We start from the raw sequence: 144,179 nt of genomic DNA, 5'->3' as shown, positions 1-144,179 counted from the left end.
AAATATTTCTATAAAATGTTTTCAAGTGTTAAACCAAGGCCATGACAACACAACTCAGTGGGTATATCCGAGGTATTTTACCCCGAGGAGATTGCACAGTTAAGGTGTATTCTGAAGACATGAAAAATATTCTAAGTATGGAAGCATACAAGATAGTAAAGGAAAGACAAACATACAAACATTCGAAAGGAGAAGTTGAACTTGCATTCAAAAATAAAAAAGGGTACTTTGGCCTACAAAGGGATTACTTGTTCGGATCACAAAAAGGCACGTCGGCCAAATACAGAGCTAACATTGTTCAAAGACAAAAGTATTACAGCTAAGAAGAAAACAAAAAAAAAAAATACAAGAAAAAACAGAAATATCCTAAGTGTTAGGATTGGCTTCATCGGCTGGGTTTGATACACTTTTGTCGGCTTGAATCTCAGTATCTATCTCTTGCAATGTCTTATCCAGACTCTTATCGGAGCACTAGACCTCGGCCTCGAAAATGGTTGGCTTGGGGGAGACGTCCTTGGAAGCCAAGTCATCCTCCTCATCCTGAGTTAAGTCAATTTTCTCGTTGAGGGTAAGAGACTTGTTATCAATGGCAGCCTCCTCATCTTCTTCGTCGGTCTCGATGTCATCATCATTATCTTCATCATCAACATCGACTTCTTTATTCTCTAGGGGGAATGGCACTTGGAGCTTGCTGATGTCGCGAAGGTCGGAGTCCATAACAACATCCAGCTTATTAAAGGCCGCCGTCCAGCCGAAGTAGTAACCTCTGTTGCAACCCAGGTTGACTTGCTCCCTATATTGCTCACGAACGGCTGTCTACCCCTCTTTGAAGGCCTTTTCATTGGCCGCCTTAACCTCGGCCTCTTTGTTTGCAATGGCCTTCTGCAGCTTAGCCTCCAGATCGGCTACTTTGGCCTTAGTAGCTTCGAGGTCAGCCTTGCTGCCTCGGCTTTATCATTTGTAGCCTTGGCCCTTTTCTCAGCCAGACTTTGAGCAGTCTTGGCATCCTTGGCCTGGTCTATGAGGGCGCAGTTGCTAGCCTCAGCTTTATTAAGGGAGGACAGGAGTTTGGCTGCTTCTATTGTTTTCTTCGCCAAGTCCTTCATTATCATCTCAGTCTTTGTGGCGTAGGAGTGAGCGTGCTGGATGGCCTGCAAGGAAGTAACATAAAGTTAGCAAAATTTCACTAAGTGTTGAAAGATTGTCAAAATAAAAGGCAAAATACTTACCAGAACTGAATGCTGCATCATGAAGGCAAAGTCTTCATATTCATGAAGCTCGGCCATACAGTTTATGTCCTCAGGCAGAAGAACTGCTATGGACAGGGCCGCGCTGACCTCAAGATTGGTAGCACTGTCACCGACGGTAAGGGGTCTGTCTTCAAACATAATCTCGGGCGCCCAAACCATACCCCGAGGATAGCTGCTGTCCACTTGAGGGTCTGACCTCGGCTTCTTAACAGGTAGGGCCTCGGATTCTGGGTCCTCAGCGGGACGCTTTTCGGCAGAGGGGGCGCTCTTCTCAGCCTTAGCTAACTTGGAGATAGGAACACTGTCCTCAGAATTAATCTGAGTCACTGTAGCCTTCACCTTGGCCTTCTTCATGCGTTTTGGCTTAAGGGTTAGCTGAGGGGAGGAAGAAGATTGGACATTGACAACGCCGGGAAGGTTGGCAAGTAAGTCTTCAACAACTACAGGTTCAGCCCATTTCATCGGTAGTGGCGGTGATTGTGACCCTTGTGCCAAAGTGAATTGCTGGTAGTGCTGTTGGTGGATTTGCTGGGTCGAAAGATGACTCCTCTACACTTCGGCGTCTTCGGCTTCGAGTCCTGCCTGCTGGTGCTTGCAGTGGAGCTCGACGTCGACGCTGGCGTTGAGAAGGTGGAATCAGCTATGGAGCTGAGGTTGATGGCTGTTCTGCTGGATCAAAGGTTGATCCCTGATCTGGCGGAGGTGAAGAGGTTGTTGCAGGAGTTGTTTGCAGGAGTTGTAGCAGAATGAGGGGACTTGCACTTTTTGGGGACGTCGGGTAAAGTCGATCTGTAAGTTGTGATGAAATTCAGAAGCAGAGGAGCCTTGTGCTAGTTAACAGGCAAGTCCAACAGCTTCTTGAAGTCCTGCTGGGGTAGAAGTTTTTGTGGAGGTCCTTTGGGGGCTGGGGAAGAGTTGCAAAGACAAAACGAATGGGCGTTAGCACATGCAAAAATATCAAAGTAAGAAAGACTTGAAAAACAGGAAAATGTGACACTTGGCTCTTACCATCTGTCTCTCTGAAAACTATTCGGCTTAGGGGATTGAGGTGAAGGTCATCATCTGGTTAAAACTCCCAGTTGCCCGAGACGATGAAGTAATCATCTCCAGCACCCTTGTTGGAGTCAAGGAGGTCGGCAACAAGTTTGTATTCTGTGGACCTCGGCTTAAGGTAATACACATAACCTTTTTCCGACTTTAGGCCGCACATGGTGTAACAATATTGGATGTCCGCGAGGGTAACCCTAGCATTCTCTCTTTTGGCTAAGACAATTATACCATTGATAACTCGGTAAGAGTTAATGGCTAGCTGCATTGGGTTCAGTTTATAATAGTAAAGGACTTCTCGAAAGAGAATATCGAGAGGGAGCCTAAGACCACATTCTATGAAGACAGCCACTAGAAAGGGCATGGAGTCGTCTTTGGGCATGATGGAGTCTTCCTCCCCTGCCAACTTGAGATGAACGTCAGCAGGGATGACAAACTCCTGCCTAAAGCACTCTAACTTAGTTAGAGTGTTTACCCTCCACCTGAACATACACATGACGTCGACTGAGTGGGGAGGGTGTTGATTTCAGAAGGAAGTGGTTTGTTAGGGTTTTAAGGACCTCGGCTTGAACTCAAAACAAAAATTAAGACAGGGGGTTTCAGGATCTAAGAGGAATTTGTTTCAGTTTTTTCCTAAGGATAGGAGTTCTAGAACAAATCCCAAAACCTAGAGCTATTGAAACAGAAATAAGGAGCAAGAATTTAGAAAAAAGCAACAAGAAAACAAGGCAAATAGCACGATTTAGATCTAAGAAGGTAGCAAAAAAATCAAGAACAGTGTTAAGTTACAAACAATGCCAAGCAAAAACGTTAAGTGCATATGTGTGTATGTGTATACCCAGAAGCAAAATTATGAAGCAAACATACACAAATACGTGATGGAAATTTATCACACAAAGTAAACTATTTAGGAGCATAAATAAGAACACCATGGCAGTGTACAAGCATAACAGTTTGGAGCAAAACAAGAAATTGAAATAAAGAGGAACAGTGACTTACCAGAGGGAGTGACGCCGGAGTAGTGTACACTGAAGTTGAAACTACGGTGGAATGAGTAGCAAGATGGTGAGTGTTTCGCCGGAGGAGACAAACGGAGTAGTTGCAGAGGGCTTTGAGAGGACGATAATGGCGGTTTGGGAGAAAGAAGCTTAGAGAGAGAAAACTTGTGCAAAATTAAAGATGTGAAGTGAAAAGACGGAAAGAGGGAAAGGGTTTTTTGTCAAAACATAGAAAAGGTGGCAAAATGGTATTAAATATGCCTTGGACGAAGTGCCTATTAGGCGGCCCACACAGAAGCGACGCGATTTGATAGCGCGTGTCAGGTACGGTTCAATGGGGAAGAGACGCGTGGCAAAAACAGTTGAATTACTATGCGTGACAGCTTATACGCTATACACTCCATTTTTGACCGACCTTAAGACTCATATGTCATCGTTTGTGCACGCGATGATCGTGCATGTTTGTGATTGTTTCGAGTTTTCGGGGCTTTTGGTTGAGCGCCTTGTCTCAGGACCTCTTAACTCTCTTCTTCTTGGTTTGTTTTTGGACCATGCCTTGGTGCCTTTGCCTGGAGAGAGAGAGAGAGGCCTGTAGGCCACTTTTTGTGGCTGTAGGCTACTTTTTCCTCTTATAGGCCACTTGTAGTGGCACGTAGGCTAGTTTTTGGGGCTTCGGCTGAGTGCCTTGGCTTGTGGCCTCTTAGCTCTCTTCTTTTTGGTTTGTTTTTGGACCATACATTGTTACCCCTTGCCTAGAGGGAGGGGAGAGGCTGTTGGCCACTTTTGGTGGTTGTAGTCCACTTTTTTCCCCTGTAGGCCACTTGAAGTGGCCGGTATGCTAGTTTAAGTGGCCGGTCAGCTACTTGAAGTGGCCTACGACCATTTTTCTATTTTTGCCGATATTTTTGGTGCAAGTTGTGCCAGCTGGTGAGCACAGAATGCATCCTCCATATACGTGTATAGAGGGATTCAAACAAGCTCAAAGCTTGTCAAGGAAGCTTGCCCTTGCATTGCTTATATAAGGGGAGCTCTTTCTTCTTTTTCAGGGTTCAGAAATTTTAAGAAGCAAAATATCTACTCTCTCTCTAGATTTTTCTCTCTCTCCCTATATATATATATATATATATTGTTATGCTCTATTGTGCCTAGAATTGCATTTTCTTTGCATATTTGCACACAACCTCTTCTCCAAACACTCTTACTTTGTTGCTGAGATATTTGCAGGTCTTGTTTGGAGCTCAAAGGCTGGTTTTTGACTCAAGAAGTTGCTGTTGTGGCTGTGCTTCAAAGGTAATCCCTTTATCCCCTTTTGAGCCTTGTTTTAGTTACTTACTTAGCCACCTTTGCATGCTATTTTAGGCTTAGCTTTCAACTACAAAAAGTTCCTTTTTTAAGTTCTTAAAGTGATTGTTTAAGGCCTCTTTGGTGTTGGGGGTGTTTAACCCTCATGTGTGTCTTATTTGCTTGAGGTTGGTGCCTTCTTTTAAAGCCTTGGAGGCACCCTTTGTTTGGCCTTCCTACCACTGAAACTCAGAGGAATTTCAGTGGTAGAAACCATGTTTTGAGGTCCAAAATAGGAGGGGGTGGCCTCTCCTCCTCGTTTCTTGGTTTCATGCCTTGTTGGCCTAATTAGTGAGCATGTTTTTCTAGCATGTGTTGGCTTGTTCTCAACTCTTTTTTGGTCTTATTTTAACATGATATAACTCTGTTTTAGGTTGGTTTGTTTGCCTCTTGCATGCTTCTTGCACTTGTAGTGCAATTTTGTTCACTAGCCTAGTGTATTTGGTGTTTTAGCCTATTGATCTAGCATGTGTATGCTCTGCTCTAGTACATTTTTGGCTATGTTTTAGCATGCTTTAGGTCTGATTTGAGTGGTTTTGGTCATGCATGCTTGGCTTTGCATAGCTATAGTTCATTTGGCTTTGCTAGTCTTGCATTTTGAGACCTCTAGCACGTCATATTTGAGCTTTTTGCATGGCATGGCATCATTTGGCATGTTATTTCAGACCATATACCTCTGTCATATTCTTGCATTTATCGCCCTTTCATTGCGTTTGAGGGTTGAGCCTTATGCTTCACTTGTAAGCCAACTTGCATGCACGCTTGTCTAAGTTTTTGAGCTTCCATCTCAGCATGTTTTGGTCTTTGTTTTGGTCTAATTGAACTCTGTCCAGAGCTGGTTTAGTCGTTTGTGCCATGTATTGCATGCCTCTTGTGTAGTGCCCTTCACTAGCCTTATGCTTTGGGCCTTCTATCATGCCTTACTTGTGATGTTTATGTGATATTGCATCATTAAACACCTAATTTCAGAGCATATGTCAATGTCACACTCTCACATATTCCACCATTTCATTGCTCTTAAGAGTTGTGCTTTGATGCCTTGCTTGCGAGCCATAACTTGAACATGCTTTTCTTGCTTCTTGTGCTTAAGTTTCATCACATTTCAGCCATTGTCTTGGCCTGCTACAGCTCTATTTCGGGCTAGATTGATCCATTAAGCTTTGTATAGCATGATCTTAGTGTTGTGTCCTTCACTTGTTTCAATGCTTAGGTCTCTAAACATGTTATGCTTGTATTTGCTAGCATGCTTTGAAGTCTTGTGCATGCCATCTAGGCATTAATAGATTAGCATGTTGTTTGCATATGTGATGCATTGCATGTATTTGGATCGGACATTAATCCAAACACGGGAAACGAGGGACGTTTCATACTTGAAGTGATGAGAGGTGCCTCATTTCTTAGTCACCGTCCCCCTTGATTGTGCATGATAGGGTGGAGGCCTCTCGAGTCTTGTGTGTTACTTGTGCATTCATTAACTTGTACAAACTCGGCTTCTCAGCCATTGTGCATTGTGATGCTCGGTTGGTGGCCCGAGAGTCGAGTACTACATTCCTTTGAGCTTGAAAAATGATAAGGAGGGTGGTTGTACACACATACCCTGCAAATGCCTTGCTTTGCCCTTGTTGAACTCTGTTTGTAGCAAAATGGAAGTGTGCAGAAGCAACTGGCCGACCGGCTAGAGGAAGTGGCCTACAGCCTCCTTAAGTGGCCGATAGGTGGCCCACAGCCTCCCCTGGTGGCCGGCAGTCCACCAGCTTGAAGATGGTTCAAAGTTGTTCTGGTTTTGGAGTCAAAGTAGTCTGGGAATTGATTTGGTGTTCGGAATCAAAGCGAACGCAAACAGAGGCAACCGATGGCAAGGCGACGGGATTTCGGGAAGAAGCAACCGAGCATGCATGCATTCCTCGCCCTGAGGCTCTTTTTAATTGCTTTGATTAACTAGTTAATTCGTCGGTTTTGTACTTAATTAGTTAATGTACTTAGCTAATCGATTTGTGTTGTAATAACTAATTAGTTAACTAGAATAGTTAATTAGTTTTGTTTTGTAATAAGTAGTTTAGCTTAGCGTAGCTTAGCCTATTTATTCAGACCCTTCGTCGAGAGGGAAAATGTTGTAATAAGTGTGTGTGTGTGTGTGAATGTCTTCCAACCCCACGTCTTTCTCCCTTTTATTTACCAGCTTTCAATGGTTAGTTTTAGGGCATGTTTCAATTAGCATACTTATGCTTTGCATGCATGCATCATTCATTCGTCTTGCATGCACCGGGCTCGGCGCATCATTCAAACTGCATTGTATTTCAATACACTTTCTTGAATACATGTTTTAAAGCATGTTATCGAGTGTTGCATTCACATGCCATCTTAGAGTAGCCGAGCCTATTTTAGTTGCATTTTTGCATGTGTTGCATTAGGCATCTTAACATAGCTAGGATCATGCATGATTTCTAACTAGCTTTTGTTTTGGCTCGGAGTACTCAGTGAGTGTTTATGCTAGCATCCTTGCATGTGTGTAAGTGACTGCCATGATAGTATGCTTGCCATGAGGCTATTTGCTTAATTGATATAACTACATGAATGCCTGTGGATGAAGGCTTGATTGCTTGAATTGGGACAATTCATCAAAATGTGAGTTTTTAAGCCCACTTGAAGTGGTAAATCATCATGTTTTAAGCCCACCTTGTTTGGTGGCAAATCCGCGCTTTAGCCTACTTGTGAGTAGCATCTTTAAACCATTTTCGAAAAATAAACATGAGATGTTGTGTTCCAAATCGAGCGATTTAGTCTATATTTGTATGCTGTGCGCATAACATAGTAAGGTTAGCTAATAAACTGGAAAAAGAATACATGTGTTTCAAAATAACGTATCATATTTAGTAGAGGTCGATCCTTTGATCGGGCGAGCAGGGGTGCTCATTTCATGACCTTCCCCCCTCGTACCCAAGTTCCCAAGCCGAGGCAACTTTGGCGATGACAGACACGTGGCCTTAGATACAAGTCAGGGTTTCCTAAATTTTTCAAAATTAAATATTTAGGTGGCGACTCTGAAATCTGGCAAAGCAGTCCATGTTTGGTGCTTTTTGATTAAAATCAGTTTTCCAAAACGATTTGCCGGATTTGGACTCTTTGGTGATTTATCAGTCTTACATTGCACTTCGTGAGATTAGATTCAGAACCATGACGGGAGTCCGAACTATAGTAGCTAGAACCCAATTTGTACACTCGCGCGCGGAGCAGAGTTCGAGCGGTCTACAGTTTTTGGCGACTCTGCTGGGGATTTAGAGAACTTGACTCGAACCCATGATATGTTGTTTTTTTTACACTTATGTGTTTCTTTGTATTGCATTTGCATTGGTGCGCTTAAGTCACAGTGTTTGCCATCTGCTATTCCTGAACGGTTTACCAAAGGCTTGCTTGAAAAAGCGTGTCAAAAGGCTGACCGGTTACGGGCTCTGCCATGATGGGAACACAAACCTCGGTTTTCACCGAGGCACCCTTTTTGACCATTCGACCTAGTTGCATATCGGAAGCCGTAGTGACCATTCCAAACTAGGACAAGTTGCTTACCTGAATGTAGGTTGTTTGAAACCACTGCGTGTGTAGTGAAACCCTAGTTCCTTACGAAATTAGGACAGGGAAACCCTACCCTACCATAGGGGTGTTTTGGCTCTCACTTGCTTGCTATGTGCTATTAGGGATGTGTCTCTACCGGATGTATGTATCAGTTTGCAAGTCTGGGTATCAGTCTGAGGACATCAGTATTTGGGGATATCAGATTTGAGGCAGTGATTTGGGGGCAATGATCAGTGTTTGAGAACAGTGTGTTCAGCTTACAATGCCAACTGTGTGTTGTCTTTATTTTAAGCCGAAATGCTGTCCGTTTTTCTGGTTGTTTGTGTGATGCCCCGAATCTACACTATTGGTTGCAGTCAGGAGAGAGTCACTAATGAGTCCTATGGTCAATAACCAAGCAAGATCCCAGATCGCCGGAGGAGTCAAATTAGCCTCCCTTCTAAGTCTGGCTTTCTTAGACAGCGCACTACCCTTTTGACAGATCTTAAAAGGTATTGACACAAGGTCTCATAAGCAACGATAAAGTGTATACATATAAATATTAGAATATAAGTACATAGCAAGCACGAATACCTTTAATTTCAAAAGCTTGTTCCATTACATTACATCCCAAAAGAAAGTTTAAATCTTCATATGAACCTCACAAAATATCAAAAGGGTAATATCTACTTTTCTAAGATAGCCAAAAGTCTTCGAAAGTTTCAGGCTCGTCGTCTCCAACTATAAGCTCCTCTTCGGCACTTGGCATGATACGCCGTGAGCTTTAAATGCCCAGTAAACACACACACACCCCGTCCCTTTTTCCCAGTCCAAAACACAATCACAAGTATAACATCAAGTAGTAAAGCATGATACTCAACTAAATAAGTAAAGGGTTATAAGGTTAGATGTTAGTAAACTAGAAATCCCCCAAAGAGATTTCGTCCTCCCAACCACAAGAATCGGACGTGGATTATTCGGTATGCCGCCTCTTTTGTTGCTTTGTTGCAGAACTAACCTCGGATGCCTACCAACAGTTATATACCGTGTAGCGCCAACCGCAGGGCCTCAAAAGAGACGGTAAAAATGTCCCTTGCCCAAATCCCTCCTCACACCAAACCACCTAGGGTCCGAATACAACCGCTCCGTTCAAGGGTTCCGAAAACCACTTGCGCAAGACTTTAACTTCTGAATAGGGAATGCATCCCAACAATCCATACATCACACATTATCATCTTTTCACAACTCAAAAGATCAAAAACCCAATACCATCCCAATTACGTTTTTCGTGGAGTTAAATGTTTTAATTCAAGGTTAGACCAACTTAACAAGATAATAATATTCACATAAGCATGCATCATTAAGATGAAGAAGATAAAGAACATAACCATAACACGTACAATATCATGCCAAGATATGATCATAAGCTAATAAGCATTTTCATGAACACAAGAGCATAAAACACCCATGCATAACAGAATTTCCAGATTCGATATCACATAAGGATTAGAATGAAAAGGACTATTTTAGATTTTTCACCGGACTCGGCCTTCCTATGGTTCGTAGAGAATTTAATCTAGTTTCCAGAACATATTTCGGAAATGGGATAGCTTTTCTAGATTTTAAGTTATTTAGAAAACACTCCAGCGCTGTCCAAATTCGTCAACCGTTACGAAAATTTGATTTTCTTGCAAACCGCTTACTTTTTTTCAATGAAACGAATTTCAGTTGAAAGCTAACTCCTTAAGGAAGATTTTGAAATAAAATAGAGGTCCAAAATAATTTTCTACATTTTTCTAGAAATTTTGAAAGTTGGCTGCGAAAACAGATTCTAAGGCATAATACCCAAAACAAGAAGATTTGTGAGAAAAGGGATCCACTAAGGGAAAATTTTCATTTCTTTTGTGATGAAAACATGCTAACTAACATATATTAAACTCAGAAAATTTTCTTGAAGGTGTGCCTTTGGAAAGTTTGAGAGATTGGTATGAAAAAGATAGTTTTGTACCGAAATGAGGGAAAATACAAGAGAGGTAGAATCATGGCTCAACTCTTATCATTTTTAACACAAGTAACTCATCAATAACACATCTGAAAACAATGTTTAGAACCCTTAAGAACATGTATTTGAAAAAGGAAAATGAAAGAGAAGGTTGTGTTGTGGCTTACTTGCTAGGCTTGAACAAGAGTGCTCTCCTCTTCCTTCCTCTCCCTCTCAAGACTTCTCTCTTGCTCTCCTCTCTCTCCTTTAGGCCGAATGTGTGTGTGAGTGTGTTGTTTGTGTTTTCCATGCTAGGGAGTGGTGGTATTTATAGGCACATTTTGGTGTAAAAAGACATAAAGGCCCACTAGTTGGAATTGGATGGAAAAGTTAGGATTTACTTGGAGTCTAATGGAATAAGAGTGATTAGGGAGCTTAATCATGGGATTAGACAATATCTAGTTGGTCCCTAGTTGAAATGAAACTAGTATTGGAAGCAAAACCTAGGCTTAGGGGTACTAGGTGTTAGGGTTTCTAGAAGACCATGATTACAATTCTTGAAAATAGGCTCCTCACATCTTCCTAGGGTGGCTGGCCATTGGGAAGGGTGATTGGGGCATTTTCTTATTCAATCTAGGTACTAGGGACACATTCCCCAAAGTATATATATATATATAGATCTCAATTTGATTGATGGTGCTTATAACATAAAGTACATGTACTAGTTTTGGGAAAATTCTTGAAATTAATAAAAGTAGTGAGGACTTGGAATTAAATTCATGTATTAGAATTTTACTTATGTAGAATTAAATTAAATTAGGCTAAGGAACCTAATTCAGCTAGGATATTCCTGTTTCGATAAAAATAAAAAAAATGCTCACCGACAAGATTCGAAATAATCCAAGGAACTGAGGGGCTTTAAGAAAAAAATTCAAACATTAGGGTTTTTAAGGAGAATACATTTTTCAAGAGCTTCACAACCTATCCCCCTTAAAACAATTTCATCCCCGAAATTCAACTACATACTGCTTACGAAAAGTTCAGGGTAGTTCGCCTTCACCCAATCTTGGCGTTCCCAAGTATATTCTTTATATGATTTTTTTGCTTCCCATAACCCGGCCAAATACTGTGCCTTTCACCAACAGCATGGTCACGACACCGACCAGTGCTACAAACTTCGTCATGAGATTCAAGATCTCATTGACAATAAGATGATTGGGCCTCTAGAAAAACCAAATGTCACTACCGACCCACTCCCACCACATAACCAAGCTCCACCACCCAAACACATCAATCTGATCCAAACTGGGGTTGTGCGATACGACCCTAGCATATATATCACACCCTCCCACCTATCCAAGCCTGGGGTGTTTATCCCGGACAGCATGGACTTGTGCATGTTGAGCACCTCCCTAACCCAGCTCGAGCTAGTGGTGGTGACCGTTGAAGACAGAGCTGGGACGACCTTGGAGAGTGGGAATGTTGATTCAGAGCCCGAGAGATCTAAGAGCTTTACCGAGGGAGCATATAACCCGAGTAGTTATATCGTGTCAACGGACCAGGCAAAACCGAGGGTAGAGTTGCCAATTAGGGTAGAGATCAGTGTAGTTCAGGAGGATGGGCCTAGTCAGGGGTTAGATAACCTAGCAGAGTTTGAGGAGGATATCGGCGACCTTTAATTCTTTGATGAACAGGACCCGGGAGATGCGAGCATCAACTGGTTTGACTTGGATAGATTGGCAGAAAATACGGGGTGGCTAAGTGACGAGCCAGATGTTGTTGGGGAACCTCAGCCAGAACAGAGACCATCAAAAACGGGAACACCTACAGTGGCCGGAATGGCCGAGAATCAAGAAGAATCGCCGGAGAGCACTAGTGTGAAGAATTATGCTCAGGAATCGAGCAGTTTATGTACAGTAGACGCCGAACAAAAGGCTGCATTGAAGAGATTTGAGCAGGAAAATATCGAGAATCTTGAGAGGGCTAGAAAAGCCAAGGCACCTGAGGGTGCGGAATGTGTTGTGAGCATAGGAATAAATAGCTATAACAGAACCGGACAGCTGTCTGTCGGTTGACGATGGCATGTGGTAGGAAGACAACGACTTACGTCTTGCCCACACTGACGAGGACTGGGGACAGAACTAACCGGATGACACGTGGCATATTGAGGAGGTTGACCATATGACCAGGAGTGGGTGGTACTTCAAGCCCCTACACTTGGACCAATCGGAGGCGTCTGGAAAGGATAAAAAAGTAGAGAGACAGAAAGAAAAACTGTTCGAAGAGGAGGTTGTACTGAAACAGTTAAAGAAAATTCAAGCAGACATCTCCATCTGGGGACTGCTTATGGCCTCGAGGGTTCACAGACAGGTCGTCCTTACAGCTATGGATAGGGCCAAGCTTTTGATCGATACAACACCTGAGCAGTTAGTAGGATTGGTGTTTTTGGGCGGAGCTTCACCGACCTTGACCTTCACCGACAAAGAGCTACCGCCTGAGAGCTCCGATCAAAACAAGCTACTCTATATCTCTGTGGAGTGTAAAGAGAAATGGATACCGGTGGTCCTGGTCGACACGGGATCTGTAATCAACATATGTCCTTCGAGAACGGCGTATGCTATCGGGTTGAAGCCCGCAGATTTCGTGCTTATAGCCTAGGTGATACGGGCTTATGATAATACCAGCCGGGAGGTGATGGGGACCGTACAGATCAAGACTAAGATTGGCCCAGGGCAGCATGACGTTGAGTTCGATGTCTTGGATGTTCCAGCCACCTTCAATCTACTCTTTGGGCGGCTGTGGCTACACCAAGTGAAAGACGTCTCTTCCACCTTACACCAGATGTTAAAATACCCCCACGAGAAGGGAGTGGCAATTGTTTTTGGAAACTTTTCAATACATCCGTCGCCAGAGGTTTCTACACCACTTCTGGAGATTGAGCACGGCACGGACGATGTTTTTCTATCAAGATTCACCCTAGCTGAGGCTCGGGTTGTACAGGATATTCTAGCTGTTGATAAGGGACTGTACGTCAGCTCACAATCTGTCTTCCTCATGAACAAGCTTCAGTACATACCCGGGATGGGATTGGGACGAAGTGGCCGGAAGGGCGTCATAGCATTGGCCGAAGTGCCGCATAATCCATATACCTTTGGTTTAAGTTATCTGCCTACCAAAGAGGATTGAGCAAGGAAAAGAAGGGAGATGGCCGAAAGAGCCAAAGCAAAGCAAGCCGGGAAACATTATGAGTTAGTGCACAGACCTATCTAAAGGACCCTGAACGGACGCTTTGTCCGGGAGGGGAAAGACTTCCCGTTTTGCTGCTTTTTAGAGCCATGGCTGAATTTAGAGAGACGGCGCTTGCCGGGTTTTGAGATCTTTTTTGACCTTCAGTTGTCGGGGGATGAAGTTGCCAAATAGCAGACAGACCCACCAATTAAGGCTGAGCAGTGCAAGGAGGAAGGGTCCGAGAGCACAGAAATTGAGATGAGGGTAGCACTGGCTTATCTCCTCTCAGATCCTCAGATCGTACCGAAGTGTTTGGGGGATAACTTCTCAGTTTCCATGATTGGGGATGAAGCGGTAGTGGGCCCATCTTCTAGCATTCTCGATGCATCCATCGCACCCTCCCTTATCTGGGAGTACGACGAGGACTTTTTATCGAGCAGTTCCGAGTCAGGTAATGAGCTAGAATCTAATTCCACAGAGTCTGTGGAGTCGGAATCAGATTCCAACTCTTCTGAGTCTGAGTCCGGTATTCCTAGGGGTGATAACCTGGATGCCACTGTCCTGTCCAGGTCGTCTTTTTCTTTTTCCTTTCAGTCTGTTGTAACTGAAGGATCAGAGGGACTGGATGTTATTAATGAGAATGGTACGGTTGTGGCTTCTGAGTACTTTTCTATGCCTTTAGTTTATTTCATTAATTAGGACTTTCAAAATTTTGATGAAAACGACGATGAAGAAATTCCTCCGGTTTTGAAACATTTGCTTGATCAAGAGCAGGAGAGGTTTGTAAAACCTTTGGTTGATGAAATCACCTCAATTAATGTTGGTACTGAGAAGGACCCGCGGCTGGTCCAAATCGGGTCCACATTGTCTTCTGAGGAACACGAGCGCTTAGTCACTATATTAAAAGATTTCAAAGATGTTTTCGCGTGGTCCTACGAAGATATGCCTGGAATCGATCCTGCGATTGTACAGCACCGGATCCCTCTTGACCCAGAGGCCCGACCTATTAAGTAGAAGCTCCAAAGGATCCGCCCGGACTAGGCCCTGAAAATCAAAGAAGAGATCACCAAGTAGATCGACGCAGGGTTCTTGTTAGTATCTGAGGCTGAGGCCCCTTTTGGGAACAGGCTAATTTAGTAACTTTTTGGCTATTTGGCTAAAATATGAGCTAAAAAAAACTAGTATGTTTGGGATGACTTTTTAGTTTTTTACGAAAAGATGTGCAAAAAGTAGAGAGAAAAGAGAATCTTTGACTTTTTTGTATGGGTTGTTGGCTTTGTGGCTAATTTAGTAATTTTTTGGCTTTTTGGCTAAAAAGTTCGGTTGCCAAATGAGGCCTGAGTATCCGACTTGGTTGGCAAATATAGTTTCGGTGCCGAAGAAGGACGGCAGAATTCGGGTATGTGTAGACTTTAGGGATTTGAACAAAGCCAGTTTGAATGACGACTTTCCTCTGCCGCATATCGACGAATTGGTGGACTTCACTGCTGGGCATGCACTACTCTCATTCATGGATGGATTTTCTGGCTACAATCAGATTTTGATGGCACCCGAAGACAGGAAGAAAACTGCTTTCACTACCCCGTGGGGAACCTACTATTATACGGTGATGCCGTTTGGTTTGAAGAATGCTGGGGCTACGTATCAGCGGGCTGCAACCACGATTTTACATGATATAATCCATAAAGAGGTTGAGGTGTACGTGGACGACATGATTGTCAAGTCCAAGGAAAAAGAGGGCCACTACACCGCCTTGCAGAAATTTTTCCAACGGATCAGGGAGTATCGGTTGCGGTTGAATCCTCAGAAATGTACTTTTGGTGTTATAGCAAGAAAAATGCTGGGGTTCTTGATCACACAAAGGGGTATCGAGGTCGATCCTTCCAAAATCAAGGCCATCTTAGAAATTCCACCACCGAGGACTGAAAATGACGTGCGAGGCTTTTTGGATAAAGTGCAATTCATAAGACGGTTTATTACAAAATTAACCTTGACTTGTGAACAACTGTTTGGTCTTCTGAGGAAAGGAAAGAAGTTCCAATGGGATGACCGATGCCAAGTTGCTTTCAAGCAAATCAAGTAATATTTACAGAACCCACTGTGTTGTCACCGCCTGAGCCCGGGAAACTGTTGATTCTGTACCTATCAGTAACCGAAACGACAATGGGTTGCATGCTTGCGCAAGAATCTGAGGATAAAGTAGAGAAAGCTATCTACTACCTAAGCAAGAAAATGCTGGATTATGAGACCCGTTACACTCCGTTGGAGAAGGCTTGTCTGGCCTTGGTATGGGCTACCAAGAAGCTGAGGCACTACCTGTTAGCTCACTCTGTAATTCTGGTTTCGAGATTAGATCCCATCAAATATCTCTTTGAGAAACCAGCTCTTACGGGTAGGCTAGCCCGTTGGTTACTTCTGCTTTCCGAATTTGATCTAAAGTACATGACGCATAAGTCAGTGAAAGGGAGAGCGGTAGCGAAGTTCCTAGCCGATCACCCAGTAGAGGGAGATGAAGCAGTTGAGTATCTGTTCCCAGATGAGGCCATTCTGCATGTTAAAGAAGAGACTTGGACGATATACTTTGACGGAGCGTCAAACCAGTACGGGTACGGGATAGGGGTATTGCTGATAGCACCCAGCAATTCCCGCATACCCTTAGCATTCAAACTCCGATTCAAAGTATCGAACAATGAGGCAGAGTATGAGACATGTATTGTTAAACTAGAAGCCACCCTGGAACTAGGGGCAAAACGGTTGGATGTCATCGGAGACTCGAACCTTGTTGTATCTCAAGCTAAAGGAGATTGGAAAGTTAAAGAAGAAAATATGAGAATTTATCACCAAACCTTGGACGTTCTGATTCCTCGGTTTGAAAAACTGAACTTCGCTCATCTGTTAAGGGAGAACAACAGGTTCCCTGATTCATTAGCAACTCTATCTTCCATGATAGACATCCCTTTTGGAGTCCGGATGCGTCCGATCATTATTGAACATAAATTCGTGCCAGCGTACAAGCTGATTACTGCCATAGATGAGGTACAAGATCAAAACCCCTGGTATTACGATATCTTGAACTTCTTGGAAAAAGAGGCATATCCAGCAGGGGCAAATGCCAAAGATAAAAGGGTAATTTGAAGAATGGCTGCTTAGTTCATCGTCTGCGGGGGTAAACTGTACAAGCGGGGTCATCTTGAGATGCATAAGTTGTGTGTTGATGCTGAAGAGTCCAAGCGCCTGATGGAGGCCATCCATGGAGGAGAGTGTGGAGCGCACATGAGTAGGGTGATGCTAGCCCGGAAGATCCTTAGACAGGGTTACTATTGGTCAACCATGGAGGAGGATTGTATTGGCTTTGTTCGGCAATGCCACAAATGCCAGATCTATGCAAACCGCATGAACATTTCGCCGTCAAAGCTATACAACATGACTTCACTGTGGCCGTTTTTAGCGATAAACTACTTTACAAAGTGGGTTGAGGCCCAATCTTACGCAGTGTTGAAGGCATCGCATGTTGCAAAGTTCATCAGGAACAACATCATCTGTCGCTATGGGGTCCCAAATGAGATCATTTCGGATAATGGTTCCCACTTCAAGAAGGAGGTAATCGACTTGTTGGAGAAATACAACATGGCTTTTCATTAGTCATCCACATACCGGTCGCAAACCAACAGAGCTGTTGAGGCCGCCAACAAGAACATCAAGCATATCCTACAGAAGATGGTGGAAACCTACAGGGACTGGCCAGATAAGCTGTCATTCGCTCTTTGGGGCTATCAGACTTCAATTCGAACTTTTACTGGGGCAACTCCGTATTCCTTGGTCTATAGGATGGAGGTTGTCCTGCCTATGGAAGTTGAGGTTTCGTCATTGAGGGTTATGGCTGAGTGCCAGATAGCTGAGGTAGATTGGCAGCAAAGTAGGTTCGAAGAACTCATACTGTTTGACGAGAGAAGACTGAAAGTACTGTATCACGTCCAGGGATATCAACGAAGAATTACCAGGGCTTTAACAAGAAGGTTAAGTCCAGGAATTTGAAAGAGGGGGATCTAGTGCTCAAAGACAACCGGGCTCCTATTCACGACCCTAGGGGCAAGTTCAAACCTAATTGGACTGGTCCCTATATCATCAAGTCTATCTGGCGGATGGAGCTGTCGTTCTGATGAACCTAGATGGCCTTGAGTTCTCCTAGCCAATCAACTTGGACAAGTTGAAGAAATGCTATCCATGAGAGGCTCACTAGGCCGAAAACCCGAAAGGGCAACCTAGGCAAAAGTTAGAGCATGAAAAATTTGAAATAATAAAAACTGAGCTCGCAAGGTTGAAAACCCAGAAAGGGCGGTCTTGGCAAAACTTAGAGCGCAAAAGGAGAGTGTTAATACACGAGTGAACCTGAACCGAACTACGTAAGGCTTGATTCCCATCTTTGGGATACGTAGGTAACTTCATTCTGAAGCCCAGCCATAAACACTTCCAAATCAACTTTGTCTGTGCGATCATGTTGGTCATCTTTGTCCATTCTGCATTTAAGAGCTCGGTTGTGATCTCCAGTGCAGTGCTATTCAGACCAGGGGCAACTTTTCAGTTGTTGGGATCCGGGGTTGTGCATCTCAAGGATTGATCTCAGGCGTGTCCAGTTGTGATCCATATCGAAAATGGCTTTGAAAAGTTTTAATAAAAGTTGATTTTGCTCAAATTAATCTTTTTACGACTTAGACCATTTTTGGACTAAAACGGAAAATTTTCAGTACCCACAACCTTTAATTTCATTGATTTCAGTACAGAGTTCTCCTACTCTTGAATACAAATTGAAGTTGCTTTTTATTACATTCATAAAGAGAACTTGAAAGTACTAATTAAAGCAAATAAACTCGGGTATAGTCAAGTCAGGTGTTCCTGCGCCCCCTCTCAGAGCTTGTGGAAGCCTCTGATGCCAAAGTAGGCCCAGCCTGTGCCTCTTCATCAAGCCAAGCTATGCAATCATCAGGAAGGGTGTAACTGAAACTAGGGGTAGGGGCCAGAAGCTCTCTCGTCCTCCATGTTGTGGTATACCGAGCTAGTTGTGCGCCTCAGACTGGAAATGTAGTAGGGTACTCTATCCCCTCTTCCAGGCAAGTCTGATCATGCCCAAATTGGCACCGGAATTAAAATAGGAAGTAAAAGACACAGTGTGTCAGGCCAATCAGCTGAATGCCCGGTTGGCGAGACATGCTATAACTCATCGCCGGCTGATTGAGCCAGGGGCAGCACCAAGCAATATTGATAGCGAACAGACTGCACATCCATTCGCACCACCATCCCTCATCTGAGGCATCAACTAGACGTTGCTGGAAGAAATAGCCGCGAGCTGAATATGCTGGGCATGAGTCCACCACTCTCAACTTGTCCATCAACCATATCTGGGGAGGGATAAAAAATGAGAGATTAAAGAATAGAGAGGTGTACGTTGAGAGAAAAGTGAGAAAAGGGTTTTGAGAGAAAAACGGAGCCTGAGGGCCGAGTGATATGAGAAATACACATGTGAGAAGGGTGGGAAACATTACCTACAACAGTAGTGGACTCCCCGCAAACCTAGTCGTCTCCCGGCGACGGAAAGCATCCAAACCTATTAGTGTCTCAGCTAGTGTCATGGCAATGCAGCTTTTACCCTCTTTTAAGCCTTGGGCAAACTTAATCAAGCAGACGCTATATCCTCCGGAGCCTGGGGCAAGCAAGAAATGAGACAACATGCACAAGCAAAGTGCATGTCGCCAAAAACCCTGCCAGTGATGATCGCCGCGGTCACCAGCATCAGAAAATTGATGAATCAAGCTAGGGATGTCCAATTCTCTGTCGCGAATCAAAGACCGAGCGTCATGCAAAGTGAGCCCGCACATTCGTCCTAAGGCTTGGATGTGGCCGAAGCGGAATTGGGGCAAGATCTCTTCATCGCACTCGGCCTCCATCAAAGCTTGGAAATCTTCGAAAGTAGGACACATCTCTTATCCGCCAAAGCTAAAAACATGAGTTACCGGATTCCAACACCTAGCTGCGACATGAAGGAATGGAAAACGCAGCGGCATGCGGCTCGACGTAAATAGTGCATTTATTCCGAAACCCTGAAAATTCAACTTTTCCGAACCATCCAAGTTTGCAATCCAATTTGTGAGGTTCTGAACAAGAAATGCCTCAATTTGGAGCAAAAACTGAGTTAGAATGAGAGAACCACGGAGTTGGAACCTTTATAGAGGATAAGGGTTGAGTAGAGGACAGGTGGCCAAAATCTGGAGGTTCCCAGCCTTACTGGCCAACTGACCAGTTTAAGTGGCCGACCGGCCCCTTTAAGTGGCCTACAACCACTGTAGGTGGCCGACAACCACCCCTCCTCTTCAGCAAGTAGCCTCTGGTCCTCCTGAGGTGGTTGAAAGGTTGGAAATTTGTGTCTTGTTCTGTTTTGGATGCGTTCTGTTGTTCGGTTTTACTCGTTTTCATTTATCGAGTTGTTTAGTTTTAATTGAGTTGTCGCTCTTTGATTATTGAGTTGTTGCGATTTGTTTATCGAGTTGATGCTCTTTGCTTATCGAGTTGTTGTAATTCGTTTATTGAATTGTTCTTTAAGTTGCATTGTTTTGTTTGTTGTGTTGGTTCACTACCTGACTTGGCAATACACAAATGTTCTATTTTCATCAATCTCATTTTTATGCAAGATAGTGCGATACGATGCTTAGAATGTAAAATGCAACACTTTTTGAACAAAAGCTACTTTCATTCCATCATGGTTTCTCTTTACAAAAGGTATAAGTTTTAAAGAAAATATAACTGCTTAAGGCTGTACAATGTGTCAGTACTACTAGCAAAAAGAGAAATAAAGCAAAAAGCAAAGCATCTAAATCAGTGCTATCTGGCTCAAGATCGAGAGGCCCTCTTCATCCTCTTCTTCAGCTCAGCAGACTCTGTACCGTCGCCGTCAGCGCCGATATCTAAACCAGAGCTGCCATCCTCAGAGTCCCCCCCGGTATTATCACTACCCTCGGATGTCTTTGACTGAGGATTCGTTGGCTTCTCCTCCTCACTAGACTCGTCATTACGTCTAACAGGCGCCCGACGTCTCCCTCGGCCACGTGCCGAAGTCTCTCTCTCTGCTGCTTGGGAAGACTCAGGGGGTCCTATCTGCAAGGGTGTGACTTGAAAAGACAATTTGAATACATCAGTTGTAGTATATGTATCAGATGCAATGTATGTTGTGCAGAGTATATGTAGAAACCAGATATAATATGTGCATGCAGTATGTCGTGTCAGAGGTGATCTATGCATACAGTGAATCAGTGCAATGAAGTGTTCAGTTTCAGTATGTCACCAGAAGTATAATAAATGCAAGGAAACTGAAAAGTACCGGAATGCCGTGGGAGTGCAGCATTGTCTCCCTCCGGAAGACCATACCCTCAAAAGAGGCCATCGCCTCGAGCAACCCCTCTACATATCCTGCGGAGGGCTGCAAATGCAAGATGAAGCCATGAGTGAATGAATGTCTAAGTATCTGAGTGATAAATGAAAGTTGTAATGCATATCGGTGTTGAGTCAAAAGTCCTGACATATCAGTGATCAGGTAATGGGGGCTCAAGTGGAATCCGATAAGGTGTCCCATACTGCCAACCTGTTAGCTCTGTCGGAGGATCTGGCCATCCAACACACTGCCTAGTGGGAGGCATCCCCCTAGCCTACCCCTCGATGCACTGGCCCTGCTCGTCGAAGAGACGTCTGCAGCTCGAGCACTGCTCGACAAGGGAATGTCAACAGCTCTCCTCATAGGGACACAAACACCTGTTAATGGAGGCATCAGATATGTATAGAGGTATGTCATGTACTCCCCCTCCTTGAGAAAAAGAACTGTGTCAGCACCCTGCATGAGGTCGCTAACCTCTCGGAGGGAGAGACTCTCTGTGGTGCGCATGTCTGATGAAGGCGATGAAGGGATTTTCTGATGGGGATCACCTAGTGTCTAGCACATGAAGCACTCTCTGAGAAACCAGGCTCTACCAACCGGTCCCTCAAACAGAATCCAGTACCGGACGGCGGCCTATGTCCCAGCAAACTGGAACCAGGAGAACCATGGCATCGCTATCCAAGGCTGCCAAGTGATCTGCGAATAGTAATTGCATGATTTGATTAGTTGCCATTAGATGTGCAAAATGAATTGAAGCTGAAAGCATAAAGAACTGAGAGCTCTGGATTACCTCGGTCGTCCGCACCGTGTCGAAGTAATGCCGGAGATATAGTAAGGTCTCCCGGGGCCTCGGCAGGCATCTCCCGTCATATCGACGTAAATAAGGGATCTCGAGAGGTGTCTCGACCTCGAGCTCAGGGGCTAGCACCAGGAAATAGGTGTAAAAACAAGATAATGGCAGTGAGAATACAGAATACACAGAAGCAGAAAGCAGAACATGTGTGCAATGCAAAATTCAGCAAATACAAGAAATATAGTAAGCAAGAAAATGCAAAGCAGAAAGCATAGCGGGAACTGCAAAGCAGAAAAGTAAAGCATACCTCTCAGGCTCTCCAATAGTCGCCTACTCTCACCCCGCTCCTGCGGGAGACTGAACTCATATAGCAATAGAGGGTAGCAAGGCCAGCATCGCCCCAATCATAATCCCGGACCTGGGACAGGTCTACCAGAGCGCTCAGAAGGTATAAGTCGACCGTGTTCGACCTATCGGCGAATAGTGTGGTGCCGAGGAGGTACATCAAGAATCCACGGGCATACTGCTCTATGTTCTCGATAGTCACGGGCTCAATCCCTCTGAAGTGGTCCGAGAACCATTTGTACCTGACTGTGCCGGATCAAAATATGGGTGGGGGTGCTCCCAATAGGTAGATCTAGGCTGCCTCTCACTCCCTCATGTCTGGGTCATACGGAATCGGCCGACCTCCCACATCGAGGCCCATCAGCATAGAAAAATCATATGGGGTCATCGTCATGTCCCTAGTGGCAGAAAAAGTGAAAAGAGTTGGTGTCCCACCACCTCTCTACCAATGCACCCAAAGCGGTCCTACTCGCCATCAGATGCGAAAGCCCTGTGTAGAAGAGGCCGAAGCCTGCCTCATCAACGATGTGCCGGACGCCGTCTGGGAGGTTTGAGTACCACTCTCTCGCAGAGGTTGATCCATATCCTCGAGTGAAGCGAGGGACCACCTGTATTCAGAATGAGCAGAATGCTGTGTGTAAGCTGTGCGCAGAATGAACAGAATGCTGTGTGTAAGCTGTATGCAGAATGAGCAGAATGCTGTGTGTAAGCTGTGTATAGAATAAACAGAATGTTGTGTGTAAGTTGTGCGCAGAATGAGCAGAATATTGTGTGTAAGCCGTGTACAGAATGAGCAGAATGCTATGTGAGAGCTGTGTTCAGAATGAGTAAAGTGTTGTATGTAAGCTGTGTTCAGAATGAGCAGAGTGCTGTGTTTGAGTTGTGTCTAGTATAAGCAGACTACCGTGCGCAAAGTGTGTTCAGTACGAGCAGATGAAATACAGTGCGAAAGTACAAATTATGCGAGAAATGTAAAATACATTGCAGAAAATATAAAAGTGCAGTGCATACCCTGGGTGCGTCATGGGACAAGTGGGACTCTGGCTCCCGTAGTAGTAGGTCCGCGGGTGCGCGTCGTGCAAAGTCTGTAAACTAACGAACAGTGCTCGGTGGTAGTACGTGCTCCTGAGGGCGGTACCTCGCCGGGTCGAAAGGTCGAATCCTCAGTGGCAATGGCATGATGTCAGGCTCATCCTCTACTCTTGGGGAACCCCCATCGTGTGGAATATGGTCCGCCATTTGAAAAGAAGTTGAAAAGTAGGCAAAAATGAGCAAGAATTGCCAAAAGTCAACAAAAGTCAACTCTCAGAAGAGAAAAAGTCAAAGAAAGTCAAAACCCGGGAAAGGGTGTCAAACTCAAGACAAGTTCAAGGGAAACATACCTCAAATGGTGAAAATGGAAAAGGAAGCTCCGAAAACAAATTTTGTTCAGTTCAAAGTGAAGGAAATCGGAAGATCTTAGTGAATCAACTTCGCGTGGGGCGTTGGAAAACACGTGCAAAGCCCAGATCTAAGAGGAAAAAGGGTCTAAAGAGCAAGAGCAAGGGATTTCAGCACTAGAGGTGTGAATGAAATGAAGCTTCAAGTTGTTTATTTAAAGAGCCGAGGCCAAAAGACAAAACTACCCCAAAATTTTGAAAACTGGCCGACCGGCCACTTAAGTGGCCTACAACCTTGAAAAGTGGACGGCAGATCTTGGGGGTGGCCTACAGGTGTTCATGGTTGTCCTTGTGTGTTTCTATGCTGTGTAGAGTCCTTGGCTCTCGAGAAAGTGCAAGAAAAGTTCACTTTTCGGCTCAAAATATCCCCGCGAGAACTTCGTTTCACGTCTTTGATGCACAACTCATTGTCAATCTTCAGGAGCGAGGTGTATCCTTTTTAAGTATATTGTGACCCCTCCGAGAGGTAAATCGGAGGTTGCGTTTGAATTGGTCTTGTTAGGGCGTGTATTTCCTTATTCGGCATTTTACTTCAAACATGCTATTGATGTTACATCAGAAGTGCGTTGTTGTTGTGCACGGAATGTGTATGCACTTTTCACTCTCATTGTTATGCACGTTTCATTCGCGTTGTTATGCATGTTTCATTTGCATTGTTATGCACTGTTCTACCTGCATTGTTATGCATCGTTTCACTTGCATTGTTATGCACTGTTCTACCGGCATTGTTATGCACCGTTTCACTTGCATTGTTATGCACGTCCCCCATGCATTGTTTTGCACCTCACCCTTCTCCTCTCGCGTTTGACATGCGTTTGGACGTACCCTTCTCCTCTCGCATTTGACATGCGTTTAGACGTACCTTTCTTCTCTTGCGTTTGACATGCGTTTGGACGTACCTTTCTCCTCTTGTGTTTGACATGCGTTTGGATGCACCCTTCTCCTCTCGCGTTTGACATGCGTTTGGACGTACCCTTCTCTACTCGCGTTTGACATACGTTTGGACGTACCCTTCTCCTCTCGTGTTTGACATGCATTTGGATGCACCATTCTCCTCTCGCGTTTGACATGCGTTTGGACGTACCCTTCTCTTCTCGCGTTTGACATGCGTTTAGACGTACCCTTCTCCTCTCGTGTTTGACATGCGTTTGGACCTACCCTTCTCCTCTCGCGTTTGACACACGATTGAATGACTGCGCTTTCTTGCACAGTCCTTCTCCTTTCGCATTCGACATGCTAGGAGGTGTTTCGTTTGAGACTTCGGGTGTTCCCGATGGTCGCTTTTAGTCTTTTCTGCGTGATCCGTGGCTAAGATTGCATAATTTTCTTATATCCTTCCTGCATGAAGTATAGTTTGGCTTGTGTTGCTCACGCGTACGTGTTTATTGGCTTACTTCTTCTCATGTATGAGACTGTTGTAATTTGTCAATTTGCTTAAAATGCTATATTTATTTTGCATAAATGTTTCATTACAACCCTCTTTGCATAATCATAAGTTATGTTCCGCATTATGCATGTCATTTGCATTTTGCCCCTACCTACGAGCGTCTCTCCTTTTTGTTATCTTGTCTGTTTGTCTAAGTCTTCGGCCTTGTCAAAAATGGGTCGTCTCTAGGCTTTGACATTCACTCCCGTCATTTCATGACTTCCGAGTTCTGTCAAAGAGGGGCAATCGTAGACACCCCATTTTTGACCGACCTTAAGACTCAGACGTCATCGTTTGTGCACGCAATGATCGCGCATGTTTGTGCTTGTTTCGAGTTTCCAGGGCTTTTGGTTGAGCGCCTTGTCTCGGGACCTCTTAACTCTCTTCTTCTTGGTTTGTTTTTTGACCATGCCTTGGTGTCTTTGCCTGGAGGGAGAGAGAGGCCTGTAGGCCACTTTTTGTAGTTGTAGGCTACTTTTTCCTCTTGTATACCACTTGTAGTGGCCCGTAGGCTAGTTTTCGGGGCTTCTGGCTGAGTGCCTTGTCTTGTGGCCTCTTAGCTCTCTTCTTTTTGGTTTGTTTTTGGATCATACCTTGTTACCCCTAGCCTAGAGGGAGGAGAGAGGCTGTCGGCCACTTTTGGTGGTTGTAGGCCGCTTTTTCCCCCTGTAGGCCACTTGAAGTGGCCGGTCGGCCACTTGAAATGGCCTATGGCCATTTTTCTATTTTGGCATATATTTTTGGTGTCAGCTGTGCCAGCTGGTGAGCACAGAATGCGTCCTCTATACACGTATATGAAGGGATTCTAACAAGCTCAACGCTTGTCAAGGAAGCTTGCCCTTGCATTGCTTATATAAGGGGAGCTCTCTCTCCTTTTCCAAGGTTCAAAAATTTTGAGAAGCAAAATATCTACTCTCTCTCTCTCTCTCTATATATATATATATATTGTTGTGCTCTATTATGCCTAGAATTGCATTTTCTTTGCATATTTGCACACAACCTCTTCTCCAAACACTTCCACTTTGTTGCTGAGATATTTGGAGGTCTTGTTTGGAGCTTAAAGGCTGGTTTTTTACTCAAGAAGTTGCTGTTGTGGCTATGCTTCAAAGGTAATCCCTCTATCCCCTTTTGAGCCTTGTTTTAGTTACTTACTTAGCCACCTTTGCATGCTATTTTAGGCTTAGCTTTCAACTACAAAAAGTTCCTTTTTTAAGTGCTTAAAATGGTTTTTTAAGGCCTCTTTGGTGTTGGGGGTGTTTAACCCTCTTGTGTGCCTTATTTGCTTGAGGTTGGTGCCTTCTTTTAAAGCCTTGGAGGCACCCTTTGTTTGGTCTTTCTACCACTGAAACTCAGAGGAATTTCAGTGGTAGAAACCATGTTTTGAGGTCCAAAATAGGAGGGGGTGGCCTCCTCTCCTTGTTTCTTGGTTCCATGCCTTGTTGGCCTAATTAGTGAGCATGTTTTTCTAGCATGTGTTGGCTTGTTCTCAACTCTTTTTTGGTCTTATTTTAACATGATATAACTCTGTTTTGGGTTGGTTTGGTTGCCTTTTGCATACTTCTTGCACTTATAGTGCAATTTTGTTCACTAGCCTAGTGTATTTGGTGTTTTAGCCTATTGATCTAGCATGTGTATGCTCTGCTCCAGTACATTTTTTGCTATGTTTTAGCATGCTTTAGGTCTGATTTGAGTGGTTTTGGTCATGCATGCTTGGCTTTGCATAGCTATAGTTCATGTGGCTTTACTAGTCTTGCATTTTGAGACCTCTAGCACGTCATATTTGAGCTTTTTGCGTGGCATGGCATCATTTGGCATGTTATTTCAGACCATATACCTCTGCCATATTCTTGCATTTATCGCCCTTTCATTGCGTGGCATGGCATCATTTGGCATGTTATTTCAGACCATATACCTCTGCCATATTCTTGCATTTATCGCCCTTTCATTGTGTTTGAAGGTTGAGCCTTATGCTTCACTTGTAAGCCAACTTGCATGCACGCTTGTCTAAGCTTTTGAGCTTCCATCTCAGCATGTTTTGGTCTTTGTTTTGGTCCAATTGAACTCTGTCCAAAGCTGGTTTAGTCGTTTGTGCCATGTATTGCATGCCCCTTGTGTAGTGCCCTTCACTAGCCTTATGCTTTGGGCCTTCTATCATGCCTTACTTGTGATGTTTATGTGATATTGCATCATTAAACACCTAATTTCAGAGCATATGTCAATGTCACACTCTCACACATTCCACTCTTTCATTGCTCTTAAGAGTTGTGCTTTGATGCCTTGCTTACGAGCCATAACTTGAACGTGCTTTTCTTGCTTCTTGTGCTTAAGTTTCATCACATTTCAGCCATTGTCTTGGCCTGCTACAGCTTTGTTTTGGGCTAGATTGATCCATTAAGCTTTGCATAGCATGATCTTAGTGTTGTGTCCTTCACTTGTTTCAATGCTTAGGTCTCTAAACATGTTATGCTTGTATTTGCTAGCATGCTTTGAAGTCTTGTGCATGCCATCTAGGCATTAATAGATTAGCATGTTGTTTGCATGTGTGATGCATTGCATGTGTTTGGATCGAACGTTAATCCAAACACAAGAAACGAGGGACGTTTCATACTTGAAGTGATGAGACGTGCCTCATTTCTTAGTCGTCATCCCCCTTGATTGTGCATGATAGGGTGGAGGCCTCTCGAGTCTTGTGTGTTACTTGTGCATTCATTAACTTGTACAAACTCGGCTTCTCGGCCATCATGCATGTAATGCTCGGCTGGTGGCCCGAGAGTCGAGTATCGCACTCCTTTGAGCTTGAGAAATGATAAGAAGGGTGGTTGTACACACAATACCCTGCAAATACCTTACTTTGCCCTTGTTGAACTCTGTTTGTAGCAAAATGGAAGTGTGCAGAAGCAACTGGCCAACCGGCCAAAGTAAGTGGCCTACAGCCTCCTTAAGTGGCCGACAGGTGGCCTACAGCCTCCCCTAGTGGTCGGCAGTCCACTAGCTTGAAGATGGTTCAAAGTTGTTCTGGTTTTGGAGTAGAAGCAGCCTGGGAATTGATTTGGTGTTCGGAATCAAAGCGAACGCAAACAGAGGCAACCGGTGGCAAGGCGACGGGATTTCGAGAAGAAGTAACCGAGCATGCATGCATTCCTCGCCCCGAGGCTCCTTTTAATTGCTTTGATTAACTAGTTAATTCATCGGTTTTGTACTTAATTAGTTAATGTACTTAGCTAATCGATTTGTGTTGTAATAACTAATTAGTTAACTAGAATAGTTAATTAGTTTTGTTTTGTAATAAGTAGTTTAGCTTAGCGTAGCTTAGCCTATTTATTCGGACCCTCCGTCGAGAGGGCAAACGTTGTAATAAGCGTGCGTGTGTGTGTGAATGTCTTCTAACCCCACGTCTTTCTCCATTTTATTTACCAGCTTTCAATGGTTAGTTTTAGGGCATGTTTCAATTAGCATACTTATGCTTTGCATGCGTGCATCATTCATTCGTCTTGCATGCACCGAGCTCGGCGCATCATTCAAACTGCATTGTATTTCAATACACTTTCTTGAATACATGTTTTAAAGCATGTTATCTAGTGTTGCATTCACATGCCATCTTAGAGTAGCCGAGCCTATTTTAGTTATATTTTTGCATGTGTTGCATTAGGCATTTTAACATAGCTAGGATCATGCATGATTTCTAACTAGCTTTTGTTTGGGCTCGGAGTACTCAGTGAGTGTTTACGCTAGCATCATTGCATGTGTGTAAGTGACTGCCATGATAGTATGCTTGCCATGAGGCTATTTGCTTAACTGATATAACTGCATGAATGCCTGTGGATGAAAGCTTGATTGCTTGAATTGAGATAATTCATCAAAATGTGAGTTTTTAAGCCCACTTGAAGTGGCAAATCATCATGTTTTAAGCCCACCTTGTTTGGTGGCAAATTCGCGCTTTAGCTTACTTGCGAGTAACATCTTCAAACCATTTTCGAAAAACAAATATGAGATGTTTTGTTCCAAATCGAGCGATTTAGTCTATACTTGTATGCTGTGTGCATCACATAGTAAGGTTAGCTAATAAACCAAGAAAAGAACACATGTGTTTTCAAAATAATATATCATGTTTAGTAAAGGCCGATCCTTTGATCGGGCGAGCGGGGGTTCTCATTTTATGATCTTCCCCCCTAGTACCCAAGTTCTCGAGCCGAGGCAACTTTGGTGATGACGGACACGTGGCCTTAAGCACAAGTCAGGGTTTCCTAAATTTTTCAAAACAAAATATTTAGGTGGTGACTCTGAAATCTGGCAAAGCAGTCCATGTTTGGTACTTTTTGATTAAGATTAGTTTTCCAAAACGATTTTTCGGATTTGGACTCTTTGGTGATTTATCAGTCTTACATTGCACTTTGTAAGATTAGATTCAGAACCGTGACGGGAGTCCGAACTGTAGTGGCTAGAACCTAATTCGCACCCTCGCGCTCGAAGCGGAGTTCGGGCGGTCTATACGCGTGTGAAAACTCTTGGAGTTCTTGATTTAATGAAGCAAAGACCTCGGCTAGGAGGTCGGTCTCGACTAAAAACAAACTTGGTTATTGGTTCTAAGGCATTGATGAAAACGAACTACAAGTCTTGGTCCTATGGAGCCGACAAATGATGACCTCGGTGATGAAGAGTAGAGCAAGCTTAGTCAATGTGCTATGGGTTCAAATGATATAGGTTCCATCATCTCAGGATACCGAAGTAATAGAAGCTAGGGGGCAGTTGTGGGGACGTATTTTTTGGATAGCAACACGTAGCCAAGGTGGCACCGAAATGCCAGCCGAGGTGCCACGTGTCCTTGACTTGACGCCGAGATAATCTCGGCTAGGCCGAGGTTATCTGCGAGGATACCGGAATTCGAGATAAGCGGATAAGTTACAAGAGTCCTAGAATAAGGGAGGACTTCAGCCTGGATAAGGATAAAACTCTTAGGGAGTTAATCTTTATTTATTTGAGAGTCCAAGATAAGTATTGAGCCAGAGTCCACTGAAGCTAGGCTTCTACAGGGATCAGGTCAGTGTTGGCTATAAAAGTAAGGCACCCTTGTGGGTCTAAGGTACGCTTTTTGTATTCTGAATAATGAGTTAAACACTTTTGCTATCTTTGAGAGATAACTGACTTGATCGTCGGAGTATCCCCGGGTGGACGAACAACCGCTGGAGTCTTTTTTCTTTCTATGACAGGTCGTTTGGGCGTAATCTATTCTGTCAGTGTTCTCCAGCTGAGTACTTATTTGACAGTTTGGTTAGAAAACAGTACACACACATAAAAATAAAAAGACTGATAAATTTATTACTATAAATTTATTTATAAAAACAAGAGATTGGTAAATTTATCAAAATATGACTTAATAGGAAATAAATCTCAAAAGTGTGACCTATTGGTAATTTACCACCCATTTAATTCACAACAATTACATTAAATTTATGATATTATTGCTATTGTTTTTATTATTAAAATTGATACAAATGAAAGAAGTACAGAGAAAAAGAAAAAAACAAATATTTTAGTAAATTTGGTTCTAATTTTTTGAATCTTATTTTTTTAAAATTAAATTTATTATTTTAATAAATTTTTTTAATATTTTAAACTTTTTTTTTTAACTTTTTAGATACACCTAACTTAGATGTACCTAAAAAATAAAATATTTGTAAAAAATATTTAAAAATAACAATAAATACACAAGAATATGAAAATATAATGATTTTTTTTTTTATTTTTGGTATTTAATGAGTTTTTTTATAGATTTTTTTCACAAATACTATATTTTTTAATTGCATTTATATTAAATGTATTTAAAAAGTAAAGAATTTGATTAAAATTTTAAAAAAATTTTACTAAAAATAAAAAAAAAAAATACGAAAAAAATAAAGAACTTAATTTTCAAAAAATTAAATTAAGAAAATCGGAACCAAAGTTGAATATCGCTTAACCAAATGGATATATATCTGCCAAAGAGTTATCCATCATTTTCACTAAAGTTGGACGAAATCAAAAAAAAGTAACCAGATAAAACAAAGACAACTCATTTTGCAATCTTAATTATACTATTAATTATTGTAGTTTTTCTATTTAGGAGTAGCAGATTATATATATTTGTGTGTATTGTCCTACATAGAACTTTTGCATTAGGACAAAAAGTGAATAAATACAAAATTAGATTTGCCTGCAAACAAGAGAATAGGAAACCTTGATGATAATGGTATTCAAATTTATATTTTATCTTAACAAGAAATGTGTTGAGGTGATAAGAAATGACATGGCGTAACATAACACATGCTTGGTTTGGTATTCAGACCTAGAAAATCAGAATTACAGGACCACAAATGTTGGCTCAAAATAATTCACTTGGGCCCATGCAATATATAATTTGCAATGCTTGGACTCTTCCTCCATGTTTGTGAGCCTACCAAACATGGCCTTGTCTTTGCCTTGCTTATCGCTAGGAAATGTTTGGTTGGAGATTATTAGAGGCGAGTAATGTTAGAAACACATAAATTGGTCACATAATCGGATATAATCCTTTAAAATAAGAATATGATTGTTTGGAGGGATTCAGCCATGGGATATGATTCCATGTCTGGTGGATGGAATAGTCCGTTGTTTGATTCAAAAATTTTGCACCAGATTATTAATTCCAAATATATTGGATTGTTCTATTCCATAGGGGGTTGTGGGACACAAAACTTAAGATAACTCATCCCATGAAATTAGATTGTAAAATTATATTTTTGACTCTCTATTATTTAATATCTTTTTCCTCAATATTATCCACATTCGTTCTGTGGCTATTGAGTGATCTTGGTTTAGTGCTCTGTTGTATATTGTTGCTCTCTGTGCTCATTGCTCTTCATTTAGTGCTATATGTGGTTTAGAGATTTTCGTTAGTGCTCTGTATATTTTTTTATATTTTTCACTTGTTTTTTTATTTATTTATATATTTACATTCTTTATTGCTCTTTTATTTATTTATTTTTTATGTACCTTGGATCTATGGTAGATGGCATTAATTATACTAAGTAAAGTAAAATAAAATTTAAAATCTCAACTAAAAATTAAAATTAATTTATGTAATTTTTATTAATATTCTATTTATTTAATTTTTTAAAAGTTCTAGTAAAAAAAATTAAATAAAATTTATAACTCAAGTTTAATATTCCTATTATTTAGTAAACAATTCAAAATGACAAAATAGTCGTTTGAGCGTTTATCCATTTTTATAATATCTCAAATAAACATAAGATGCGATAGAATAGTTCAATGCATATATCTAATCATATGATTGTAGGAGAGGGTTCAAGAAAGGAGTTGGAAAATTCGAAGATCTTCGAAGATCCTTGAAGAACAATTTCGAATTCTCTAGAATATGATGAGAGGCTTAGATTCTTCAATAATCTCAACTTAGGAACACGACAACAAAGGAGATGATGGAGATAAGAGATTGGGTGAAGAAGAAGGCAAAATGGCTAGAGAATAGAATAATGGCAAGGCTCTCCCATGGATCTCCCACTTTCACTCTCAAGGTTGATAATGGAGAAGGGAAATTAGTTCTTTCCCAAGAGTTAAAAATCTCCAAAATCCATCCCTTGTAAAGCTATGGGTGGGTGCTATTTATAGGCACCTCATGATGTAGGATGGAGCCCATGTGCAAGGCACATGGGGGATATTCTCTCTAACCACCTTGTCCGAGGAGGTGACCTCTCCGAGGAGGTGATTTCTCCGAGGATGAGAAAACCCCGAAGAGGAGATCACTCCCTCGGCGAACCCTTCTTCTTAGCCACACCTAACCAATGATCCCCAATCATCCCAAAGGGTCAGGGGTAGTCCCAGAGGACGTCCTGCCGCAAAATATTGCCAAGTCTCATGGACCCCCCGGGGTCGTGCCACCTCGACCCGGGTATAGGCTAGTTTAACCGAAGAGTGAATTTGTCTCCACTCACCGTCCTCGGGATCGGGTCCTTTGTTCGAACTCCATTACGCCCATGGTTCTGGTGCGTAGATCCCGGAAAGCTCCGAGCCCGCAAGTGTTCTGGGACTCATTAACGGAGCGACTTCTAGATTGCGTCTGAATCCGTTCGAAGCCAAGTATTTCGGACCTCTAGGCTCGTGGATCCGAACCCTTTCGAGTCCGAGTGCCTCGGATCTCTAGGCTTGCCTAATACCCTTTCGAGTCCGGGCCTGAGTAAGTCTCTAGGTTCGTGGATCCGAACCCTTTCGAGGCTTAGAGCCATTTAGCCCGTTTGATGGTGATAAATCTGGTCCCGCCAGTCTTGGACTTGCGATAAATTTGGGCCCACTAATCTTGGGCTATTGGGCCTAAATAATTTAGTGGGCTCAAATTAGCCCCTCTTACATTTGCCCCTTGCGTGTATGAGAAATTTTAAATTTCTCAGACATGCATACTGTCATTTCTTCGACCCTGCTTCGCGTCACGTTTTCCAAAAAAAAAAAAACATGTTGTCACGACAGAGCCTATGGATAAAGTTGATGACGCACTTCAATTTACAAAAAAAATTGACAAGCAAAAAAATTTTTTTTTTTGTACTTTTTTTTTTTTGAAAAAAGTATATATATAAATTTTTATTCTAACCAAAGGATTATAAAACATTTTTTGTACAAGATTCATGGACATTTTTTTTTTCGGTTGTTTGGCAAACATGGCATACACATATTTAGAATATTCAAGAATAATGCTCCCCTTTTTTTTTCTATTTAAAGAAAGGCCCGAAAACCCTAAATCTCACAAAATTTTTTGCGCAGCCGCCGCACCATTTCTCAGCCTATTCTCTCTCTAGATTGAGAGACCATCTTTCTTCTTCAACAAAACAAACCTTCTTTTCCAACGAAGCTCCGAGGCTGCTACACCAAAAGCTACTGTTGGTTGCTCACAAGACCAACCCAGCTTGCTGCCATTCCGAGTACCACCGTCGTCGTCACCGAAGACCCACACCTCCTTGCACACCGTCGGTGGCCACAAACCTTCCTCAACTAACCAGCACCGACGCCGACGCCGCTGCTTGCTCCAGTGCCAACCACACACGTGAGAGTTAAGGCTGGACAGAGTTTTAATTACCAACGAGAATGTTGATGCATGATTCTGTTGCTACACAGGTTCATGAAGTTAAGGCTGGACAGAGTTTTAACAGAAAGCTATGAAGCCGACAGTCTGGAAGATGCGTTGGCATCAAATCCTGTCAAGCTAGAGTTTGAGAAGCCAGAAAACTGGGTGGCACCGTATCCAAAGTACGAGTCTGGCTGGTGGGAGCCCTTCTTGCCTCCAGGATCTCAAAAGCCGAAACCATGATTTTTCCTCCTTCTTCGTGGCCGCCTTTTGACCAGCAAGATTTTCCAGCATGTGACTTGAAGTTTACAACGCTATGCATAAAGCTTTGAGTATGCTGCTATGCTTCATAATCAAAGTTCTGTTTAGAATATATGCCTTGCTTTGTCAGAAGTGGCTTCTGGCTTGGTTCATGTTCTTAATAGATAACCTCGAGGCTGGCATCCAGCGTTTCCTCCCAGATTTTAGTAGAAAAGTAAGCTGGAATGCAAATTGTTGTGTGTTTGGTTCTTAGGATGGTTAACTTATTTATAGACCACTGTGCATAATCGTTGAGAGATTTTAGGCACCATTTTCCATACTGTTCTGCTTTAGTTAGAATCACGTGCTATTGAATCTTGAACCTGTGCCGATAATTTTGAACCTGTGCCGATAATTTTGACAATAATTTTGACATACATACAGGTTTGATGTTGAATAATTAGTTATTGTCTTGTCGATCTTGTAGATGCTCGGAAGATAAATAGTGGATGCCCGATGCTTTGCCTTCGTCTTCGGCTGTTCAACGCGAACCACACGTCGCCCACTCAACGCGATGTGTGGTTTTGCCTAACACCATCCAGCTCGTTAGTCTCACAGCCCGGCGCTATTTTTCGGAGTTTGAATCTCGGTTTTTGCATACTCACTGGTTCCAGTTCCGATCACTGTTGACTTCGACGGTTCCAACGCACACCACACACGTTCGCCCTCTCAACGCAACGTGTGTGGTCCTGCCAAGCCTAGCCCAGTCTTGTTGATTACAGTCTGTAAAGCCTCTCTGATTTCAGCTTAAATTTCCAGTATCGACTTCGGACTTCACCTCTCTAACTGCCCAAATTTGTAAGTATGACATTCGACCCCCTCTTCCGAATATAAATATATATAAATATATTTTTGTGGCAATGTAGAGGGCTCAAGCAATCTGATGAAAATAAAAATAAAATAAATAAATAAATAAAAACTGAATCTGAATATGGACTCAATTTTTGTGGCAATCCCAATGATATTTTTTTTTTTTTTTTAGCTCAAACACCGTGATTTTGGCCATATGGAAACATGCACTAGCACTTGAAACCTTATTGAGGTGCCTGGCTTGAACATAATTTGTTGAACTTTATCACCGAGGAAAGGTCGAATATAACTTGTTGACTAGTATTTGAGCTCCATTTTTGACATGGAGAGAGAAAATCCTGGGCTTATGAATATGGACTTTGGAAAGGACATTTTTATAATTTGCATAATGATCCATTGAATCTTACTACTGATGAGCAATGTAATATGCTTCGGATCTCGGGCCTGAAATTTGCTATTGAACTTCACTCTGTCCAAATTTTGAGCCTCGTATAAATTGGACCTCTAACATGGAACATAGTGACTTTGAGAAATTGACCCAATTGAACTTCATCACAAAACGACCTATGATATTGCACCTCTTATCGATGATGAAAACCGAAAATCTGTATGTTGTTGATACACATATCGGTACTGTAATTTGTTGAGCTTGAGGAACACCCGAGAAAAAGAATTGTTGATGACTTCCGGGGTTGAACCTGGACTCTTGGTGTAAAAAAAATTCCTCGTAGAATTTGTTGAATTCATGGACTCTTAGAGAAACGAATAGTTGATGTCGAAATTTCATTCGAATGTGTTGCTTTAATTCCAATATTCTAAATTTTAATACGGTCAACTCCTTACTATTTATACCTGTTATTTCAGCCATATGTCTTCTCAAAAGAAACCCGTAGCTCCGGGGTCATCAGAACCGGCTCTCATGAAAGAGAGGGATGTACCTCCGGCATCTGAGTGGAGGAAATCTCCTTATTTTGGTCGGAAAGACCCCTTCTGGCGGGCGGCTACCTCCACCACTTCTCTTCTATCTCCGAAAGGGGCTCCATTATGTCTCACTGAGGACACTGACTCTGGACATGAGGCCCTCATTTCTCCTTCCTCGATGCTACGCTTTCGGATTGAGCGGGGGGACTTTCCATACTGTTATCCTCAGTTCAAGGCCTTCTCAAACCCCCCTTTTGGTTGGCAGGAGTGGGTCGATGATGTCCTCTCGGACAAAAGCTTCTGTCAGCGGCTTCAAGAGGCCCGGCTATTGATCCCGGTGAAAATATCTAGATCTCTATCCATCCGTCGCAACAATGCTAGCCTGGAAGCCATGGCTCTTCGGTGGAGCACTGAGACACACACCTTTATACTTGGCCAGCACGAGATAGGGCCCACCCTCGAGGATGTGTTCATGTTGCTGCGTCTGGAAGTGACTGGCCCTGATGCCTTCGATCCTGAGCAAACACCCCCTGAAGATGATTCTTTGATCCAATCTCTGAAACTAAATCTTCAAACTTGTGGTCGGTGGAGTTCCGTTTTCGATGGTTCAACGAGGAGGACTAGTCAAGTAAGGACGGACCGTGCCTCCTATACTGCATGGATCCGCCACTTCTTCAAGGATCTTCAGCCCTTGGCCAGAGATGCTGACCCTGACTCTCGGGAGTATGAGGCCGGTCCGATGTATGGCTCCAGGCTCTATTTCTTGGGATTTCTGGCTTGCTTCCTTTCATTCTTCATTCTTCCGAGCACACCTCCGGATTCCCTCAATCCTTTCGTCTTCCCCTTGGCAGTCAGGCTCTTCAGAGGAGATCGGATCCCTTTGGCTCCCCTATTTCTTGGGAATCTCTATTATCGGCTGGATCTGCTACATCGAGATATGGTTCGCTCCGTGGGTCGATATGAGCCTGTCTCCTTCATTCACAGCCAGTTCCTGCTTTGTTTCTTCTTCGAGAGGTTCCCAAAATTTGCCCCTGCTCCGACTGTATTCGAGGCAGAGGTTCTTCGGGAGATAGTGGATAAAGATGGCATCCCCGTGCTCGATACTGATGGGTCTCGGACATTTGAGAAAGCGAAGTCTTGCCAGCCGTTGATTACACGTTGGTCACGTACTATTTCCACCTTATCCTTGAATACTCTGGTGGATGATCCCCGACGCTTTGTGGCACGGCCGTATGTATGCCCACCTGTGGGTGTGGCCACACCGCTTATCTATCATGGTTCCTCCTGCTCGGCTTCCTTTCCTTTGCCGAAGAACATCCCTGCACCCTTTGTTGATATGCTGATTATGATCCGTCCGAGTTCATTACCGGTATGGCATGAGGAAGGCGTTGATAGTGCCGTTTCTAGGCCTGACCGCGTAGCATATCAATTCGGGTTTGATCAATGTGTCCCGGGGCCAGCACCTCCTTTATTATCATTTTCAGCGAGCTACGGGCGCTTCAGTCGCGGGCTTGTACACACCGTGCTTCCCATATCCGGCTCTTTGACGATGCCGGGCTTGAGTCGAGTAGGGGGTTTCACCTCCTCTTTCAGGCGGTATTGGCAGAAGAATATCGATGCGTTTATTGCATTTGTCCAGAGCAGACCGACCGTATGTTTGCCTCCGCCGATTTATAAGAAGGATTCTTCTCTTCGGCTACCCGAGAGCCGAAAATCTGACCACATGTACGAGAGTTTCTTCACCTCATCTGCTCCAACTGACCCTTCTGCTCGGGCATCTGCTTCTAGCTTGGCGATTACTTCTCCGGAGCCAGTCCCTTTGAATAAGGCCTCTGGTCCTCGGACGACCCGCCTTAAGAAGATGGCTCACAAGAGGACTTCTGATGCCAGTCCTTCCACTCCTCGCCTTTCCAAAAGGCTTCATGAGGTACCCGAAATTTTTGATTTGAAGCTACTTTCCTTTTTTGCGACTATACCTTCTAAAATGAAAACTTTTATTTGCCCATGTTGTGTAGGATCCTGCGGTTGTTGACGTTCTCAGTACCGTGGCTCCTGGCCGTGCTGCCTCCCCCAGGCCGGACTCAGACTTGGACGACACCCTCCCTTTGTCTGCAAGACTTGTGAAGATGCGCACCTCTCGTATAGCAGTTATAGATGATGACGATGATGAGGCTGAGTCCTCCGACCATTTTTGTGACCTTATTCCACGCATGCGTCGTCACTGCCCTACTGTAGCTGAGGAGGAGCGCTATCTTGGTGACGAGGTTATTGGGGCTCACCGTTCTGATGTTGAGATTACTGGAGGGACTGATGCCACAGAAATTGATACCGTAGGCCATGCTTCTAGAAGCAATGTAGAGACGAGGTGCGCCTCTGGGAATGGTGTGGAGGTGGATGTGCTAGAAATCTCTGAGACTCGCTCTGGCACTTATGGTGATTCTCATCCTCCGGCCCTCCTTCCTTCTTCAGGGATGACTGCTACTGTTCAAGCTTCGTCAGACATTGAGATCGATCAGGTGGTCTCTACACGACCAAGTGACTTTGTTGATGCTAGGAGTCCTTCAGTTGCCCCTGCTTTGCATATTGATTCTCCCTCTGGTAATCTTTCTTTCTGAAGTTTGTCATTTACTTATATCTGTGAGAAATCTTTACTTAAATGACTTTCCTGTTCCCTACCTCTAATAAGGCCTTCTTATCTTTTCTTCAGTGTTAGCTGCTAACGGGGTCTTGCCTTCACCTACCTCAGACTCTGCTCCAGTGTTAGCTGCTACCGGGGTCCTGCCTTCACCTGCCTCGGACTCTGCTCCAGTGTTAGCTGCTACCGGGGTCCTGCCTTCACCTGCCTCGGACTCTGCTCCAGTGTTAGCTGCTACCGGGGTCCTGCCTTCACCTGCCTCGGGCTCTTCTCCGACTCTCTTTGTAACTCCTCACGGTTCTCCTTCTCAAGGGGGGACACCTGCCTTTGAGACGACTGCCAGAGGTTCTTCATCGCCAGTGCCTTCGAATATTTTGGATCTGAATCTTAGTGATTTCCACATTGATAGTGATGCTTTTGGTCTTTCCCCTTATCGTTCGGCATTCTCAGGCTCGGGACCTCTGCCGGGAGTTACCCCTCCGGGTGGTTCATCTAACCCGATAGACATTGGGGAGATTCCTGAGACTAGCAGCTTTCCGACCCCAATTCCTCCTTCAGCTTCTGGCAAAGTATCATTTCTCCATTATTGGGTAGCTCCTGAGTTTGCTTCAGTTCTACAGCTTGTGCATTCAAGTTACCCGGAGACCTTTGCTTCATTTGCTTGCCAGTGTCCACTCATTCAGACTGCTCTTCTCGAGTCTTTTGCCACTATCTTATATAGCTTGGACAGGCAACGGTTGTGTGACCTTAATGGGAAAGTAGTCGAGATGGCGTATCAGGGGATCTCTGACATGGAGCGTCACCAAGTGGACTTATCATGGCTTCGGAAGCGCCTGGATATAGCTTCGAACGCCAGTCATCAGCTGGAACTTATGTCTGTGCTTGCCTCTTATCGCACCTCTATAGATGAGATAAAGGCAACTCTTCGTGAACTTGAGTCGGGTTATGCTCGGGCCTTGGAGACTTTAGAGGCACACTCTACTGTTTGTCCTCCAGATGTAGATGTGACGGGCAGCTTCTTCGAGGGTGTCTTTAGGAAAGATTGAGTTTTTTTTTTTTTTTTTTATATCATTACTTTCTTGCCCCTTTCGATAAAAATGTTTTATCTAGGACAATGCAATGAAATGACAAAATTTTTGTTGTTTGGATATTTTCGCATTGTTTTCTCATTCTACTTGATAAAATATTTATTTCGAATGATACAATGGAAAGAACAATCATATGCACATGTTTATAAAAGCTGAAATATTGATGGGATAAAACATACACCATAGAGAAAACCAGCTTCTTCATAACGAAAGGGAAATACAACTTTTTAGACAAAGTAAGAAAGTGAAAATGAATTTCAACATAGATGAGTCCAACTATGGGTAGTAATGCTTGATAACCTTTGCATTGAGCGGGCCAGTTCGGAAGCCGTCTTCAACCCTTACAAGTTTGTAGTACCCGCTTGAGCTCGCCCGAACCACCTTGTAGGGCCCTTCCCATTTTGGAGAAAACTTGGGCAAAGGCTGTCCTCGCATAATTGGGTCTACAATCTTCCATACTAGATCACCTTCTTCAAACTTCCTTGGTATCACAGTCTGGTTATAGGCTCGGGCGATGGATTCATGATACCTTTCCATGACTTTTGCAGCTCTGTCATGCTTTTCCTCTAATGCTTCCAATCTGGTGGTTCGAGGCTCCAATACCATCCCCGAGGCGAGAGCCATTCGAGCAGATGGCGTTTCCAACTCTATAGGTAACACTGCCTCGGACCCATACACAAGGGAGTAAGGAGCTGCTTGAGTTGGCTTTCTCTTCGAAGTGCGATACGCCCATAGGGCTACTATCAACTGTTCGGACCAAGTCCCCCCAAACTCATCCATCATCTTGCTCAGAATCCTTATCAGTGTCTTGTTTGTGGCTTCCGCTTGCCCGTTCCCTTTTGGATAGTAGGGTGTGGATTTGTGATGCTTCACTTGGTAAGTCTCTAGGAGGCTCTTCACATATTTGTTTATGAAGGGAGTGCCGTTATCCGAGAGGATGGTGTTTGGTACTCCAAATCGGCAAATGATATTCTCCTTGATGAAGTTCGCGACTGCAGGCCCCGTAGCGTTCTTCAGAGGAATTGCTTCGACCCACTTTGTACTCAATTCTGTGGCTGCGAGAATCCACTTGTACCCCTTAGAAGATGTGGAGATGGGCCCTATCAGATCAAAAGCCCATGTATGGAACGGCCATGGCGTTCGGATACTATGCAGGTCTACAGCTGGAGCATGGATCAAATTTCCGTGTTTCTGACAAGTCTGGCACCTCTTCACGTGATGGGATGCATCTGACTCCATGGTCGGCCAGTAATACCCAAGGTGTATAAGTTGCTCGAACAGCCGAGCCCCTCCTTGATGTTCAATCTCGTGGGCTCTTCCGAGGACTAGATCTGACTCCTCCTTGGAGAGACATCTCAGGGGAGTGCCCTCAATACTTCTTCTATACAGCTTGTCCTGATCAAGAAAGTACCGCCTCGCTCTCCTCTTGAGGTGTGCAATGTCCCTCGGGCTCTCAGGTAGTGTTCCCTCTTTGAGATAGTCAATGTAGACTTGCCTCCAGTCAGGGGTATCAATTTCAAAGCAACTCTCATCCTCCCGGATGTATGACTGACACTTGGGGCATTCCCTCTGTAATTGATTTGAGTCCTTCTCCATCTCGGGCCAATAATAACCTTGTCTTTGGATTCTTCTATACAGACTGATATCCCCATCCCCGCAAGACTTTTCATGGATCTGTTGTAGTCGGAAGCTTGCTTCTTGTTGGCCAATACACCGGGCTAGGAATCCGGTACCTCCTCGGAAGTAAAGTTCACCTTGAATAATTGTGAATTGGGCAAGCTTGGCCATAGTCAGTTTTCCAACTTTGCTTCTGAGTTGCTCGAGGACTTCTCCTCTCCAGTCCTCCGGAAGGCCTTTGTCTTCGGGTATTATTGAAGGTTCTGTTCTTTTCTTGATAACAATTGTTGCCTCTTCCTCTGGAATGTCAACTCTTGCCCCTAATGTTGCGAGGGCATCTGAAAACTTGTTGTCGGAGCGAGGCACATGCTCTATTTCGACCTTCTGAAATTTGTCAAGAAGCCTTTGGACCGTTGTTCGATATGTGGCCAAGGCAGGCTCCTTTAAGACGAACTGTCCTGAAACTTGCTTCACTATCAGCTTTGAGTCCCCCCGGATCCGAATCTTCTTGATACTGTGCTTCTCAGCTGCTATCAAGCCTAAAATAAGAGCCTCATACTCGGCTTCGTTATTCGAACAATGGAAATCCAGTTTATAAGACAAATATAACTTTTCCCCACTTTTGCTTGTAAGGACTATCCCGGTTCCTCCCTTCCCTCCGGCTGCTGCTCCGTCAAAGCTCAATGTCCAGAAGCTTTCCTCGGAAGCCATAGCTGCGTGCACCTCTCCTCTTAATTCTTCATTCACTGGTTCATAGTCACCACTTGGAAATTGGGCAAGGAGATCAGCTAAGGCTTGGCTTTTGATCGCCTTGGGGGCTATACATGTGATCTCGAATTCACCCAATGCTAACAACCATCTTGCCACCTTCCCGGTTAGAGCAGGCTTGCTGAGGAGGTATCGGATTGGATCACTTTTAGTAACAATCTGAATCTGATGTGCTAGGAAGTAATGTCTGAGCTTTTGGGCAGTGAATACCAAAGCTAAACAATGTCTCTCTACTGGAGTATATCGGACTTCTGCTCCTCGAATCTTCCGACTGATGTAATACACCGGGCGTTCTACTCCATCTACATCTTGGACCAATAATGCCCCTATGGATTTGGGGGTTGAAGTTAGGTACAACATTAGAGGCACCCCGGGCTGCGGGGCTATCATGGTCTGAGGCGAGGTCAAGGCCGCCTTGATTCTCCCAAAGGCCTTTTGGTGCTCTTGGTTCCACTCGAACTTGGCATCTCCTTTTAACAAAGAGCCGAAAGGCGCAGAGATCTCTGCCAGTGCTGGGATAAACCTCCGAATATAAGACACCTTCCCGAGGAACTTCTTTAACTCCTTCTGAGAATGCGGGGGAGGCATTGCTCTGATAGATTTGACCTTGTCTTCATCTGCCTCGATACCATGCCTATGTACAAGAAACCCGAGGAACTTCCCGGCCGTCACCCCGAAAGCACATTTGAGAGGATTCATCCTCATTTTGAATTTCTGGCACCTCTTGAATACCTTCTCAAGGTCTCGGAGATGGTCTTCTTCTTTCTTGGATTTCACCACTAGATCATCAACATAATCTTCCATCTCATGATGGATCATGTCATGAAAGATTGCAGTCATAGCCCTTTGGTAAGTTGCACCGGCATTCTTGAGTCCGAAAGGCATGACTGTATAGAAGAAGTTTCCGAGAGGTGTTCTAAAAGCAGTCTTTTCTGCGTCCTCTTCAGCCATCTTAATCTGATTGTATCCACTGAATCCATCCATGAATGAGAACATCTGGTGTCCCGAGGTAGTATCCACGAGGGTGTCGATGTGAGGAAGAGGGAATTCATCCTTCGGGCAAGATTTGTTCAAATCTCGAAAGTCTACACATACTCTGATTTGGCCATTCTTCTTCTTTACTGGCACGATGTTTGCTAACCACGTGGGGTACTGTATTGGCCGGATGAAACCAGCCTGTTGAAGTTTTTCAATCTCCTCCTTAATCTTCTCTTCGAGATCTGGATGATATTTTCGAGCAGCTTGCTTAATTGGCTTGGAGTTTGGGAACACATCAAGATAGTGAGAGACTAGGTCAGGATCTAGTCCGGGCATTTCCTTATATGACCAAGCAAACACATCTGAGTATCGGCTTATCAACTTTAACAACTGTTCTCGCTTTTCTGGGCTAAGGCTCGAACTTACGAATACCGGCCTCGGTGCATCTCGTCCATCACTCAGATCTATTTCGATAAGTTGTTCAGGCTGAGGCTTCGGCCCATCTTGCATACATTCTGGAGCCACTTCAGGCTTTATTACTATATCATTGTCAGGAGGCTCTTCTTTTGACTCGGAGTCGGTGACTGAAGAAACCGACTCCCCGCACCTTCATAAATAATACACCATCTTGCCTCCTTCTCGAACTTTCATCACCTTCCGAGGAATAGGCGGACTTTCTGGTCTAGACATCGCCCGCTTACTTGATCCTGTCATCGGCTCCTTGTCATCTTTGATATCCTCCCAACGAGGAATTTTGACCCCTCGAGGCTTAGAGGTGGTGGGAACTTCTTCGACAGCCAGTTCGGTGAAGTAGATGGCATCAGAATAATGAGCTTCATGGATCTCGAACGGCCTTTCTGTAGCCTGAATTGTCACCGTCTTCTTTCCCCATTTAGCCTTAACACACTGATGATAACTTGATGGTACAGCCCCATATCTATGCATCCAGGTCCTCCCTAGAATGATGTGATAATTTGCCTCAGAATCGATAATATGGAACTTGGTGGCCGAGCGAATCTCTCCAACGGCTAAATCAACTGTTACGCATCCGATAGTAATTCTCCTTTCTCCACCGAAGCCAGTGATGACTATCGGCTGCTTCACAATGCGTTCTTCAGAGATTCCGGCTTTTTCTAGAGTAGCGCGAGTCATAATGTTGATAGAGGCTCCACTATCTAGAAAGGCCCTTTTGAACTCAACCCCGTTAATAAAAACAGTAACATAAAGCGGGCGATTGTGAGAAAAAGGATACTTTCGATCAGCCTCGGAGAAAGTAATGGCACTAGATTGCTCTTTTGCCTTCCTCGGGATAGACCCCTCAGTCGACATGCATTCCTCATGGTGTGCCTCGGCTATATTAATGATAGACTTGGTGATTTCCGTTCTTGCCTCCCTGGAAAGTCCAAGCTGGTCAAAGAACTGCTTGAACTTTACACAGTCTTGCAGGGTTTTGGCATAGTGATCCGGATCTTTTTCCACTCTTGGAGGCTCGTAGTTAACCATCTCCTCGGTCTCCTCAAAATAAGATGCCACATAAACATGGTGTCCTCCTCTTCCATAGTATTCTTCTCCTCCTTCTGGATCAAAGGGATCTTCGCCATGAGTCATAAATGTTCTGCCCTCTGGATCGAGAGCACTTCCATAGTAAACTTGCTCACCCTCTGGCTCGAGGATGTCGTCCAGATAACAGTCATCGTCATCGAGATTAGCGATACCCTCGATCATTGGGCCTTCATAAGCTATCATAGCAACATTCTTGCCCTTGTCTCGGTGTTGAGGATACGGTTGTTCTCGGATGTCTTGAGTCCCTCGCTTTTTGGACCTCAATTCGTCTGCCTCGACTTTATCTCTGAAGATTTTCCTGAGAGTCCAACACTTCTCTGTCGGATGTTTCAATGTACGATGGTAGACACAAAATTCAGGGCTCTCACGGTCCTTTTTTGATGGCATTTCTTCAACATAAGGCAATTTTAGCTCTCCGTCAGCCACCCATTCCTTAACTAGAGCTTTCACTTCCTCGATTCCACATGGATAAGAAACATTCCCCTTTTCACCATTATATTGCTTTCTTTTCTGGCCCCTATGACCTCCTCCTTGTGAATTTCGGGTATCCGGGGCAGAGGCAGCAGCGACGATAGGTCCACGAGATGACTTGAAACTAGTCTTGTAACTGGCTTTAAATCCGGACTCCTGAGCCTGAGGGATGCTAATGTTCCGAGCTGCTTCTATTAATGCGAGAAGGTGGGTAGCTTGTGGTTAACTAGAAACATTTTATACCTGCTCAATGCCCCTTCTAGACAAATTTGAACCAGATAACTCTCCTCAACTGCTTCATGACAATCCACGGCCTTGTCCTGAAACCTTTTGACGTAGTCAAGGATGTCTTCACTTTCTTGTTGCTTCTCTTTACACAATGTAAGTGTGGTCACCTTCTCCGCCACTTGAAAGAACTTGGAGTGGAATTTGTTAACCATTTCCTCCCAACTTCGGACAGAGTTTGGGGCCAAATTAACATACCAACTATATGCTCGGTCAGTGAGGGACTTAGAGAATTCTCTCAGTCGGAGGACGTGGTTTGAACCATGAATACCTAGAGTCTCGATGAATCGCACAACATGTTCTCGGGCATTTCCTTGTTTGCCGTCGAACTTGATGAACTTCGGCACTGTATACCCCTCAGGGTATGGATAGCTCAGCATCTCAATGGGGTAAGGCGGCTTGACGTCTGGATCAGGCAAAGAGGGTAAGGTCCTCTTGCCCCGTTCGAGATCGAACATGGCCTGCACATCGGCGAGAGTAAAAAACTGTTGAGGGAGAGAGTTTGATGGTGGTATTCCCGGGACTTGGCTTATGTACCCGAAGACTGAGCTAGGGGCGTCTTGGCCATTCTGGTGCTGCGAATTCATCATTGGTGAGGACATTTGACGATACTGGCCATCAGCGCCTATAGACAAGCCAGTTGGTGATGGGATATTGAATTGAGGCCCGTAAAGTCCACCGTACGGCGCCGCTATACCGGGTTGTGCTTGCAGATTTGTTGTCGGCACCAAAGGAGGCCCGCTTGGTGCTTGGGTAACATTTACTGGTGGCGTGACAAGATTAGGTACGGGCAGAGCTCCCTTTTGCGCCATCACGCTCCTTATGTTTTCCTGGACACCAACAGTCGCCGAAGCACCATTCATTACACTAGAAACTCCCCTAGTCACCATTGGATCTTGGCTTGGCACGCCATGGAGCCCGGGCATAGGCAAACTGCCGCCGCCTACTGTGGTTTGAGCATGTGTTACTGTGGCCGTGTTGCCATGAGCCATAGGCTGATTGGGGCTTACTTCTCCTTGGATTTGATTTTGCGCTCCGGCGGGAATAACTCCACCACCAGTTTGATTTCCGTTTGGCGCCGGTGCAAAGTTAGAACTCATCACCAACATGGTGTGAGTGAGATTCTGAAGAGTGGTAAGAATCTCCTGCTGAGTATTTTGAAGTCCTTGAATGGCTTCAAGCAAAAGTGGTTGATCTGGAGCCGTGGTTCTGTCATCACCACCATTAGAGGATCCTTGTTGGTGAACTTCATCTTCTCCTGCCATCCTTGTTGGAGTTGTGTGGATTCCAGATCTCGTTGAGACCATTAACCAATCCGCCTCCCCAGTGGAGTCGCCAAAATGTAGGAGAGGGTTCAAGAAAGGAGTTGGAAAATTCGAAGATCTTCGAAGATCCTTGAAGAACAATTTCGAATTCTCTAGAATATGATGAGAGGCTTAGATTCTTCAATAATCTCAACTTAGGAACACAACAACAAAGGAGATGATGGAGATAAGAGATTGGGTGAAGAAGAAGGCAAAATGGCTAGAGAATAGAATAATGGCAAGGCTCTCCCATGGATCTCCCACTTTCACTCTCAAGGTTGATAATGGAGAAGGGAAATTAGTTCTTTCCCAAGAGTTAAAAATCTCCAAAATCCATCCCTTGTAAAGCTATGGGTGGGTGCTATTTATAGGCACCTCATGATGTAGGATGGAGCCCATGTGCAAGGCACATGGGGGATATTCTCTCTAACCACCTTGTCCGAGGAGGTGACCTCTCCGAGGAGGTGACTTCTCCGAGGATGAGAAAACCCCGAAGAGGAGATCACTCCCTCGGCGAACCCTTCTTCTTAGCCACACCTAACCAATGATCCCCAATCATCCCAAAGGGTCAGGGGTAGTCCCAGAGGACGTCCTGCCGCAAAATATTGCCGAGTCTCATGGACCCCCCGGGGTCGTGCCACCTCGACCCGGGTATAGGCTAGTTTAACCGAAGAGTGAATTTGTCTCCACTCACCGTCCTCGGGATCGGGTCCTTTGTTCGAACTCCATTACGCCCATGGTTCTGGTGCGTAGATCCCGGAAAGCTCCGAGCCCGCAAGTGTTCTGGGACTCATTAACGGAGCGACTTCTAGATTGCGTCTGAATCCGTTCGAAGCCAAGTATTTCGGACCTCTAGGCTCGTGGATCCGAACCCTTTCGAGTCCGAGTGCCTCGGATCTCTAGGCTTGCCTAATACCCTTTCGAGTCCGGGCCTGAGTAAGTCTCTAGGTTCGTGGATCCGAACCCTTTCGAGGCTTAGAGCCATTTAGCCCGTTTGATGGTGATAAATCTGGTCCCGCCAGTCTTGGACTTGCGATAAATTTGGGCCCACTAATCTTGGGCTATTGGGCCTAAATAATTTAGTGGGCTCAAATTAGCCCCTCTTACATTTGCCCCTTGCGTGTATGAGAAATTTTAAATTTCTCAGACATGCATACTGTCATTTCTTCGACCCTGCTTCGCGTCACGTTTTCCAAAAAAAAAAAACATGTTGTCACGACAGAGCCTATGGATAAAGTTGATGACGCACTTCAATTTACAAAAAAAATTGACAAGCAAAAAAATTTTTTTTTTTGTACTTTTTTTTTTTTGAAAAAAGTATATATATAAATTTTTATTCTAACCAAAGGATTATAAAACATTTTTTGTACAAGATTCATGGACATTTTTTTTTTTCGGTTGTTTGGCAAACATGGCATACACATATTTAGAATATTCAAGAATAATGCTCCCCTTTTTTTTTCTATTTAAAGAAAGGCCCGAAAACCCTAAATCTCACAAAATTTTTTGCGCAGCCGCCGCACCATTTCTCAGCCTATTCTCTCTCTAGATTGAGAGACCATCTTTCTTCTTCAACAAAACAAAACCTTCTTTTCCAACGAAGCTCCGAGGCTGCTACACCAAAAGCTACTGTTGGTTGCTCACAAGACCAACCCAGCTTGCTGCCATTCCGAGTACCACCGTCGTCGTCACCGAAGACCCACACCTCCTTGCACACCGTCGGTGGCCACAAACCTTCCTCAACTAACCAGCACCGACGCCGACGCCGCTGCTTGCTCCAGTGCCAACCACACACGTGAGAGTTAAGGCTGGACAGAGTTTTAATTACCAACGAGAATGTTGATGCATGATTCTGTTGCTACACAGGTTCATGAAGTTAAGGCTGGACAGAGTTTTAACAGAAAGCTATGAAGCCGACAGTCTGGAAGATGCGTTGGCATCAAATCCTGTCAAGCTAGAGTTTGAGAAGCCAGAAAACTGGGTGGCACCGTATCCAAAGTACGAGTCTGGCTGGTGGGAGCCCTTCTTGCCTCCAGGATCTCAAAAGCCGAAACCATGATTTTTCCTCCTTCTTCGTGGCCGCCTTTTGACCAGCAAGATTTTCCAGCATGTGACTTGAAGTTTACAACGCTATGCATAAAGCTTTGAGTGTGCTGCTATGCTTCATAATCAAAGTTCTGTTTAGAATATATGCCTTGCTTTGTCAGAAGTGGCTTCTGGCTTGGTTCATGTTCTTAATAGATAACCTCGAGGCTGGCATCCAGCGCTTCCTCCCAGATTTTAGTAGAAAAGTAAGCTGGAATGCAAATTGTTGTGTGTTTGGTTCTTAGGATGGTTAACTTATTTATAGACCACTGTGCATAATCGTTGAGAGATTTTAGGCACCATTTTCCATACTGTTCTGCTTTAGTTAGAATCACGTGCTATTGAATCTTGAACCTGTGCCGATAATTTTGAACCTGTGCCGATAATTTTGACAATAATTTTGACATACATACAGGTTTGATGTTGAATAATTAGTTATTGTCTTGTCGATCTTGTAGATGCTCGGAAGATAAATAGTGGATGCCCGATGCTTTGCCTTCGTCTTCGGCTGTTCAACGCGAACCACACGTCGCCCACTCAACGCGATGTGTGGTTTTGCCTAACACCATCCAGCTCGTTAGTCTCACAGCCCGGCGCTATTTTTCGGAGTTTGAATCTCGGTTTTTGCATACTCACTGGTTCCAGTTCCGATCACTGTTGACTTCGACGGTTCCAACGCACACCACACACGTTCGCCCTCTCAACGCAACGTGTGTGGTCCTGCCAAGCCTAGCCCAGTCTTGTTGATTACAGTCTGTAAAGCCTCTCTGATTTCAGCTTAAATTTCCAGTATCGACTTCGGACTTCACCTCTCTAACTGCCCAAATTTGTAAGTATGACATTCGACCCCCTCTTCCGAATATAAATATATATAAATATATTTTTGTGGCAATGTAGAGGGCTCAAGCAATCTGATGAAAATAAAAATAAAATAAATAAATAAATAAAAACTGAATCTGAATATGGACTCAATTTTTGTGGCAATCCCAATGATATTTTTTTTTTTTTTTTTTTTTTTTAGCTCAAACACCGTGATTTTGGCCATATGGAAACATGCACTAGCACTTGAAACCTTATTGAGGTGCCTGGCTTGAACATAATTTGTTGAACTTTATCACCGAGGAAAGGTCGAATATAACTTGTTGACTAGTATTTGAGCTCCATTTTTGACATGGAGAGAGAAAATCCTGGGCTTATGAATATGGACTTTGGAAAGGACATTTTTGTAATTTGCATAATGATCCATTGAATCTTACTACTGATGAGCAATGTAATATGCTTCGGATCTCGGGCCTGAAATTTGCTATTGAACTTCACTCTGTCCAAATTTTGAGCCTCGTATAAATTGGACCTCTAACATGGAACATAGTGACTTTGAGAAATTGACCCAATTGAACTTCATCACAAAACGACCTATGATATTGCACCTCTTATCGATGATGAAAACCGAAAATCTGTATGTTGTTGATACACATATCGGTACTGTAATTTGTTGAGCTTGAGGAACACCCGAGAAAAAGAATTGTTGATGACTTCCGGGGTTGAACCTGGACTCTTGGTGTAAAAAAAATTCCTCGTAGAATTTGTTGAATTCATGGACTCTTAGAGAAACGAATAGTTGATGTCGAAATTTCATTCGAATGTGTTGCTTTAATTCCAATATTCTAAATTTTAATACGGTCAACTCCTTACTATTTATACCTGTTATTTCAGCCATATGTCTTCTCAAAAGAAACCCGTAGCTCCGGGGTCATCAGAACCGGCTCTCATGAAAGAGAGGGATGTACCTCCGGCATCTGAGTGGAGGAAATCTCCTTATTTTGGTCGGAAAGACCCCTTCTGGCGGGCGGCTACCTCCACCACTTCTCTTCTATCTCCGAAGGGGGCTCCATTATGTCTCACTGAGGACACTGACTCTGGACATGAGGCCCTCATTTCTCCTTCCTCGATGCTACGCTTTCGGATTGAGCGGGGGGACTTTCCATACTGTTATCCTCAGTTCAAGGCCTTCTCAAACCCCCCTTTTGGTTGGCAGGAGTGGGTCGATGATGTCCTCTCGGACAAAAGCTTCTGTCAGCGGCTTCAAGAGGCCCGACTATTGATCCCGGTGAAAATATCTAGATCTCTATCCATCCGTCGCAACAATGCTAGCCTGGAAGCCATGGCTCTTCGGTGGAGCACTGAGACACACACCTTTATACTTGGCCAGCACGAGATAGGGCCCACCCTCGAGGATGTGTTCATGTTGCTGCGTCTGGAAGTGACTGGCCCTGATGCCTTCGATCCTGAGCAAACACCCCCTGAAGATGATTCTTTGATCCAATCTCTGAAACTAAATCTTCAAACTTGTGGTCGGTGGAGTTCCGTTTTCGATGGTTCAACGAGGAGGACTAGTCAAGTAAGGACGGACCGTGCCTCCTATACTGCATGGATCCGCCACTTCTTCAAGGATCTTCAGCCCTTGGCCAGAGATGCTGACCCTGACTCTCGGGAGTATGAGGCCGGTCCGATGTATGGCTCCAGGCTCTATTTCTTGGGATTTCTGGCTTGCTTCCTTTCATTCTTCATTCTTCCGAGCACACCTCCGGATTCCCTCAATCCTTTCGTCTTCCCCTTGGCAGTCAGGCTCTTCAGAGGAGATCGGATCCCTTTGGCTCCCCTATTTCTTGGGAATCTCTATTATCGGCTGGATCTGCTACATCGAGATATGGTTCGCTCCGTGGGTCGATATGAGCCTGTCTCCTTCATTCACAGCCAGTTCCTGCTTTGTTTCTTCTTCGAGAGGTTCCCAAAATTTGCCCCTGCTCCGACTGTATTCGAGGCAGAGGTTCTTCGGGAGATAGTGGATAAAGATGGCATCCCCGTGCTCGATACTGATGGGTCTCGGACATTTGAGAAAGCGAAGTCTTGCCAGCCGTTGATTACACGTTGGTCACGTACTATTTCCACCTTATCCTTGAATACTCTGGTGGATGATCCCCGACGCTTTGTGGCACGGCCGTATGTATGCCCACCTGTGGGTGTGGCCACACCGCTTATCTATCATGGTTCCTTCTGCTCGGCTTCCTTTCCTTTGCCGAAGAACATCCCTGCACCCTTTGTTGATATGCTGATTATGATCCGTCCGAGTTCATTACCGGTATGGCATGAGGAAGGCGTTGATAGTGCCGTTTATAGGCCTGACCGCGTAGCATATCAATTCGGGTTTGATCAATGTGTCCCGGGGCCAGCACCTCCTTTATTATCATTTTCAGCGAGCTACGGGCGCTTCAGTCGCGGGCTTGTACACACCGTGCTTCCCATATCCGGCTCTTTGACGATGCCGGGCTTGAGTCGAGTAGGGGGTTTCACCTCCTCTTTCAGGCGGTATTGGCAGAAGAATATCGATGCGTTTATTGCATTTGTCCAGAGCAGACCGACCGTATGTTTGCCTCCGCCGATTTATAAGAAGGATTCTTCTCTTCGGCTACCCGAGAGCCGAAAATCTGACCACATGTACGAGAGTTTCTTCACCTCATCTGCTCCAACTGACCCTTCTGCTCGGGCATCTGCTTCTAGCTTGGCGATTACTTCTCCGGAGCCAGTCCCTTTGAATAAGGCCTCTGGTCCTCGGACGACCCGCCTTAAGAAGATGGCTCACAAGAGGACTTCTGATGCCAGTCCTTCCACTCCTCGCCTTTCCAAAAGGCTTCATGAGGTACCCGAAATTTTTGATTTGAAGCTACTTTCCTTTTTTGCGACTATACCTTCTAAAATGAAAACTTTTATTTGCCCATGTTGTGTAGGATCCTGCGGTTGTTGACGTTCTCAGTACCGTGGCTCCTGGCCGTGCTGCCTCCCCCAGGCCGGACTCAGACTTGGACGACACCCTCCCTTTGTCTGCAAGACTTGTGAAGATGCGCACCTCTCGTATAGCAGTTATAGATGATGACGATGATGAGGCTGAGTCCTCCGACCATTTTTGTGACCTTATTCCACGCATGCGTCGTCACTGCCCTACTGTAGCTGAGGAGGAGCGCTATCTTGGTGACGAGGTTATTGGGGCTCACCGTTCTGATGTTGAGATTACTGGAGGGACTGATGCCACAGAAATTGATACCGTAGGCCATGCTTCTAGAAGCAATGTAGAGACGAGGTGCGCCTCTGGGAATGGTGTGGAGGTGGATGTGCTAGAAATCTCTGAGACTCGCTCTGGCACTTATGGTGATTCTCATCCTCCGGCCCTCCTTCCTTCTTCAGGGATGACTGCTACTGTTCAAGCTTCGTCAGACATTGAGATCGATCAGGTGGTCTCTACACGACCAAGTGACTTTGTTGATGCTAGGAGTCCTTCAGTTGCCCCTGCTTTGCATATTGATTCTCCCTCTGGTAATCTTTCTTTCTGAAGTTTGTCATTTACTTATATCTGTGAGAAATCTTTACTTAAATGACTTTCCTGTTCCCTACCTCTAATAAGGCCTTCTTATCTTTTCTTCAGTGTTAGCTGCTAACGGGGTCTTGCCTTCACCTACCTCAGACTCTGCTCCAGTGTTAGCTGCTACCGGGGTCCTGCCTTCACCTGCCTCGGACTCTGCTCCAGTGTTAGCTGCTACCGGGGTCCTGCCTTCACCTGCCTCGGACTCTGCTCCAGTGTTAGCTGCTACCGGGGTCCTGCCTTCACCTGCCTCGGGCTCTTCTCCGACTCTCTTTGTAACTCCTCACGGTTCTCCTTCTCAAGGGGGGACACCTGCCTTTGAGACGACTGCCAGAGGTTCTTCATCGCCAGTGCCTTCGAATATTTTGGATCTGAATCTTAGTGATTTCCACATTGATAGTGATGCTTTTGGTCTTTCCCCTTATCGTTCGGCATTCTCAGGCTCGGGACCTCTGCCGGGAGTTACCCCTCCGGGTGGTTCATCTAACCCGATAGACATTGGGGAGATTCCTGAGACTAGCAGCTTTCCGACCCCAATTCCTCCTTCAGCTTCTGGCAAAGTATCATTTCTCCATTATTGGGTAGCTCCTGAGTTTGCTTCAGTTCTACAGCTTGTGCATTCAAGTTACCCGGAGACCTTTGCTTCATTTGCTTGCCAGTGTCCACTCATTCAGACTGCTCTTCTCGAGTCTTTTGCCACTATCTTATATAGCTTGGACAGGCAACGGTTGTGTGACCTTAATGGGAAAGTAGTCGAGATGGCGTATCAGGGGATCTCTGACATGGAGCGTCACCAAGTGGACTTATCATGGCTTCGGAAGCGCCTGGATATAGCTTCGAACGCCAGTCATCAGCTGGAACTTATGTCTGTGCTTGCCTCTTATCGCACCTCTATAGATGAGATAAAGGCAACTCTTCGTGAACTTGAGTCGGGTTATGCTCGGGCCTTGGAGACTTTAGAGGCACACTCTACTGTTTGTCCTCCAGATGTAGATGTGACGGGCAGCTTCTTCGAGGGTGTCTTTAGGAAAGATTGAGTTTTTTTTTTTTTTTTTTATATCATTACTTTCTTGCCCCTTTCGATAAAAATGTTTTATCTAGGACAATGCAATGAAATGACAAAATTTTTGTTGTTTGGATATTTTCGCATTGTTTTCTCATTCTACTTGATAAAATATTTATTTCGAATGATACAATGGAAAGAACAATCATATGCACATGTTTATAAAAGCTGAAATATTGATGGGATAAAACATACACCATAGAGAAAACCAGCTTCTTCATAACGAAAGGGAAATACAACTTTTTAGACAAAGTAAGAAAGTGAAAATGAATTTCAACATAGATGAGTCCAACTATGGGTAGTAATGCTTGATAACCTTTGCATTGAGCGGGCCAGTTCGGAAGCCGTCTTCAACCCTTACAAGTTTGTAGTACCCGCTTGAGCTCGCCCGAACCACCTTGTAGGGCCCTTCCCATTTTGGAGAAAACTTGGGCAAAGGCTGTCCTCGCATAATTGGGTCTACAATCTTCCATACTAGATCACCTTCTTCAAACTTCCTTGGTATCACAGTCTGGTTATAGGCTCGGGCGATGGATTCATGATACCTTTCCATGACTTTTGCAGCTCTGTCATGCTTTTCCTCTAATGCTTCCAATCTGGTGGTTCGAGGCTCCAATACCATCCCCGAGGCGAGAGCCATTCGAGCAGATGGCGTTTCCAACTCTATAGGTAACACTGCCTCGGACCCATACACAAGGGAGTAAGGAGCTGCTTGAGTTGGCTTTCTCTTCGAAGTGCGATACGCCCATAGGGCTACTATCAACTGTTCGGACCAAGTCCCCCCAAACTCATCCATCATCTTGCTCAGAATCCTTATCAGTGTCTTGTTTGTGGCTTCCGCTTGCCCGTTCCCTTTTGGATAGTAGGGTGTGGATTTGTGATGCTTCACTTGGTAAGTCTCTAGGAGGCTCTTCACATATTTGTTTATGAAGGGAGTGCCGTTATCCGAGAGGATGGTGTTTGGTACTCCAAATCGGCAAATGATATTCTCCTTGATGAAGTTCGCGACTGCAGGCCCCGTAGCGTTCTTCAGAGGAATTGCTTCGACCCACTTTGTACTCAATTCTGTGGCTGCGAGAATCCACTTGTACCCCTTAGAAGATGTGGAGATGGGCCCTATCAGATCAAAAGCCCATGTATGGAACGGCCATGGCGTTCGGATACTATGCAGGTCTACAGCTGGAGCATGGATCAAATTTCCGTGTTTCTGACAAGTCTGGCACCTCTTCACGTGATGGGATGCATCTGACTCCATGGTCGGCCAGTAATACCCAAGGTGTATAAGTTGCTCGAACAGCCGAGCCCCTCCTTGATGTTCAATCTCGTGGGCTCTTCCGAGGACTAGATCTGACTCCTCCTTGGAGAGACATCTCAGGGGAGTGCCCTCAATACTTCTTCTATACAGCTTGTCCTGATCAAGAAAGTACCGCCTCGCTCTCCTCTTGAGGTGTGCAATGTCCCTCGGGCTCTCAGGTAGTGTTCCCTCTTTGAGATAGTCAATGTAGACTTGCCTCCAGTCAGGGGTATCAATTTCAAAGCAACTCTCATCCTCCCGGATGTATGACTGACACTTGGGGCATTCCCTCTGTAATTGATTTGAGTCCTTCTCCATCTCGGGCCAATAATAACCTTGTCTTTGGATTCTTCTATACAGACTGATATCCCCATCCCCGCAAGACTTTTCATGGATCTGTTGTAGTCGGAAGCTTGCTTCTTGTTGGCCAATACACCGGGCTAGGAATCCGGTACCTCCTCGGAAGTAAAGTTCACCTTGAATAATTGTGAATTGGGCAAGCTTGGCCATAGTCAGTTTTCCAACTTTGCTTCTGAGTTGCTCGAGGACTTCTCCTCTCCAGTCCTCCGGAAGGCCTTTGTCTTCGGGTATTATTGAAGGTTCTGTTCTTTTCTTGATAACAATTGTTGCCTCTTCCTCTGGAATGTCAACTCTTGCCCCTAATGTTGCGAGGGCATCTGAAAACTTGTTGTCGGAGCGAGGCACATGCTCTATTTCGACCTTCTGAAATTTGTCAAGAAGCCTTTGGACCGTTGTTCGATATGTGGCCAAGGCAGGCTCCTTTAAGACGAACTGTCCTGAAACTTGCTTCACTATCAGCTTTGAGTCCCCCCGGATCCGAATCTTCTTGATACTGTGCTTCTCAGCTGCTATCAAGCCTAAAATAAGAGCCTCATACTCGGCTTCGTTATTCGAACAATGGAAATCCAGTTTATAAGACAAATATAACTTTTCCCCACTTTTGCTTGTAAGGACTATCCCGGTTCCTCCCTTCCCTCCGGCTGCTGCTCCGTCAAAGCTCAATGTCCAGAAGCTTTCCTCGGAAGCCATAGCTGCGTGCACCTCTCCTCTTAATTCTTCATTCACTGGTTCATAGTCACCACTTGGAAATTGGGCAAGGAGATCAGCTAAGGCTTGGCTTTTGATCGCCTTGGGGGCTATACATGTGATCTCGAATTCACCCAATGCTAACAACCATCTTGCCACCTTCCCGGTTAGAGCAGGCTTGCTGAGGAGGTATCGGATTGGATCACTTTTAGTAACAATCTGAATCTGATGTGCTAGGAAGTAATGTCTGAGCTTTTGGGCAGTGAATACCAAAGCTAAACAATGTCTCTCTACTGGAGTATATCGGACTTCTGCTCCTCGAATCTTCCGACTGATGTAATACACCGGGCGTTCTACTCCATCTACATCTTGGACCAATAATGCCCCTATGGATTTGGGGGTTGAAGTTAGGTACAACATTAGAGGCACCCCGGGCTGCGGGGCTATCATGGTCTGAGGCGAGGTCAAGGCCGCCTTGATTCTCCCAAAGGCCTTTTGGTGCTCTTGGTTCCACTCGAACTTGGCATCTCCTTTTAACAAAGAGCCGAAAGGCGCAGAGATCTCTGCCAGTGCTGGGATAAACCTCCGAATATAAGACACCTTCCCGAGGAACTTCTTTAACTCCTTCTGAGAATGCGGGGGAGGCATTGCTCTGATAGATTTGACCTTGTCTTCATCTGCCTCGATACCATGCCTATGTACAAGAAACCCGAGGAACTTCCCGGCCGTCACCCCGAAAGCACATTTGAGAGGATTCATCCTCATTTTGAATTTCTGGCACCTCTTGAATACCTTCTCAAGGTCTCGGAGATGGTCTTCTTCTTTCTTGGATTTCACCACTAGATCATCAACATAATCTTCCATCTCATGATGGATCATGTCATGAAAGATTGCAGTCATAGCCCTTTGGTAAGTTGCACCGGCATTCTTGAGTCCGAAAGGCATGACTGTATAGAAGAAGTTTCCGAGAGGTGTTCTAAAAGCAGTCTTTTCTGCGTCCTCTTCAGCCATCTTAATCTGATTGTATCCACTGAATCCATCCATGAATGAGAACATCTGGTGTCCCGAGGTAGTATCCACGAGGGTGTCGATGTGAGGAAGAGGGAATTCATCCTTCGGGCAAGATTTGTTCAAATCTCGAAAGTCTACACATACTCTGATTTGGCCATTCTTCTTCTTTACTGGCACGATGTTTGCTAACCACGTGGGGTACTGTATTGGCCGGATGAAACCAGCCTGTTGAAGTTTTTCAATCTCCTCCTTAATCTTCTCTTCGAGATCTGGATGATATTTTCGAGCAGCTTGCTTAATTGGCTTGGAGTTTGGGAACACATCAAGATAGTGAGAGACTAGGTCAGGATCTAGTCCGGGCATTTCCTTATATGACCAAGCAAACACATCTGAGTATCGGCTTATCAACTTTAACAACTGTTCTCGCTTTTCTGGGCTAAGGCTCGAACTTACGAATACCGGCCTCGGTGCATCTCGTCCATCACTCAGATCTATTTCGATAAGTTGTTCAGGCTGAGGCTTCGGCCCATCTTGCATACATTCTGGAGCCACTTCAGGCTTTATTACTATATCATTGTCAGGAGGCTCTTCTTTTGACTCGGAGTCGGTGACTGAAGAAACCGACTCCCCGCACCTTCATAAATAATACACCATCTTGCCTCCTTCTCGAACTTTCATCACCTTCCGAGGAATAGGCGGACTTTCTGGTCTAGACATCGCCCGCTTACTTGATCCTGTCATCGGCTCCTTGTCATCTTTGATATCCTCCCAACGAGGAATTTTGACCCCTCGAGGCTTAGAGGTGGTGGGAACTTCTTCGACAGCCAGTTCGGTGAAGTAGATGGCATCAGAATAATGAGCTTCATGGATCTCGAACGGCCTTTCTGTAGCCTGAATTGTCACCGTCTTCTTTCCCCATTTAGCCTTAACACACTGATGATAACTTGATGGTACAGCCCCATATCTATGCATCCAGGTCCTCCCTAGAATGATGTGATAATTTGCCTCAGAATCGATAATATGGAACTTGGTGGCCGAGCGAATCTCTCCAACGGCTAAATCAACTGTTACGCATCCGATAGTAATTCTCCTTTCTCCACCGAAGCCAGTGATGACTATCGGCTGCTTCACAATGCGTTCTTCAGAGATTCCGGCTTTTTCTAGAGTAGCGCGAGTCATAATGTTGATAGAGGCTCCACTATCTAGAAAGGCCCTTTTGAACTCAACCCCGTTAATAAAAACAGTAACATAAAGCGGGCGATTGTGAGAAAAAGGATACTTTCGATCAGCCTCGGAGAAAGTAATGGCACTAGATTGCTCTTTTGCCTTCCTCGGGATAGACCCCTCAGTCGACATGCATTCCTCATGGTGTGCCTCGGCTATATTAATGATAGACTTGGTGATTTCCGTTCTTGCCTCCCTGGAAAGTCCAAGCTGGTCAAAGAACTGCTTGAACTTTACACAGTCTTGCAGGGTTTTGGCATAGTGATCCGGATCTTTTTCCACTCTTGGAGGCTCGTAGTTAACCATCTCCTCGGTCTCCTCAAAATAAGATGCCACATAAACATGGTGTCCTCCTCTTCCATAGTATTCTTCTCCTCCTTCTGGATCAAAGGGATCTTCGCCATGAGTCATAAATGTTCTGCCCTCTGGATCGAGAGCACTTCCATAGTAAACTTGCTCACCCTCTGGCTCGAGGATGTCGTCCAGATAACAGTCATCGTCATCGAGATTAGCGATACCCTCGATCATTGGGCCTTCATAAGCTATCATAGCAACATTCTTGCCCTTGTCTCGGTGTTGAGGATACGGTTGTTCTCGGATGTCTTGAGTCCCTCGCTTTTTGGACCTCAATTCGTCTGCCTCGACTTTATCTCTGAAGATTTTCCTGAGAGTCCAACACTTCTCTGTCGGATGTTTCAATGTACGATGGTAGACACAAAATTCAGGGCTCTCACGGTCCTTTTTTGATGGCATTTCTTCAACATAAGGCAATTTTAGCTCTCCGTCAGCCACCCATTCCTTAACTAGAGCTTTCACTTCCTCGATTCCACATGGATAAGAAACATTCCCCTTTTCACCATTATATTGCTTTCTTTTCTGGCCCCTATGACCTCCTCCTTGTGAATTTCGGGTATCCGGGGCAGAGGCAGCAGCGACGATAGGTCCACGAGATGACTTGAAACTAGTCTTGTAACTGGCTTTAAATCCGGACTCCTGAGCCTGAGGGATGCTAATGTTCCGAGCTGCTTCTATTAATGCGAGAAGGTGGGTAGCTTGTGGTTAACTAGAAACATTTTATACCTGCTCAATGCCCCTTCTAGACAAATTTGAACCAGATAACTCTCCTCAACTGCTTCATGACAATCCACGGCCTTGTCCTGAAACCTTTTGACGTAGTCAAGGATGTCTTCACTTTCTTGTTGCTTCTCTTTACACAATGTAAGTGTGGTCACCTTCTCCGCCACTTGAAAGAACTTGGAGTGGAATTTGTTAACCATTTCCTCCCAACTTCGGACAGAGTTTGGGGCCAAATTAACATACCAACTATATGCTCGGTCAGTGAGGGACTTAGAGAATTCTCTCAGTCGGAGGACGTGGTTTGAACCATGAATACCTAGAGTCTCGATGAATCGCACAACATGTTCTCGGGCATTTCCTTGTTTGCCGTCGAACTTGATGAACTTCGGCACTGTATACCCCTCAGGGTATGGATAGCTCAGCATCTCAATGGGGTAAGGCGGCTTGACGTCTGGATCAGGCAAAGAGGGTAAGGTCCTCTTGCCCCGTTCGAGATCGAACATGGCCTGCACATCGGCGAGAGTAAGAAACTGTTGAGGGAGAGAGTTTGATGGTGGTATTCCCGGGACTTGGCTTATGTACCCGAAGACTGAGCTAGGGGCGTCTTGGCCATTCTGGTGCTGCGAATTCATCATTGGTGAGGACATTTGACGATACTGGCCATCAGCGCCTATAGACAAGCCAGTTGGTGATGGGATATTGAATTGAGGCCCGTAAAGTCCACCGTACGGCGCCGCTATACCGGGTTGTGCTTGCAGATTTGTTGTCGGCACCAAAGGAGGCCCGCTTGGTGCTTGGGTAACATTTACTGGTGGCGTGACAAGATTAGGTACGGGCAGAGCTCCCTTTTGCGCCATCACGCTCCTTATGTTTTCCTGGACACCAACAGTCGCCGAAGCACCATTCATTACACTAGAAACTCCCCTAGTCACCATTGGATCTTGGCTTGGCACGCCATGGAGCCCGGGCATAGGCAAACTGCCGCCGCCTACTGTGGTTTGAGCATGTGTTACTGTGGCCGTGTTGCCATGAGCCATAGGCTGATTGGGGCTTACTTCTCCTTGGATTTGATTTTGCGCTCCGGCGGGAATAACTCCACCACCAGTTTGATTTCCGTTTGGCGCCGGTGCAAAGTTAGAACTCATCACCAACATGGTGTGAGTGAGATTCTGAAGAGTGGTAAGAATCTCCTGCTGAGTATTTTGAAGTCCTTGAATGGCTTCAAGCAAAAGTGGTTGATCTGGAGCCGTGGTTCTGTCATCACCACCATTAGAGGATCCTTGTTGGTGAACTTCATCTTCTCCTGCCATCCTTGTTGGAGTTGTGTGGATTCCAGATCTCGTTGTGACCATTAACCAATCCGCCTCCCCAGTGGAGTCGCCAAAATGTAGGAGAGGGTTCAAGAAAGGAGTTGGAAAATTCGAAGATCTTCGAAGATCCTTGAAGAACAATTTCGAATTCTCTAGAATATGATGAGAGGCTTAGATTCTTCAATAATCTCAACTTAGGAACACGACAACAAAGGAGATGATGGAGATAAGAGATTGGGTGAAGAAGAAGGCAAAATGGCTAGAGAATAGAATAATGGCAAGGCTCTCCCATGGATCTCCCACTTTCACTCTCAAGGTTGATAATGGAGAAGGGAAATTAGTTCTTTCCCAAGAGTTAAAAATCTCCAAAATCCATCCCTTGTAAAGCTATGGGTGGGTGCTATTTATAGGCACCTCATGATGTAGGATGGAGCCCATGTGCAAGGCACATGGGGGATATTCTCTCTAACCACCTTGTCCGAGGAGGTGACCTCTCCGAGGAGGTGACTTCTCCGAGGATGAGAAAACCCCGAAGAGGAGATCACTCCCTCGGCGAACCCTTCTTCTTAGCCACACCTAACCAATGATCCCCAATCATCCCAAAGGGTCAGGGGTAGTCCCAGAGGACGTCCTGCCGCAAAATATTGCCGAGTCTCATGGACCCCCCGGGGTCGTGCCACCTCGACCCGGGTATAGGCTAGTTTAACCGAAGAGTGAATTTGTCTCCACTCACCGTCCTCGGGATCGGGTCCTTTGTTCGAACTCCATTACGCCCATGGTTCTGGTGCGTAGATCCCGGAAAGCTCCGAGCCCGCAAGTGTTCTGGGACTCATTAACGGAGCGACTTCTAGATTGCGTCTGAATCCGTTCGAAGCCAAGTATTTCGGACCTCTAGGCTCGTGGATCCGAACTCTTTCGAGTCCGAGTGCCTCGGATCTCTAGGCTTGCCTAATACCCTTTCGAGTCCGGGCCTGAGTAAGTCTCTAGGTTCGTGGATCCGAACCCTTTCGAGGCTTAGAGCCATTTAGCCCGTTTGATGGTGATAAATCTGGTCCCGCCAGTCTTGGACTTGCGATAAATTTGGGCCCACTAATCTTGGGCTATTGGGCCTAAATAATTTAGTGGGCTCAAATTAGCCCCTCTTACAATGATTAAACAAACATTTGATACAAATCTAGTTCAACCAAATAGTCTGGGGACAATATATCTTAGCATTAATGGTTCGATAGATTACAGGGCCGGCCCTGCCTATAGGCAGGTAAGGCACAAGCCTTAGGCCCCAAATTTTGGCCCAAAAATAGGGCCCCCAAATTTAAAAATTTGTTATAAGTTCAATTTTTTTTTTTTTTTAAGATCAATTTAAAGGGTCCCAAATGTTTTATTAGGCCCATGTATAATTTAGCCCATATTTATTTATAAATGTGTTTGGCCCATATTTATTAAAATAAAAATATATAAATAAAAAAAAAAAAAAACAAAAACTGAAAATGTGTTTGGGCCCAATCCAAAATTTATGTGGTGTGGGACAGTGAAAACAACTTTGGAGGCTTTAAAGGGCCCCAAAACTGAAAATATATTTAAAGGGGCCCAAAATGTGTTTGGCCCAACCCAACCCAAACCATACATACAAATATAATACACAATAGCATAGGCATAGCAGTGAATAAGTGATGAAACGAAGTGGAGTGGCTTTTCAATCTCTGTTTAACAAATCAAAATGAAGTGAATCACTCTCTCTTGAAGGCAAGCAGACGCAGATGAAAGCATAGACTCATTCTTCCTCATTCACACACTCCTCCTCCCGGCGATTCACATTCACTCTATGTCACAGACTCTCTCTCATGTAAGTCCTTTATCTCACTATCAGATTTTATTAAATAAAGTTGCCCTAATTTTTTTTTTTTTTTTTATATTCTTTCTCTACCAATTAGTGGAATAATAAATTTGTCATAATTTTCTTATTACCTTCTTTATCCATTAGATTTTAGTGGAATAAATAATTTTGCCCTAATTTTTTTTTTATATTCTTTCTCTACCAATTAGTGGAATAATAAATTTGCCATAATTTTTTTATTACCTTCTTTATCCATTAGATTTTAGTGGAATAAATAATTTAGCCCTAATTTTTTTACCTAGGTATTTATCAGTTTTAATTGAATAATTTGTTTGCCCTAATTTTGTTTCATTAAATTATTTTTTATAATTTATTTGCCATCAGATCAGTGGATTGTGATTTGTGGATTTAAGTGTTTGTGATTTGTGGATTGATTTGAAGTGTTTGTGATTTGTGGATTGAAGTGTTTGTGATTATAGCCATGTTTCCTAGGAAGTATAGTTCTGGAAATGAAAAGAGAAAGAAGAGGATGAAACTAGAACAATTAATTCAATCTCAATCGGGAGCACTTGATAAATATTTTGGTACCAAGAAACAAGTAGATATTTTGGGTTCAAATGACAATGATGATGAAGATTTGGTAATTGAAGAGCCTACTCATTGTGTGAGTAATAATGAGCATGATGATTTGGTGATTGAACAACCTAGTGAACATATGAATGAGAATGAGAATGAGAATGAAGATTTGGGGAATGTAGAATCTAATGAAAGTGAAGATGTGAATGTTGAATGTGGACCTCTAAACATTTATGACCCTAGTAACTGGGACAAGATTGATCAAAATTTAAGGGATTTACTAGTTGAAAGAGGTCCCATAAGAGGTAATGGTGTGAATTTTCCCCTAGATGACAAAGATAGGCATTTTTCGTGAAAGGCGTGTCATTCGTAGAAAGAAACATTTTGATGAGAATGTTAGTGAAGAGGTTGCACAATCAGCTGAAGAATCCTTTAGAGTTAATTATTTCATATATAAATAGATCAAGCTCTTTCTTCACTTAAGAGTAGATTTGAACAATTTCAAATATATGATGAAACTTTTGGATTTTTGTTTGATTTGAAGAAGTTAAATTCTACCAATTATAAGTGCTTGAAGACTTATTGTGCTAATCTTGAAGACTTTTTGAAACATGATGGGCTTATGGATATTGATGGGAGAGATTTATTTTCTGAGTTGAAAGTCTTCAAAGAAATTTTGCCAAAAGAAATCAGTAGGCCAATTGAGGTGATGAATTATTTGAAATTGATGGATGGTTGTTTTCCAAATGCCTAGATTGCGTATAGAATATTATTGACTATTCCAGTTACCGTTGCCTCTGGAGAAAGAAGTTTTTCAAAGTTAAAATTGATCAAATCCTACCTTCGATCAACAATGTCACAAGAAAGATTGAATGGATTAGCTATATTGTCTATTGAAAAGGATTTGGTAGATAAATTAGATTATACAAACTTAATTAGTGATTTTGCAGCTAAAAATGCAAGAAGAGTAGTATTTAAGTGATCGTTGGGTTAATTGTAAGCTGGATATTGCTAAACTATAAAGCAACAAAACCAGTTTTTAATGTTTTGGAGTCATTATACTGATTTCTTCCTATCTTAATATATGAAAGTAAATTTTAGTTTATAATTTTAATGATTATATGTTCAAGTATACTTAAATAAAAAATTTGTAGATACTTATCATTTTATGCATAAATTTTTTATTAAAAAAAAAATATTCGAGGGGCCCCATTTTCACAGGGCGCCTTAGGCCCCACAAATCTCAGGGCCGGCCCTGATAGATTACAATATCTTCTTATCCTGTTTGTCCAACAAACACACCCCATGATTACTCTCACATTTTAGTTAGTCTCACATTCATGTAAAAGTATGTGATTAGTTTATATGCAAGTGAAAAAAAAAACTGATCAGAGGCTAAGCCACCTTAATTTATTATTTCAAGTGATTTTTAGGGTTGGTTTGGGATGTCCTAAAAAAATGCACTTTTTGACTTATTGGTGGGTTTGGGTTGGGTTTGGGTTGGGTTTGATGTGATGTGTTAAAGAGGTGATGTGATTTAAATAAGATGATGTGACTTAAATAAGATAGTGACTTTTTGACTTTTTGACTTATTTAGTACATGTCAAACTAGCCCTTAATGTAGTGTGGTTAATTGTATGCCACAACAAACCTTCCAATGGAGGGCACCGGATATTTTATCCCTAAATTCTCAATCATTGGGTTTCAAAATAGTCACAATCATGATATTATTATTTAAGATTCTCATATTTTGAATTTCCCACATATTTAATTTTCAAATTCTCAGCCTCACAGGCCAAGGTATTCTCTCTATTAGGCTGCTCACGATGCCTTGTTTTTCGGAATCTGCTTATTCTCTCACCAAAAGTTACTTCGTTACATTTGTGCAAAATTTTCCCCTATCTCTTGAAAATGCTTTATATAGCAAAAAAACAATCAGTGTATTTGATTTGAGTTTTCTGAATTAAGTTTTTTGAGAATTGAATTTTTTAATTTTCGTAATTTTTGTTTTTAGTAAATATTTTTAAAATTTAAACATTTTTTTTACTTTTTAGATGTACCTTACTTAGATGTATCTAAAAAGTAAAAAAAATATGAAAAAATATTTTAAAAAATTAAGAAATACATAAAAATACAAAAAATGTACTGAATTCTTGTATTTTTTTTGTATTTATGGTAATTAGTGAATTTTTAAAAGATTTTTTTTACATTTTTTTTACTTTTTAGGTGTATTTATGTTAGATGTGTCTAAAAAATAAAAAATTTGCATAAAATATTTTAAAAATTCAGTAAAAACAAAAAAACACGAAAAATAAGAAAGTAAAATTTTCTGAAAATTGTTTTTAGAAAAATGGAATCAAACATAGTGATTTTCTAATAAAAAATTACAAATATTTGTTGTTTTATGCTATTTTTTTTTTTATTTTTTTTTTAAGTTGAGAATGATGAACTTTTATAGTGTGTTCTCTAAGAGCATTTCTAACGGTTCGCCAAATTTTTTATCAAATCTGAGTAAAAAAATGACTTTTTTCTCAATCTGATACCGAGTGCTCCAATGGTTCATTTTCATCAAATTTTCATCAAATTTGCGCTGGGACAACCGGTTGGTCGACCGGTGAAGGCAAAAAATTTTTTTTTTTTTTTTTTGGATTGTTTGAACCTTGTTTTTGAACTGTCTAAACTTTTTTCGAGACAACCGATTGGTCGACCGGTAAGGCAAATTTTTTTTTTTAAAACTGTTTGAACCTATTTATTTGAACTGTTTGACCGTTTTATGGTCGACCGGTTGGTCAACCGACCGGTCAACCGGTTTGTCTCCCCTAACGGTAACAAACAGTGATTTGGTGAAACCTGGAGCGTGTTCTCATTTTGGTGAAAGATTTGGTGAATTCTCGATTTGATATTGATTTGGTGAAACCGTTGGAGCACCAAAAAGTTACTTTTTCACCAAATTTCAAATTTGATGCCAGATTTGATGAAACGTTGGAGATGGTCTAAGGTGATAATAATAGTTTTTGTGGTGAAAAAGCATACTATGGTGTTGTTTGGTGTAACTGTTAAAACAGATTATAGATTGTAGCTTAACAGATTATAAATTATGACTTTAATTAGAAACTGTTAATCTGTTTGGTATAATTGTTGGATTATAGATTTAAGTTGCTGAGTAGTGTTTGTTAAATAAGCTGTAAAGTAACTTTTTCAATTAATTTTTATTTTTTATTATTCACTATTTGTCTACATTTCTCATAAAAAATAATAATAATATTTTATAGTCCATTTGAGTCTTTTTCTATTTTTAAAAAAATAAAAAATAAAAAAATTAAGAGTATAACCGTGAATTAACATGTCCACAACAGAAGCTGATAATCAGAAGCAAGGGGTGAGCAGTTTCTCAGAATCAATTTTTTTGACTTAAAATAAGTTGTTAGAATCAGAAGTTGTTTGAAATAAGTTTAACCAAATAGTCTAAAAAAACTTTTTAAAAGCCAGAAGTCATAAGTTGGCTCAAAAAAGCCCTACCAAACACCCCCTATATGTAACCCTAATAAAGGGCACAAAATAGGATCTCCCAAATGCGACTTCAAATCAATGAACAATTTCATTTCAAAGGCCTCCTATCTGATTTTGAAGGAAGTCTGACTATAAATGTAGACCATGTTTGTTCGAACGAATTAGATTAGAAGAGATTATCAAACTTAGAACTGCTAATTTTGAGATAATCAATTTTTTTAAAAAATTTATTTATTGTATATCGTATTCTATGTTTGAATTGACCTAAGATTATGAAGAGAAACTAAAATACTATCTATTTAGTAATCTAGCCAATTAGTCTGAACCACTCTTTAGTCTCTCATTTTGTATCTCACCCCCTTCTTGAGATTTAATAGCCTCTCATATGATGAACTATTAGTCTAAACCTCATGAGATTATGTATTTTGTAAATTATTAATCTAATTCTAAAATTATGTCCATCCAAACAAACAAGGCCGTAATGTGACAAACATAATATAGGAATAAAATAACTATTCATATATGAAGTAGTCCATGATCGTCCGAGCTTGGGATGGGGCAAAATGATGTTGCCCCGAAATTGATCCAGTCCTTTTGTTTTAATTGAAAAAATAAGAGAAATTTGGCCGTAAATCCCTCATGAGACACTTATCTTGTCAAAATGATAAGAATTATATAAGTATTTTCAAAAGTCCTTAGTATTTTAAAATATCCTTCTTATCATTCTCATAGTTACTGTTTGTTTCCACTATCTCATATGAAATTGATGATCTCAAATATGAGATTTGTTACCTTAGATTAGGGATGGCAATGGGGATTAATGGGGTGAATATTAATTCCCCATCCCCATTCCCCTATAATAAATTTTTCCCATTCTCCATTCCCCATTCCCCATGGGTACCACCCTCCCCATTTCCTAATAGGTTTGGATTTTCCCCAACCCACTTTAATCCCCATTTTTATTTTATTTTTATTTTTATTTTTTATATTTAATGTTAACAACTTTTTTTTTTTTTTTTTAAAGGTTCACAACAAAAGCTAAATGTACCTTCAATTTTTTTTTCTTTTTTAATATATTTAATGTTAACAACAATTTTTTTTTATTTTTTTATTTTTTATTTTAAGGTTCACAACAAAAACTAAATGTACCTTCAATCTTTTTTCTTTCTTTTTAAATATATTTAATGTTAACAACCTTTTTTTTTTTTTTTTTTTTTTTAAGGTTCACAACAAAAGTTAAATGTACCTTCAATCTTTTTTATTTCTTTTTAAATATATTTAATGTTAACAAATTTTTTTTTTTTTTGGTAAGATTCACAACAAAAGCAAATAGATTCAAAGATAATATACGAGCTGAATAAGAATAAGTTCAGAATAAGTTAAAAAAATAAAAATAAAACAAATAGGAATAACTTATTTAGCTTAATATACGAGCAATAAGAATAGATTCATATTATCTTTGCTCGTATAAGAATAAGTTCAGAATAAGTTAAAAAAATAAAAATAAAACAAATAGATTCATATTATCTTTGATTTCAGAATAACTTATTCCTATAAAAATATACGAGCTGAATAAGAATAGATTCAGAATAACTTATTCTTATTAACTAGATTTGAACTTATTTTTTTTTTTTTGGTAATATACGAGCTGAACTTATTCTTATATAATTTAAATATAGATTTTATGTTGTATAAATTGTGTGATAACATAAAACAAATAGATTCATACTCGTTAATTGAAATTTTAGAACAAGCAAACCATTCTAAAAATTACAATACATAACAAAATAAAAATAATAATAAAAAAAAAGATTTGAGGTATATTTAGCTTTGGTTGTGGATTTAAAAAAAAAGAAAAAAAAGAAAAAAAAAAGAAGAAGTTGGTTGTGAACCTGAAAAAAATAAATAAATAAATAAAAGAAAAAGATTGAATGTATATTTAGTTTTGGTTGTGAATCTAAAAAAAAAAAAAAAAAAACATGTGGGGAAATTAGTGGGTATCCATCCCCAACCCATCCCCTGTGGATATTCAAAGAATATCGCCTACCCTACCTAATGGATAAGAAAAAAGGGGAAAACCCATGTATTTGGGTTGGGTTTCCATGGATACCCACAGGGTAGGTTATCCATTGCCATCCCTACCTTAGATTTGAAAATCGATAGTTTGTTCTCTCTCTCTCTTTTTGACTTTGTTTCTCTCTCTCCTTCGATCCATCTCCCTCTCTCTCTGTCTCTCTCTCTCTCTATTTCTCTCATTCGTTCACTCGTTCCCCTGTAAACCTCTGTTTTTTGTTCGTTCCCTTTTTTTATTTGTTCACAGGGGAAATTGCAAAATTTACTTTGATTCAAAATAAAAATTTACTTTGATTTAGAGTAAAATTTTACTATGAATCAAAGTAAAATTGTCCTTTTAACAAAAAAATGGAGCTGTGAGGGAGTTTTGCAAGTATTGAATTTATTTTTTTTTTGGTTGTCCTTTTGACAAAAAACGAAAGGTTTGAGGGAGTTGTGGCCAAATCTCCCTTGAAATAACCCTCAAAATTCACCAAGGCTATGAATTCCTTATTGCCAATCATGGCATTAGTTTTTTCCAAAGGCCAAGAATTAGGCTACTAATAGGTGGTTGTTGCATATTTTAGCATTTGGATTAGTCCATTCATCCCATAACTTATTGTTCAATAATATTTTGTTTGGTTCCTAGAATTAAAAGGAATAGGAAAGTGGAAGAAAAAAAAGAATCCATTTCAATCCCAATACCTAGTAATTTCATTTCTCTTTCATTTTGTTTTCCATCAATAAATTCAAAATTTTAGCGTTTCAATGGTTACTGGGATTCCAGAACAGCAAAATGCAATGGTCCAATTCAATTTTGCAACCAAATATTAATAGCCCTTTTCTGTATCTTTTGTCATATCAAATGCGACAAAAGAAAAAGAAAAAGAAAAAAGGAAAAGGGAATAATCCAAAGAACATTAAACGTGAATATAATAGTTAAAAAAAGAAAATGTGAACATAAGAATATACAATAGCTGCATTCTGTATTTACAAGAATGTACAAGAAAACAGACATTTGCAGTTACAACTTACAAGTAATGATCTGTTGTAATATGTGATCAAGTGAGTGTTACTTCTTGAGTGAGTTGTTTCTATATCCCCTCAATTCGACTTCAAAAGTTAACTATTGAAGTGAGGATCCTCTCACATTTATATCTGCACATTATGTAAGATTTCACTTCACACCCTACTTTACGTGCAGTATCCTCACTGGGCAGCACCTGCTGCATGAAAGGGACACATTCCCTATCCATCCTTGGGTGCTCCAGCTTTGATATCATATTACACCGTCTTTGGTAAGACTAACCCCAAAAACTAGTTATTGAGGTAAGAATGCTCTCCCGCTTATATATTGCACATTATTTTTGTACCGAAGAGCACACTGTGCGTGAATGAAGATGCGAAGTGAAATTCCACATCATCTATGTACAAAAAGTAAGAAATCAAAAAAAGTACAAAAAGTAATGTACAATATATAAACATGAGGAGAGCCTCACCTCAATAGCTAACTTATGAGGTTCAGTCTACCCAATACCGTGTAATAATTTTAACTGATTTGACAGTTGAAATTTCCGTCCTCAACTACATTATAGTACAAGGAGGATAGTCTGCCATCAAATTTGGAAACCAGTTGATGAGAAGATAATCCGCAGTAATGCTTCCCTAGACGTGCAATGCAAATGTCAGTGACTTTCTTGAACATGCAGTCCCCTTTGATCAGCGGCTGCTCGACAAACTCAACTAGAGGCATCCACTGCTCGATGAAATGAAAATACCCAAATTAAAATCAAGAAAAATGGATGTGTTGTAAAGCGATCAAGCCCTAGATAATGAGTTGTTACAGATGAAAAGTGGGGTACAGAGTAGACACAGACATAAATTGCCTACTCCATTATCCTGTTAGGTAAGGTATTTAGTATTTACCTTTGCGGCTTGAACTTCAAGGTCATCAATAATAATCTGAGCCGATAGGGGTCTCAACATGCAGATGAAGAACAAATCCGACTTTTCAAAAGCAACATTGTGAGCATGCCTGGAATCGAAGTTCACAGAGAGGATGTGATCTATGAGATGATGTTTAAAGAAAAAATCACTTTCAGTGTCATTCAAAATAGCAACCATTACAAACACACTGCATATGGATTGAATAGGACATCAATATTATTTTTCCCGATAATTTTTAAACCTTTGTCAACATTCACTTCAATTATGTATGTCATGCTAGCTAAGGCAAAGTCGGGTAATTTTCAAATCAAATAACGCCCAATAGTTGGTCCAAATCATATATTTTTCAGGTGAGTAGACATGGGGTGACTATGGTTTGATTCGGTTGAAGAGGACATTGTTTGGCCATGTTTTAATTTAATTGCAAAAAAAAAAAAAAAAACATATCGTTGTTACCTGAAAGCTATGACTTCCACAAATTCGGTATCAATCTGCAATAAAAAAAATAAAAAGCGGTTAACATTCATTGAAAAGTTTTATTCGCATTCTAGATTGTTCGATGCAAAAACTGAATTATGATTTCAGAAGTAAATAGGTAAGAGAAGAAATATATTAGGTTTAAAGTCCTTACGCCCGTTTCCTCCTTGACCTCTCTTACAGCTCCAGTAAATATCTCCTCTGACTATAACAGTTCAAAAAAAATAAATAAGCGATAATTTTCAAGCTTTAATAATCTCTATTTACATTATATGCATCCAAAAACATCGAGGTTGAAATTTCAAATGGGAAAACACACCTCAAGAATGAAACCAGTTGGTATTTTCCAAAGGCCAGCAAGTGCTAGAGAACAATGCTTCTCTTGTACTACAAGCACCTGTAGATAATTGTAAGAAATCATTGTATTAGAATGATAGAATTTTCCAGCATCAAAGCAAATTTAAGATAGAAGGTTAGAATTGGGACACATAACAGACGTTATCATCATATTGACGCAAACAAATTGATCAAAGTTGTTCCTTTAAGCACCTATGTTTTATTAGAAAATATGACAAGAATAATTCCGCCAAAGACTTTAGCAAACACGATATGAATGAAGTAAAATTACAGAAAACAGCACTCTTGGTAGCATTCAAGAAACACATAGGATATCAAAACAATAAAATTAACAGCAAAGAGTTTTACAATAGTTCATTGAGCAATTCTATTTATAGTGCTATAAACCATTCAAGTACAATAATGTGAGTTTTTCATGAATTCAAACTAAATCAAGTAGTTTAAAAAAGAATATTTAGCTGGCCAAAACTATAAAAGTGCTTTTATAAACTTGGTTACTGAGACAAGCAAGCATACCTCATATTTGTCATTGATCACAAATCCCCCAACTCCCACTTGATGAGAAGCATTAGCGGGAAGCATGGAAAGTCCTTCAGGAATCCAGTATGTCAGCATCACATATCCTCTTTCAGCATGGTGATACTTGAATCCTTCCTATAATTAAATATCAAATTTTAGAGATTGTATTGATTCGTCAATTATAAATCAAAGTGTGGAAGAGTCGGCATCCAATGGCAACAAATTCTTTAGATAAATTTCATTTATGTGGTTAAAATCTATGAGGTTCAAATAAGTTTCTTATACTTCTAGTTCAACAAGAAAAGTGTTTACCTCTACTGCTAAAGGAACAAGCTCAGATCTTTCCAGTGGCAACTTAAGCCAAACTCCTTTCTTCCCCTGCAATTTTAAGACAAAAGATAGTAAATACTTTGGATGTACTAGATATATAAATGAAAATCGATTGTATCCCATTCTGAGAATTTTTTATTTTATTTTAAGTCCAAAGGCTCCATAAAGGAAATAATCAGCAGAAAGACCACAACCAGAACACAAAACAAAATTTTTATCATTCTATAACCTTGTTTGGTTATATTTTTGTTGTCTTCATTTTTATTTTTTGTGTTTTCAGAAAGAAAAAAAAAATGAAAATACTTTTTGAACTTTTCATTTTTGTGTGAAATTAGATTTGGAAATTTTGAAATTAGTTTTTTGGAAACAATTTTTCAGAACCACGTGAAATAGGGTTATAAATTTTGGGTTTATACAAGTGACTACAGAATCATACAGAAATCATCCAAAATCACTGAATTTCTTATCAAGGAAAACAACTGAAATTTTTACATTTATTTATCCAAGTGTTTATTAAAATATCATGGTATTGAGCGCCTTATTTTGTGAGCAGAGTAATCCTACAAGTTCAAACACTAGAAGTCCTGCTGTTGACACTTATGATTAAACAAATAATTTTCAGCCACCTCGCATAGACGATGCAATTACATTATGCCTACGAACAGCCGGAAATTCAAAACACATGAAGATAAATTACCTTTGTTTTCCAGTGAGAAAGTGACAAATGAAGTCTAGAGGCAAAGACTTTTGGGTGAGGCGGTAATCTTTCCGGATTAACTATAACTCCTCCATATTCATCATCAAATGCATCAAGTACTCCCATTTCTCTGAAAAACAGACTTGAATTGGCACCACTTGTTCCATTGATGTGATACTGAAAAGTCTCTACAGCAAAATTTTCTTGGCCAACTGAGCTAATAATGGCTTTATTTGAAGTACTCAGATAAGATACCTTAGGAGAAATGCCTGAACATAAAAACCAGGAAAAAATGAGAAGCAAATCACTCACTTTGGAATTGAACATTTAATAGATGGATCCTGAATTCCTTAGGCACTGTTTGGATCTTGATTTTGTGAAGACATGAATGGAGAAAAAATAAAAGGAATGAAATAGAAGCTAATTTCTTTTTTTCTTCACAAATCTCTTTTATTTTCTTTTCCCTTTGCAAACGACTTCACAAGATCCAAACACAGCATAAGCATGAGAGAGAGAGAGTTATGATGTATTCATCAGCAAAAGGAGGAATGAAAGGTAATGTTCTTGGCAATGGATTGTGCATTTGCTTCCATTAATTTTGTATTCCTTCTATTTCAATCTCAATCAATCCCACCAAAACAATTTCAGATCCATCACTAATTTACACCCAAAACAAAATTTGCATTTCAATTTCAAGAATACAATAAGGGCAGGCCCAGTGAACACAAATAACTGAATGATTGGTTACAGAGAATCTATAGAGGAAAAAGAAACAACATGGGCATTTTTTTACCTTTTCCCATTCTGAGAATTCTGATTTGAAAAGCACAAAAAAACAACTAAAATTCCAATTTGGGTATCTAATTAATTAACTCTTTACCTGTGCAAAAACACAACCGTGGAGAGCTCTTGACAAGAACGTTCCTCTGACTTAAAAATGGTCTTGAAAACAGTCTCTCTGAACTAAACATTTTCAACTCCATTAAACTAACGACTTTATCAAATCTCAACTACTTCACTCTTTATCAAACAATCCAATGAAAACCACCAAACACCACACTTATAAATAACCCCTAATTATAATAATATACAATTCCCACTTGAACAAGAGAATTCTTGGGTTTCTTCGTTGGTTCGGAGAGAACAAGAGATTTGATAACTAAGAAAAAACTCTGATCATACAATGGAGGAGAGAGAGAAACAAATGGATTAACATTAATTTTGGGCTAAACCCAGATGGAGACAAGCAATTAAAACAATGATTGAGTCAATGAATTATCGAAAAAGTCAGGATTAGGCTAGTTGGTCTTGTGGGTGAACTTGTGGTGCGAAATGGGTTTGTGGGAAAGGAACAAAAACAAGGCATAAATGAAGAAAAAAATCTTGATAAAGAATGACAGATGAGAGTGAAGAAAATGAGGAAGAGAATTAAAATTTGATGGGAGGGAAAGTGGAAATGTGAGTGTTATATATTAGAACAACAGCGTGCCTTTAAAAGGGATGAGAAAATCATAGGGAAAATATTTTCCCACGTGACAAACACGCAAGTTGTGACGCCAAACAGGGTCCTAGGCCTCCAAGTAATATATAATAAAGAGTGATGCTTCCGACCCCAGTGGGGTGACCCCCAACTATTCTCAGTAACGTGTCGGTTTCTCATTAGTCGGAAAAAAAAATAATTTTTTTTTACCAATCACACGCGACTCCCAGTACCTTACTGGAGGTCCGAAGCTTTATTGATATAATAATATAAAAGACAAATTAATATTCGAGATTAAGTTTTGTTTTGATAACATTATGAGTGTTTTTAATTTAAAAATGGAAAGAAAAAAAAAAGACATATACTAATATATTTGATACACGTGTGCCCTTGCCAAATTTTAAAATTAAAATGATAAAAGGTGGAAAACATAAGTAGAACAAGAAGAAAAAAAATAGTTAATCTGATTTGACAAAGATTTTGTTTTATGTTTTATTTTTGCCAAAGGTTTGGTTAGTGAGATTTTAAATTTAATTATTATTATGAGCAGTCGATATTTTTTACAAAACTTAAAATGCCTAACTTTTTTTTTTTTTTAAGTCAAAAGGTACAATCACTTAAATTAAGACTACGAAATTACGTTCATACAAAATCTTAAGTATGGTAAGTTTATGTTAGTAGTGAGTATTGAGTTTTTCAGTGAGGTCTATCTTAAACTCATTTATAATTGAATTTTCAATTTATTAATGTAAATTGTACTACCTTTGTGTCTATATATTGTTGTGCCCTAAACCCTAAACATGTGTAGCATTTCTTTTTTGAATTTACTCAGCTAAACAAAATTTTGCATAAAATTTGAAATAACATGATTTTCCCTTAAAAAAAAAAAAAAAAAAAATATATATATATATATATATATATATATATATATATATATTGAAGTCAATATCCATGCTTTTGTTGATGTTCCTGATAATGGGCCTGTAGCTAAATCTAGAAATATTATAGTTATCAATGGACTTTTAAATGATAAACATGGATTAAGAGTATTAATAAAGGCAAAGCTTCTATTTTTTTTTTCTTTTCTTTCCTTTTCTTTTCTTTTCTTCTATTTGTTTGACTTCTTACGGTGTGATTTTGTTATTTTTTTGGTAATGATGCTGAAATTAGCAACTACAACGGTAAATAAGTAAAATTAACAGTTAAAGTTATAATTTAGTGATGAACAATGTAAAAAAGTTATAAGATAATATTGTTTCAATGGTCAAATTGTTATTTTTTAGCTTAACCAACATTGAACCAACATCAACCGATCGACGAGCCAGACAACCTCCCGGATGATTGGGTTTGCAAAATTCTATTGGTTAAATTCTTAAATATTCTAAAATTATGATTGAGGGAGGGAATAGGAAAAAGAGGAACAGTAATTTTGGACAATGTTGTTGTGATGGCAACTTTAATTATAGAAAATACTTGTGCCAAATTTGGTATAAAATATAACAAATGTATAATTTAACAGTTCTGATAGTTCACCGTTAGAAATGAAAAAAATAAATTTTATATTATTTTATAGCAATAGCAACTCTAATAAATCACCGTTGAAATTGTACTAACACTTAGATTATCGCACCATAAGATATATATATTTTGTGGACACTTGAATAATTATAGTTTTTTTTTTTTTCTGTGAACGCCTTGAATAATTACAGTTGTTGATCACCTTAACTATGCTCGAATATATACCTTGGAAGTAAGTACAATCTACACTTCAATATTTTGAATTTATTTATTTCATGCTACTTCATGAAAATATGTTTCCCACTTTCCGATGTACCAAAAAAAAAATCTTAAAATAAAATTTTAAATCTAAAATTGTTTTTTAAAAATAGCTCAATCAATCTGTTTGTTTGATTTTTAAAAATTCGTTTAAGAATTTTTTTCAAAAAAATTTAAAATTATTTTCATAAAAAAATGAAAAAATCAATGGGTTGGGTTTGAGAATATATTTTAGAATTTGGGAATATTATTTAATCCATAAGGTTAGACTGGGTTGATATTTTCAGTCCAATTGACTAATGAGTTGAATTTGAGAATTATATTTTTGGTCTGGCTCGGCCCGGTCCGATCTACTACATATTTAATTTAATTTAATTTAAATAATTAATATAATATATTGAAAATATATACCTTTTTATTGTTGGCCATGTGATTTGTAAGATATTCAAGTGGTCATTATTTTGCTGAAGACATTCACAAAAAAATGTTTGAAGAAATTTGAAATTTAAATTATGGATATATTTTTTTAGTTTGATGCATTACCAACACTTTGGTTTAAAAAATTTTGAACTTTTGGAATTATTAGTGTGTTTGGTTTAAAATCCTTTTTGTAATGTTCTAATTACTATAGTATTAAATTTTTTATGGTTAGTTACTTTATAGGCTATGTCTATTTATGAAAAACTAACAGTTATTATGATGTTTAATTTTTTATTTTATTTTTATAACTTATGTATATGATTCGATAGACAAACTTGAGAATTATAATTTATTTAAAATCGTACTTGAATTAATTAGATAGCTCCGATGTTCAAATTATAATAGGCTTGATCCGGTGAATGACCATCCCTACTTGGAGGGAGACACACATGCAATGCACGTGAAGTTGACATTTATTTTTATTTAACAAAAATAGAAACAATTTTTAATTGAAATCGCGTGGACGACATAAACATCACATGATTTCCGTTTATCTGCTTGAGCCTCTTTTTTTTTTGGGTACATCGGAAACGGAAAGAGCAAACAGAAAACAAAAGAAAGAAAAGCAAAAAGAAACACCAGCAGAAGGGGAGCACAGATCAGGGCCTAAGGTAGCCCCTTCCAACCATATCAGTTATCACTAACCCTCTAATTGCTATAGGGGCCTCATCCATGACTACAAGAGGCTCAGCTTGAGTGGCACCCAACTTTGCCAGACCATCCGCACTATTATTCCCTTCACGCAAAACATGTTGAATGGTATAACCACACCTTTGCATAAGGAATTTGGAGTCCTCCACCAAGCTTCTAAGCGAAGAAGAGACCACGAAGCCTTCTTTCAATAACTCAATTGCAGATAATGAATCTAGAAAAATGCTTGGGAGCACTAATTAGTGCTCCCACTAATTAGGTGGCAGTGGGTCCCGTCATTAATGATATGATGTTTTGGTCTTGGAGTTGTATTTTTTTTTTTTTTTTTTACTTTTTTAATGCATTAGTGCTATTAGTGGTGATGTTTTTAGTGGGATGAATCATTGTTGATGAATCTATTTCAATAGTGAGATCTTTATATCCCTTCTCAAAGGCTATAGTTAAGCCTCGGTAAATAGCCCAAAGCTCCGCCTCTAAACTTGTACAAACATCAAGCTTTCCATAGTAGCCAATTAGCCAGATGCCTCTTTCATCACAAATAAGACCACCAAAGCCTCCTTCCCCTGGGTCTCCTTTTACACTACCATCAGTGTTCATCTTTAGTTTACCTACAAAAGGAGGGCACCAATTAATAACCACATCATAATGACTAGGATTTAAAGCAGAAGATCTAAATGCTTCCTTGATCGCAGAAGCATAATTACATGAAAGTAAAATACTTTGATACCAATGAAGTTCAACATTATCAAAAACTTTTTTGTTGCGGTCTTTCCAAATTTGCCAAAGAATAACAGCAAAAAGGGTAGGATCTAAAATAGAAGAAGGTTTGTTTTTGAGATTTGATTCCAACGAAGTTGGCAACGGGATATGTCGATCCCTAGACAACCACTCCAAACTACCCATACTACTCCATATAATGACTGCTTTAGGGCAGTCTCTGAAAATATGATCAATATCTTCCCATTGACAACCACATCTACTGCACTCAGCAATGTCAGTAAGACCTATCTTGATTCTTAGGCTGTTCGAGAGTAACTTGCCATGTAAGACAACCCACACAAAGCCCTTGATTTTTTGGGGGTAGTTTTAACTTCCACAACCAAAGCCAGTTGCAATTTTCGGCCTCATGAATGGCCACCATCTCATAAGCTGAAGCTGTTGAAAAGTCACCAGAACCAGAACCATACCAATGAGGTGTATCAGGATACGTAACAAAACGTGGCAAATGAACTTTTAGAGCAAGATCAACAGCCTCTCTAGGAAGCTTAGAATTCAACTTAAAGATATCCCAATCACCTTCCTCATCTAAAAGAAGATTGACAGTTTCAGAATTAATGAGAGGTGAATGTGGAAAGAGTGATGCTAAATTACTCTCTCCACACCACCAATCAAACCAGATGGAGATTTGAGTTCCATCCCCAACAGACCACTTCCTACCTTTCACAAGAGTCTCTCTTGTACTAAGGATATCTTTCCAAGTGTGAGAAGCTCTTCTCTTACTGGAATAGTCAAGAAGAGACCCCTCTTGGAGGTATTTAGCCTTAATCACTTCAGTCCACAGACAGTTCTCACCTTTGAGTAACTTCCAACCCAACTTAGAAAGTAAAGCAGTGTTGTTATGCTTAGCCTTTCTAATACCCAGACCTCCTATTTTCATGCTTTTACACACAGTGTTCCACTTGACCAAGTGAATTTTTTTAGAATTACCCACCTCTCCCCAAAGAAAGTTTCGGTTAACTCTGTCCAAGTCATTGCACACATTAACAGGTAGCTTCATAGTTTGCATGGTATATGCAAGTAGAGCAGCAGTCACAGATTTTATAAGGGTGGCTTTACCTACCAAAGACAGCATATTAGCTTTCCAACTCAATAGCTTCCCTTGAAGCTTATCAAAAATAGAAGAAAAATGAGCTCTGTTAACTTTCTTATGAAGCATGGGTATCCCAAGATACTTTCCCAAATCTTGGGTGATAGGGATACCACATAAAGCACTCAAGTTCCTAGCTCTAGAATTACACACATTTGGGAAGACAAATAACTTAGACTTAGCCAAGTTCACTTTCAAACCAGAGTGATTACTAAAATAGTTAAGAACCTCCATAATGGTCTCACAATTTTTAGTGTCTGCTTTCGCAAATAATAATAAATCATCAGTGAAAAATAAGTGAGAGATTGCAGGGCCTCTTAAAGAAGCTTTGATACCCTTCCACTGGCCACAATTAACTCTGTCAAGAATCAAGTTAGAGAGCCTCTCCATACATAACACAAAGAGGTAGGGGGACAGGAGACCTCCCTGGCGGAGGCCTTTCCTAGGATGAAAATCCCGAACCTGTTCCCCATTCCAAAGAATGGTGGAATTCACAGATGTAACACAATTCATAATCAACTCCACCCAACTCAAATTCAGATTTAGCTCCAATAATGTATCCCGAAGGAAAGTCCAAGCCACATTATCGTAGGCTTTCTCCAAGTCAATTTTAAAAATCATCTCAGCTTTAGTCCCTTTCTTAGATCTAAGAGTATGGATAATTTCTTGGGCAATGCTGATATTGTCATTAGTGAACCTACCTGGGACAAAGCTGTTTTGGTTTGGACTAACAATTTTAACAAGGAGGGGTCGGAGCCTATTCACAAAGAGTATAATAATTTTTTGTATCAAGAAGAGCTTCTTTGGTTTCAAAAGTCCAAAGCTAATTGGATAACAATGGGAGAAAGAAATACCAAGTTCTTCCATGTTTCCACCCTGGCTAAAAGAAGAAACTCGAGGGTGATTACCCTTAAGGATGAGGGTGGTTGCTGGGTTTCGAATCCTGGAGATCTACTTGAGCCTTTGAAGACAACTTTGGAACACTACATTTAGCCCATCACATAAATTTTATTACATGTTATTTGAATTGTTTGGATATAAAATTTTGAATAATATTAAATGTTGAGATACAAATTTTTGGATAAGCTCTCTTCTCCATATATCATCTCTCCATATCACTCCATATTCTTTTTATAGATTTTAATTAGGACCCGTATTGATAATCCAAATCATCTATCTCGTACGCAATGAAGATCATTCATGCAAAAAATTAGCTTCATCACAAAATTGTAAATACAAAAATCAATTGCATTTTATTTTCTTAAAATGAATGGTAAATATAATTAAATTTAAACCATCTATTTTATAAAACAAAATGTGATTTGTTTCTATGTTTATAATTGTCTGATGAAATTAATTTTTTGAATGAATGACTTTCATTGCAAGATTTACGAGATAGATGGTTCGGATTATTAGTGCGGATTTGAATTAAAACCCCATAAAAACTGTATGAAAAAGTATGGAGGAATACTTTTTCCAAATTTTTTTATCAGAACACTGTGTTTTGTTTCAGAAGTTTATGTTTAAGTATTTAAATTTTATTTAAAAATTTATATCAAAACAATATAAATGATGTGTATGAATAAAATTTTCCCTCTCCGTGAGTGTTTAGGGTATGTTTTTTTAATATATTTTTTTTGTTAATTTATTTTCATCTGAAATAAAAAAAAAAAACCAAAAAAATTATTTTTTTAGATTTTACGAGACATCATGGCACTATTTGATATAGTTTTAGAATCATGATTTGAATGTGTAGTTATGTTTTCAAAGATCAGTTTTTGAAATAAATTTTGAAAAGGAAAAACTTATTTGATTATGAATTTTGAATTATATTTTAAAATTGTTTTGGGTTTATTTTTTTAATAAATATTTTAAAAAATTCTTAATTTTATTTTTTTGGGGTAAATATTTTTTATTGTAAATATTTATTTTTTTTTGTTAATATGCACTATATTTTCTACATTTGTACGTTTTATTTTTTTAAATATTTAATTTTTATTTTAAATATTTTCTTATTTTTTAAATATTTAATTTTTAAAAAAATTCTTTTTAAATTTTAAAAATTTTTGGATCACCCATATATATCTAAATCATAACAAATTATTTGGCCAATACTTAAAAAAATAACAAAATAATTTTTTTCAAAAAATTAAAAAATATTTTTCTTGAAAAACAAAAATAAAAAAATATTTTCTGAAAAAAGTAATTTTTCAAGAAATAAAAAATAAAAAAATATTTTAAAGAACAAAATTTTAAAAAAAAAATGAATTTTTCAAATTTTTAATTGAAATTATGATTTTAAAATTAAACCAAACACTACCCATCATTCCTTACTATGACGTACAATATCTACCATCTAATATTCAAAATATGACACTTTTTTTTTTTTTTTTCATCCATACATTCTATCTGAAAGGTCATCAAGGTCTGCTGCTGAGAGTTGATCGTAAAAATCCTCACCAATATCTGGTTCATTCCCCATTGGTTATCTTGGTCATCTTCTCCCAGTAGTGGTTGTTAGGTTTTATTCTTGGCAAACCCGTTTGACAAAACTCCTTTCAGTTGTATTTATTTTCGTATCTTTTTTCCAGTAAGGCTATGAGTTTATTAGATGCGAATCCAACCCGAGTCGTGCCTTTGTCAATTTCCATGGATCAAAACCGAGGTTGTTACAGGATCTAGTGTTCCAGATTTTCCAATTTTGGTCATCCCGCTCGAGCGGGGATTACAAGCTCACAACATCTCTGTTTCGCTTGAAAAAGTACTGGATGGTGTGATTATCCGATCGAGCGTGGAAGCTTCCGCTCGAGCATGAAGCCTATATGAATCACTCAATTTTGAAGCCTCCGCTCGAGCGGACATTCCCACGCTCGAGCCGACCGCGCGAACACAGATTCTATAAATTCGCGTGTTGGGTCAAATCTAGGATTACTTTGGATTTCTATAAGGATTTGGTTTTCTTCCAAAACTAGGATTATCTTGGATTTCTATAAGGATTTGGTTTTCTTCCAAAACTAGGATTACTTTAGTTTTCTATAAGTAGTTGGGTTTCTTCCAAAACTTGGACAACTTCTCCAGATCTTCTTTTTGGATTCTAAGGTTTATATCTGGGGATATTTTTGCTAGTTTTCTTTGATGTTTTTTTTTAGTATTCGACTCATGGTTTAAGAAGCATACATCAAAGGTTTGTTTGTTTATTCTACACAAAAGAGAGAGAGAGAGTTGTTCTTCGGTGGATTCTGAAGAATTCGAGCCTGAAACTTTGGTGGATTCCAGAGTGGCTCATCGTCAAGACAATTCCAAGGTGAAGACGGGGTTGGAAGAGACACATAGAGGTTGGTTCAATTCGGGCATGGATTCGCTAGGTAATTAAGAGTATACCTGTGTAATTCCTTTATATCTTCTTAGTGGATTGTTTTGTGGCTGTTGCCTGTGGTTTTTTATCACAATTGGAGGTGTCCAATTGTGGTTTTTCCCCGTAAAATCGTTGTGTTGATTTGTCTTGATTGTTTGATTGGGATTGTTGTTTACTGCTTAAAATTGATACATAATCACAAATCAACATCTAGGGGATTTCTAGATTTTTCAATTGGTATCAGAGCGGGTTGCTCGTTTATTTTTTAAAACTTTTGAGCGAGATCTTGTTTGATTTGTGATAATGGATTCAATTCGTGAGGAAAATTCTATGATTCGACCACCCTTACTTAACGGATCTAATTATTCTTTTTGGAAAGCTCGGATGAGATCGTTTTTGAAATCTATAGATGAAAAAGTTTGGCAATCTATCATGAATGGGTGGACCGAACCAACAATTACCATTGATGGAGTAACTTTCCCCAAACCAATTGAAAAGTGGGACACAATTGATTACCAAAATAGTAGCTGGAATAGTAAAACTATCAATTCTCTTTTTTGCGTTGTCACACCTGAAGAGTTTAGTCGCATTTGCAATTGTGAAGTCGCAAAAGAGACTTGGGATATCTTACAAACTATTCATGAGGGTACTCCTTCTGTTAAATGCTCAAAACTTCAAAGGCTCGCGTCTAGTTTCGAAAACCTTTCAATGAAAGATAGTAAGACCTTTGATGAATTTTATGCGAAGTTGAGTGACATTGTAAATTCCAGCTTCAATTTAGGTGAAAAAATACCAGAATCCAAAGTTGTGGAAAAAATTTTGAGATCCTTGCCCGATCGGTTCCAACCAAAAGTTACGGCTATTGAGGAGGCTCAAGATGTTGACAACCTCAAGCTGGATCAGTTGGTTAGAAATCTCCAAACTTATGTGGCACATAGGAATTTCAAAAAGAAACACAAAGATATTGCTTTTAGTAGTGCTCATAGAGTTGGAGAGGATTCTGATGAGGATTGTGAGATAGATTCCAAGATTACGGCTGCTTTTGTTAAACAATTTAAAAAATATTTTTTGAAAAGAATCCTAATCTTTTGGAATCTACTCATACTTATAAATCCAAAGGCAAAGATAAACTCAAAATTAATTCTATAGCCAAGAAGGAGAAAGGAAAGATACAAAGGAACTCTGAAAGAGTCCAATGCTATGAATGCCAAGGATTTGGCCACTTTGCTTCAGAATGCCCCACTCATTTGAAGAAGAAGAAAGCCTTCGCCATCACTTGGGATGATGAATCAGAGTCTAATGAAGATGAAAGTGACAATGAAGATCAAGGAAAAGAGGGACATAAACAATTCCTTGCTTTCATGGTGGCTTCTGAAACTGAAGGACGAATAGCATATCCGAAGAGCTCAGTTGAGAATGTCACTGATGATGAATCCTCGAGAAGTGATGATGAAGAGCTTGAATAAGCTTATGAAAAGTTGTATAAGGAATCTCTAAAGTTATCCAAATTGAATGACAAACTCACTATGAAACTCAAAGCATATGAAAGTGAGAATGTCAAACTAAATGAGGAGATTTTCGAGGCTAGGATTGATGCCATCAAGATAGCTAATGATTGACAAGCTCTTTGTGCAAAACTCTTGACTTGTGAGACAGAGAGGAATGAGCTTCAGCAAATCTATGCCACATATGAAGAAAAAATTGAAACTCTCGAGATGTCTCTAGTTGCTTTGGAAGAACTAATGATTAAGAAAGAGGAAGAACTCAAGTGTGCCATGGTTACCATTGGTCTTTGGAACAAAGGATCAAAGACTTTGGACAATATCATTGGGACTCAACAAATCTGTTCTGACAAGAGTGGTATTGGCTTTGGTGGTAAGAAAGAGCAAAAACAGAGTGCTTCAACATCTCATGATACAAGAACTCAAGGAAAGGGAGAACAAAAAATTTAACATAAGGATGGACTTCTCAAACTTCCTAGAGTTGGTAAGGTAAAAGAAAAGAAGGTACACCTTATTTTTATGGAGTTTTCTTAAGTGTGCAAGTGCACACCATGTGCCACTTACACAAAAAGTGTAAGTGTAAGGTGTAAGTATAAGTATAAGGTGTAAGTGTAAGGTGTAAGTGTAAGGTGTAAGGTGTAAGTGGGTTGCACATGGTGTGCAACCTCAAAAAAGGTGTAAGTGTAAGGTTTAATTTTTTACAAAAGGTGTAAGTGTAAGGTGTAAGTGTAAGGTATAAGGTGTAAGGTGTAAGTTGCACACCATAACCAAACCCTATTTTTATTTGTCATCATTGTGGTATGCATGGTCATATTCGTCCTTATTGTTATAAGTTGCATGGGAGAATGTATTTGCCTAGACCTAAAGATAGGATGTTGGAAACCAAGTCGAGACGGGTTCCCATTGCAAGGGAAAGGAACCACAACGTCAAGACACCACCCAATTTTGTTCGTACTAAAGCAGTTTGGGTAAGAAAACTTGACTTGTATTAATTTGTTTTATCATTTTTGTTTTTGGGTTTCTGTATTTTTTTTTGTCATTACATGTGTGCTTGTTAATTTTTTTTGTCTTGCTTTAGTTAAAAAAAAAAAATTTAAAAAATCCCAAAAAGATTTTCTTAAGTATGGTTTTGCAAGCTTGAAATTTTTGAGTGGTCCTTGGTGCATATTTGAATTGATGAGAATATCTATTACATGTTAATATATGTGTGCTTTCTATGGTCATTACTCATTTTGGAGTGTGTGTTTTGATTAGTATGTCTCTTTCTGTACACACTCTTGGATTAGCAAATATCGGAGTCTTCTGCCTTAGTGATATTTTTTTTATGAACTTCTGGCATTGTATCTTTTGCTTTTCTAGAGAAATTGACCTATACTAGCATATCTTGGGTGATGTTGAGTCTCTTAACCACCTACCATCTTTTTGCATCTCCATGGCTTTCCCCTCAATTCTTTGCAGTCTAGCATGAGGAAAAGGCCACCTCAGAGTCACCAACCAGGCCATCCTTATTATATTCATGCTTCTCTGGTTCGGTTTCCATACTCTTGAGCGTGTCAGCCGCCAATGAGTGTGAAAAACAAAAAGAAAAAGAAGAAGAAGAAGAAGAAGAAGAAGAAGAAGAAATTTACAAAAGAAAGAAAAAAAATGTGCAAAAGACAGAAAAAAAAAAAAAAAGATTCATTGATTGAGGGGGAGCCTCCGCTTTTACTCACCAAATACCCCTTGATTCCTAGTGGTTTGACTTTCCTTTGTTGTGCTTAGATTCTCTTGTTGGAGGTCCAACTTTCAGATCACTACTAGGATTGAATCTAGTGTTTGTCGAACTCCAAGAGTCACACACACACTTTTCTCATGGGATCTATGATTTTCACATAATGCATCACTTTCTTTCATGAGGAATCTTTTACAGACTGTGCACATTGTGTTTACTAGTAATTGTGCTTCTTGGATAATCTTATGTGTTTCAAGGTACAAATCAGAAATTCCTTGCTTGCTCCACCGTATTATTTTTGTCGTTTTCTTCTTGTTCACTGTTTTCAGTGTTTGTGGTTACTTTTAGTGAGGGAGAGTTTGGTTCATCTTGATTTGGGTTGGTAAGGGAGTTTGGTTTTTCATTGCAAGAGTTGTTTAGCATGAACACTTTGATTTGTTTGGTAAGGGAGATTGGCTATAGTTGTTTTGGATGTTGCTAGGCACTATTTGCTTATTATTTCCTTCTTGCATACTCCTGATATTTACATCGTCATGCTTGTGTGGTTTATGATCTTGCTTTTGTTGTTTGAGAGTTGTTTTTTCATGAGTCTTAGTTTTCATTTATTCTTTTTTTCCATCTCATGTTTTAAGATAATCGTGTCATATGTCTGTTGCTTTTTCATATACTCTTGTGGGACTAATAGTTGTTTTGGAGATTGTGGCACTAATAACTGTTTTGCAGATCATGACCTTGAGAAAGAAGTTGGGTTTTGTTGGCTGTAATGGGTTGGGGTGTTTAGGATTTTATTTGTTAGGTGTGTTTTGTCACGGCATTGCCAAAGGGGGAGATTGTTAGGTTTTATTCTTGGCAACCCCGTTTGACAAAACTCCTTTCAGTTGTATTTGTTTTCGCACCTTTTTTTCCAGTGAGGCTATGAGTTTATTAGATGTGAATCCAACCCGAATTGTGCCTTTGTCAATTTCCATGGATCAAAACCGAGGTTGTTACAGGATCTAGTGTTCCAGATTTTCCAATTTTGGTCGTTCCGCTCGAGCAGGACAAGGGACGCTCGAGTGGGGATTGCAAGCTCACAGCATCTCTGTTTCGCCTGAAAAAGTATTGGATGGTGTGATTATCCGCTCGAGCATGGAAACTTCCGCTCGAGTGTGAAGCCTATATGAATCACACAATTTGAAGCCTCCGCTCGAGCGAACATTTCCACGCTCGAGCGGACCGCGCGAACACAGATTCTAGAAATTCGCGTGTTGGGTCAAATCTAGGATTACTTTGGATTTCTATAAGGAATTGGTTTTCTTCCAAAACTAGGATTATCTTGGATTTCTATAAGGATTTGGTTTTCTATAAGTAGTTGGGTTTCTCCCAAAACTTGGACAACTTCTCCAGATCTTCTTTTTGGATTCTAAGGTTTATATCTAGGGTTATTTTTGCTAGTATTCTTTGATGTTTTTTTTGCGTATTCGACTCATGGTTTAAGAAGCATACATCAAAGGTTTGTTTGTTTATTCTACACAAAAGAGAGAGAGTTGTTCTTCGGTGGATTCTGAAGAATTCGAGCCTGAAGCTTTGGTGGATTCCGGAGTGGCTCATCATCAAGACAATTCCGAGGTGAAGACGGGGTTGGAAGAGACACATAGAGGTTGGTTCAATTCGGGCGTGGATTCGCTAGGTAATTGAGAGTATACCTGTGTAATTCCTTTATATCTTCTTAGTGAATTATTTTGTGGCTGTTACCCGTGGTTTTTTTATCATAATTGGAGGTGTCCAATTATGGTTTTTTCACGTAAAATCGTTGTGTCAATTTGTCTTGATTATTTGATTGGGATTGTTGTTTACTGCTTAAAATTGATACATAATCACAAATCAACATCTAGGGGATTTCTAGATTTTTCAGTGGTGACTCATGAGAGACGTTATGCTGATAGTTAGGATACTGACTTTCATCGACGAATGTTTCTTTACTGAAAGGATAACCTGGGATAGCTAGATTATAGTATATCTTCTGATTTTTATCTTTGCAAACTAGATGACCATAATTTCCATTGTATGCTAGTAGAGGATTATTAGTAAATTTCCTCAATTTATTGAGCTGATCTCTAAGTGAAATTTTTTTGCATGGTCAGGGTCTCCGATTAAGAAGTCTTGGGTATCCTGGAAATGTTGAAGTCCCTCTTAGGTACGTTTTATGCTTGGCTGGGATGCACCTTATCTCTTTCATTCTGGTAGCTTGCTATCAATTAAGGCTTCTACATATGGATGATGCTCTTCCATTACACAAAGTACTGCATGAGCAAGTTTATTTCCAAAACTATCTGTCTAATCTGGATCTGAGAAAATTATTCTAGAGACAAAGCCATAATCTAACAAGTGTGAGGCTGTTAGATAAAACATTTTGCCCCTAATCTCTATCTCCAATGGCTCGAACGTTGCTAGATTTATCTGGCAAAGGCAGATGCTGAAATCTAAATTACACTAACATCTATCAAAATATTCTGGCATGTCTATACATCTTTCCCCTTGTAAGGAGGGATGCTTTTCATCCTCATAGAGATAAGTCCATTGATAAACTATACCAGGGCATTGAACTCCTGCTATGAAGAGGTCTCTGGAGAGGTCCTGAAGAAATTGTTGTATAGTGACTAACTCGCTATTTCTGCTATCTTCGGCTAAGGTGTATATATAGGGTTTAAGGTTTTCTATTGCTTGGTTTTTCCCACAAAAAGATTGAATAATAGAATGCCTGAAGAAATACATTCTAGCACTCAATTGTTCAAATTCCTCACTGGTAAGTTGTTTGATTTCTAGGTTAGGAAAGGGAGCAGTTGCTTTTCCTGAAGCTAATTTTTTAAGCTGGTTGGTTAGGGTTTAAATAATTGCTCTCAATTGTTTTTCTTCGTCTTGAAGCTGGTCTAGCTCTTCACTAACCTTTTTGCCTTTATCCATAATTTTCTTGAAATTTCTGGTAAAGCCTTCAAAATGTCTGCACATTTGGAGAGGATTTTGAGAATTTATCTGAGGGTTAGCACTACTGCTTCCAATTATCTGACTAACTGGAACTCCACTAGTAGCAAGAATAGTTGACTGCATCTTGCCCAATGTATCTAGATAATCTTTAGCTATTTGGTTGATAAAGTAACTGGTTCCTATTTGTCTACGGGCATATGTACTGGCTGACTCGAAATCATAAAATCCTTTAAACTGAGGTATGGGAAAATTTTTAACTAAGGGTTCAACTTCTACCCCATCGTGGTAAATACCAGGCTTGGTTCCTTTAGCTACTACATAGAAAGAAAAGCTTTTAGACAAAGGTTTATTTTGGATTTTTGAAAAATATAAACTAAGAGAGTTTAAGGCTGACAGACGTTTAGCTGGGTGGTTATGATTGTTCCAAAGGTTATCTAAAAGACATTGTTGAACTGGGTCTAGCTCGATTCCTGTTAATGGTCTGAATTTGTTTCTGCCTTTATAAATGGAAAGGGCAAATCCCCCAAAGTTCATGGTTTTGCTGTTCTCCATTATCTACACAAAAATTAAATCGATTATTTTCCTTTTCTAAATAAATCTTCCTACTTAGCCAATCTGTTAATTTATTATCACTTCCTTTAATATGTTCAAATTCTACTTTATATCCTTGTCCTATTATACAACCTAAAAATTTTGCCCATCTGCTGGTACTTAGTTTGCGCTCATTAAGTTTATTATGAAATCTAACTATAGCTTCACAGTCTGTTCTGATTGTAAAGGGCTTATGTAAGAATAATCTAAATTTATTTATTGCATATACTATTCCCAATATCTCAAAATCTAGGCAGGTCATGGTCTTATCTTTTTCTTTAAATTTTTCAAAACTATATCTATAAATGTGCTCTTTATTTTTACTATCATACTTACTCGGTTTAGTTAATAATAATGTTCCCCATCCTAATTGACTTGCATCTATCCCTACGACTATATATTCTGATTCTAAAGGAAGTTGTAGGTCGGGTAGATTTCTACAAATGTCTTTTATTTTTCTAACTAAAGCTATATCTTGCTGATTGAAATATTTTTGCCCTGTAGGTGTGGTCTTACTGTATAGGGGTCCTATTATTTTACTAAGGTTAGGAATGTACATTCGTACATAATTTAAAATTCCTAAAAATGATTAAAGTTGTTTTGTATCTTCTAATTTATCTGGGTAATCAAAAATTTTCTTAACTATATGAGGTTGTAACCTAATTTTTTCATTTCCTAACTCCATTCCTAAAAATTCTATATGAGGTTTATTTAATACCATTTTTCTCTTACTAATTATTATTCCATTATTTATAAATTCTTCTAATACTATATATAAATGATCTATGTGACCATTTTTATCTGGGCTAAATACTAATATGTCATCTATATATACGAGTATAAAACTATATTTATTAAATATACTATCCATCTTACGCTAAAATATGGAAGGTGCATGTTTTAGTCCAAAAGGCATGACTAGCCATTCATAATGTCTTTGTGGGTAACAAAAGGCTATCCAAGGTATGCTTTCCTTTTCCATTCTTATCTGCCAAAATCCCGACTTGCAATCAAATTTGCTAAATATTTTTGTTGTCTGTATTCTGTTTATAAGATGATCTTTATCTGGTATATTATATTTATCATCTTCTGTATTGTCATTTAATCTTTTGTAATTTATAACCATTCTAGCTTTTTCTCTTTTTATTTTTGCATGATTTCTAACCATAAATGCGGTGCTCCTATGTAGGCTATTACTAGGTCGAATTACTCCTAAATCTAATAACTCCTTAATCTGTGTCCTAAATTCTTCTATGTCTGCTGGCGTATGATCTATTTGTGCTGATGTAATCCTATAATCTTTATTTTTTATATCTAAGCTGGATAAAACTTTATTTCTTTCCCAATATTTCATGGGTTGTTCACCTAAAATTTCTGTTGTTTCAGATAATCTTATTATTTCATCTAAAATCATTTTCTGTTCTTCTGTATATTGGTTTTTTCTTTAATTTTCCTATTTTTGCAAAAATTAACTCTAGGTTAACAATTTGTTGAAAATCTTCTAGGTTCTAATAGTCTCTATTTTCTTCAAAATCAAATTCTTCTATATCCTCTAATTCATAATTTTCTATGTCCAAATTTTCTAAAGAAGTATTTGCTATCTCATCAGGTATATACTTTTGGGCTAGCTCGGGAAAAATGTTTCTACTAGGAAATAAAAAACTAGCTGGAACAAAATCTACTCCTATGGTACCACCACGCTTCGCACGCAACTCTGATGAATGGGCAATGGTGCTAAGGGAATATGTTGTGAGTGTATGTACAGTTCATTTGAAGAAACTGATGTTATTTTGGCTGATAAACATGCCGCCTTGAAGACTAAGTATGAAGTTAAGTCCTAAAATGAAAGGATCATTTTGTCGAGTATTTCCAATCCAAACTTGAGATAAAGGGAACCATTCTATATGTTGAGTTCGAGAACCTATGTGATGAAAACTAATCTGTGCACCATTAATGCAATGTGTATATGTCTGTTTAGTGTCATCGGCTATACTGACTAAAGCTGGGGTTATTAAAGCTGTGCTCCATCCTGGTGGAACTATGTGTTGCTCAATATATGATTTACTGGCTCATGTATCTATCATGGCATCTATACTAGGGGTTTTTTCTACAAATTTAATTACACAAGTGATCTCGACTAAATTTGGCTTGGGAATGACAGGGTAATTGAATGATAGGTATGCATTATCTGACTGTGTTTGGGAGTACTGACTAAAGGGTTGAGAATCAACTAGATTGACTAATTCTAAAGAATTCATATGTTCTTCAACAAGTTTATCTTTTAAGGGGTACCTAATATGAAATTGTTCTAGCTGTTGTTTAAGCTGTCTATTTTCTACTTCTAAACATTCTATGTCAAAACTAGCCTTAGTTTCTATCTCACGTATTTGAAGTTTAAGTTCTCTTACTTATACCTCTAATTCTTTAATAGTTAAGTGTAATTCTTTGCTCTCTATACTATGACCTTCTAGGTTCTCGTGGTTATTTTCTAATGTTATCTTGTGTGTCATGTTTAATTTTTGTAAACAGGCTACACAATAGGTTATACTGCATAATAAACACTGAGCTCTCTTATTTTTAGTCGAAAACCAATTACAATAACTGCATCTAGTGGTATCAAATCCTAGTCCTATTTGAAAATTATGCTGGCATTCAGTATCTGCATTGCATACCATCATAAAAAAAGTGTCATGAGAAAGAGACATTCCTATTTCTTGGTTAAGTTATCCTAAAAGATTATCTATGTCTGTATCACTTTCTGAGTCGCTATCAGAACTTATGGCTTCTATTTGATATTCGTAATCACTGACTATGCCGTAAACTTCTGAATCATCACTGTTTATGCTAACTATATCTTCTTCTAAATCTTCTATAATATGTAGTCTTTCTATCTGTTTATTAGTATTAGGCCTTTGTCTTTTTGGACAGGTTTTTACAAAATGATTGGGTTCTCCACATATAAAACAATTGCATTTTTTACTATTAGGTTTTCTAACATATCTCTGTTTTCTTTTATCTTTCTCTTCTTTTGGTAGTCGCTTATAATTTATCTTATTAAAAGTTCTACTCTTTCTAATGAATTTTTGTTTTTTAAATGGTGTTCTATATTTTTTCTTCCAATATTTTTTTTTCTATATTTTTCATATTTTTTATATTTTTTCCTATTATATTTATCTTCATATTGCTGAGGAGTATATATTACGCTGCTACAAAAACCATAATTTTGTTTTTTCAACTCCTTTTGTATTTTAACTTCTATACATTTTTCTCTAAGCTTATGAAATGTAAACATTATTCTAGGTCCTATTCTTAAAGTTCCTCTTATTTTTACTTCTCCTGAGGCTATTTTTGCTGGTAAGTTTGCATAATAAATTGACCATTTATTTTCTATTTCTCTTCCTAGCTCTCCGAGTAATTTCCTAAAATATTTATTTCCTATTTCTTTATCAAAACTTTTTCCAGTTCTAGCTGCTATGGCTAAATATTCTTTACTAAAGGGTACAACATATTTTCAACTTCCTAATGTTATCTGATCTAACTCAGTTAATGCTATGCTTTGAGTATAATCATTTTTTCTAGAAGGGTCATATCCTATAAGTATTTCTTTTATAAAGCTAGTAAAATTTCATGGGTTATTTCCTAGTCCTTTAAGCTGTCAAATTGTCTTTTCATATTTTACTTTAAAGGTTAAATATATATTAAAAGCTGAATCTCCTAAAAATGTTTCCATATATTCCCACATATCAGTTGATTCAAAGGGATTACTCATCTATACTTTTACCACATTTTTTTTTCCATTTTTCTATTACTTCTTGCCATATCTGAGGGTCAAATCTAACTTATCTAAAAGGGTTTCTTGGTTGTTTGCTGGCTATAATTGTATACTCATATCTGGTTGTCTACGCTTTCCATGAAATTTATAACTTTTACTCGGGTCTGCTTTACTATGCCCTGTGTTAACTAATGGTCTTCTTCCTCCTACTGCATAATGCATTGGTTCTACTAGATCTTCTACAATTTGTTGTGGGTTACTAGTTCATGTGCTTTCTGTGTTCATATAAAAAGTGTCTTCTAAGTTGGATTGTTTTGGTATCTTAAATATTTTGCTATGATGTATTTTATTTTCTATGATAACTTCTACATATTCGGTATGAAATTCTTGGTCTAAAAATGACACTGCTTCATCATGGATATCTCCTCTAGCTATGTATTCGAAGTACTTAGTATCTAATATTTTATTTATATCGCTTAGGGTGAAATTTTTCAAATCTATCTCATCAATATTATATATCTTATTTTGTGATATTGTTTTCTCCTCTGCCATTACATAAAGCTGATTTATGTCACTATGATTATCTTGATTTTCTTCCCTATCTATACTACTAAATTCATCATCTTCAGATTTTTCTGGTGCTCCGTACGTATATTGAGTAAATTTTACTGCATAACTTCCATCTGCTTTTTGATATAATAAGTTATCTTGAGGGGCTAACCTTTTTTGTCCTAGAAAATCTCCTAAGTTCCAATCTAGTGCTGCATTATCTTCAGAATTAAATCTTTTAACTAGTAGTGCCTTTATTCCTTTTGTGCCTAATAACTTAACTATCTGATAATTTGTAAGTCTATAATGAGTATTACTTTCTGAGACTGCTAAACCTAAAAATCCTGTGCATACTAATAAATTCTTTTCTTCCTTTTTCATTTTGTATCCTTTACTTTTTATCCCTATTTTTATCTTTTTATGAAAGATCGAGGTTGGTAATAGGAAATCTGGTGTAAAATAAACTATTCATCCTTTTGAATTCATATCTAATTCATAATTGCCTAAAATACTTTGTCCTACATTATTAAACCTATCATCATAAAGGCATACAAAAACTTTAGTTCCTAAATTTTCTTTAGTTAAAGCCTTACCTCCTACCACAATTAATCTTAAGTGAGTCATTTTAAGGTGTTCATTTACAGCATATTTATAACTTTCTCTATTTATTAAATTTAGCTCTATTTTTTCATTTTCATGGGTTACACTAATCATTTGTTCACCATAGTGTTTAAATATATATTGTTTTTTATGAATCTTACCTAGCTTATATACATATTTAGCAGGGATTAACTCTCATTTTTCCTTTTAAAATTTTTCTATTTGTTGTTCTACGTCTATAAATTATTCTACTTTGACGTCTTCATCCTCATTACGCTTTTTATTGCTACTTCCTTTTACTAGCTGTTTAAACATTTTTATTTTCTGTACGTTCTACAGGCGGGTTTCTTTGGTAATTTAAGCTTTTCGAAATATTTAGCTATATCTTCTTCGTTTATCTGTGATTTGGATTTGTTTGTTTGTCCTTCTACTCCTTTTCCTTTTTGAAGTATTATTTTTTCTAAAGAAGCTAAACGATTTTCTAAACTATGTAGTTGTTCTGATAATTTTTTAAATTTTTCACACAATCTGATTAGAAATAAAATTTCTATATTATTTTGTCTTACTGATATTTTATCTGATTAATTTATTCCTTGATAGCTACTGATTCTTTCTGGGTTATTATGAAATTCTTCAGCTTGTTTTAAAATAATCTGGTAGTCTCTATTAGCTTTTTTATCACTACTCATAAACTAAGATCTTATTAGTTGTTCTAAAATTTCTAATTTTTGTTTTAAATTTTCTTGAATTTGGTTGATTTGTTCTATTTGTTTAGCTATTTGATTTATCTGACTATGAATTTTTTCAATTAGTTGTTTAAATTCTAACTCTATTTGCTTTGAGCTGCTAGTATTTATAGCTAAAATTAGAGTTTCTATTTCTAGCTTAGTGGGAAATTTTTCTAAATTTAAATCTATTCCTTTTTTAAGGATAGAACTACACTGATCTTGGATATAATCTAATTTTTTATCTTGATCTTTAATTATACTGCGAGTATTAGGAAGATAGTCTATAGATAAAGTAAAAAGATTACTAATTTTATCTACGTCCTTTTTAATATTTTCTGCAAAATTAATTTGATAATCTATAATACTATTTAGTTAAGAATTATGTTCGCTATGGAGCTGATGTGAAAAAGTACCTTCAAAATTACAATGAAATTTATTTTTATCTATGTTAAGACGATGGTTATGATTGCTGGGTTCTAAATCTAAATATTCTACTCTTTTCATATACAAAATTAAATCCTACTTTAAAATTATTAAAAACTACTATAATATGAAATTTATAACTAAATTGTTCAAAAATAAAAACTACTCTATTTCCGTAGGCAAAATGCATGAACTAACTTAAACTGTCCTAAAACCGAACACTGCTCTGATACTATTTTTGGGTTGAGGTTAGTGGTCTACCACTATTTTGAAATTGGGCTGAGAATTATCTAATTAATTCTATAGTTAAGCTAATAAATCTTCAAGCGTTGTATAGCTAGTTATAAGGCTTCTTGTTTTATAGTTATCTGTCTATTTATTTGAGTAATTTTCAAACAATAATTTTCTAGAGATTTATCGAAAGCTAATGATAATAGAAATTGATATTTTAATTTTTGATCTTCTAATTCTTGTATAAGTTCAGTACTGGTTCTGATTTTAATCCTAAGTTCTTCTTCTAAGAGTATAAAATTCGGATTTTTAAAATTCTTTTATGAACAATATTTCCTTGATATTTCTACTTGGGTTGTTCTCCTTATATTCTAAAATTCTTTTTCTTTGGCAAAACTATTTTTAGGCAATGTTTGTTTTCATTACATGTACTCCCACCTTGAAGCTAAGCCTCATTCAACATAGTATATTTTTATTTTCTATTCCTTACATTTCCCCTTCTGCCTATAATTTGCCCTCAAACGCCTAACCACGGCTCACACGGGCTCTTCAGCTAAGGTCACTCAGTAATAAAATAGAAAACAACAAATACTATGAAGGTGCAAAGCATGTAATATTAATGAGCAAACAAGCATTCCATAAACTTAGTTTTTCCAAAAAGAAAATAAATTTTAGAATAGAAGAGTTACCCTTTTGAAATATCTAAGGAAAAAGAGAGACTACTCACACTTTATATTAATATGTAATATACTTACAAAGATTATGTTACATACTTTAAGTTTCTAAAAGACTTGGAACACTTAGAATTTTTTAGAGGAGTTGGAAATTTTTGCAAAGAAAAGTGAGAGAAAATTTTTCATTGCTTCTTCCGTTGGCATGAATACAAATTTATACAATACAAAAGAAAGATAAAAACAAAAACTCAAAACCTAGACTTAATGCTTTCCGTTCCAACCTTTCCTAAAAGTTTAAGACCTATTCAAGCCTAGACATAGGCTTTTTCAAAAAGTAATAAAGACAAAGGTTATGCATACAATTATATGCCTATTTTGACAAACTTTCGACGTAGATAAAAACAAGTAAAAGGTTTGGATAATGATACCGAGTACTGCTTTGGGCCCCATCGCACATCATTCAATCCTTCATTTTAGATGAAATTTTGACACTATAATTTGTTACAAGACACGTGTAAGGATTTTCACAGCTTTTCTTTAATGGAGTAGGGTAGAGGTCATCTGCTTTATTAAAGTAGTGAGTGAAGGAAAAACCTTACTACTGACAGACGCAAATAATTACAAACATAAATATTTACAATAACTATTGTCATTTTTTGGCGTGCTTTTCTCTGATCGTTGAAGAGAGGCTTTATCTTCTACAAATACTGTCTTTTTCTTCTGAGTTGCCAAAAATTGATGTAGACACTTGGATTATGAATCTTCAAGGTGGATCATTCGTAGAAAATTTACAAAATTTCAAAAAGTCAAAAATCTAGAAACAAGGAATTATAATACTTCCAAAATATTATATGAGTCTATTAATATTCAAAATATGACACTTTTTTCTTTTTTCTTTTTTTAATTTTCCTTTAATGTATGATAGACTATAATATCACATTAAATTGTTAAATATTAAATAGGTTGGTTTGATTTTATACGAAATTAATAAATTACTACTAAATAAAAAAAGGGTGATACTACTTATGCCTAAAAATTAGATTTAATTTTCAAACCTAATTATGCGATATTAGTATAAAATATTTAAAGTAACTCTCTCTCTTATTTTTTTTATAATTAGTAATCAATTATTTCACTTACACATTATTACATTTACCAGGTAAACTTATATATTATTTTTTTTTTTATAAAAAGAACTTTTTAGCACAAACCAAAACCCCAGCAAAACACATTTAATGACAAACCAATCACAACCAATCCGTTCGATTTGATTCAACGGCATCAATTTTTAAAGAATAATACTATATACATCAATTAGTATATCAATTAGTATATTAATTGATAATATGTCATAATTTCAGAAGTTTTAAATTTTATAATGGGTGGGGTCATAATTGTAAAATGTCAATATCATAACTATGTTGATATACTAATTAATATACTAATTAATGCGTGGTATAATCAGGTTTTAAGTTTAATTCACAGTAAGTAGTATATCAATTTCTTGAATCATGTTTGAGGATTTTGTTTGATATCTGCTCGATTTACATAGACGGAATATTTACACGAATCCCAAAATTAATTAAGATACACGTAAACTAACTCAAATACCTGATCATAAAAAAAATAAAAAATAATACAGTCTAAGAAGTATCCATAAACAATCAAAGCTGCCTGGCCCTATAGTCCAACCATATTTTATACCTTAACGTTGTGTTTGGTGGGAAGATTTGCGAAGAGATTTAGAAAGGAAAATAGAAAAAGTATGTGAAATGTGAATAAAATATATCTATATTTACATAGTTTTATACACTTTTTTCTCTTCATTTTCTAAATTTTTTCCTAAATTCTCCAACTAAATACAGCAAGTTGACCAAATTTAACCCATCATTACTAACATTGAGGAATCTTCATTTTTGATGAAATTCATGAAAGCTTTAAACTCTTTTGCCACTAACTTTTATCAGAGCACGTTCCATTAATCGTAATGTGAATTGCAAGAATTCTCACCATTGAATTCTAATCTTTGTTTTTCGGAGATGAAGATTCTTGTTTGTGATAAGATTTAAATTCTTGATTTTTTAATGAAATTCACAAAATTTTGTCTAGCTGGGTTAATCCTATTTAATTAGTGAATTTCAATATTAACATAACTAGTTGAATTGGAGGTGTCGTTGAAGTTTTGGTAAACTCACTGTGAATTCACTTTAATAATTTAAACCGTTTATATTTTAAGATTTATTGAAAATATCATTTACGGAAAAAAATATTAAGTTGATTAGATATAAATAGCCATTTAATCATATCACATTTATCTTATAAAAATAAATTGACAAGTATAATTTTAAGAATAAATCATCAATTTTTTAAAAACAAATGTGATACAATTATGGGCTATGTATGTTCAATCGACCTATTTTGCTTAAATTATAAGATGAATAATTTATATTACCACGCCGAGTCTAGGGTAAACTCACCAAATCCCAACAACAAAACCATCTCCAGTTGAATTATCATTTGAAAAGAAACCTAACCCCTAACATATAATCTAAAATGATAATTTGGACAAAACTTGAGATTAACATATAATCTAAAATGACATTAGGTTTTGTTTGTGCCAAAATTTAAAACTCCATCTAGTAGGACATTTTCAGTTGGAGTTTAAGTGAAGTTCATTTGGAAAAAGAACAACGCTTCTCTCAAGTCTTAAAAGAGAATCGGATCATTCGATCTAAATTTATGAGCTCATACCACATGATTTTATCACATTTATATATTTTAAAAAATTGATAAAACTAAATTCAAAATAACATATATTGTTAATTTTTTAAAAATAAATTTGATGAAATTATATAATTATAATTATTAAATCTTGTGTAAATAATTTCTATAGAAAATCTAAAATATTAACCGATCGAGTCATTAGAATGGTCCTGTCGTGGGCTGATAAGCTTTGACTGAACGGTTTAGAAACAAACTGCATTCTTGGAGAAAATACTTGTATAATATGACAGCCTAAGATGATATGTACACAGTACCCAAAATCAAGATCAAGAATCATCAAAGAAATCAAATATAAGCATATACCAACTTTGGGATTCTACATCTGGCTAAAGCAAGGGATTGAAATCTACATCCTTCAGTGATCTTATCATTCTCTACAAACACATGATATAGACATCAACCAACACTGATAAAAGGGAAATTTTATATATATAATAAAGACCAATATACAGCTCACCTTGGAAACCAATCAGTGCTTAACAGGATTATGTCAACAAAGCTGACAAAAATTTCACTCCATGAAAAAAAAAAAAAAAAATTACATATCAGTGTATCTCTTTAAAAATAATTACATATCAATACAATTTTTTTTTATCAATATTTATAATTAAAATGATAAGTTTTTCAATGATTTTGTAACTGTTTTTTTGAAATTACACTGGAAATTAATTTCCCCTTAAAAAAAGATTTTGATTAAGAAGTAGAACTACTTGAACTAAACTGTAGTTCTGATAAGGTGCACTCTAATATTTGTATTATTTATTTTTTTTAAATCAATATGAGACTATTCATAAATAGAAAAATAATTATATTTAGATACTCATAGTCTAATAACTATAGAAATTCAATAACGGAGAAGAAACAACTAACCTTGTTAGTGTATTATAATGTTAGTGTCATATATAGTTGTCATACATTAGCATATATTATATACATGTAAAGTAAAATGTTTATTGTAATGTTTATTGCTTTTGCTTTCGGTGCATTTGGCATCCTATGTATCCTATTTACTCTCTATAAATGAGAGTGTTGTAAATCACTGATGAGAACATCAATCATAATACATACAATTTATTCTCTCTGTAATTCTCTCTCTATCAATTTATCTTACATGGTATCAGAGCTAGGTTAACAACTTAGTAATTCCGCTTCACCGGCAGGCGGCAGCCTCGCCTTGGCTGCCCGCCGGACCTCTACACATACCTTCACTCCGCTGCCACAAATTCTGCTCATAGTCCACCTTCTATGGTTTCAGGGTTAAGCCCAACACAGGCCAGACAAGCTCTAGATCTTACCACCATGTCTTCAAGCTCAGGCTCCATCATGGACCGGGCCGATCCGGTTAACCCGTCTAGGCAAGTAACATGGTTGGTGAGAACTGAGCCATGAATGGGCATACTCGGCTGTCCTTTTCTCAATTGCCACCACAAAGTCCATCACTCTATCCATTGACAGTTCCATCAACTCCAGGCAATCTGCTAGAGCCCCTTGCTCTCTCTTGTCGTTGATCCGATAGCTGATACCGCCTGCTGTCTCGATAGTCTTTTGTATGCCCGATGTGGATTTCTTCAAGAAGGCCTGCAGCAAATCAGGGCCCTTCATTTCCATCAAAATTTCAGGGGGAGCAATGTTTACTTTTCTTACACTCTAGTGGGTGTCCATGGCTCCGGCCATCTCTCCTATAATGGAGCTCTTGCAGCCGTGTTCACCGAAGGGTTGTGTTTACTGAAGGGTTGATCTTCCTCTTCATTTCATCATTTGGGTTGCACACAACACTTGCTCAACTTATTTCAAAACTAGTCCGAATCTCCTCCATCGCTGGAATCGGACTCTTCCTTGCTTTCATCGATTTACAAAACAACCAAGGCCTTGGACTCATCGCCGCTTACAGCTCGTCCACAAACCCATTCTTCTTGTTTTTTATTTTATTTTATTTCTTTCTTTGTCATCTGTGGGTCTTTTAATCTCTCCTTCACGCATACCCTTTTCCCGAAGACAAAGCTACCAATCAAAGAATAAACGTAACATAACAAAAAAAAAACAAAAAAAACAAAATCCTTACAAGTTTTAAAGACATGGATACTTTCTGCATTCTCTTCTCTTTCTTTCTTTTTGCTTTTCTTATCATGACACCCACATGGGCATGTCTCTTTGCTTTTGACAAACTATTTTTCTTTTCCTTCATCTTATTCCCGTATTTATCCTTTTCCTTTTTCATATATATATATATATATATATATTTATTCCAACAACCAACAACACCTTTTTTTTTCATTACTTATTTATTCTATACTTTAATACCATGAGCTGTCTCACTTTTCACCATCCTTTTTTTTCAAAAACTCTTACTGATTCACATTACCCCCACTTTCCTTTTATTTATTTTATTTTATCTTCCTTTTTTCGTAATCAAAAAAATAAAAAAATAAAAAAAACAAACAAACAAACAAACACAAACACAAAAACAAAAACAAAAACAAAAACAAAAAAAACCTTTCTCTCATTTTTTTTTTTTTAACATCTTCACTTTGTGTTGAGCTGTTTTGCTCCACTTTATCAATCCCTTTATTTCAACCTCAAATAGGTTTCTATCTTCACACCTATTTGAGTTTGAGGGGGGGTTATACATATATCATGGTGAGCATGGTTACACACCATGCGAACCACCCAAGCTAATGAGCATGGTTATATACCATGGGAACCACCCAAGCCACCCCATGGCGCACTCCCAAAGTCGCCCCCTTGGTGCACCACCACAATCTTTTACAACGGTCCGGCATGACCCCGTAAACTGTCCTGACAATGATTCCGGTCAGCTTTTACAACGGTCCGACATGACCCCGTAAACTGTCCCGACATTGAGCATGGTTACACACCATGCGAACCACCCAAGCTAATGAGCATGGTTATATACCATGGGAACCACCCAAGCCACCCCATGGCTCACTCCCAAAGTTGCCCCCTTGGTGCACCACCACAATCTTTTACAACGGTCCGGCATGACCCCGTAAACTGTCCCGACAATGATTCCGGTCAGCTTTTACAACGGTCCGACATGACCCCGTAAACTGTCCCGACATTGATTCTGGTTAGCTTCTACATCGGTCCGGCATGACCTCGTAAACTGTCCTGACATTGATTCCGGTTAGCTCCTACAACGGTCCGACATGACCCCGTAAACTGTCTCGACATTGATTCCAGTTAGCTTCTACATCGGTCCGGCATGACCTCGTAAACTGTCCAGACATTATTTGCTACAACGGTCCGACACGATCATACAGTGTCTTCTCCAACGGTGTGACACGACCATACTGTGTCTTCAACAACAATTTGACACAACCATACAGTGTCTCCTATCCTATTTTATTTTATTTATCAGTTTACTTTCCTGTTTTGTTACTCTCTCCAAACTCAAGTTGGTTAGTACCTATCCTCCTTGAGTTTGAGGGGGGCTATTAGTGTATTATAATGTTAGTGTCATATATAGCTGTCATACATTAGCATATATTATATACATGTAAAGTAAAATGTTTATTGTAATGTTTATTGCTTTTGCTTTCGGTGCATTTGGCATCCTATGTATCCTATTTACTCTCTATAAATGAGAGTGTTGTAAATCACTGATGAGAATTTATCTTACAAACCTAATAGATCAGTCAATCTAAGAAAAAGCTCTATAACTAACCTAACAAATCAGTCAATCTAAGAAAAAGCTTTATGATATAAGAAAGAAATTATTTATTCTTGCATTAAGTAAGAATTGACTTTTGATCTCTTAAGTAGGAGTACACAAAATGCCCAACCTCTTAACATTAAGTAAAAAAGACAATCAAACACAAAGGAGAGTAATTCAGTTGAGAGCACTTGGATTGAGAGTGGCAAAGGCAAGCAAGTTTTGGGTGCTCTGAAACAAAGCCATGTCTTGTTCAATCAAACACACCCAAACTTCTATTCCCTCCTCATCTCTTGCTTCACTCAACACAGAAACATTAGGGACTCCCACACTTCCAATGGTTGCCCAAGTTGGCTTTCCCCACCCAAAATCAGCCTCATACCATGGCATTCTACACCAACTAGTATGAGCATACACATCCACTTCTTCACTTCCTCTCATGCCCATCATCCCCACCTTCTCCTTCCCCAACTCCATTATTGAACTGCAAATCTCCGGCCTCGTTGCCACACAATTCTTCCCCAATTCTAGCTTCCCTTCCCCTATCCTGCCCACCAATCTTGCTAAATCCATTTCAATCTCATCATCTAGGTTCGCTACTAGTGGGTGTCCTACATTTCCAAAGCACCACTCGGGCAATGGTGGCACGAGGCATGCTCGTTTGTTTGCCGACAAGACCAATGCGGATGGCCTTGGCCTTGTTGGTGATCTTGATCTTGAGGCCGCCACCACGTATTTCCAAATGAGGGCGGAAACAGCCTGGACACGGTTGGGCTGTGGCACGGTGGCGATGGTGGCTTTTACCTTGAGTGCATTGAGCTTGGCGGCACTGATCTGTGGTGGTGGCAGCTGGTAAATGTGTGGTGGCAAGGTCTGGAAGTCATCTCTTGCTGGAAAAATAGAGGCTATACCAAAATCTAGAACAATCACTGCATCGAGATTTCCCGATGCAGTGTGGGCCCAGGCCTTGAGGAATGTTCCAAATGAGGCTGCATCAGCCACTCTGTGGTTAGTATACATTCCTCTGCATTCAAAAAAGGTAGCCTGGATGAGTAGCAGAGATCCTCCCAAACCCGGTTTCATAAATTTGGTTGGAAGGAAATGGTCGAGTGGTTCACTTTTTGGTTGTTCAAGAATGCAGGAGATTGAACAGTTGACTAGAGCTTCAAAATAATCAGCACATCGTTGCAATCAACGGAGAGATGATCTTTGATTCTTCCGGCTAGAGGGTAGAAGCGAGTTAAGGTTTCGGAAAGGAAGTTTTTTAAGAGTTGGGATCTTTTTGAAGCCGCTTCACCATCACTCTTCTTGTCACCACCACCGTCGCCACCGCTTATGGCATAGAAGAGAACTAGTGGCGTATATATTGGAGGCATAAGTTGATCTAGAAGAGAGAGCTTGAAACTTCTTAGGTGATGGAGAGTTAGAGAAGACGGCATGATAGTTTCTTTAGTGATTACCTCCATCTCCATTGTTGTTGTCATCTGAAAACTTAGTTTGTTTGTCACTTGCAATGTGTGAAAAAAAAACCTCGATTAGTTTGGTTGTCATTTAATTTATAGGGTCGGCTAGCCGTTGTTTATTGGGTGTTCATTAATAATCAAATAATTTTTTTTTTTTTGAAGTATGAATTTTAATGCAGATTTTACATATTTTTATATACATTTTACATATTTCAATATAATTTTTATAAAAAATACAAAGGTAATTTTCCAATATCATGTATTACTCGTATGCTTCTTTGCTTGTTGGAACTTCAAGAAATCATATGTCATCAATTGTTTTGCAGAATCATGTAAAGCTTAACTTTAAGTTGTTAGATTAATAGAAGTTTGAATTATCGAGTTAATTTTTTTATGAATAATATATACTGAGAGTTTTATAAGATAAATTGTTTAAACTATTTTAAAAAGAGACCTATAGTGAGTTCTATAGGCTCCTGAACCCATTAAGGTGTAATCTAAAATGGCATTTATCGAGTAGACTCTCTGTTGAAGGTTTCAAAGTTTACAGGTTGGCCAGGTTGGCCTTTGATTTTGATAGCTTGTAAAAAATACTTGTTTCATGTGACATCTTAATAACAAGTCTTGAGGACTAGTACATACATAGTACCCAACAACAAGAAGATCAAAGAATCATTAAAGATGTTAATATATAATATATAGTACATTGTAGCTGTAATTGTAGCTGTAAAGACTGTAAAGGCAGACACCTACTATCACACCTTTAGTTTTAGCTTTATATTGTTTAATGTACCCTTTATGCTTTCGGTGCTCCATTGTATCCCTCTTCTCTCTATAAAGAGAGCTCATTCTGTTTGTAAACTTACACACATAATTAATAGATCAATACAGAGCTATTCAGTTGCTCTCTCTCTCTCTCTTTCTCTCTCTCTCTCTCTCAAATTATTGTCACAAAAGAAATCAAAATATAAGCATATATCAACTTTTAGATTCCATATGCCCTTCTTTGAAAAGTTAGTTATTTTAATTAGCTATTTAACTTTTTGACTATTTTAACTTGACTAAAATAGTTGTGTTTGTAAAGTTTTTTATTTTTTATTTTTTAATGATTATGAAAGAAAAAGTAAAATGATTATGAATTGAATGTGACATTTTATCTTATTAATTATTTTAATCTATTTTATCTTTTAGTAGAATATTGCAGCCAACCCTCTTCTCAAACAAATCTTTTATCATTCTCTACAAATACATGATATAGACATCAACCAACATTGCTAATAAACAATTAAGCATCCAAGGATCAAGCTGCGTTCAGATAAATCCATTACAATACAGCTCATCTTGAAACCATCCAATGCCCAACAGGACCATGTCCACAAAGCTGACAAAAAATTCACTGCATTAAAAAAGACGATGATTAATCGCAACAAGAGGAGATCTTCTATACCCTCAATCTCCCCCGTATTCATGTCTCAAAACTCTTTACCACCATATGATTGGAGAGATTGATCGCGTGGTAGATACGGTGTTTGGAACAGGAGATAAGTTCTTTATTGACCCCAATAAAGTAAAACAAAATAAAATAAATTCTAAGACGGTCACTGATTCTATTGCAACATAAACAAAGGAGTTGTAGATATAGGGGTGTTTGGGAGAGTTTTTTTGAATCAACTTATAACTTTTGACTTTTAAAAAGTTATTTTGGACTGTTTGGTTAAACGTATTTCAAATAGCTTATGATTCTAACAACTTATTTTAAGTCAAAAAAGCTGATTCTGAAAAACTACTCACCCCTTGCACTTCTAATTATCAGTTTCTACTGTGGACATGTTAATTCACGGTTATACTCTTAGATTTTTTTATTTTTTATTTTTTTAAAAATAGAAAAAGACCCAAATGGACTGTAAAATATTATTATTATTTTTTATGAAAAATGTAGACAAATAGTGAATAATAAAAAATAAAAATTAATTGAAAGAGCTACTTCACAGCTTATTTAACAAACACTACTCAGCAACTTAAATCTAATAATCCAACAGTTATACTAAACAGATTAACAGTTTCTGATTAAAGTCATAATCTATAATCTGTTAAACTATAATCTATAATCTGTTTTAACAGCTACACCAAACAGGACCATAAACTCATAAGAGAAGGTTTTATTGATGGTTTTTGTGCAGAATAGATGAGCGTTATGCACAATTGTACTAGCACAATGATTGACAAGCCAATAATGTCAGAAGAATTGCAGGTACATAACAGGACACAGCAAAAATTACAAGAAATGGAACAGAACAGCAAAAAAAACGAGAGTGTGTAGCAAGAACTCAACACTAGTTAGACGGTATAATGAGGGTTAATATCAATGTCTAATCCTCTTAGCTTAGCAAATGACTCAACCTTGCCTTTCAATGTGTGAAGCTCCCTTAACCTGCACAAGCATGAAAACAAAATTTTAATTGTACTTTGTTGATGCGTAGGTATGTGCACAACATTAGCAAAATAGAACAGTACAGTCCACCATGAATTCATAGACAACGCTTTTTCTACAATTTCAGAAACTAAAAAAAGAAAAAAAAAAAGAATGAGTAAGTTTGATTAATGCATTAATGAGTTACTATATTTTCTGGTTCAATAATTAATGATCCCCCTCACTATAGTGCATATTTAAGGAAGGGATGGACACCACAAGAGGAGGGGTAATTATTTAATAGTCTTTGGAGTATCACATGACATTATCTATATAGTGCTCTCAACCACTGAGATAGCAAAAAACTATACAGGTGGGACAATGTTCACCCACCTTTATAAGTAGTTGGGAGTCCAAGCATAACCTATCCAGGCTATGTTTGGGATAATCTTTTTTGGTTAGTTTAGTCACAAAAAGACAAAATAGACTAAAAAGCCAATAAGACAAAATGTCACATTCAAACCATAATCATTTTATTTTTTCTCTCGCAAAAGTCAAAAAAGTCAAAAAATCCACCCCAAACAAGACATTTTAGCCCCAAACTAAAATAGCCAAAAAATCAAAAAGTCAAAAAGTCAATCTACATCCCAAACAAAGGCCTAATGTGTTTTGTGATTTTTTAGTTATAGAAACAACACGTAGGCAATGCTACATGGCGCCCCGAGAATAACCAAACCAAACAAAGCCTTAAGTCCTATCAAATGAGATCGGTTATATGAATCCTTATTCTCTACTCGACTCTATCAAAAGCCATTTGGTTAGTTAAATTAAGGAGATTTATATCTCTATTTATTACACTAGCCCATGTCAATCTAAGTCTGCTATTTCCCTAGCATTTTCCCCTACCGTCACACCTCTGTTGGTTTCTGTTGTATATAACTAAACTATCTCAATCTATTCTCTCTCAGCTTATCTTCTATCGGTGCTACTCTTACCCATTCACGAATATACTCATTCCTTTCTAGTCTCTGCCACACATCCACCTTAACATTCTCATCTTAACAACATTCATCTAAATTACATTTTGTTTCTTAATTGCCCAACATTCTGTCCCATACAACATTGCCGGTCTAATAGCCGTTCTATGGAATTTTCCTTTTAATCTAGTGGGTACTCGTTTATCGCACGGTACTCCAGACGCACTCCTCCACTGAAGCCACTCTGCTTTAATTCTATGGACCACATCTGCCCCAACCTCCCTAGCCATTATGATGATCGATCCTAAATAATAAAAAAATTCACTCTTAAGTAATTCTTGGTTCTCAAATAATTTTCTAAAGGGCAGGAAGGGGCAGGCACCCAGGGGCAATCACCCCCAAAAGTTTCAAAAACCCCTCTTATTATTCTTATTATTGTAGTGTTAGATAAGAAATTTTTACTTATATAGGTTAGCCCCCTTAATTTTTAAAATATATATTTTTTTATATTTTCATTTTTTGAAAATTTAGTACCTGCCTCGAAGATTTTTTATAAGAAGTTTTAGAGATTTTATTTGGAAAATTTAATACCCACCCTTAAGTAGGATTTAGTGTACAGATTTTTTGGTCGCATATACATTCAGCCTGCTAAGATTAGAATCTTGCGTCCATCCCTAATTTAAGGCATGCGGAAACATGTACATAACAAAAAGATGTTGTAGTACTTCATATTGCCCTAAGAAGTTTTGGCTAATTCCTCTCATTGTTCTTTTTGTGATGGTTTTGGGCATGTGATCTGCTCACTTCTGCATTCAATCTCTAAGGATTTAATCCATGATTTTTTTTATGAAAATGTTGTCAACTAAGGTCAATGGAGCAGAAGTAACATTTGTATATTGTGAACATCATAGCAGAATCTCAAGGAAAGAGACTAACCTTGCAATTTCTGCACGCCTTTTAGCTTCTTCAGCCATGATACTAATGTCCCTGAAAGTGTGTCGCTCAGCAACTGACTTTGTTTCCATAGACTGTAGGCCATGAAGTGTCCGCTGTTCAGCTGCCCATGCAGCCTCACGTGCTTCCCTCCCGAAGTCCTTCTGGGTGGTGAAAGCCGTCTAGTAAAATAAAACCCACAAAATGGAAAATTTAATATTTCATTATGAATAATTGAAAATTTAGAAGTACCATAGGAACCTAGCAAATCACACCACATATTAGCATTCAATATTATTTATAGAAGATACTGGTTTCACTCACTTTTTTGTTTAGTAGAAGATTCCAGGCTTTCCCACTGAGTGCATAACGGACACCGAATTTGATAGGATCAAGAAGTATGTATGTTACAATGTTGAACAACCAAATGACACCTGTCCAACGCCAGCCAATCGCGGTAATCCCAGCAAAACCCCATGTTGCCTTGGCAGATACTAAAGTTGCAACCTGCAAAGGTAAAGCATGATCACTTCAAAACTGAGAGAAAGGGAGAGTTTTGCAACAAAAAGAAAGATGGGGGAAACGAGTCCTTCAAGAATAAAAACATTTCAGAAAATAGCATAAAACGAAAATGTTGCACATTATATGGAAGTTTATTTGAGAATAAATATGTAGAGCTGCAAAATTAAGAAGCTATTTGATATGGAAAATGTAGATGAGAAACCACTAAAGGCAGTTATTCATGACTTCAAGAAAGAAAATTCTCTTCTTTACGAAATTCTTATCTCAAAAAATAATCTCTTGTACGACCAGAGTTCTGAAAACAAGAGAATTTGATTAAACATGAGAAAAAGCAGCCGCATCAAATTAGTGAGTTTTGAGAGAGGAACTTTTCCTGAAGGGTATCAATCAAACTTAAAGAAAAGAGCTTCTTTAAAATTATTATGCTTTTCATGGGATTAATTTTATCTTTCAATGCTAGTGGCTTTGTTAGCCTGTTCTGAACAACAATTTGTGCACGTAGGACAGGGAAAAAAAATTTCCAGGGACTTTGACAAAATAAAAGCAAATACCAGCGAAGGGAAGTTTTTAACTTGATATCAACTTTAACAGGCCTATAAATCTTAAGAGAAGTGTTACGTGTCACTGTTTTGTATCATTGTTTACGTGGACTTCTGATTAGTTTCTTTGTCTGGAAATAATTATTAAGGAAATAATGACGGCGAACAATATCTTGCCATGTATCCCAATATATGGTGAAAAAAACAGGTGATATACAGTAGTCCTCAAATCTAAAATGAAAAAAATAATAATAAAAATAAAGAAATTGTAGATATGCCAATTGTCACGATATCTATTTTGAAACAAACACAAACTTACAGCAGTTCTCAACCTACTTACCAGTTGAGCAATGATGAAGGCAACAACAAGAAGACCACCAGGTCTTTCAGTGAAGGACCATCCCCTAGCACGTGTCACAAATATTAAGGCCTGACTGATGGTGCTAACTTGAAGGTACACGGCAGATGCTAGCTTTCCATTATATTTAGAATCTCTTAAATCTGATACATGGAAATGTTTCTGAGGAAGAAAAAAAAAAAAAAAAAGAATTAGAGGAAATATTTATGACTGCTTTATTTAATTCTCACTACAGAAACAATAAAAATTGAAAAACGAAACTCAAAAGGAAATGAAAAAAAGAGGTATTTACCACAAAGAAACTGGTTTTATAAGTTGTATGAAAAAATATAACAGTCATAAGGGCGAGATAACTGCCTAAGACAATCCCAGTTGCAAAAATTTCACTGAGCTTCCAACTGTCAGGAAGTGGAGATGGCTTCACCCTGTCTTTGGATATTGTCATGATGGTACCTGGAAACAAGTAATTTCAGTCAGAGATCAAAATAAGAAAGCAGAGGCGCAAATGAAAAACAAAAGGTTGTGTTTTTGTTTCCTGTTTTCTACTTCGATTTTCATTTTTTTTGGGAAACTAGAAATGAAAACTTGTTTGATATATTATTTTCATTTTCAAAGAAATGGAACTGATTTCAAAATTTTTGGAAACCAAAAAAAAAAAGGTGTTTTCACTTGTTTTCCAAACAAGTTATCACTCTTTCTTCTCTGCCCCACCACCGAGACATCCAGCCAATCATTGGCAAGCTCCGCCGATCACCAAATCTGTCAATCCTAGACTCTTAGTCACCACCTCCGACAACTCATCAAACATATTTCTCTATTTTTGTTCTCATTTTTCAAAATATTTGTGTATACCAAACAAGTTTTCTAAAAACAAAAACAAAAACTTGTTTCCAGTTTTTTGTAAACAGGAAACTGACAATGTTAACAAATGTAAGGTAAAGATATGACTCGAAACAGTTGTGTTAACCATGGGAAAGAAGAGAATGGAACTTAAGGCACAGTAGTGCTCACCATCATTAAGTATAGCAATCACAAGAACCATGAAAGGTGGGAAGTTGAACCTCCAAAAAGCAGACAGCAACAGAAAACCTAGCTGTTAGACAAATCCCAGTCACCAATTAGAGGTTTCTAGTGCAGTCAACACATTGTCAAGCTTTTCATATAGTTTAAATCCTAGAGAATACTGAGGGAAACTTACCACTATACGAATTGTGATAGACACGGCATATATCTGGAGAAACAGAGAACTTCAGCATTCGTATTCAAGAATTTGTATCCGAGAAACACATGTTTTGACTAAAAATTTTGCTTCCTCGAAGAATGCCAAAAAGAAAACAAAAATATCTTACTGTGTAGTTCTTCATTCTTTGAAAGATGGCACGGCTTGTTAAAACAGCACTAATAATTACACTCAACCCAGGCTCAGTCAGAACAATATCAGACGCACTTCGAGCAGCATCTGTTGCATCTGCCACGGCAATTCCTATGTCTGCTTTCTTTAATGCAGGTGCATCATTGACTCCATCACCTGTCATTCCACATATGTGTTCTCTACCTTGTAATATCTTCACAATCTCGTACTTGTGTTCTGAAGGAAAGTATCAAGTCAGAAATAGGGTAAACAAGAGAGTTCACAAATTTTCATGATCTTGCCAGCATTATTACCAGGAAAGACACCAGCAAAGCCATCAGCTTTCTCGATGAGTTCATCAATTGGTAGAGCCGCAACAGACTGGTCCTTGTGATCACCAAGTAAAGCTGATGAAGGGTACATGTTTGTACCCATTCCAAGCCGTCTCCCTGTCTCCTTAGCAATTGCCAGCTGGTCGCCTGAAAGATGATCCAATTGCGGTCATAATTATGGCCCTCATGCGTGCAGCTTATGGAGCTGCTTATAGCTGCTGCTTCTTTTATTTTATTTTTTTGAATTCTTGTGCCAAGAGTGTTTGGTGCAACTTTTGCTTACAACTATATGAGGTAGAAATAACTTATACAAGCTATAAAAAAAAACTAATTATTGGGAAGCATTCAATGGTAAAACCTTGGCCTAAAAACGTTAAGGTTATGGGTTCAAGTCTCGGGGCAACCACTTTGTGCACTATGCCAAAGGTTAAGTGTGTACCCACTCTTTCCCCTCTCAAACACACATTAATGTGTACTATTTGGGCGTTGCTTTTATTATTATTTTTTATTTTTTTAGGGAATGGGGTGCTTTTAGCTTATGCTTTTAGATTATCAGCTTATATCTTGCAAGAAGCTGGCAATTTCAAAATTGTGACACAGTAACTGGAAATTTCATTTAAACTGGGATTGTGAATATGATTTAATGTGGATTTAGTACTAATGATAAACAGCAAATTAATCACTTTCAAAGGTGAAAAAAAAAATTAACTAATCGCTTGCGATGCACACCTGTGATCATTTTAACACTCACTCCAAGACCTAGAGCTCTTCTAATAGTTTCAGCACTGTCATGGCGAGGTGGATCAAAGAGAGGGAGAAGACCAAGAAATTCCCATGGTCCACCGGGACTGTCTTTGGTACCAGCAGGTACTTCCTGTTAAACCAAATAAACCCTTCATTTGTAAAGGCAATGGAGTAACAGACTTGAGGAGAAACTAGCGAGTGACTAAAAGCTTAATTACCTGGCGAGCAACTGCAAGGGATCGAAGTCCACGTTCTGCAAATTTATCTATCACGGAGTGTACCCTTTTCTCAATTTCTGATTTGTTCCAGGCCAGATTGAGAATCTAGCAGTTACACATAAAAAGAAGTTCAAAGTTTTAGGATAAACTATAATCTAAAAGCATGTATACTTTAAATCAAGAGAAAATCCTATGTCAAACAGCATAGCGTTTTGGTTTGAATAAAATCTATGCTCTGAAACAAGAGCTGGACAAGAGTGTTTGACAACAGAAAATAGGACCACCGACCATGTTCTTAATTTTCTAGAAGTTCCTTGAAACTATCTTCTTAATTTGTCTCCTTATGTTAACTACATCTAATGAGTGAACAAACCAATATTGATGAGAATAACTGTGGATAAACTTCGCTTTCGGAGAGGTAAAAATGATTCAAAAAAATTTGGACAGTTTGCTTGATTGGGCATCCCCACCAGTGCTACTATTGAAATATATATGATTTTAAGAAATAAATGGATGGCCACACCTACTATGGCTACACATATCGATATTCAGATAAGATTTACATAGTGAAGTGGTCAAAATGAATGTACATCTCAAAGTATTAAAACTTCGTACCTGCTCCGGTGCACCTTTGCTCGCTCTGTGCATTTTCCCTGCACTATCTATGTATGTCAGTGCCGTCCTCTTATCAGTTGGATTGAAAGGAAGGAAATGAATTTCTGTAATCCCAATTCGTGCCTTAAAAAAGAGCCAACATAATTTGTAATCAATTTCACTATCATATTTTAACCATAAGAAAATCATCTCAATATTTTATGAGCTGCAAAGCTTGTTTAAATAGAACCTTCAATAATGCGTAATCAATAAAAATTGCAAGCGTACTCTACATATGATGTTCTCATCATCATACAAGAAAAACCCAATGAAGAGTAAAGGTAGATTTTTGCTTGTGAACAAATGATGAGAAGAGAGCACAAGCTCGGCAAAATTAATAAGAACCAGTACCTCCTTAGGATCAGCCAACATTGAAACAATTGCTGTGTCAATAGCATCTTGGTTCTCCAACCTTGAGGCTCTTGCAGCCATCAACACAACCATATCTCCGTCAACGCCTTTGGTGAAAACCTGTAGCAACATGAATGACTTCAATTTTTTTGGTGACAAATTAACTTTCATTCTAAGAATGCTAAGGGCAATATAAGTCTAAAAATATCATTGTTCTTCTACATTGCATGCAGCTCTTTCATCTAGTCTAAACAGAATCACATTTACCATATACTCAAAAATTCATTTTGCAATGTTTTTCCTAGTCACCAAGCTTGTATTCAAGGACAACTTTACCAGTAATTGCAGGAATTAGTTGTTTTTGAATTATTTTGCATAGACCTAAGTTGACATAGATGCACTAGTGAAAAAGAAATTAATTGATTTAAATTATTTTTTTTTATTTAATTGAGCTTATAGTCCTTAATAGAGCAAAATGGCAAACAAGATTTCATGTAGCCAACCCCACTTGATTGAGACACAAGGCTTAGTTTGGTTTGGTTTAAAAGTGTGTCTTGTTCAGACTTGTGGTTTGATGTGAAATAAAGATGATGCTATGACCTTTAAAAACCATGTAGACCATAGTTTTAGTAGACAATGCAAACTTTGTAATAACTGAACTGTGCCCTAGTTCCCATTAGCAAGGGTATCTATGAGAGTTCGTTGCAAAGTTAAGCAGATTAAAAGAAACAGAGGCAGAACAGAAGTATCACCTCAACCATATTTTTGTCCACTGTAAGTTTGTTGAGAGTTAAAGTGCCTGTTTTATCACTGCATAACACATCCATACCGGCCATTTCCTCAATTGCCGTCATTCTTTTTGTTATGGCACCCTGCATAACAAGTTTATTTATTTTTTAGTTTCTACACGTTAATAAAGATAATTTTAATGCAACAACACTCTTCCACAGAAGTATTGGCAGCACTACAAACCTGCTGGGATAAGCGATGGGAACCGATGGCCATTGTAACAGAAAGAACTGTTGGCATTGCAATGGGAATTCCACCAATGAGTAGAACAAGAAGGTCATCTATAGCCGAACGATATTTCCTCTTTTGGGAACAAATTACGATGATTTCAATTACCATCCCTGTGGCAATTGAGCAAATGCAGAAGTTGCCGATTGCAGTCAACACCTGGACTCATCAAGAAAAATGATATTCCATACAACAATAACCAATTAAAATTTTTCTCATATGTTATATGAAAGACCTCACAGATTAAGTAACTTTAGTGGGCATATAAGCATCAAAGTAACAATGTCAAAATACATATAATAGATCACTTGATAGCAAAATTTTCTTTTCCTTTCTTCCCCTTTTTTTGGTAGTCTTAACACTAGCAACATATGAGCATTCAACTCTAATGTATAGTCAAGATGAAAGGAATTTCTTAAGTGAACCTTCTGGAAGTGCCCAATATGAGTAGTGTTTTCCACAAGATGAGCTGCCTTTCCAAAGAAAGTATGTACTCCTGTTGCAATAACGACTGCTTCGATTTCACCTTGCTTACATGTTGAACCTGAGTATATGCCATCACCGGGATTTTTGGTTACTGGGAGTGACTCTCCTGTAAGGGCAGACTGAAAACAAAGAGTTTATAATCAATATCCCAGATCTTAAAAATAGACAAATTTTACTTTATAAATATTTTTTGCCTTTATTTTTTTTTTTTTTCTCTCTCTCCCTTCAAACATTTATCCAGTTACATGTTTTATTTGTAAGCAAGAAAACTTAAGAAAGGTACTCTACATTAATCTCTAATGGTCAATATAGTAAATGTTAAGACGGCATAATCAATCATAAAAACATCGATAATATCTTTAAAAAATAATAAAAATAAAAATAAAAATTTGAGGAAAGAAAGAGACTACTAAAGGTTGGTATTATATGTCATTTTCTTGAGTAAACGGATCCTCCAAGAAATGCAGCTTTGGCAAATTAAAATAAGATTATGCTTTCAATGAGAATATTATAACATCCAACAAAGAAAACAGAAACATTGACAAAAATATAATAATTATTTTAACAGTGCTAGAGACACCATCACACATACCAATGAAAATGACGAGATGAAATAGATTTCCCTTTTTTTTTTTCTTTTTTTTTTTTTTTTTTGAGTAATTCTATCAACATAGAATATGGAATACAAACTGTTCATAGAAGGCATGTTGCTTTCATTTTACTTTTCATTTGTTTTTGTTTTCACTTACCTGTTGAAGGAAGCCACATTAACTTCTGTGAATAATTCTGTATTCCTCTTCTGTGTTAGCAGAACTACTATTTTCTTTCAGAGACCGAGATAAGAGAGGTTTGCAAGACATATTGGGGAGCGTATGCTTTTTGTGCAACTTATTTAAGTTGTTTATAATAGTTTTAGGGTTAATTATACTTTTATTCTTTATAGATTGATTTAAATTTTACTGTAGTTTCTATAGTTTTAATTTGAACAATTTGGTATCCATACTTTAAGTCTTATTTGATTTAATCATTTTGTCTAAATTGAAGGTTAAAATTAATAATTTTTTAACACTTGTCAATTTAAGTCTAGTTTCAATTTGGTCATTACATGTAAATTGGAGGTTAAAATTAATAATTTTGGGACACTTGTAAATTTTTTTAAGGTGTATACGTAAATAAAATTAACAAAAAATCAAATTGAAACTAGATTTAAAGTGTGGAGACCAAATTGTTCAAATTGAAACTATAAAGACTAAATAGTCGGACCGTGGCAATACATTGAAGAAAAACTCATTTGTTCACAAGACAGAAGTCCAATGCAAATAAATAAGCAATATTTTTCAAAATAGAATTGGAGAGATTCAAGCTATACCCCCTTTTTCTTTTTCTTTTCCTGATCAATATATGAAACATGCATTCAATCTCTTATTCTAGCAAATCTGACTCTTTTTTTTAAAACTGTCTATATATATATATATATATGTTTAACTCAAGTTTGCTAGAGTTGTTCTCAAACCTGATCAATTTTCAAAGGATCCCCTTCAAGCAGACGTGCATCAGCAGGAATAATATCTCCTAGTTTGATACTAATAATGTCTCCAGGAACCAACACAGATGCATCTTCCTCCTTCCATTTCCCATTACGTAAAACCTGACGAGAAAATTTAGATTCCAAATTGAAAAAAAAAAAGGTCAAACAAAAAGAAGACAAGAAAGGGAATGAGATAAAATGCAAAAGCTAGAATTTCAAGGAAAAAGTAGTTAAACACAAACAAAATTTTCGAGGTAAACCTTAGTTTTTGGAGCTAACCGAGCCATAAGGGCTGCAGCTGCATTTCCAGCATTATTTTCCTCTATAAAACTTATGGTTGAATTGATTATTAGGAGTATCACGATGCCAATAAAATCTTGGTAATCAATGTCCTTTCTCTGCACAAAGAATGTTTTGCAACAGCAATAAGGAAATGGAATTCTAGTTTCGATATTTTCGCTTGTCCTCAAATAGATGTATGTGCATATGATAGACCTCCATAAACTCACCCCTCCATGTGCAAGGGAGATAGCCATGATTGCTGCTGCTTCCATAACCCATGATAGAGGATTCCACATAAAACCTAAAAACTTAAGTACTTTACTTTCCTGTTAAATAAATGGCACAATTACAAGTCAAGATAATGGTAGAAATTATCAAGAACATAATTACCCTTTTTAAGTAACAACAGCACAAGGACCATGACACGGGGAGAAAAGAAGAAAAAAAAAGAAAAGAAGAAGCTGAATCAAGTTACAGGAAACCTTTTTCTCCTCAAGCTTGTTGTATCCAAACATGTCCAGACGCTTCTGGACGTCATCTGAACTGAGACCCTCTCTTGTGCATTCCAACTTTTCGAAAACTTCTTCAATAGGAATGTTTTCCTGCCAAAAAAAAATGTCAGGTTAGCAGATTATTATTGAACATACTTCCACATTTACGTCTCTAAGCCAGGCACACCACTGATATTGGGGATACAATAGTTGTCCCTGACAGTATGATTGATTCAGCAACAAAAGTTATCATCACATCCATTGACAGTACTTGATACAAAAGTTATGTAAGTTGCCTAAGGAATTATCCAAACAAAATTCGTTCTTGATTCTTATTTATGCTGTTTTCACACTTCCAGTCCAGCAAAGGTAATTATTGGTAAGTGGAAACAAGTTCCTCTGGTAGAAAATAAAATAATTGTAAAATAAATTGATAGAGAGAGAATAAATTGTATGTATTATTGATTATCTCCTTGATTGAGATATATTGTATGTACATTATATAGGAGATGTGGGTGGAGAGTAGGTGTAGGTGTAGTGGAGTAGGTGGAGTAGGTGTAGTGGTAGTAGGTGGAGTAGGTGGAATTTTAACAGCCCCCCTCAAACTCAAGGAGGATAAACAGAAACCAACTTGAGTTTGGAGAGAGTAACAAACAGGAAAATAAGATAGGAGACACTGTATGGTTGTGTCGGACCGTTGTAGCAGATAATGTCTAGACAGTTCACGAGGTCACACCGGACCGATGGAGAAGCTAACCGGAATCAATGTCGGGACAGTTTTTGGGGTCATGCCGGACCGTTGGAAAAGCTAACCGGAATCAATGTCGGGACAGTTTTATGGGGTCATGCCGGACCGCTGGAAAAGCTAACCGGAATCAATGTCGGGACAGTTTTATGGGGTCATGCCGGACCGCTGTAAAAGCTAACCGGAATCAATGTCGGGACAGTTTATGGGGTCATGTCGGACCGTTGGAAAAGTCGCACCCTCAAAAGGTGTGCCCAATCTTTCAAAAGGCGTGCCCAATCTATAAAAAGGCGTGCCATCAAAAGGCGTGCCATCAAAAGACGCGCCCATGTTGTCGTCTAGCGCCGAGCGGCGCATGATGCGCGTGTCTGCCTTGGCTATTTAACCAAGACGGAGGCTGAGGCAAAGGCGAAGACAAAAAACTTGCGAAAAAAACTTCTGAAAAACTCTACGTTTTCTGAGAGAGAAACTCTGTAACACTCTGTTGCCCAGAAAATGGCCTCTTCTTCCCGTGGTCTGCTCACTCTCTTTCCCGACCTCAACGAGTCAACAAGAGAGATAACTGGTGCGGTGGCCCGTGAACCTCAACCAAACGCCTCTGAGTTTGCTCCGTTGACCTTTCCTATGCGGTCTGTGGAGCAAAGAATGGCAGCACAATCAGATATTGAGGCCAATCAGTATACATTGAAGTCATGTGTGGAGACGATGACGGCAGTCACAAACTTGTCGCACCGGCTTCAGAGTAGGACAAATGAGGTGCAGCAGTTAAACGCCCAACTGGCTCTGTTCCAACGCATGTATAAGGATGCGCGAGCAGAGATATGTGTGCTAAAAGCGGAAAACAAGGATCTGAAGCGGAAGGCCACCGTGATGTTCCGATTTGGAGGTCCGCCATATGCTGCAGTGGAGGAGCAGGGGGGAGTGAACGTGCTCGGCGGCGCAGGAAACACGGAGGCAGCACCATCAAGGGCCGTCCAGGACGGAGGCAAGAAGAGACCGGCGGAAGAGGCGAAGAAGTGAGGTCGGTGGGTGGCCGTCTGCAGAAAAGAAAACAAATCTGTTGTTGTTGTGATGGTGGTCTCTGTTTTTTTTTTTTTTTGGTTTTTTTTTTTTTTGTTTTTTTTTTTGTTTTTTTTTTTTTTTTGTGGTGTAAAATGTGGATCGGGGTGAGCCCCGACATGAATAAAATGAGGTTGGTGTGCAGTTTTTTTTTTTTTTTTTTTTTTTTTTTTTGACTCAAACCCAAGTTCTCCGGAAGGCTAAAAATAGAGAGGTAGGGTGAGAAAATAAAGTATAAAAGAAAATAAAAAAGAAGAGAAGTGTGTGAATAAAGGTGAAGAGAAATGTGTGAAGGTTAAAGTAATAAAAAAATAAAAAGGAAATGGGAGATTCAAATGTGTTGGGGCGGGTCCTACCACTAATGGAAAAGGAAGATGATGGGTGTGCAAACCAGTTTGTGTTTTGTGTTCTTGTCAAAAGATGGAGTAAAATAAATATAAAAAAAAAGAAAAGAAAGCTGAGTGGGGAACATGAGTGTGTGGAAAGAAGGAAAAAGAAAAAGTATGAGTTGGAGACTTGTGCTGTTTCTGTTTCAGATACCAAAAGCTTCAGGGGTCCAAGGTCCCCCGCACATGGTGGTATATAATCATTTTCCAGTTGGACAATTTGGCCAAGTTGGTTTGAGTTGCATGGGCATCACTTATATCCAGAGGTGTTTGGTTGGAGTGGTGGAATAGTATTTTATGAGAGAGTGAGAGGAAGTGATAATAAAAATAATGTGTTTATCTGTGTATGATAGGAGAGAGAGAGAGATCATGCATCTCTTGGGTGTGTGAGCTGGTGTGTCTGTGTGTGCATGTGTATCTCTTTACATTTTCAACACTCAAAACAGCCGAGAGAGAAGAGGGTGAAGTCATTGCGCCTCTCTGCTGACCCATCCACAAAAAGACCAGCATCACTGACGGAGGAGGTGGTTAGGATACGCCGAATGCGTGAAGTGAATCAGGAGGCAGTTCTTCTTGCACTGTGCTCCAAGACTTTCACATCCAGAGTGATAATTTTCAGTGGAACAAAGCAGGCTGCACATAGGCTGAAGATTTTATTTGGATTAGCTGGGTTCAAAGGTGCCGAACTACATGGAAATCTTACCCAAGCCCAGCGTCTTGATGCTTTGGAACTTTTCAAGAAGCAGCAAGTAGATTTTCTTATTGCAACTGATGTTGCTGCTCATGGACTTGACATCATTGGTGAAGAGCCGGATTGTTGCAGAGCAATCAACAACTAAATGGTCTCAGATCATTGACCAAATGGAGGATCAAGTGGCCGCAATTCTCCAAGAAAAGAGGGAAGAGATGGAGTGAAGGCATGTGTAGAGGTCCGGCGGGCGGCCAAGGCGAGGCTGCCGCCCGCCGGTGAAGCAGAATTACTAACTTCTTAACCTTGCTCTGATACCATGTAAAATAAATTGATAGAGAGAGAATAAATTGTATGTATTATTGATTATCTCCTTGATTGATATATTGTATGTACATTATATAGGAGATGTGGGTGGAGAGTAGGTGTAGGTGTAGTGGAGTAGGTGGAGTAGCCTACACCTACTCTCCACCCACATCTCCTATATAATGTACATACAATATATCAATCAAGGAGATAATCAATAATACATACAATTTATTCTCTCTCGATCAATTTATTTTACAATAATAATCATAATCATTGTGTAATTCAAATAATTTTTCAATTGTTGTGCAGCTACAAATCTATGGTCCCATCTTTCAACAAGGATATAATCTATAACGCAGGGACACTCCAAAACAGGTGACGTAACACTGTTGGACACACCAGGGAAACGGGACATGCCTGCCAGGGACACGGCAAACACGTATGAAACATGCTAACTAGTGTGTCCTTTTATTTAATTAATATGTTTTTTCGGGACACACCAACTAGTTTTTTTTTTTTTTTCCCTCTCTTCTTTAGTGTTTTTGATGGATGTTAGAAGTTGAATGTTCATTACTTTTTTTATCTTTTTTATAGTTGATCTATTAATTTAGATCTGGCGAGTTTTTTTTGAGTTTATAATATTGAATTAGTGTTAATTTTGATTAATTTTGATTGTTTGTGGATGTGGAAGTAATAATATTAACCTACATAGAAAATAAAAATATACAAAAAAAAAAATTTATTTTTGTGTCCCTGTCATGTCCATGTCCTCATTTTTTTAAAAAAAAAAATCACTGTGTCCTATATCCGTGTCCGTACCCATATCCGTATCCATGTATGCTCTTCTTTGGATATAACATTCTCATTGCATTGATCCAGCAATATTAAAGGGCTGCCACTTAAAGTACTCTCACATAGCTAGGACAGTACAAAGCCACCATAGCACTTATCACATATGACACGTATCAAAACATGACCTAGAAACAAAGATGTGGCATTTATCAAGAAGATAGGGTGGCTAGCTAAGTAATCTATCTGTTAAATTATCACTAATATCATAAACTCCAATGCAATGTCTAGATAGAAGATACAAATAATTGTCATTCAGGGCTCAGTATGGTGTTGGTTTGTAGATAAACAATACAAAACACCAAAAATAGAAACATAGTGTTAACCATATGATTTTGCAATTAGGTGCAGAAAAACAGCATGGTAAACCAAACAGTTGTACCAAATCAACAGTTTCTTTGTTGACAGCTTCGAGGGCAAATGTTCCCATTTCCATTGTGGCTGTCCTGCTTCAACGCCCAACCCAGCAACGAACTGCATATTCAGAAACTTCTCATCAAATCACTTCATGGTGTAGAAAAGAATCACCCAAATTAATTTATCAAAAAAAAAAAAAAGAATCACCCAAATTAACAATACTGTAGACAATTAAAGATGTGAAATACAAATGAATGGCTAATGAAAAACCCTTTTTCCTTAAATTTGCTTAGCCTAAACAATTACATGAAGAAAAAAAAAAAAAAAAACTTGAAATGCACGTTGTGTGTTCTTTTTTGGCCTGGAAAATTAAAAAGTTGCCTCAACTACTCCACACATTTGATATTAGGCATACATTTGGATGCATTTTTCTTTATATGTTTGTTTCTTCGCTTTCTCATGTCTTGTACAATAAATACTGAAATCTTAAATCCGAATTTTGATTATTTTATCTTCCTACATTTGCTTAGAATTGCAACAGGTTAAAAGTAAAGTGGAGTAAAAATTAAGTAGCCTGTTTCGTTGGTGAGCTGTTTCCGAAAACAGTTTTCAATAAATTTTTTAACAAACAACCTAACTTTTTCATAATCCCTAAAAAGTTGTTTTCATACAAAAATGAAAACGATATCAAAGCATTGGGTGTTTCAAACTATTCATTGTTTTGTTTCGGAAAACAGAAAAAACGAAAACTAAGAAAAGGAAAACAGAACCAAACAAGAAGAATCACAATGCTCACCACAATCATGGGCATGTAGCTATGGCATAACCAGTGACACCACTGAATGATGAAATGTTTTTATAGTATATGTAGATTCTATCCAAATTTTTTGGGTTTTACAAAGTGAACCCAGTGGAATCAGGAAACAATAAAAACAAATTTATGGGTTTCACAACTTGACTCCAATGGAATAATAAATAATAATAATTATAATAAAAGACACTTAAAAGCAAACCTTTTTGCTTCTTATTAACCCACAGAGACTATCTCACACACTTAGAAACATATTCAATTTAATGTAGTGTTAGTATTTATTGATGGTATATATGTAGCCAAATTTGTCATATATTGATATTCGAAGAATCATTTACATTTTGTTTTGAGCTTTTAGGTTTTTTTTTTTTTTTTTTTTTTTTACATATATCGAAAAAGAAATGCTTGATAGCATAAATAATGAGATTATCATGCAGCAATTTCAAAAAATGAAAACTCACCAAGGACAATTGTAGAAATTACATATTTTGCTTATTTTTGTTAAAACAATATTATTAATATCTTAATTGTTGTTTTAATTTGACAAGTTTAAATTACTTTTGTTGAAGTAATTGGGAGTATATAAAATTCAACTAAAACTTTTACATTATGACATTCATGATAACTTGTTCAGTGTCTCTTAATGAAATTCCTGACTACATCACTGACACAACAACAATCCCATAATAAATCATTCAAGATCCTCCTTTGGGAACATGAATACATATACATACATACACATTCACATATCAATGCGTAATTGTGTAACATTTGAACCCAGATCGGCAGTTTATAATACTGATGCATCAACAAAAAATTAAGCAGAACCAAACAAAAAATGATCTGGTTTAACATTTCATCAAACAACTGGTAGGCACTACAAATTCACTCACTACACTGCTGCATGAAATCAAAAGGCGTACCTAAGCAAACTCAAAGAGAGGGCTTGATCAACATGAACCCACTTGACATCACCAATTTTACCCAAATGGGTTGCGAGTATTGGGTGACAAAATGTGTGCTTCCAATATATAACCTGCGAAAGATGCATATCGACATCAATTCGATTCTAATTAGGCGAATGTTTTAGATGCCAGAAGAGAGAGAGAGAGAGAGAGAGAGAGGTTTACTGGAAACGGAGAGGATAGAGCCATGAACGTAAACATCAATGAGGTAGAAGACGAAAAGAGAGCTTTTGGAGTTCCGTCAACAGCAACATCAACAACGACACAGCAAAAAAACTGCTGTTTCTCTCTCACTCTCTCACTCTCTCTCAAGAGAGAGTGTGACGTGACGTTCAATGCACAACGCTTTTGGTGTTAGGTGCTTTCTTGCTCTGGCTTGTGTTTTGGCAATGTTTTCGTTTTGGGTTTGGCTTATTATGGCGTCGCTTGACAATTACATTAAAAGTTTTTTTTTTTTTTTTTTGGGTACTTTTTGTAAAAATAGAAGTCAAAAATAAATTAATTTTTAAACTACTTCATAAAATAAGTCATGTCGTCGTCTTGTTGATAGCCTCATTTTGAGATGAACATCGTTATTTAAGATAAAAATTAAATTAAATTAAATTTTTAAGTGATTGTTTGGGATGTACTTATTTATCTTTTTTGTTCACATTATTTCTTTATTTTTTTATATATCTTTTCATAAAAATTAAAAAAGTATACTTATTTAGCTTTTGTTTGGCTAACTTAGGCTTCGTTTGGCAAAGAGGTTTGAGGTTATTTTAGCACAAAATAGGCTATTTTAGCCACAATAAATAAAAGATCACATCTAACTCATAATCATTACACTCTTCTCTCACAAAAAAAAGTTAAAAAAGTCAAAAAACCCTCCTCAAACCAAGCTTTTTAACCCATGTTAAAATAGCAAAAAAAGCCAAAAAGTCGAAAAGTCAACCCACTTCCCAAACAGAGGCTTAGTTGGCCTAAAAAATCACAAAAGACAAAATAAGTTAAATAAGTCAATTGATTTGGCATAAACTATAAAAGTCAAAAAAATTATTAATAGGTTGTTTGGAAAGTACTAGATTAATATTTTTTTTTTTACTTTTTACGAAAAAACCTGAAATATAGGTTGGGTTTTGAGTGATGTGGTAGAGAGGTGACATAATTTAAATAAAATAATTATGACCTAAATAGGATAATGTACTAAAATAGCACATGCCAAACAACTACTAAAAAAGTTAAAAAGTCCATACTATTTGGAGGCAGCTTGTGGGGGAAGTCTAGAGGATAAAATTATTATTTTGTCTTTTGAATTCAACAATCCAAAAGTCAAGTCAAAAAGTCAAAAAGGTAAAATGGTCATTTTGCTTTTATTATAATATTTTATTACACATTTTTTTCGTAAAAAGTCAAAAAATTATCTAAAAAATACATCTTTTTTTCTTTACTATTTTTAGCTAAAAAGTCAAAAAGTGCACTTAGATAGCACATTCCAAACAATCACTAAGACAAAATGTCGCATCCAAACCATAATCATTTCATTTTTTCTCTTACAAAAATCAAAAAAGTCAAACCAAACGAACTTTTTAGTCCTAAGCTAAAAAAGTCACAACTCAAAAAAACCAACTAAAAAAGCCAATGCCAAACGGAGACTTGGATCATCCCAAACAATCCCTAAGTTTAGTAATGTGACAATTAATTAAGATATTAAAAGTAATACTCTCTTATATATTTTTTAATTATCAACCAATCATATCATGTATATATTATTTAGTCTATAAAATAAGTTTAAAAAGTAAACTTATATATCATTTTCGTTAAAGCTTTTAAAATATTTATGTAAAAAATAGTTGAGTAAAAAAATATTCCTATAAAAAATTAAAATGATTGAATATTAATAATTATATATTTGAATCATATTTGTTTTAAAAAAAAAAAAACTAACAACAGATATAATTCAAGAATAATTATTCATTTTTTATAATATAAATTCAAACATATAATTACTGATATCCAATCATCTTAACTTTTTTGCATTTAGTCAACAACTCTTAAAATGTAAATTGTTTAAATTACCGAAATCGATAATAAACCTACAAAGCTCTCAAATTAAGAATTCTAACTTAAGACAATTTTTTGAACTTAATTTTTTGAAAATTGAATTTTTTTATTTTTCGTATTTTATTATTTTTTTTCATTGAATTTTTTAAAATATTTTAGATAAATTTTTAGATAGACTTAATATAAATACAATTAAAAAATATAATATTTGTGAAAAAAAATCTTTAAAAAAATTCACTAAATATCAAAAATATATATAAAAATTCAGTATAGTTTTGTATTATTGTGTATTTATTATTTTTTTAATATTTTTTATAAATATTTTACTTTTTAGGTACATTTAGGTTAGGTACATGTAAAAAGTAAAAAAAAAGATTATTTAAAATATTTAAAAAATTCACTAAAAATAAAAATATAAAAATATAAAAATTCAATTTAAAAAAAATTAAATTCAAAAAATTAGAACCAGACAAGGTGTTTGATTTTCTACTTCTCACTCACTGTTATGCATCCATAATTTTTCACACAATTAGTGCACGAAAAGGAATATTCTAAGTAGAAAATTATTCATTCATAAAAAAAACATTAATTCAAATTTAAATGGTATAGTTGTAAGGTTTATATATATATAGATTAAATCATGACCGCGTATGATATTTTTTTATTGTGTTTTGAGAAGTTCATAAAAAATTAATTTTTTGACTTTTTTATGACTTTTTAACTTTTATGTGACTCTTTTTGGCTAAAAAGGTTGAAAAGTCAAAAAACTGAATTTTTATGATGTACCCAAATTATTGTTAGGGATGGCAATTTTGACTTGATGGGAATCCGGCCCTCTGACTCCGATTAGAACAGTTTTTCCTCGAATAATACATTTCGACGGGTAGGGGATGACATTTGAAAATGAATCCCCAATAAATTTCGGGCCGGGGACAGTGATACATTCCTTGGGCCTGGCCCCATCCCTGTTTTCCCCCATGTGAAATTACGATTATACCCCTATATATATAAACCAAACCCTAAAACACAGTTACACAACCTCACACTCACGCACACACACAAGCAGACTGACTGATCGCCTCTCATCTCTCTCTCTCTCTCTCTCTCTCTCTAAAACCCTCCCATCACAGCCGATCTCCCTCCTTCCGTTGTCCTCCTCTCCCTCCTCTTATCACCGCCGATTTGCCTTCTTCTGTTATCCTCACCCCCTCCTCTCATCACTGTTGATCTCCTTCCTCCTTCAATCTTAGCCAAAATAAACTCAGATCTGTAACGATCGAGGCCAAACAAGGCGTCGCCGCTGGTGAATGATGTAGGCCGAAAGGCACCACATTGAGGTCGCTTAAGTTACATTTATAGTCTTTTAATTCTGCTTATTTGGCGGAGATTATGTGTTTGTGCACTTGTACAGATTTGACAGGAAATATGCAAATTCAATCAAAAAGGGTGCGAAAGCAGATTCTCTATGCGAGAAGCAAAAAATCATTTTTGAGCAGCATTTCCCACCACCACCGGATCCACATCAGTGATATCTATATATTTTCTTTGTTTTCTTTATTTATTTATTTTTGTTTTGTTTTGTTTTCTTTTCCATTTATACTGCATCGTTCACAAAAAAAAAAAAACAAAAAAAAAAAACAAAGTGTGTGTGTGTTTGGGTGTCCTTGCCTCGCTGACTGTGCGCCTACGCCGTCTGGTAAGTTCCTCTCTCTCTCTCATTTTACTATCTACTGTACAATTGCTTACATTGAGGATAATGTTGTATTCGAGTTAGGGGGTGAGGGTTTTTATAAAAATAAATCATGTTTGTACTTGCTGCACTTGATTGTATCGCTTCACTTAATATTCACTTTGTGGTAATATGGTAGTGATATGAGCATATGTTAATTGAAGAACATAGTAGGCTTGTATGAAAAGGGTTTATTGGGTAGCTACTCGCATGTGATATTTGCACTAGGAGAGTTGCTTGTGTTTGTGGTATTAATACACTTGTCATGAGTATATCTTGATTCACATGAACACACTATCATAGCGGTGACCTCTCTATTATAGTCCCTGGTATACGTTATTAATAATTGCTAGGGTTGCAGAAAAGAATAAATGAGTAGCCAAGATTCTTAAAAAAAAAAAAAAATACTTAACTTGTTTGAGTTCGTAACTTCTTTAACTCAAGTTATTAAGCTAGTGCCCTAAAACAGTCTAGTTTGGAAGTCATTGGCCTAACACTTGCTACATGGGTTAATTAGAAAGCTTAAGGGACTTAGACATTGCACAGTTAAGGAAAAATAAAGAGAATGACTTGTTCGGATTCGTAGCATTTTCAGCTCGAGTTATTAAGCCCGTAGGGGTGTCTTCACACCCAGTGCCCTAAAACTGTCTGGTTTGGGAGTCATTGGCCCAATGCTTGTTACCTGAGTTGATTAGAAAGCTTAATGGATCAAGACATTACATAATCTTTCCAAAAAAAAACTTTTGAGAATCTTGGCTGCAATAGTTTAGTTTTTTGTATATGTTGGATGCTATTATGAGTTACACTGGCTATTATAGTGGACAGTTAATTAGTATGGAGATTGCACTTTACACTGAGGATACTAATGATGTGTCTACTAGCATTCACAAGTACATGTGACTTTACTTGTGCATTAACTGAATTGTGGTTTTGGCTCAATAGTTTCCTTCATGCTTGTCCACTATGCCTTCAATAACTCGTCATGTCTTAATATCACATTATAGTGGCACATAAGTTGATTGTTAGGTGGAGTATTGTGGTTAATTGTTGTCGAGCAGATATGAATATATTGATGTTTGTGGGTATCATTTCTGGAAACCCTCACGAGACTATACTCATCCACTTCGGGTAATCTTATGGTTTACAGGCTTGTTGCACACGCTAAATGCAATCGTGATCCATACGAAAGTGGCTTAGAATTATTTTACTTTTCTTATCTCTTTTGTTTTGCTTGAGGACTAACAAAATGTAAGTTGGGGGATGTGATGTAGGCCGAAAGGTACCACATTGAGGTCGCTTAAGTTACATTTGTAGTCTTTTAATTCTGTTTATTTGGCGGAGATGATGTGTTTGTCCACTTGTTCAGATTTGACAGGAAATATGCAAATTCAATCAAAAATGGCGCGAAAGCAGATTTTAAGTGCGAGAATTGAAAAATTCAAGCCAGCCACTTCACCCCACATGCAACCCACCATCGCTCGAGCGCCCCACCTAGGGACGCGTGCGTAGAATTTTGGGTGTGTTCTGTTGAGAATAAAAGAAGGAAAAATAGGCTAACCTAGGGTTCGAAATTTATTCAAAGAAAAGGAAGGCTAGGGTTGAGAGAAGGTGATTTTTCCTTAAGCCTAAGAGGCAATTTTCACGGGGGCTTCTATCTCTTCCCACTCCTCTATGAGTGGCTAGGCTCTCCTTTTCTAGGGTTTTGATGAAACCCTAACCATGTAAAAGGAATTTTTCTTAGGCTTTAATTTTGAAACGGTTTGAACACATGTATAGATGTTTTAGGAGTTTATACTAATTGTTCTTTTTATCTCTTCAAGTATATTACTTTCTGTGATTGTTTAATGCTTTCCATACATCAGTTTTCTTTGTATTTGTGTTCAAAGTACGAGACGACTCATGTTACAAGCGACGGGTCATGTTGCTATCGTAGTTTAGAGCAAATGCCTCGTGCTACTTGGGATGACTCGTGCCTGTACGTTGAATGCAACAACCTTCTTAATCAATATTTCAAACTTGTAGTTATGAAATATTGGGTATTTCAAACCAGATTGCAATTGATGGTCGATATTTAATCTCGTTTATATGGTTAGTGGTGAATTCTTTTCCTTAGGGTTTTTCCCAAAAATCAATCTCTTAAACCTTACGTTTAATTGTCAATTTAATTTCTCAATTTCATTTAATTCATGTTTAGTCATAACTTCTCTCAATCTTTTTAATCAAAATTAATTTAGGAATTTAGCGATTAAATTAGTTTAATTTCACAATTGTCTCTATGGATCAATACCTGGACTTGCCATTATTCTGAAAGAATTTGGTATAGTTTAGTGTTTATATTTGGCGTGTGTAATGACCCATTAGTGAACAAGGTATCTCAATCACTGTGCCTCTCTCTCTCTCTCTCTCCATCACTGTGTTTCTCTGTCTCCCCTCTGCCTAAAAAAAAAAAAAAGGGTCTGGGATTTTTTGAGGTCGGGAAAACTCGATCCCTGTTAGGGGGCGGGGCTGGGGAGTTTTTCACATTCAGGGATCGGGGACGGGAAGTGTAATTTCTGACCCCGCCTTGGCCCGTTGCCATTCCTAATTATTGTTTGAAAATAAAAAAGTTGTCTGCTAGATAAAGACCCGGACTCGATTTTGATAATTCAATAATTCATTAATTTTGTAGATTTTTATGTTTATAAATTTGATTTATACATAATATTATAATGAAATTTAATAAATTATAATTATAAATAAATACATAGGAGAATAATACCCATGTACGTACGGAAGATTCGAACAATTAATTTTCTAATGAGGTGCAAGAGTTTTGACTAATTGAAATAGCACCAGTAGTTTTATGTTTATAAATTTATTAGATAATTGTAGTTATATTTTTTTTATAAAAAAAATGGACAATAATTTTGAAAATAAAATGTTTAATTTTTAGAGACAAATGTAATAAATTTAAATAATATGACTATAATTATCAAATCAATATGATTTCTTTTATAAACGATCTACGCTTAGAAATCCACAAAATAAACAAATTATCAAAGGTAAACCTTTGGTAATAATAGCCGCCCCAACTCCTCCTGAACTCATCTGCAACTCAATAAAAAAAAAAAAAATTAAAAAGGAGACTTTTGTGATTGTAATTTCAAAAACATAACCTTTACAACGTTACATTGTTCAAAATCCTATTTTCTAAAAGTGACATTTTGCATTCTTTTTAAAAACTTATCGGGTAGTAAACCAACAGTGTAAAGTGCAATTTTTTAACAAATTGTATAATGGCAAATATATATATATATTATATATATATTTTTATATTTTTTTTACAATGCAAAATGTAATTTTTATAATATTATTTAGGAAAAATTATTTATAAGTCCTATTAGGGTGACTTATACTACATATGATCTTACTAAAAAACTTATGTTCTCATAAGTTCTATGGGAAGTTTGTTGACACATTTACTCCCAATATTAGTTGTTAATATCATAAATAATAGTAAAACCATATATAGGAAATTGAATGTTATCATAGATCATATCTATATAAACGTAACGTAACGTGACACCTACATAAACGTAACGTGACACCTATGATCTATGGTAACATGCAATTTCCTATGATACCTACATAAACGTAACGTGACACCTATGATCTATGACAACATTCAATTTCCTATATAAGAAATTGAATGTTACCATAGATCATATTTATCTAAAATGTAACGTGACACCAATATAAACTAATAACATTTTCACATTCAATTTAAAAAAATAAAAACTCATTAAGTTTGCGAAACGTAACGTGACACGTTGCGTTATGTTTATGTAGATATCACGTTACATTTATGTAAGTGTCACGTTACGTTATGTTTATATAAGTGTTACGTTATGTTTATATAAGTGTTACGTTATGTTACGTTTATGTAAGTGTCACGTCACGTTACGTTTATGTAGGATTTTGTAGAACACATTCCTATCTAAATAGGACTTGAGACCTTATAAGAAATTACATAGGACTTAACCTACCATAAATATCTGAAAAATGACTTATAAATAAGTCTCTAAATTATTTATAAGGTACAAAGTGTAACTTTTTTTTATGCCGTTAGCCAGCGGCTTCCTTGTATATGTTCTACCATCTTAAAATACAAAAGTACAGCGCTCAAAAAATTAAAGTGATAAAATGTCATTAACCCTATGTATACTTATGCATTCAGGCCAAGAGTTTAAGGGATTGTTTAAGATGTTCTAAATAAGTATATTTTTAAATTTTTTATGAAATATGAGTTGGGTATGAATTGGATTTGAAGTGATGTGATAGAGAAGTGATGTAATTTAAATAAAATGATATGACTTAAATAGAATAATAATTTTTTTAAAAGATGACAAACAAGGCCTAAATTTTAAAATTTTGAAATAATCTCAAATTCTTTTACTATTTTTATCCATAAGAACAATAACAATTTAAAAGATTATATTACCCTCACATATTTATTTGTCTGTATACGTGCCCTTCTATACGTGCCCATCTATTTGTCCATTGCATGTTGCCACCATTGATTGCTGGTGATGATGGTAGACGGCAATTGATAATAGTGTGTCAGAAATATAGATAGAAAATATAAATAAAAAAAATTCAGTGATAAAAATAAAAAAAATTAGTAAATAATAATTTGTATTTCTTATCAATATATTTAATTAACCATATCCTTAGAAGAAAAACAAATCAATCACTGAATTTAATCTCATATACACTTATAAAAATGAATTTATCATTATTTTTTCGTATATTAGTTTGGAAAATTTATCCATAAATCCAATTTTTTGAAAAGTTGAACCATTTAGTCTTAAAAGTTTTCTTATGCACCATTTAGTCCCATTTTATTTTGATAATGTTGTTTATTTAATAATCATCATCAGCACCAACATTAGTCATCAAACAAGTTTACATTTTTACACATAACAACATCAACCTAAACCTAAACATCAACATAAACCTAAACATCAACATAACATCAAATACATCGTCAGCATCATCAAAAACATCATCAACGTCTCCCTCGCGCTTTGTATACAAACCAAAGCCCGCCGTTGCTTTCCTTCGTCTCCCTCAAACCTCCATAGTTGCAACTCCTTTGCAGCCATCTCTCTCTCTCTATCTCTCTCTCTCTCTCTCTCTTTCTCTCTCTACATCTATACATACATATATCTATATAGCTATGGAGGCTCTATGTTTTGCTCCGCCGCAACAGCCTCGTCTCGGCCCCAAATTCACAAACATCAGATTTTTTTTGATTCAGATTTATATATATGAGGCTCTCTCTCTCTCTACATCTATACATACATATATCTATCTAGCTATGGAGGCTCTGTGTTTTGCTCTGCCGCAACAGCCTCGTCTTGGCCCCAAATTCACAAACATCAGATTTTTTTTGATTCAGATTTATATATCTGAGGCTCTTTGTGTTTTGATTCCAACATTAAATTTTTTTTGTCCACCACCGAGTCGATGAGTTGGATCGAGTTTTTGTCCACCACCGAGTTGATCGAGTTTGATTCCAACATCAGATTTTTTTTGTCCAACATCGAATTGCCTCCGTCGAGTTCGATTAATGTTCATGAATAGTTCGATTAATTTCCAACATCAGATTTGTAGATCGAGTTTGATGATGTTATTGATGTTGTGATGTTGATGATCGAGTTTGATGTTGTGATGTTTGATCGAGTTTGATGTTGTGATGATGATCGAGTTTGATGAAGTTGTTGATGTTGTGATGTTGATGATGTTGTTGTGATGTTGATCGAGTTTGATCGAGTTCTGAATGTTTCTTGATGTTTGTGGGTGTTTCAAACACCAGATTCATTTAAAAAAAATTCACCACCTTGATTTCGTCTTCCCCACACAAAGTTTGATGATGTTGAAGATGGTTGTGGGTGGATTTGGTGTGGGTTCGGAGGTTGAACGCTGGGTTGGGAATGGAAGAGGGCAACAATTGGATTTGGAAGAAGCCATTGAAGGCAGCGGGTTGGAGATGGTGGATGTTTGAAGTTCCATGGTTATGGTGGGATTGGAAAGAGTGGTGATCTCAGATGTTGACGATGAAGAAGGGGTGGTCAGATGTTGCGATGTTTGATGTTGTTTTGATGATGATAATGTTGTTGTTTTGATGATGATGATGTTTGATATATATGCCCTCTATGGTCAATTTCCCTATAATGGGACCTTTCAGTCTATAAGAAAACTTTTAAGACTAAACAGTGTATAAGTTGTTAATTTGAAATTTATTAGTGCATCACCCTATTAGTTTATACTATATATTTATTTATTTTCTTTTGTTCAAAGGTAATAATGGCATAAAATTCACTACAAGGAAAAGCAGTTTTGGTGACTAAAAGCCAAATTTTCGTCGCTGAAAGTAGCACAATTGGCGACTAAAAACAGATTTAGTCGCCGAATGTGTGGGGTTTAGCGACGAAAGTTTTTTTAGTAGCCAAAAGTGACGGTTTTTGGCGACTAAAATAATTAAGTAGCCAAAAGTATAGGTTTTGGCAATTAAAAAACAGTTTGGTCGCCGATTATACGTGTTTTGGCGACTAAAAACAGTTTGGTCACTGAAAGTGAAGCTTTTTGGCTACTAAAAAATTTAGTAGCTAAAAACAGGCAATTGGCGACTAAAATTCAGTTTAGTAGTCAAAAGGAGACGTTTTTGGCGACTAAAAACAGGTTTAGTCGCCAAAAATGCTACTTTCAGGCGGAACTTATTTTTTTAGCAACTAAAAAATATTTTAGTAGCCCAAAATTACATTATTGGCGACTAAATAATATATTGCCAAAAGTGGCTTCAATTTTTTTTTAGTGAATAATTTATTTTTTACATAAATTATATTGCATAAAAATAATTATATTTATATATATAGTTTTATATTAATACGGGTCAATATAGTATATAAATAATATATATTGCATATATATTCATGTGATATTGTAGTGGTATAGTGGAAGGAGTGTGTTGCTAAAGGTTTAGAAGGTGGTAGGTTGATGGTTTGAATCTCACAAAAAGCAGAAAAGTTAGTTTTTTTTTTTTTTTTTTTCCACCAAACAACCTTTGGCGACTAAACTATTGGTCGCCAAAAGTATTTGTTTTGGCGACTAAACAGTTTGGTCGGCGTTCCATCAACTATTGGCGACTAAAAGATTAGTCGCCAAATGTATAATTTCAAACAGTGGAATTGAGTATTGGCGACCAAAACTTTGGTCGCTAAAGACCTGTCTTTTTGCCGACTAAAACCTTTTTAGTCGCCAAAACCTTCTGCGACCGTTTATTCGCGACAAAATCGGCGACTAAAAAATTTAGTTGGGGAAGGTAAAAAGGCGACTTTTGACGACTAAAAATGGACCTTTGGCGACTAAAAATTTAATCATCAAATGTGATTTTTCTTGTAGTGATTGGCTGACCAAGGCAAATGTAGGATTTTATTTTGAGAGTATCGCCACATAAACGCATGTTTGACTTTGTTGGCAATGATAACAGATATTGAATTTTAATTAAATAAATATTATACATATTATTTTTCATATAAAAAATAAATATGCAAAGAAGTTAATAAAATTTGAACTCAAACAGATAAGAATATCCGAATTCTTACCACTTGGAGACACCATTATATAAATTCAATAAAAAAATAATATTATAAATTTCACTTTTATCTCTTAAAATATGGATTATTTTTTAGTTTGGTTATTAAAGAAAATGTTCTCTCATTTTATTATTTGTCATTTCGCATTTTAGTCCAATTATCAACTTGGGCTAAATTTAAAAGACTATTTTGAAATTTCAAAAATTAGTTCCTAAAAAGTCAAATGTTTTTCACTTTGATCTCAAAATTTAATGTCTTTCACTTTGATCTCAAAACTTATACCCAAACCCAACCTAATCTCAAAAACATTCCCCACTCCAAAATCAATCCTCAAACCCACCCAATCTCAAAAACCAACTTTCTGTTGAATGACATTGAAAATTTTCGGAGGGCATGCATCGTTGGAGAAGCAAAAGATGATACAAATTGAATCTTGGGGACTAGGAGGGACATCAGGTGGTGGGTTTGCACCACTGATAGAGGAATTGGGAACAGAAGGAATGTAGAAGGAAGGGAAGAAAAGTAAGATTGGAAAGGGGTAAGTCGTCATGGGTGGTAATTGGAGGCAGTCTACAATGAATGATTGTTGGGGGCGGGGCATAAAAAATGGTAAAGAAGGGAAAGATAAAGAGAGTGAAGGTTTAGGTGTTGTAGAACCTCATTTTAATGGATGATGTGGCATGATGTGATTATGAGAAATTATTACTATTATTAATTTTTTTTTTTTTTGAGTGAGACAACCATTTTAGGGGCTGCGGATCAAAGTAAGATATGGATTGCTTGTAGATATGGTGGGAAAATGATAGCATAAAATGATTACAGTGGGAAAATCCATATTTTTCAAGTATTACAGTGGGAAAATGATTACACTTTAGGTGATAAAAGTGTAATTTATTTTTTATTTTTGTGGATTGCTTGTAGATATGGATCCAGTAACTTGTGGATATAGATCCAGTAACTTGAATTACGCAGCATTTTTTGTTTCAAAATATAATGGCTGTTGGAAATTGAAAGTGGGAAGAATTTAATAGTTTAGCGATCAAATTAAGAAAATTTCTCTTTTAAGAGTTGAAGTGAGAAAAACATGGTGAAAGTATAATTTATTCAAAATAATATTATGTTTAGTGTATAAAATATATAATTATATCTACTATGCCTAGTGGGTTTCATCAAGGGTGAGTGTTCCTATACACATAGTTCTCCCCTCGTGCTGCTAATGATTTCATAGAATTAATGTAAGTTACCATACATGACCTGCCAAACAAAAATGCTCTGTAGCCCGAAAAACTGAGGTTCGAATGGCTCGAATGGTTCGAAAAATATTATCTTACCGGTAAGAGAATAAAAAAAAGTCATAAAACGACGTCGTTTTGGGATTTCGAGTCATTGGAGCATTTGATTTTTCGAGCTCCGTAGCGGTGTTGCCTGCCAAAATTGCTATCAATTTAAAAAGAAAAATCATTAAAAAAAATGCAAAGTGCAAAATTAGGAGTACATCAATGTACCAAGACATTATTATTTAAGTATTCATGAGATTTAGGGTGGGTTTGTGGTTGACTCTTTTTTTTTTTTTTATAATTAAAAAGTTAATTGCTAAAAAAAAAAAAAAAATTTGTGAGAAAAAAAATTAATGTGACATTTGAATTTTTTAATTGATGGCAAACGATTGTAATTTTTTAACTTCCTAACATTTTTAATGAAAATTGGCTTTTTTATAATATTATCAAATGTGCACTAATTATCCCAAGAAATGCTATAGGATTATGCTCAGTGGTGGTTCGTAATGATGTATTATCCGTGCAACAAGGTGATATATTGGCTGGAAGTTGATTGTCTGAACCAATCAATCTTTTTGGCCCTAATTGAATCTGAATTTGTTAAATTTGGAATTTTGAAGTTTGAAAAATTCCTCAAAATTCCATATGATTTATTTTCTCACCAGAAAAACATGAGAGGAGTAGTTAATAGAAAGATTGTTTAGTTATAATCCGTATTTACACAATCCAAACCTTGTAATTTTGGATGGATGGTATTTCTTCAATTTCATTGCTAAGTTGAGATTAGGGGTGCAACTTTGGCATACTCAATTTGAGCAATCGGAGCTTAGTTTTATTTTTTTTAAGAGCTTCGACAACATTTTTTGAATCATTTGTGGGGTTGAACATAAATTTAGAAATTCAAATTAAATTTGAAGTGAGCTTGGATAGAGAGTCCAATTAACTCAAATAACTGAATTGTATATATAAATATATAAAAGTATTAAATATATTATTAACCTTTGAATGATGTTAAAATTTTACAGACAGTCATGCCATATTCACTATATATATATATACACTACTAATGCAACACAAAATTTTATCCTTTCCTTCTTTCACTTTGAAATGGCAAAGACCACCACAACATCACATCGATTCTAAAATTTTTATCTCTATCCCCCCCCCCCCTCTCTCTCTCTCTCATTATATAAATAATTTATTTTGATATTATTAATGATTTTACCAAAAACATGTTAATAGGGTCTAATTTTAACAAATTAATTAGTTGCACATAGAGAGAGAGAGAGGAAAAAAAAAAAAACTCAAATTTTTAGACAATTCAAGTCTAGCCCAAGTTTGAGTTGCTATGTTCGAGTCAAGCTTACAAAGAAAAGTTCAAGTTACAAGTTGGCTCAGACAACTCTCAGTATAACTCGGATTAAGTTTAGACAAGTCTTCGACTAGCCCAATTCCACCATAGTTGCACCCTTAGTTCGGATGATCATTTGTTGTGAATTTCTTTACAATAGGATTGCTATGATATATTTTAAGTTAAAACAAAATGATGTCATTTTAGGGTTTGCGGTTAAAAAAAAAAATGTGTTTTCACTTTAATTTTAAATTTGAACCGTTAAATTATCTATCTTGTTAACGTGCCTTGTTATAATAAAAAATAAAAAAAAAGAAAATCATTATACAAAATAATGATAGAGAGTCCTTATCTGAAAAAATTCCAAATACAACAAATCTTTCTTACAAGAGAAAAGAAACCATATAGAACTTATATCTGACATTAGCTTAGAAACGATAATAATTGGTGTCATTATTAGTGAAGGAGTTTGGACACCATGTTGGAATAAGTTAAAAACGAGGATAAGATGGTGATATTAACAAAAGAGTTCAATAGTCACAAAAAAGTGGTGATATATGAAAACTAGAAGAGTTCAGGCTATGAAGAGGGCATTATTGGCATTTACAAATAAATGACATGGAATTAAATCTCTGTCAATCTTTAGCATGAAGATGACCTCTTCCTTAGGCTTTTTAAGCTTAATTTTCATGTTTTAAGTACGTAAGAATTAGACAACTCCCAAACATAACAATTGTCAAATATAGTGGTGAATTTGTGGGGTCCTCACATTATGTTTACGTAATGACTAGATTTATGTGTTGAGAAAGAAAAGTTGTAACGCATGTTGAGTGCATATATCATATGTGGAGTTAGAAAGAGGTTGAGATTTCTTTTTTTTCTTGACTTTCACTAACTCTAATGTATTGGGATTTGTCAATTTTTTATTTTGTTTTGTTTTGTTTTGTTTTGTTTTTTTCACTCACTAACATGTGTGCGCCAGGGTTGTGGGGGTCAAGGAAAAGGAGGTCTCTATCATTTATAATGTTGAATAATTCTGATTGATTAGAATTTATAATTTTCATATGAAAAATTATGAGTTTAAATATCAAGACATGAATCAATAGTTAAAAGTTATATTCATTTTAGACTTGTGTTCAATAATTACTTAGTCTCTCAAAAAAAAAAAAAAAAAAGAAAAGGAAAATTCTACATGTTGGGTTTTTTTTTGGGTGTCAAGAGACTAGTGGTTGATAAATAAATTAATGGTCAGAGATTTTCCTATACCAAAAATATTTATTTCCTTATACGGTTATAGACAAAATACTACTGTTAGTGTATCATTATGTTAGTGTAGTGCATTATGTTAGTGTATCATTATCTTTGTGTAGTGTAGCATTATGTTAGTGTATCATTATGTTAGTGTAGTGTAGCATTATGTTAGTGTAGCATTATGTTAGTGTATCATTATTTAATTGTTCATAGGCATCCAAGGCATCCTCTATAAATAGAGTGCCTTCTTTGTGTAATTGAAATATACAACTTATAGAAACAATTGTGCCTCTCTCTCTCTCTCTCTATTCGCTCATCTCTATCTTCTCTTACTTTCTCCAATTATTATTTCATGGTATCAGAGCACAGTGTTACATTTCTGGCATTTTGCAATTTTGGTGTTTAGTCCCATCCACAGCGGCACTACATCAAACCACTCGGAATTTCCTCACGATTCCAACGGCACCAAGCCCGGCCTCAGAAAACCTTTCACGCGCCCACACGCACCGCCAGTGTCCACTGCGCGTCACCATTTCCGCCACCACTCTCACACGCGCCCGCACGCGCCATCCGTTGTTTCTCCCTTCCGACACGCGCCTACACGCGCCCACACGACCCGCGGCTGACGTCAGCCCTGCCTCTCCCGTACGCCGCGCCTGCTACTGTGCACCTCTCGTGCGCCGTTTCACTACTGTGCACCCGCGTGCGCCGAATCCGCTACCGTGCGCCGCGTCTGCGCCTGCCGCTACCGTGCACCGCCGCTTCCTGCTAACGTGTTCCTTCCTGCACTCTGCTAACGTGCGCCGCTGACATATTTGCTGACATTATCTCCGTCCAGCATACCTTTCCTGGCTATTTTCGACCTTCCGAACTCACTGGTACGCTCTGTTTTACCTAATTTTGCTCCTACAGGTCTATCATATTACTTTAAACCCTATTCAACTAGTATTATGGATCGTCATGATGCCTCCCATCCTATTTCCGTTATTTTGAATGGTTCAAACTATGTTCTGTGGGCCCAAGCCATGTCCTCCTTCCTAAAAGGGAAGAAGCTCTGGCGAATTGTCACCGGGGATGTGACTAAACCGGTGAAAGACAGTGATACTAATGAAACTACTGTTCCTACTGCTACATTTGAAGACCGGCTTGAGGAATGGGACAGTAAGAATTACCAAATCATTACCTGGTTTCGTAATACCTCTGTTACATCTATCAGTCTTCAGTTTGGTCGCTTTCAGCTTGACTCTGTAACTACTCCTGCAAAAGACATCTGGGATTTCTTGAAAGAACGATACCAGACTACTGGTCTTGCCCACCAATATCAACTTCAGAACCAACTTCACCGCATGCGCCAAGAATCCACTCAGTCCATTAATGACTTCCTTTCTCAAATGTACTCTGTTTGGGATCAACTTGCTCTTTCAGAACCAACTTGGCATACCCCCGAAGATGCTGTTTTATTTACTATCTATCGCAACCAGCAAAGGTTGGTGCATTTTCTTATGGCTCTTACTTCCTCCTTTGAGCCCGTACGTGCCTCTCTGCTTCATCGCCATCCATTGCCCACTCTTGAACAAGCAATTTCTGAGTTGCTATCAGAGGAGACGCATATCGGTACTCTTCAAACTCATCATGTGGACTCTGTTCTGGCCACTCTTCCGTACCGGCCATCATTTACCCAACGGACCACTGCTTGCCTCTATTGTCAGAATCGGGGTCTTCCTTCAACCCATCTCCTGGTCAATTGCCCCGTCAGATCCTGCCGCTACTGCAACAAACTTGGTCCTGGTCATCTGCAACAGGATTGTTTTCGCAATCCATCCCGATCATCGTCCAATAGCCACTCCTCTCGCGGTGGCTCTGCCCGGGGAAGCTTTCATCGTTCCGGGAATCAGTCTCATCACACTGCTACTACTGCTTCTAGGAATCAGCCTCATCCCACTACTACTGCTGCTTCCGGGAATCAGTCTCCCCACACTGATGCTGCCACCTCTGCGGGGTTCTCTGAGTCGTCTGCTCCGTCTACCCCTCGCTTTTCTCCAACGGATGTAGAGGCCATGCTCAAACAATTTCTCTCCCCATCTGGTACACCTCCTCCTACTGCTTTGTCTGTAATCCCAGGTAACTCTTCTTGGTATTTTGACTCTGCCTGTTGTAATCATATGACCTCCAGTTCTACTATCTTTTCTTCCTTCTCTTCATCTCCTCATATTCCCTCAATACATACTGCTGATGGTTCCCTCATGTCTGTCCGTCATGTTGGTACTGTTTCCACCTCTTCTTTATCTATCCCTCAAGTTTATCATATCCCTGCTCTTACCTTAAACCTTATTTCCATTGGTCAATTATGTGAACTTGGTCTAACTGTCACATTTTCTGCTACTGATTGTTTGGTACAGGACCCTCAGACGGGGCAGACTATTGGGATCGGCCGTAAGCATGGACGTCTCTATGAACTCATTCACCTTCATGTTCCTGCCTCTCCTCCGATTGCTGCTCCTACATCTACTTCCTCATTATCTCCCTTTCATCTTTGGCATTGTCGTTTAAGGCATATTTCTGTTAATCGCTTACGGTCTTTGGTTTCTAGTGGACAGTTGGGTCATGTAATTCCCGATAATTTCGATTGTATCCCCTGTCAACTTGCCAAACAACCTGCTTTATCATTTAATAAAAGTACTTCAGTTTCCCTTGCACCTTTTGATCTTATCCATTCCGATATTTGGGGGCCCTCCCCTACTACTACTATGGGGGGATCCCGCTATTTTGTTGTCTTTATTGATGATTTTTCCCGGTTTACTTGGCTTTTTCTCATGAAAACTAGGTCTGAACTTAAACACATTTATTATAGATTTGCCCAAATGGTCCACACCCAATTCTCCAAAACCATCAAAATTTTTCGCTCTGACAATGCTATGGAATATCGGGATTCTGATTTCCTTTCCTTTCCTTTCTTCAGCATCATGGTACACTGCCTCATCGTTCTTGTGCTGGCACGTCCCAGCAAAATGGCCGTGCTGAACGGAAACATAGGCATATTCTTGACACTACTCGCGCCCTTCTTCTCTCTTCTTCCTGCCCTGAAAACTTTTGGGGGGAAGCTGCCCTCACTGCTGTTTACACTATCAACTGTGCTCCTTCTCCTGTCATCCACAATCAAACTCCCTTTGAACGTCTACATGGCACTCCCCCTCCTTACGCCAATCTCCGGGTTTTTGGCTCTGCCTGCTTTGTTCTACTTCAATCCCATGAACACACCAAGCTTGAACCTCGTTCTCGTCTTTGTTGCTTTCTTGGGTATGGAATTGAACATAAAGGCTTTCGCTGTTGGGATCCTCTCTCTAAACGTCTTCGTATCTCCCGCCATGTCATTTTCTGGGAGCATCAAATGTTTTCCTCGCTATCCTCTTTTCACTTACCCGCACTCTCCACTGCTGTACTGTTTACTAATCCTTCTGTAGATCTTTTCTCTGCTGATTTTGATACAGGTTCCTCCTCCATCGAGACGCCCTTGCTCATTCCTGATCCTGTCCAGCCTGCTCTCCTTGAAGGTCTACCTCTTATTGCCACACCTCATTCTCCACCGGTTCTTCCTCCCACCGATCCTTCTACGGGTCGACCACGCCGGGTAACTCAACCTCCTATCCATCTTCGTGATTATATTGTTGGATCTGCTGCCTTCTCTACTTATGAACCTACCTCCTATCGTGAGGCTTGTACTAATCCTCTTTGGCAGCAAGCTATGACCGATGAACTACAGGCCTTGGACAAAGCTCATACTTGGGATCTTGTTGATCTTCCTCCTGGCAAGACTGCCATTGGCTGCAAATGGGTTTACAAAATCAAAACACATTCTGATGGCTCTATTGAACGCTACAAAGCTCATCTGTTGCCAAGGGTTTCAACCAGGAATATGGTATTGATTATGAGGAGACATTCTCTCTTGTTGCTCGGCTAACCTCTGCTCGCAGTTTACTTGCTGTTGCTGCTGCTCGCCACTGGGGGCTCTTTCAGATGGATGTCAAAAATGCTTTCCTCAATGGTCATCTTATTGAGGAGGTCTACATGCAACCTCCACCTGGGTCCACTTTTCCTCCTCATCAGGTTTGCAAACTACAGCGTGCTCTCTATGGCCTCAAGCAAGCACCTCGTGCCTGGTTTGCTACGTTCAGTTCTACCATTCATGATTTTGGGTTCACCTCTAGCTCCTATGACTCTGCTCTTTTTATCCGGACTACTTCTCATGGTACCACTCTTCTTCTTCTGTATGTGGATGATATGATTATCACTGGTAATGATGAAGCTGGTATTCTCCACCTCAAACAGTTTCTCCACCGCCAGTTTGAGATGAAGGACCTTGGTACTCTTAACTACTTCTTAGGCCTTGAAGTCTCTCATGATTCTACTGGTTCCTATTTGTCCTAGGCCAAATATGCATCCGATCTTCTGGCTCGTGCTGGTCTGACTGATTGCAAAACTACCTCTACTCCAGTCGATCCTCAGATTCGTCTCACTCCTCTCGATGGGACTCTTCTCTCTGATGCTACTCTTTATCGCCAACTCGTCGGCAGCCTTGTCTATCTCACAGTAACTCGTCCTGACATTGCCTATGCTGTTCACATTATCAGTCAGTACATGTCGGCTCCTCGCACTCCCCACTATACTGCTCTACTCCGCATCCTTCGCTACCTCAAAGGCACTCTGTTCCATGGTCTTCACTTCTCTGCTTCCTCCTCTCTTGAACTGCGTGCCTTTTCCGATGCTGATTGGGCTGGGGATCCTACGGATC

At 38.5% G+C, this 144,179-nt stretch overlaps 6 protein-coding genes and 1 long non-coding RNA gene across 10 annotated transcripts; 4 read left to right on the top strand and 3 right to left on the bottom strand.

Moving 5' to 3' along the window:
• The first annotated feature begins 37,348 nt into the window (after positions 1-37,348).
• On the top strand, positions 37,349-39,651 carry LOC145803315 (uncharacterized). The gene is made up of 3 exons (XM_082896593.1): positions 37,349-37,860; positions 37,949-38,531; positions 38,641-39,651. Exons 1-3 carry the CDS (start codon positions 37,483-37,485, stop codon positions 39,612-39,614), a joined length of 1,935 nt encoding a protein of 644 aa, XP_082752719.1. The 5' UTR covers positions 37,349-37,482; the 3' UTR covers positions 39,615-39,651.
• Positions 39,652-48,297: 8,646 nt separating this feature from the next.
• Positions 48,298-50,981, top strand: LOC145802959 (uncharacterized). The gene is made up of 3 exons (XR_014344846.1): positions 48,298-48,933; positions 49,186-49,556; positions 50,441-50,981. It is a non-coding gene; the product is annotated as an uncharacterized LOC145802959 (long non-coding RNA).
• An 818-nt stretch (positions 50,982-51,799) lies between these two features.
• Positions 51,800-54,215, top strand: LOC114287166 (uncharacterized). The gene is made up of 3 exons (XM_082895942.1): positions 51,800-52,424; positions 52,513-53,095; positions 53,205-54,215. Exons 1-3 carry the CDS (start codon positions 51,834-51,836, stop codon positions 54,176-54,178), a joined length of 2,148 nt encoding a protein of 715 aa, XP_082752068.1. The 5' UTR covers positions 51,800-51,833; the 3' UTR covers positions 54,179-54,215.
• A 9,267-nt stretch (positions 54,216-63,482) lies between these two features.
• LOC145802799 (uncharacterized) lies at positions 63,483-63,932 on the top strand. Its single transcript, XM_082895592.1, has one exon. It carries the CDS (start codon positions 63,483-63,485, stop codon positions 63,930-63,932), a length of 450 nt encoding a protein of 149 aa, XP_082751718.1.
• Positions 63,933-70,045: 6,113 nt separating this feature from the next.
• On the bottom strand, positions 70,046-74,933 carry LOC114310539 (nudix hydrolase 8). Of its 4 annotated transcripts, none has more exons than XR_014344845.1 (10): positions 74,347-74,933; positions 73,467-73,735; positions 72,752-72,817; positions 72,437-72,574; positions 71,883-71,960; positions 71,718-71,768; positions 71,543-71,577; positions 71,066-71,205; positions 70,639-70,895; positions 70,046-70,563 (listed from the first exon to the last, which is right to left on the bottom strand). XR_014344845.1 is itself a non-coding variant. In XM_028256583.2 (9 exons), the coding sequence occupies exons 1-9, from the start codon at positions 74,447-74,449 to the stop codon at positions 70,689-70,691; spliced, it is 1,056 nt and encodes a 351-aa protein (XP_028112384.2). In that variant the 5' UTR covers positions 74,450-74,933; the 3' UTR covers positions 70,046-70,688. The 4 variants fall into 4 exon arrangements, 1 of the variants encoding a protein (XP_028112384.2); XR_003646159.2 differs by having other exon boundaries at positions 71,066-71,174; XR_003646160.2 differs by having other exon boundaries at positions 70,046-70,895.
• Positions 74,934-103,454: 28,521 nt separating this feature from the next.
• LOC114310568 (akuammiline synthase 1-like) lies at positions 103,455-104,297 on the bottom strand. The gene has a single exon (XM_028256619.2). It carries the CDS (start codon positions 104,295-104,297, stop codon positions 103,455-103,457), a length of 843 nt encoding a protein of 280 aa, XP_028112420.2.
• A 2,576-nt stretch (positions 104,298-106,873) lies between these two features.
• On the bottom strand, positions 106,874-124,515 carry LOC114310538 (ATPase 11, plasma membrane-type-like). The gene is made up of 23 exons (XM_028256582.2): positions 124,268-124,515; positions 124,061-124,173; positions 122,352-122,443; positions 117,925-118,044; positions 117,670-117,768; positions 117,421-117,558; positions 117,146-117,280; positions 115,572-115,751; positions 115,102-115,305; positions 114,882-115,001; positions 114,130-114,249; positions 113,740-113,862; positions 113,125-113,229; positions 112,892-113,036; positions 112,145-112,309; positions 111,829-112,067; positions 111,678-111,710; positions 111,491-111,572; positions 110,772-110,932; positions 110,462-110,641; positions 109,385-109,567; positions 109,064-109,242; positions 106,874-107,171 (listed from the first exon to the last, which is right to left on the bottom strand). Exons 3-23 carry the CDS (start codon positions 122,403-122,405, stop codon positions 107,078-107,080), a joined length of 2,859 nt encoding a protein of 952 aa, XP_028112383.2. The 5' UTR covers positions 122,406-122,443; positions 124,061-124,173; positions 124,268-124,515; the 3' UTR covers positions 106,874-107,077.
• Between the last annotated feature and the right edge of the window lie 19,664 nt (positions 124,516-144,179).

Source organism: Camellia sinensis, chromosome 11, assembly GCF_055761805.1.
Source record: "Camellia sinensis isolate YWXY chromosome 11, ASM5576180v1, whole genome shotgun sequence".
Classification (NCBI taxonomy): Eukaryota; Viridiplantae; Streptophyta; class Magnoliopsida; order Ericales; family Theaceae; genus Camellia; species Camellia sinensis.
Note: the sequence above shows the minus strand (reverse complement) of the source record. Positions and strands in the feature narration are given on the sequence as shown.

Coding starts and splice junctions, on each gene's coding strand:
- LOC145803315 (XM_082896593.1), top strand. CDS start 37,483: ATGCCGGGCTTGAGTCGAGTAGGGGGTTTCACCTCCTCTTTCAGGCGG. Junction 37,861..37,948: donor TTTCCAAAAGGCTTCATGAG/GTACCCGAAATT, acceptor CATGTTGTGTAG/GATCCTGCGGTTGTTGACGT. Junction 38,532..38,640: donor GCATATTGATTCTCCCTCTG/GTAATCTTTCTT, acceptor TCTTTTCTTCAG/TGTTAGCTGCTAACGGGGTC.
- LOC114287166 (XM_082895942.1), top strand. CDS start 51,834: ATGCTGATTATGATCCGTCCGAGTTCATTACCGGTATGGCATGAGGAA. Junction 52,425..52,512: donor TTTCCAAAAGGCTTCATGAG/GTACCCGAAATT, acceptor CATGTTGTGTAG/GATCCTGCGGTTGTTGACGT. Junction 53,096..53,204: donor GCATATTGATTCTCCCTCTG/GTAATCTTTCTT, acceptor TCTTTTCTTCAG/TGTTAGCTGCTAACGGGGTC.
- LOC145802799 (XM_082895592.1), top strand. CDS start 63,483: ATGTTTCCTAGGAAGTATAGTTCTGGAAATGAAAAGAGAAAGAAGAGG.
- LOC114310539 (XM_028256583.2), bottom strand. CDS start 74,449: ATGGAGTTGAAAATGTTTAGTTCAGAGAGACTGTTTTCAAGACCATTT. Junction 72,818..73,466: donor TTTCTCACTGGAAAACAAAG/GTAATTTATCTT, acceptor TTAAAATTGCAG/GGGAAGAAAGGAGTTTGGCT. Junction 71,769..71,882: donor CAACTGGTTTCATTCTTGAG/GTGTGTTTTCCC, acceptor GAACTGTTATAG/TCAGAGGAGATATTTACTGG.
- LOC114310568 (XM_028256619.2), bottom strand. CDS start 104,297: ATGTATACTAACCACAGAGTGGCTGATGCAGCCTCATTTGGAACATTC.
- LOC114310538 (XM_028256582.2), bottom strand. CDS start 122,405: ATGGAAATGGGAACATTTGCCCTCGAAGCTGTCAACAAAGAAACTGTT. Junction 117,559..117,669: donor TCTCCCTTGCACATGGAGGG/GTGAGTTTATGG, acceptor TTCTTTGTGCAG/AGAAAGGACATTGATTACCA. Junction 112,068..112,144: donor CTTTGCTGGTGTCTTTCCTG/GTAATAATGCTG, acceptor ACTTTCCTTCAG/AACACAAGTACGAGATTGTG.